Source organism: Tursiops truncatus, chromosome 16 (assembly GCF_011762595.2).
Source record: "Tursiops truncatus isolate mTurTru1 chromosome 16, mTurTru1.mat.Y, whole genome shotgun sequence".
Lineage (NCBI taxonomy): Eukaryota > Metazoa > Chordata > Mammalia > Artiodactyla > Delphinidae > Tursiops > Tursiops truncatus.
The window spans coordinates 45,658,472-45,802,203 of NC_047049.1; the positions used below are offsets into that span (position 1 = coordinate 45,658,472).

Sequence of the window (143,732 nt, forward strand, 5' to 3'; positions counted from 1 at the left end):
ATATTTTGACTGCATTTTTGATTGTTCCATGTGGGAGGGTATTTATGGTCCTTATTATTCCCTCTCAAAATCTGGTTTTGTTTTATCCTGAATTTCTCATCATTTCTGACTTCTTAGCATCAAGCGCAGAACCTGGAATAGAGCAAGTGATCAATGAGTGCTTACTGGATGGGCAGGTGGGTGGATGCATGGCATATTGTATATAGGCTCGTGAATAATTGGATGACTAAAGGCAGAACATGGTCCAACTGAGCTGCCAGGATCAGCTATCATCAAAAAGAACATAAATAACAAATGTTGGTAAGGATGGTAGAAAATGGAACCCTTGTACATGGTTGGTGCAGCCACTGTGGAAAACAGACAGCATGGAGGTTTCTCAAAAAACTAAAAATAGAATTACTGTATAACCCAGCAATTCCACCCCTGGGTGTACATAAAAAAACCAAAATCGCTAATTTGAAAAGACACATGCACCCCCAATGTTAAAAGCAGCATTATTACAACTGCCAAGATATGGAAGCAACTTAAGTGTCTATCAACAGGTAAACAAGCTGTTGCGTATATACACAGTGGAATACTGCTCAGCCATTAAAAAAATTGCGCATATATACAGTGGAATACTGCTCAGCCATTAAAAACATTGAAATTTTGCCACTTGCAGCAACATGGATGGACTTGGGGGGCATTATGCTAAATGAAATAAGTCAGACAGAGAAAGACAAATACTGTATGATGTCACTTATATGTAGAATCTAAAACATAGAACAAACTAGTAATATGACAAAAAAGAAGCAGACTCACAGATATAGAGAACAAACTAGTGGTTACCAGTGGGGAGAGGGAAGGGGAGGGGCAAGATAAGGGTAAGGGATTAAGAAGTACAAATTATTACGTAGAAAATAAGCTACAAGGATATATTGTACAACACGGGGAGTATAGCCAATATTTTGTAATAACTATAAATGATGTATATAACCTTTAAAAATTGTGAATCACTATGTCATACACCTGTAATATACAATATTTTACATCAACTATACTTCAATAAAATTGAAAAAAACCACAGCAGACTACTCCCTGCTTCTTGAAGTAGTCTCCTCTCTTGGCTTTCATGATGTTCTCTCTTTCCCAATTTTGCTCCCACCTCATTTTCTCAGTCTCCTTCACTGGTTTCTCATGCTTGACTTCTAAAGGTTGGGGTCTCCAGAGCTTGGTCCATCTTTCCCACTTACACATTGCCTTGAGGTGCTCTCATCCGATCTCACGACTTCACATTCCATCCAGGTACTACTCCGGACCTCTCTCTTCAACTCTAGGCTCATATAACCAACTGCATACTTGGAATTTCCACTCACATGTCTAAGAGGTCTCTCAAACGTATCCCAGCCAAAACATTCCTCCTGCTTTCTCCCCACCTGTATCTGCTTCTCTCCCAGATGTTGCCATCTCAGCAAGTGGTACCACCAGCCAACTAGTGGTTCCAGCAAAACTTCTTAGACTCATCCTGAATTTCCTCAACCCTCATATCAGATCCATTGGCAAGATCTATCGGGTTTTTTCTGAGGCATATTCCAAATCTGTCCCAGCTCTACTCCACTATTTCCATCCTAATCTTTCTTGGACAATAATAGTCACCCGCTTCTATTCCACCCACCCCCACCCCACTACCACCATCTACTCATCACATGCAGGCAGACAGTAAAGCTCTGAAAACTGAAATTTTGTATCCTTGTCTTGTGGAAAATCATCCAGTGGTTTTCTGTTACAATTAGAATAAAAATCAAACAGAGAGGACCCTGTAGCTCCCAAGACCCTACCTGATCCAGCCACGTCTTGGACTCACGTCACCCCTGCTCCCCTTCACTCCCTCCATTCACTGCCCTTCTGCTCCTTGAATATGGGAATTCACTTTGACCTCAGCCACCTTTCTTCTCTCCTTTCACCTTGCTCTAGATCTTCTCACAGCTGGCTTCCACTGGGTCATCAGGCCTCATCTCAAAGATCGTCTCCTCAGAGTGGCCCTCCCTGACCACACTATCCAAGTCCCTTCCCATCTGTCCAGCCACAGTCCCTCTGTCATATGGATTTCCTGCATGGCATTTACCACTGGCTGATGTTATTGCATTTATTTATTTGGTTACTCATTGACTGTTTGTCTTTCTTTTTCCACTAAAGTGTCAGCTCCAGGACAGCAGAGATTATATCTTTGCTATTTGCTGCTGTATCCTCAGTGCCTAGAACAGTGCAGGCACATAGCAGGCACAGTCAATAATCATTGAGTGAGTGATAGATGAGGAAACCGAGGCTCCAAGATATTAACTCACTTGCCAGGATGCACATCAGTGACTGAGCCAGGACACCAGGCCAGGCAGGTTGCCACATTGCTCCAAAGCTTGTGCCCTCTTGTGCACTCAATGGCTATCATGAGCAAGAGTCCCAGAAACCTTTCCTCTAGTTGCATGCATAGACAGGGAGCGTGCCCATGGCTCAGGAAAGACGGCCAGGTCTGATGCCCTTGCTGAGGACTTGTGGGATCAGCTGCTCAGGGGAGGAGGGGGGTTGTGTGCCCAGAATGCCGGATGCTGCAGCTGAGCCTTGCGGAATAAGCCAGGTAGCAGGGCTGGTGGTGCATGCAATGGGCTAGGGTGGGTCGGGTGCCAGCACCAGTGTGCCGTGCGGCTGTCTCTGCAGGGAGGATGCTGCTCCCACAGAACCTGGCTGTGGGCATGTGGAGGGGCCTGGCTATTCGTTCACGAGGCTCTAAGCACATAGGAACTCTCTAGGGCCCTTTGGGGCATGCTGTCCACCATCTAAACGGAATCAGTCAACAGAAGGAAGGTGGGGTTCAACTTTTCGGGTGTTTAAAGAAATCTCTCAAAGCTGGGGCGTATCTGGGGAGTGGCTGGGTCTGGCTTGCCAGGTGACCATGATTCCCTGAGGAAGAGGTTTGGCATTTTGACAGCTAAGGGTAACAAAGGTGGGGACATCTGAGACACTGATGTCCCCACTTTCTAAAAGGGACTGTGACTTATGAGGACAGCAGGTCCTCAGCCTGTTCTTGATTGAGTCTGAGGATAATCAGGGCTGGGAAGAGAGGGACGTGAAGAGGTTTTCAGGTGCAAAGAAAGTAAAGGCTGTGTGTGAGCAGGTGTTGATGCATAGCAGAGAGAGGGGCTAATTCTAGGCGAGGGCTGGCCTGCAGGAGCTGGTGACAAATGGGGACAGAGAATTGGCAGCACGGGTGGACACAAGCCCACTCCAAGCTCTCTTCACCAGGCCTGGAAACTTCTGGAGGTTCTGCCCCATGGACGTCCTGACCTGGCCATTCTCTGTGCCCCCCATTTCCCAATCTCTCAGAAGCTTTTGCTGTACCTCAGGAAATCCTGGTGGATTGTTTGTTTGGATGGAAACACAGCCTCCCTGGGAGCTTCATTTGACAAGAAGGATGGGGGTTCCTGAAGGAAGAAGGTGCACGAGCCCCCAAACCTTCATTTTTCTCCACCCCAGCATCCCACCCCAAGTCTCTACAGAATCAGTCCCATGGTAGGTCAATAAACCCCACTGCAGCCATTTTTCTATCACCTTCTCTCTGCTAGGCCCAACGTGCTGAAGAGCCGCTCACACTGCACACTTGGGCAGCCCCGTTGCACTTCTTGTGAGAATGCACAGATCTGACAGGACACAACCTTGTAGTTTTCAAGTTTTATGCTGTCAAAGATGACTCATTAGGTCGACGCCACCTTTACTGATTAATCTTACTTATGCACATGTCTTATTTCTCCCTGAAGGCTTGCTGGGAGCATTTATTTCTGCTACACTAGGAACAAAATCGCAGGCAGGTCTCCGGAGCATTGCATAATGCAGACTCTATCTCTTTGGCCCTCCACATTAATTTCCTTCAAATGACACCGGGGGGCCAATATGTTGCACACACACACACATTCGCTTTGATGAAATTTTTCTTTCATTTCTAATCATTTGTGTAAAAAGCTCTGGTTTGGGTTTGTTTAGACCTTTTGGGCAGGGAATTGATCTCCTCTAAACCTTTTTCAAATTGCTTCCACTTTGGAATCTTGCTGAGCCTGACATTTTCTCTCCTGGACCAAAGGCCTCAACTGTTACCAGTCAGAAAACAACACACACCTCGCTGGCTACGATTCCCAACCCTCATCCCCAATATGTATTTTAAAATTTTTAAATTAAAGCTGTGATCCCAAGCCATTAATTGTTTGAGAGGGTTTTGCATACTTTTCTTGAATGTTGTTTTGTTAAATTAGGATTTTTCCTGGGACCTTTGTTGATTTTTGTACGTTTGTTCCTCAGTCCCTACCTGTATCACTTCCGTATTGACTCAGGCTAGAACAGCCAACTACAAATAAAGTACCACATTTCTTTTTTTAAAAAATTTATTTTATTGAAGTATAATTGATTTACAGTGTTGTGTTAATTTCTGCTGTACAGCAAAGTGATTCAGTTATACATATATATACACATTCTTTTTCATATTCTTTTCCATTATGGTTTATCACAGGATATTGAATATATTTCCCTGTGCTACACAGTAGGACCTTGTTGTTTATCCATTCTATATATAATAGTTTGCATATGCTAACCCCAAACTCTCAATCCATCCCTTCCCCACCACCCCTTCCCCTTGGCAACCGCAAGTCTGTTCTCTATGTCTGTGAGTTTGTTTGTTTTGTAGATAAGCTCATTTGTGTCATATTTTAGATTCCACATATAAGTGATATCATATGATATCTGTCATTCTCTTTCTGACTTTGCTTAGGTGATAATCTCTAGATCCATCCATGTTGCTGCAAAGGGCATGATTTCATTCTTCTTTATGGCTGAGTAGTATTCCATCATATAGATGTACATCTTCTTTATCCATGCATTTGTCGATGGACATTTAGGTTGTTTCCATGTCTTGGCTACCGTGCATAGTGCTGCTACAAACATAGAGGTGACTGAGATACATTTTTTTTTTTTTTTTTTTGCGGTACGCAGGCCTCTCACTGTTGTGGCCTCTCCCGTTGCGGAGCACAGGCTCCGGACGCGTAGGCTCAGCGGCCATGGCTCACGGGCCTAGCCGCTCCGCGGCATGTGGGATCTTCCTGGACCGGGGCACGAACCTGTGTCCCCTGCATCGGCAGGCGGACTCTCAACCACTGCGCCACCAGGGAAGCCCTGAGATACATTTTTTGAGTGGGAAATAGGAAAGTGTAACTTTATGGAAAAATATTCCCACTGGACTCCACAATAGTTACTCTGGTGTGCAAAATAGGCCAAGCTGACAGAGGGAGATAACAGGAGGTGGAGGTAAACGTAAGGAAAGGAAATGTTGGCTAAATCTGGGGGTGGGGTGGGTGCATGTGGATGAGGACGGAGGAGGAGAGGAGGTCCCCTGAGGGGGAGGAGTCAGAAGTGCCTCCCCTGGTCCGGAAGTCCTGGAGGTCTCTTCTCACCACGTGTCAGGTTCCACGGAGCTGGGGAGACAGTCCTGTTCCCAGCCTACTCCTGGGGATTCCAATTCTGTGGTCTGAAGGGGGCCTGGGAATCTCTGTTTAATAAGCACCTGATGCTGATGTAGGTGTGCCTCGGACCACACTTGGAGAAGCACTGTTCCCAGCTAAGAAGAGGGTGCTAGACCCAGGAAGGCAGAAGGAAACTCCCCAGCAGACCATTCCAGGATCTCACGAGCCAGCCTCCCACCCATTTCATAAACACAAACAGAATCACGTCTGAGGCACCCATTTCTGTAATAAATATTTCTTAACACTCCCTGCACACATGCACACAGTTTTTTGAAATCAGTATAATGCCCTAGCTGACGAAAAGGGAAGCAATTCATAATAAAGTAATATTCATTTCAACATGCAAATGCTTGGGCAGGCCTCCACTCAGGGACAAAATGAATCATAAGGTGCCTGTATCTGTGTGTAGAATCACCTTGAAAGTGACAAGCTACAGTGCAGGCTGATGCAGCTTTTATATCAGAGAGGTGGACACTGGGAGGAGGGTTGCATTGGGGATGTGACCTTTAAAATGCTTCTCTCACTTGTATGGTCGTTGCATATCTGGAAAATGCCTTACTAAAACTGTGCAAAAAGGATTTTATGATTAAATGGCACTCAGGCCTAAGCCCAAACAGTCATGGACAGGTTTTTACCTACATGAACTTCTGGGAAAGCATTTGAAAGGCGAGTGGGATATAGAACACTCTCCCTTTTGTATCCTCCACATTGAGAAAGTCAGAATTCCAGACTCCTGCCCACTAACTGCCTACAGTATGGCCCTATCATTGTGTCCACTGCTCCCTTCCATGGGGACCAGGACGTTAAAGCACGCCAAGGCTACACAGAGAATGGACTTCCTGTGTGCTACTTTTTTTTCTTTTTGGAAGGGCCAGAAAACTGGAACAGTTCCTGTAGAATTAGTTAATAAGATACACCAAAATGGGGATTCCACCTACTTCCAAATTGCACCCCAGTGGAGGAGCTCTCTGTGGCCTTGTTTCGGCTGGCCCTTCACTTCTGCTAAAACACATCACTTGCTGTGTGACATTTTCATTATTTACTGCTCTGAGGCTCAGAGAGCAAAGCGGCCAGGCTGGTCTCCACCCACTCGTTCATTAATTTTAATTAAACCCTCTAATTTTATTTATGCTGCCACAAACTGATTAACAATTTGCCAGCAAAGAGCAGGAAGTCTTAAAAAGCATCTTGAGGAATCTGTGGGTCTCTAAGCACAGCCCTAGCAGAAATGAGGTGGGTTGTGGGTAGATGTTCATGCCAGGCTGGAGGAGGCAATTTTTTAAAGCTTCACCATTTGGTACAACCTTGGAACTGCTGATGGCTCTGAGATCTGCGGTCCCCAAGGGGCTGATGCTTTGAGAGGCAGCGGCTGGACCTCTTTATCTTAAGTGCTTGACAGTCCTTGTAGCTCTGGGAGAGGGGACAGGGCTAGGGGTGGTATTCTGTGTCTGTGGAGGGAGAGGTTAAGGTGGTGGGGCAGCAGAGGTCCCAGTTCCCCATCAGTGGGGGAAATGGATGCTGACCCAGCCAATTGCAAAGCAGTCTGGGGAGTGCTGTGCTGGACTCAGAGAGCAAAGAGGACTTCCTGCAGCCTGAGGGTGGTGGTGGGAAAGCTTTATGAAAGGACTGGAATTTGAGGTAAATAATGGGGGACTCATACAGTATCACCGTACTGACAACCTAGAGAGAAGAAGGACATGAACAAAGACTCAGATATTTATTCTTCCGCTTTCCAAGGGTCAGACGCATTGCTAGCTCCAAATATGAGGGAGAGAAAAATGAATGAGGATGTTAACAGGCTGAACTGGGAGGTTAATCTTGCAATGTGTGTATATGATTTTCCCCCCTCTAAAACCATTACTATCAACATTGCTGTATTAGGTCCTTCTTCTGTTCCTTAACATGGGGAGGAAAGAAAACTGGGTCTCTCGCCAGACAATATTACCCAGGTCACATCTGATAAGTTTAGCCAATTTTTTTTTTTTTCTTTTCCGTACACGGGCCTCTCACCGCTGTGGTCTCTCCCGTTGTGGAGCACAGGCTCCGGACACGCAGTCTCAGCACCCATGGCTCACAGACCCAGCCGCTCCGCGGCATGTGGGATCTTCCCGGACCGGGTCACGAACCTGTGTCCCCTGCATCAGCAGGCGGACTTTCAACTACTGCACCACCAGGGAAGCCCCCAATATTTTTTTGAGAAATGTTTATTCAAGTACTTTGCTTATTTTAATTGGTTTTTTCTTCTTTTTGTTGTTGAGTCAGAAGAGTTCTTTATCCTTTCTGGATACTAGACACTTATCAGATACATGACTCGCAAATATTTCCTCCCATTCTGTGCGTTGTCTTTTCCCTTTCTAGAGAGTGTCCTTTGATGCCCAAAAGCTTCTAATTTTGATAAAGTACAATCGATCTACTTTTTCTTTTATTGCTGTGCTTTTTGTGTCATATCTAAGAATCCGTTGCCAAATCCAAGGTTAAGAAGATTTACCTCTAAGTATTCTTCTAAGAGCTTTCGTTTTAGCACTTACATTTGGGTCTATGATTCATTTTGAGGTGATTTTTGTATGTGGTAAGAAGTAGATTCCAACTTTATTCTTTTACATGTGAATATCCAGTTTCCCAGCAACACTTGTTGAAGAGACTATTTTTTTCCCCATTGAATGATCTTGGCACTAGTGTTGAAAATCAATTGACCACTGGGATTCCCTGGTGGTCCAGTGGTTAAGAATCCGCCTTCCAATGCAGGGGACGCAGGTTCGACCTTGGTCGGGGAACTAAGATCCCACATGCCGTGGGGCAACTAAGCCCGCGTGCCACAACTACTGAGCCCACGTGCCACAACTGGAGAGTCTGCATGTCGCAATGAAAGATCCCGTGTGCCGCAACTAAGACCCAATGCAGCCAAAAATAATAAATAAATATTAAAAAAATAAAAAAGAAAATCAATTGACCATAGATATGTGGGTTTATTTCTGGACTCTCAATTTTATTTCGTTCATCTATGACTATCCTTATGCAAAAATATTTTTAAAATATAAATTTATCGTGTAACTTCCTTACTTTAAACCATCTGATGGATTCGATTTGCACTTGGAATAAAATCTAAATTCCATACCTAGTTTACAGAGCTCTAGGTAACTGGCCCCTGCCTACCTTGGCTTTAGCCACAGTGGCCCAATTTCTAGTGTTTAAATTTGCCAAGTTTGCATTGCCTTGCTGTTGGGCTGCACCCTGCAGACCTACAAGGCTTGTACTTGCCCAGCTTCAAGACAAAAGAAAGAGCCCAGAATCCGCAACAGGGACATCAATGGTTTAATGGATAGGGGGAGTGTACAGATCTGAAGCAAGGTCCTGGAGCAACATCCCACTGTGTAGGACGTGGCGGCAGTTTTTGCTCCATGAAGGGGAGATTGGCAGTTACAGGGGGAATTGACATCAGGTTGGCTCATTGGTTACCGGGGAAACTAGCATGCCCCTCACTGCCCCTTTGATAAGAACTATCACCAGCTTGGGCCTGGGGCAAGTATGTAGGAAGGTCAGTCAGTGAGTAGGGTATAGAAGCAGGCACTGGTCAAGCAGGGGATGTAGAGAGACCAAAAGAAGAGCCATCTTGAGTAGCCTGACCATACACTTGTCCCCTCTGCACTACTATTTCTCGTCAAGAATCCCCTTCTGCCTAATCCCCACATGGTAATCTTCTTCCTATCATTCAGATTGCAGCTGAAATGTCTCCTATTCAGATACTACTTCACACTCACGAGAGGGGTGCCCCAGTCAGTTTCCAAGATGTTACCCTATTTTATTTTCCTTAATAGCATCTGTTCATATTTTTGTTTAAAGCGTTTGTGGTTTCTCTCCCTCTGACATAAGTCCCATGAGAGCAGGGACTCTGCCTTGTTTCCCTCTGTGTCCCCCACATTCAGTGGAGCACCTGGCTCCTAGTGAAATGGAGCAGGACCCTGTGGTCCTTCCCTTCCCGTGTCCTGTGCCTGCCTTTTGCCCGCGGAAAAACTCTAGCCAAAGACTACGCTTAATCAGAGAAGTGAGAAAATGCAGAAGCAAGGAAAAGCAGTCAACCGGGACAAGACAGTATTAGTTTAGTCAGTAAGCAAAGTCAAGGACCTTCAGTTCCTTCTCAAGGGCTACAGATAATATTCTGAGCCGTATCCTGTGAGCTGTCTTGTAGATGCTGAAACCCCACCAGGTGGAAGAAGTTAACTACTTGAGGACCAGAATGTAGCCATGGCATAAGCTGCCACAATTCTGAGAACTGGCCTCAAAGAAATGGGAACAAACGGACCCTGGAACTGAAGATTAACTGAACTTAAAACAATCAAAATGATGCTGATCAGACCACCGCATGACCAATTTCAAGGTGACTGTCAGAGCTGACTATGCTGTTTCTGCATGTAGCCCCCTTTGTCTATAAAAGCTCTTGGCCACTGATGGTCATTGGAGGGGGGGAGTCGGCCTGTGGCCAGGAGTCCGCCCTTGGCGTGCCCCACCCCCGCGCCCCAGGTTGCTGGCATCCAAAATAAAGCAAACTTTCCTTTCCACCAACATTGGCTGTTTATTAGCTTTTGAGTAGGGGGCGGCCGCACCTCCACTTTTGGTTACAATAGTAGCCACTCAATCAAAGGCATCTGTTGAAATTATTCAAACCCAATGGTTGATGCTCTGCTTCCTCTAGTGGCCATTGGTGTAATAGCATGCTCTGAGAGTTGGCTGCTCAAAGGGAGCTGCACTGACAATGAACAAACAAGTGAAATTGCCCCACAGCGTACAGCACACTAAGATCATGTCAATCTACTTTCTTTCTACGAATTTAAGCTGCAGTTAGATATCCTGTAAATACGTCCATATCCTCAGGTTATTCTTACAATTGCTAAATTCTTCTTTATATTCATACTCTCAATCAGTTTCCATTGATATGAATAGATCGACGATACCTTTTCTTCTCTTGTGTTCAGAATCGTCACAAGTCCCTTAGAAGTCTCCTTAATGTATAACTGCAGAGATTAGTTATAATGCTGGTTACTAACAATAAAATTACACTGAAATAGTGGAACCTGCTAAAATCAGGGCACACCGAGATTAACTGGTACCTTCTAAAGTTTGAGTAGGAGATTTGCTTATACATATTTGCTCTTTCTATACCAGCTTTGGAGAGCAAGGAGTTTGCTGAAGATTACCAAAATGCCCCTAAAAGATTAGGGAAAAAGCAAGCAACGCCCAAAATTAATCAGGGAGGGATTTGTGAAAAATCAGGGCAACAACAATGTTGGACAGAATATATGAAACAATGAGATTAAGAGAGATAGAGGCACAGAACGCCATTACAGAGGCGTGCCCAAAAAGTAAGGAGACCGTTCCTCATTCCTATCTTATACTCCCCCACTGTACATACCCATGTACATGCACACATATATACATATAGCTACATTTTTCAATGGAATCATATGGTTTTATATGGCCATTCCTCTTAAAATTATTTGCTCATTTATTCAGCATATATTTAACATTAATTTTTCCAGTGGTTGCCAAGATAGTTCTAAACAATATGCTTTTACCTTTATTTTTTGATTTATCAATCTGCACAGTTTTCAATGCACTTCCAATATACATTTCCCCCTCATGTTTATGGGGAATGGAGAACCAAACTGATGCATTGTCGTCACCCAGAAGTTTTTAAAAGTGAGAGTCGACATAGTCCTTCTGCTTTGTAAGGGTAGGGGGAGAGTTTCTCACACTGAACACTAAATAGAATGTCAAGGTACAAGGACAATTCTGGTCATACTTAAATGAGTTAATATTTGTAAAGCACTTAGGACAAAACCTGGCCCACCGTCAGGGCTGTATAAGTGCTTGTTAAGTAGAATGCATTAAAATCGAAAACAGTAAGTGCTATACTAGGGATTTTTGAAATACTGGTTTCGGGGTGTAGAGGAGATGCAAGGGCCTAATTCTGCTGAGAGGGTCAAGGAAAGCTTCAGAAGAAGAAAGTTTAGGCTGAGTTTGGAATAGGTGAGAGAATTCCAGGTGAGAGACCCATGTGCAAAGTCACATGGGCCTGAGAATAAGAAGTGGAGGTGTGCTAGGGAAAGATTAACTGCTCCCCTCCCGCCAAAAGCCCTGGCTCATAGAGTTTATCCATTTATGCAGTGTAAATACTCTTATACGACCAATTTCAAGCTACCAATGAGAAGTCACTGAAAGCAGAGAGGGCTATGGACTGAATTGTGTCTCCCGTGACCACCCTCTCATGTTGAAGTCCTAACCCCTCACTGTGAATGTATTTGGAGATAGTGCCTTTGGGATGTATTGATACTTAAGGTTAAATGAGGCCTTAAGAGTGGGGTGGGTCCTAATCTGATGGGCCTGGTGCCCTTATAAGAAAAGGAAGAGATACCAGAACTCTCTCTCCACTAAGAAGGTGGCTGTCTGCAAACCAGGAAGAGTTCTCATCAGGACTGAATCAGCTGGCACCTTAATCTTGGACTTCCCAGCCTCCAGAACTGTGAGAAAATAAGTATGTTGTTTAAGCCATTCATGTTTTGTTATGGCAGCCCAAGAAGTCTAAAACAATTGAGAATAGATGCACACAATAGGCTTGCTAGCCAGTAGGAGCCAACAGCAGCACACTACAAATAGAAGAGTATGTAGTTCCTTAAATTTTGAGCATATCCCGGGAGAGCACAGAAATGATGCAGAAAAATCTGATTGGGCAGGATAATAAAATGGCTTGGATAACATGTTAAATAGCTTGGATTTTATCGTACAAGAGTGGGTCTGAGGCAGAGGAGAACATGATCAGAGTAGCGTCTTAAATCCCTCTGGCAAATGCATGCACATGCATGGGTAGGGAACAAGACTGGAGTGAGAAGACTGGTTCCAACAGAGGGGATGGAGAAGGTTGGGTAGGTGTGTAAGCTATTTAGGCAGAACCAATGGGGACTGAGTGAGTAGGGAGGAAAGGAGAGGTCTTGGTTGATATCTAGATGTCTCAGTTTATAAATGAGTATTACAAATAAGTTACTGAAAATCCCACTATTATATTCTATGTCCATTTAGGCTGTTAACAAAATATAGACTGGGTGGCTTATAAACAACAGAAATTTCTCACTGTTCTGGAAGCTGGGAAGTTCGAGATTAAGATGCCAGCAGGTTTGGTGTCTGGTGAGAGCCCACTTCCAGGACCACCATTTTGTCATTGTGTCCTCACACGGTGGAAGGGCTAAGGGAATCTCTCTTTTACAGTGTATTAGTTTCATTTGTAAGGGTGTGGGGGAAAAGAAGGGTCCTGAATATTCAGGCGGGCACAGGAATCTTCAAATTCTGCTGCTAACACGACCTTATTACTACTTTCAGTCTAGAGAGGTCAGAGGAAACTTGGCTTGGGGAAAGTATATACAGATCCTTTAGTTAAATACAAATTCACGTGAAAAGCTTCCCTGAATTAATAGTAACTGTAAATCATTATGCATTTTCTAAATTAAAGGGATATGAAAAGGATAATTACAATTGTGTGGGGTATGATGCGTATCTTGTTTGATGTTCCAGTTCCACTCCCCATCTCTCTCTACCCTGCCCTGTGCTCTAAGATACTGATCTATATAGATGGGCATCAACAGGCTCCCTTGCCCTCTGGCTTCAGTGGTTTTGTCAAATGGGATGCGCCAGCAGATGAAATAATGGAGGATAGTGAGGTCTGGGTATTTATCTCCCTAGTCCCCTCCTGCTGAGTGATCGCAGGTTTGTGCTTTATTCTGGTCAAGTGGTCTTCTCCACTCAGCTACTCTCTTCTGAACCTGTATCCTCCCATTACCCCTTCAGGCCCAGGGATGGTGCATTAGTTTGGTAGGGCTGCCATACAAAGTACTACAGACTAGGTGGCTTAAACTACAGAAGTTAATTTTCTCACAGTTCTGGAGGCCAGAAGTCTGATACCAAGGTGTCTGCAGGGTTTTCTTCTGAGTCCTCTCTTCTTGGCCTGTAGATGGCTATCTTCTCCCTGTGTCTTCACATGGTCTTTCCTCTGTGTCTGTGTCCTGATCTCCTCTTCTTATAAGGACACCAGTTATATTGGATTAGGGCCCACCCTAATGACCTCCTCTTAACTTAATTAAAGGCTTTTAGGGTCTTTAAAGACCAGATCTCCAAATACACATTCTGAGGTACTGGGGGTTAGAATTTCAAATGAATTTGGGGGGATGCAATCTAGCCCATAACAGATGGGAACAGAGGCTCCTGACCTCTTGCTAGCCCCAGGGTTACTTTGCCATCCTGAGTTGTTTTCCTAAACCCTGCCCACACCTCTGTAAACATTGTTATTAATTCTTCTCATCTACCTAGTCTGAGTGTACCATCTGCTTCCTGTCCAAATTCTGAATGATACATAGGGGCTCACCAAAATAATACACATTAAAAAGTGGACCTCATTCTCAGAATGGTTGGTAACCATTATATATCTGGGAGAAACTGCTCTGACATTCAAGCATTAAAACTAATATCTTACCGATGCATTACTATTTTCAATATTTTATTCAAGAGATGGCTAGAATTTTTAATTCCTTTCTAATAAAAAAGTTATATTTTGATGTGGGATGGCTCTAGGCATACGTAGATTGGCACTGCTAACAGGAGAGATACAGTGGTATTACTGAGCATTATCAAGTACACTTCCCACCCCCTTTTCCTACCTTCCAACTTCAGGCTTCAAAATGATTAAGGCACTTCCCTACCTAGGCCCCAAAGATCCTTCCCACAGTCACTGCCACTCCCAGAGGGCTTTCTGGCTCTGGCCCCTGGAAAATCCACCCTCTTCCAGAGCAGGAATCCCTGGGCTAAGAAGCTGCTGTATGGTACAGCTACCACCCATCGTGGGCTACTCCTTCCTCAGGTGTAGCTCAATTTCCTCCCTTTGTTCTGAACCCGTGTGTGAACATTTCGTTTCTGCAAATGTTCCCAGCTAAATTCTCACCTGGCTCAAAATTCTCCTTACCTCTTTGATCGGAGGACAAATATTAAATGACTGGCTCACTAATGCAATCAAGACATTGACGTAGGCCCACTATGCACACACACCCACCCCTGCTTGGGTGTGTGTGTGTGTGTGTGTGTGTGTATGTGTGTGTGTGCTACTGAAATGTGCAGTGCTCAAGCCAGCTCCCTTCCCCAAGCTCACATTCTTTTTGGAGTTCATGGTTAATTGTAAGCACTTATATTCGCACGGCACACTAGTATACGTACCTCTCTCTCTTTTTCTGGAAACATCTTTTAATTCTTATAACCGCCTTACTACAGAGGCATTTTTCACCACGAGTGAAGCGCTGGTCACAAGCTACAGGTCAGCAGCCTAGGCCACTTTCGTACCCGGTTCACAGGTAGAAAGGCGGGGCTGCATTCTTCGCTCAAACCACGTGGTCTCGCCCGCAGTTCAAAATAAACCCTGGAGCCGGCGCATGCGCCATAGGCCGCACACGCGCAAGCCCGTCGGGTCATTGTTGGGGGCGGTGCTTGGGCGGTGCTTACAGCGGAGAGAAGACGCACGCGCCGCGCCCGGTTCCAGACCCGGTTGCAAGGCTGTTCGAGAAGGCGGCTGCTTCTACGTTTCTATACAGCTGGCCGTGCGGCCCTGCGGTGAGTGTTCTGGCAGCTGAGTTGAACGTCGGGCGGGAGATGTCTGGGGCCCGCTCGGGCTGTCCAGGCGGCCGGGAAGGAGCCCATCCGCGCGGGGGGCCGGGAGGCGGCCCTCGGGCCGGGCGATAGCCTAATGCGCCAGCCCACCTGCGGCCGGAAGTGACGCTGCGGGGCGCTCACCTGGGGGGGCCGGGGGTTGTCCCAGCTTCTGGTTCCGCCGCGGGCAGGCGGGCCGGCATCTAAGCATCAACTTCTCGGCTTTGTGTTCGACCCCCGCGCGCAGGGGCAGCCCGGCCCTGTTTGGTCTCGATTAAAACACTGTTATTTGAAAGAGAGAATCGGGGTAAGTAGAAGTCAGGCACTTTAGGCATTGATACAGTAAAGTGGAAATATGTGAAGGAGGATTGAGCAGTCCGCATATAAGTTCCGTAACAGAAAGATTTCCCACGTAGCATCCATCTTCAGTGCTGTCTCCCTGTTCCAAGCTTCTGTCACTTGTCACCCGTATGTGTCCCAACATGTCCATGTTGCACTGTTTCCTCCAATCCATTATCTGTACAGTAGTCCAACTGGTCTTTTACAAACATAAATTGGGTCATGCCATTGTCACCCTGTTTAAAACTCTTCGAAGTCACTCCATTACACTTGGAGAAAAATCCAAGTTCATGTTTCCTCAGGCCCCTTGTGTTTCCTCAGGGCCCTTGCCTGCCCCTCCGTCTTCACTTGTGCCCATTCCCCTCCCCAACTCTGCATGCATTCAACCAAACCTCCCAACCAGAATCCAGCTCATCCCACAGAAGACCCAGTGCTTAAAGAAAGACAATGAAGATATTGTTTTCTCAGATGATTGAGCCTTGCAGAGTGTTAGAAGATATTTTGTAGAATTTACACAATAAATGGAGTCTTTATCAGCTCCTTTAACTCTGTTATTCATGTAAAATAAAATAAAAGATTTCTCACAATGCAGCCTTCTTCCATTTTTCCAACCGCACCAGCTCTTTCCAGCCTTAGGAATTAGACATGCTGTTTCTTTGCAAAATGTTCACTTTTGGCCTGTTAACTCCTATTCATCCTTCAGATGCTGGTTCAAATATAACTTTATCAGAGAGACCTCCCTGACCTCACACCTACCTCTGCAATGTCAATTAGGCTCCTCTGTTATTTTGTCATAAAGAATCCTGTACTTTCTTCTTAAGGGAGTTAACCACGGTTACATTTGTGTGTGTGTATAGTTTATGTATAAATACGTACTTATATGTAAATATGTATATGTATATATAAAATTCTTAAAATATGTGTCATCCGCAAGAGCCTCTAAGCTCAATGGGGACGGAAACTAGTTAACCGAGTACATTGCCTGGTGTAATTGACTTTCAATAAATGTTTTAAAAAAATATATTTATTTATTTGGCTGAGCTGGCATGCGGGCTCTTAGTTGCGGCATGCAGGATCTAGTTCCCTGACCAGGGATCGAGCCCCGGCCCCCTGCATTGGGAGCGTGGAGTCTTAACCACTGGACCACCAGGGAAGTCACTCTATAAATATTTATTGAATGTCATATAATTTATTTCACTTTGGAAACTCTTCACGTTCTGAGGAGAGCTTCCTTGTTTTCATCTCTTATTCCCAGGAGACTTGCCCTTTGGTCCATTCTCCAAGTGGCTTCTTGACTGCTTCCTTATTTCTTTTTTCCCTTTTCCCTTCCCTTCCCTTTCTCCCTCCTTCCCTCCCTCTTCCAGTCCCTTCTGGCTTGTTTTTTAAAAATCTACCCAGCTTGGACCCCAAGGTCAATTACTCAGCATCTTTACCCCATCCTCTGATTACTTTATTATTCCAGTGATCTCCCTGCCATGGCCTATCCTTAAGGGGATAAGGCCTCTGTTTCCTTCTCTACTCACTTCTTATCCCACTGCAGTCTGGCTTTGTCCCCTTTGCTCCACTAAGGTTTCTTTTACTAAGGTAACTAGCGACCTACTTTCCAAATCCACTGGACCCTTTCTGGTTTCCTTTGGAACTTGCCCTATTATTTTCCATTTTTAACCATTCCCTCTTACTCTTTTTCTGTTATTAGAAGTTTTCTCCAAACATTATTATTTTAACCTTTTCTTTGTACTGCAGTGTTATTACTTAATATTTTGATGGATTTAATGTCTTTTTTTAACCTGAAAAGGAAATCTTTATATACATACAAATAAGAACAATGAAAACAGAATTGTTAAATTCCAGCTAGTATGAAGACTCTGAGCCAGAATCCTGCTGTCTCTGTTGAAAATGATAGAGTGCCAGTCTTATCCTTTCTCCTGAAAATAATCAGAATGGCCCCAAATGGAGGAACTTTCTTACTCTGCTGTTCTCTTTTAACCTTTTCAGTGTTAGCCTTTTCTTACCCTCTAAAAGGATCTTTGGTACCTGTCACAGCCTTGGGATCCCTGGGGCTGTTTACTCTGCCAGTGCATCCACATCTTGTCCAGATTTTCTCTAGAGCCTAGATTTGCGTTTCTGCCTGCGTGCCAGCTGGACACGTTACTGCCAGCTCTCCCTGCTTCCCATCTGCTGCTTTTCTGATTCATATTTTTGTGACTGAATTCACGAGTGACTCAGTTGTCCAGACCAGACTTGTTATTTTAGATTCCTCTCTGAACCTTACTTCCTTTCAGCGTGTATGAACACCTCCTGTATATCAGATCCTGGGTCACATGTTCAAATCTCAGTTTGTATGTGTTTTTTGAACTCCAGACCCAGTGCACTGTCCTTTCCTCTATGCCCACCTGGCCTCTTTTTTAATCAGAAAGAGAAAAACAGATATCGTATATTAATGCATATATGTGGAACCTAGAAAAATGGTACAGATGAATTGGTTTGCAGGGCAGAAATTAAGACACAGATGTAGAGAAAAATCGTATGGACACCAAGGGTGGAAAATGGCGGGTGGTGGTGATGGTGTGATGAATTGGGAGATTGGGATTGACATATATACACTAATATGTATAAAATGGATAACTAATAAGAACCTGCTGTATAAAAAATAAATAAAATAAAATTCAAAAATTCAAAAAAAAATGAATTTACAGAAAAAAATATATATGCCCTTGGTCACAGGGAAACAGAAGGAAAAAAGGGAAATAGATTCAATATCTTTACTGTTAGAAAAATATCTCAGTGTATATTCCAAACTGACTTGCTCTAAATACTGTAGGTAATGTTAATTTTGAAGACTACATTGATCAAAGAGTTTCATTTGAATTAAAGAACTTATTAAGTTCCTAAGATAACTTTCAAAAATTAATTAATTATTTTTTTGGTCTGCGTTGGGTCTTGCTGCATGCGGGCTTTCTCTAGTTGCGGCGAGCGGAGGCTACTCTTCGTTGCGGTGCGCGGGCTTCTCATTGGGGTGGCTTCTCTTGTTTTGGACCATGGGCTCTAGGCACGCAGGCTTCAGTAGTTGTGGCATGCGGGCTCACTAGTTGTGGCTCGCGGGCTCTAGAGCACAGGCTCAGTAGTTGTGGCGCATGGGCTTAGTTGCTCCGTGGCATGTGGGATCTTCCTGGACCAGGGCTCGAACCCATGTCCCCTGCATTGACAGGCATTCTTAACCACTGTGCCACCAGGGAAGTCCCCCACCTGGGCTCTTGCCTGTGCCTCTTTTACAGACCTGCCCCTCTGTGTTGTTACTGGCATGCTTCTCCTCCACTAGTGAGCGAGCTGCTTAGGGCAGGATGACACTTAAGTTCCTGGCATCTTTGTATCCTAGTGCTTGGCCACTGGGATCATTTTATTTAATGAGGAATGAGTGGGGCTTGTTGGGGAATTTGTCATCATTTCATTGAAATAAAGTTTTAGTGCTGAAAGAAACCTTAGTTTATTCACTGTTAAATAAAAAGAAAAGCTGTCACTTTTTTTTAATGTATATAAAAGTATTTATTCGATGGAGTTATACAGGCAATATAGTGAACACATTTTCTTTCAAGGAGTTCTTGATTTCTTGGAGTAAAATGTGAGAGTTCCCCTTTATTCCTACCTGTTCCTTCTGCTTCCCCCTCCCAATTGTCGCAGGTTTAGTTTGTATCCCCAGATCATTTTGAATGCATTCCATACACACAGGTGTGGATACACATTGTTTTCCAATATAAATGTCTTCATACGATGTGACTTTTTTCGTCTTACTTGGCTTTTATATCACTAACATTGAAAATACTTAATGACTTTTAAAAACTATTTTAAAACATGCTACAATAAATATCCTTATGTATATGTGAGTATTTCTCTGGAATAAGTGCCTAGTAATGTGAATTTTAAATCTTGACAGATATTGCTAAATTGCCTTCCAAAAGAATTTTACAAACTTATGTTCCCACCGGCATTATGTGAAAGTGGATTTTTCTTGCCTCTCCTGGATATTATCAGTCATCATGTTTTTGCCAGCCTGATGGTGAGAAATGATATCATGCATTGAAATGGAGTTATTTTTGAGAATATTTTAATTAATCTTCCTCAGATTCTGATTTGAGTGGTGCTGTTTATTACCTCTTGTTCAGAGTTCCTGTTTTTTGGAGTTCAACCTAAAAGTTTTTAGTGTTAGATTTGTAGAGAATCTCTCTCAAGTCACTAAATCTATACTTTACAGTTGATCTTGCCACTATAATGTAGGTCACTCGTGCCATAATGCAGTGAAGAGGCTGACTTGGAAAGCAGCAGTGAAATGACTTCAGTTGATTTGGAGAAGACTCTGTGGGCATCATTCAGGATGCTGGCTGCCAGCTTTCTTAGCTGGCTACCCCAGTGTCGTTTGTTGGTGATACTGCATTTTTTCTTCTTTTTTTTTTGTTTTTCTGGTTAATTTTTCTCAATTATCAGCACTCAAGAAGATCTATAGCTTGTGCCCGTTTAAGAAAAATACTTGGGAACTTAAATTTATGTATAATTGGAGGATTATTTCTTGATTTTTTTAGAAATTGGTCTGCTTTCGTTATAAGATATTTACAAAACTATATAAATATCAATTCTATATAACTGAAGGGCTGACTGAAAAATTGTTTTCCTTTTAGATAGTCTGTAGAGGATGCCAAATGAGAGGATCCCCCACTCAAGTCAAACTCAGGAGCAAGACTGTTCACAGAATCAGGATATCAGTGAGAGTGCAGAGGGGACAGTCAAGCAGGAGAACGATGGCGACGTGGAGCTGGGGGAGAGCCTCCCCTCTTGTTCCCCTGCTAATGGACCCTCCACTTCCGCCAAGGGGTATCCCTCGGAACTTCCGAGGAGAGGACCAGCCCTGCTGCACATCAACAGACATCAGATCCAGGCGGTGGAGCCCAGTGCCCAGGCCCTGGAGCTGCAGGGTTTGGGTGTGGACGTCTATGACCAGGACGTGCTGGAGCAAGGGGTGCTTCAGCAGGTGGACAGCGCCATTCATGAGGCCAGCCGTGTGGCCCAGCTTGCCGATGCAGAGAAGGAGTATCAGTCAGTGCTGGACGACCTCATGTGAGTGGACCACCTTCTCTCTGATTATAGAGTTTGTGTTTACATATGACGGAGAGATTCAGACAATAGCTGTGGTAGTCCAGAAATTTAGGAGATTTATAGAACCTTTAATTGGAGGATGGGGTCAGTAAGGGTGGTCCTTGACCTTGTGTCTAAACCCCAGCCCTTTCACTCAGAAGCTCTGTACACAGTAGTTAGGTGCTCAGTTCAGTTCACAGCAGCTTGTTACACATGATGTCCTGGAGAGAAGCACTGTTCTAAGTGCCCCAGATTTTGCAAGCTTGTGCACAGAATGGTTCTCAGGAGAAGCGTTCCTAAAGTTCTGATATGTCCTACTCCAGATACCAGGAACATATCCGCCCCCCCCACCTCCCCATCCTATAATTTCTTTCCAGTTTCCTGTGCCTAAACCTAGGGCCAGTCTTTTGGTACCTTTTCAGATTTGCATTTCTAGAAACAGTGAGAAACAACTCCCTGCTTTTTCTTTCTTCTGTTGTAATTTTGACTCTATAAAGAAAGCTGAAGTCCCATAGAGACTTCACTTGTGCTTTAGAGGAGAAACAGACCTGGGCCGTGTTGCGCACAGCACACTGGTGGGGAAGGGGGTGCCCTGGACCTGGGTTGGAAGACGGGGCAGAGGATTGAGTTGAGCTCGCTCTCCATTGCCAGTCTGCCCTCCTTGGCCAGTGTTCTTGGCTGTGTCAGGGAAACAGGAAGGGGAAGGGGAGGACTGGGTGGAGGGATGGTGTGGTCTCAGGTGGGAGCAGCTGGGGGAGGGGGAGGGAGGCACGTAGAGCTTTTGGCTACCGGGGTGGGGGGGGGGGGGCGCTGTGGTACAGGCAGCTGTTGGCACTTAAAGGGCATGTTTTCTGCTAACAGTTTTCTGGTGTGTTCTTTGGACCTCTTGAGCAGCAGGTGTTCTCCAATAGTTGTAGCCTGACCTTCAGGTGTGAGGACCGCGATGCCGTGTAATGAACACACCTTTTACATTCGACCTGGGAAATGTATCCACTGCTTGCAGAGGTGACAGAGCAGGGTGCTGCAGAGTCACCTAACACTAGAGGCCGCCTAACACTAGACAGATGGTGACACGTACTGAGACTGCCAGTAACTTGCATTGATAACATCTTTTCTCCTGAAATCCACAAAGGGTACAAACAGCAAATTACACAAGTGTTGAGATTGAATTTGTGTTTTGAAACTTGGGAGTTACAATTCTATGATGTCTATTTTAGGAGCAATGTATTATAAACTGATTCTTTTTCTTTGCACTACAAAGTGTAAAACGACAGCAAATAAGTCTTCTAGTCATGCAAAAGAAAAATATTGTCACAGTTGCCTGACCTATATAAGAAGATGTTTAAATATTTTTAGTACTTTTCCAAGCTTCGGGAGACTTCCATAATGGCCTTTAAACACGGATGTATGAGTTGTTGGTAATGGGGTACGCTGTGCGTATTTGGGGCAGGGAGTATATGGGAAATCTTTACCTTCCTCTCAGTTTTGCTGTGAACCTAAAACTGCTCTAAAAAATTAACTCTCAAAAAAAAAGTGTATGCATTTTTTCATATAAAGGGACAGCTTATTGCCTGTTGGTTTTGCACAGTCTCTTGAATAGAGTAGACCCTTAAAATGCTTGTAGAATGAATGAATCTGCTTGCAAATGGGAATGAACTGATTAAAATTGGCCAGATTAGAGAAAAACATGAGCAGTCATCTTAGACTCCTAATAACCCTTCAAATTCTATTACTGGCCAAAAAGAATATGTATTCTGGTTTAGTTGCTTTTGTCTTTTAGTTAATAAGAAGTAAAAGGGACATGTTTTTAGCATTTCTCTCCATGTTATTCTGTAAAAGATGTTACCAGAGTGGAAAATGGACATTTTATCTTCTTTTTCAGGTCATGTACGACATCCCTAAGGCAAATCAATAAAATTATTGAACAACTTAGCCCTCAAGCTGACACCAACAAAGACATCAACAGGAAACTAGATTCTGTAAAACGACAGAAGTATAACAAGGTGACTCCAAATAACACACTAAGTTGCATTTTTGCAAAAGTCATTATTTAGGCTCATTTAATATTTGGGAAGTAGCTATTCTGAAAAGTACTGGTAAATGTGAAGCAAATTTATAACAGAAACTTTTGAGTTCCTTTTATACGTTTAATTTTTTTGGCTGTTTCCCTTTAATATCCTCTGCATAAAGAGTATTTCTAAAAATACGCATATGTACGCATACGTACGTAACTGAGAAGAAGTTCCTCTTTTGGCTTTGCGTGCCTCCTCACTCGGGTACTTTCATAGTCTCCCTGCCGCGCCACTTTCTTTCCCCAGCTTAGGTTCTTTGGCATGCGGGCCTCTCACGCCGTCTCCTTGTCTTGCGTGGACTTGCTCTTTTTCCTGCTCAGCTCCTGCTTGCACTGACTGTCTGCAGACGTTTCCCATCGACCCAGCCCTCGCCCCTCACACACTCGTGATCACTGTTCTGAGAGGCTGGCCTTCGGTGTTCAGTCATCACCCAGCCACACTGACCGGGTCTGCACTTAGGGTTGGAGGACTTAAGGGTAGGGAATGTCTGTCACTTATGACATTGTTTTTATGAGGTTTGAAACATTTTTTAGAATTGATGTACACTTCATGACAATATATTGCAGGAGGTAGAAATGACTAGTTTTGATCATTTTATTGCCGCCATCCTAAGTGACTAGCAGATGGCCTTGTGCTTGCAGTGGATTCAGTGCAGTGAGTAGAGTCCCCACAGCTCTTATTCAGGCTCTACTTGTGGGGTGTGGTTAACCTTGGTTCCTCCTTTTGCTCTCCACTCACCGGTTCATGATCTTCTCCACACTGTCTCTCTCACTTAACTCCACAGCAGCAGCCCAAAGGTCAGAGCTCACAGTGGCTTGAGGCACCAGGGGTCTCCCCAAAGCAGAGAGGAGACCGCCTGGCTTCTCGTGGAGCATGTGAATAGTGGGCTTCTGGTGGGCTGGGGTGTCGAAGAGCAGAGAGGACCAATCTTAGGCCCCTTTAGGTACTGGTCTAACTTGGTTATATATTCCTGTCTCTCTTTAGCAGCTTTTTGCTGTTTAGAGAGAGACTATTCAGAGAGAGGCTGTTTTGTATGAGAGTTTGCTGAGAGAAAAACTGTGAGATACAGTAAAAGGAATTACAAGTCATTACAACATGGTGTTTATAATCAGGATGTCCCCTTGCTCCACACTCATGTTTGGCGTTCAAGCATTCTTGACCTTGGGAGAAAGAACCACCTACCACAGGCCTAGTTAATTAGGGAGTCCCTAGGAATGGCCGCATATCCAAGCTCTGGTGATGTAGAGGGAGACAAGACAAAGGGGGGCCCGGGGAGGACAGAGTAAAAGGGTAGATTTTCCCTTTAAAATTTTGTAATTGGGTAGGATACTATAAAGGACAGTCATAAATATGGTAGATTATCAAAGGTGACTGACTTTTTCAACTGTTTGAACATTTGTGTTTGTTTCTTATCCCTACAGCCTATTGACCTCATAGCCCATTGGCTGCTAAGGTCAGAAACAGAGAAATTCAGTGATTTACCCAGTGTGTAATGAGGAAACCATGTAGAGCAGTTCCACCTCCCAAGTCGGTGGAGAGTCAGTGCAGTGAACTTAGCTGCTCAGGCAGGTAGAGAGCTGTGCCGCCCAGTCAGGAGAGTGGGTGGGGACAGGGATGCTGCCCGATGGACATGCTTTGAGGGCTTCTTCCTGCTAGAAAAGTGGCAGTTATTCAAATAAGGTTTTCTGTAGTAATAGTTGTATTTGGTAATTGTTTTATTTTGCTCTTGATTAAAGTTTTTAAAATTTTGCAATGCTGTCGTTTGTATTTAACATTTAATCACTTCATTGCTGTTTTTTGTATTCAATATCTACCCATTAAGGAACAACAACTGAAGAAGATCACAGCAAAACAAAAACGTCTCCAGGCTATCCTTGGGGGAGCAGAGGTAAAAGTTGAACTAGATCATGCCAGTCTGGAGGAGGAGGATGCAGGTGAGGATACTAGGGACGGTGTCTCTGTTCTCGAATTGATGCCTGATGCCTCTCGTCAGTGGAGGGTGTCCCTTCAGTTCTGGCCTGGGTGTTGGGAAAAATACATTTGTTTACTTAGTGACAAAAGAGACACAGGAAAATTTTATTCTCCACACCTGTAGAAACAAATCTATTTTAAGTCTTACGGGGTTTCAGAGAAAGAAAGTAAATTTTTAACTCAGTCTAATGGAGGCTCCTGGTGTGCATTTAGTATTACGTCTAATAAATTAGAAATCTTAACATTCTTTTCTATTGATTTTGTAGACACCTCACATCTTGATTGAATTACGTTTTGTTGCCCAAGCATCACCCATGAACATTCCTAGAATTGCTTTTAAATATCTTTTGGGGATGTATCTGGCAGGCTTTCCAAGCATCAGTTCTGTTGTTCAAGAAAGGGCATCTTAATTCAGGTTATTTAATCCATGGCCATGATTTTGTTTATATCACTGACCTGGATGGGCATCTTTTGGGAAGCCTTTTGGGAAGATGCATAAACTCTGAAACGAAGTATCTTTGTAGTCAGTGTGTGTGCATGTGTGTTTAGAAATTGTTGGTAGCTGTTCAGTTATTTACTAGTTGAAGTATCGATTTAAACCCTTCAGGCAGATATTTTCTACTAATTACAGAAGTCTATTCAGTAAGACAAGAGAATTGTGAGAATTGAGGCATTGGAAAAAAATAACTATGAGATGTGCTATTAACGTCTTGCGGAATCCACTGGGCCTATGAGGAGTGCTTTCTGCTGCTGAAATGCCGTATTTCTCATTGGTAAAAAAAACGATTGTCCTGGTCTGGCTGACTAGAACTCGCTGCTGCCTTTTGCTACCTGTTATTTGTTTGGTAAAACTTGGCCCAGGATTAATTGTTACTTCCCCCATCCAAAAGCTCCACTTGGCCTGTCTGTAGCAGCTGATACTTCCCTGCCTTCCAAGATCCATGTCTCTCTTCTGGTTTTCCTTTTAGCCTTCTGACCATTCCTGTTTAGTTTTTTTTTGACCGGCTTTTCTAGGCTTATCTTAAATGTTGATTATTCTCAGAATTTCTTGCTGAGCCCTCTTCTTCTTTTTTATAAATTTATTTATTTATTTATTTATGGCTGCATTGAGTCTTCATTGTGGTGCGCGGGCTTCTCATTGCGGTGGCTCCTCTTGTCGCGGAGCACGGGCTGTAGGGTGCGCGGGCTTCAGTAGTTGGGGCGCACGGGCTTAGTTGCTCCGCAGCATGTGGGATCTTCCTGGACCAGGGATCAAACCCGTGTCCCTTGCATTGGCAGGCAGATTCTTAACCACTGTGCTACCGGGGAAGTCCTGAGCTGCCTTCTTCTTATACTACCTCTCCCCAAATAATCTCATCCATTACCTATGGCTTTTGTGGCCACCTAGGTTCTAGTATCTTATAAATCTGTAGACCTGTGGCCTTTTGCCCTTTTCCTGAAGTCCTGGTTCCTATTATCCCTCTCCAGTGGGGCTCCAGCTAACACTTCAGACTCCTGGTCTCTCTTATAACCCTTCCTCCTCCATCCCTTCTGGGATACCTTCCTTCTCCGTGGTGCTCTGTGCTCTGTTTGGTGGGGCAGGAGAACAGAGTGTCTAAGCTTTGTGTATCCCAGCTCTGTATCGCCTAGGTATAGACCTTGGCTACATTCTTTAACCTTTCCAAGTCTGCTTTGAGATGGGCATAAGCATAGTAGACCTTCATTTCTTTGCTCACATGCTTGCCTGAGGTTTCCTTTCCCCTGGTCTCCACATAGCGATCCGTTTCCTAATTGTTGTGAGGATTATCTGATTAAAGAATCCTTTCCTGGAATTAGGTGGGATAAACTTTGCAGCAGTTGGCTTTGCTCCTCTGATCTGGGATGAGATGAGTTGCTTGCTATCACCTTTCCTGTTCAGCATTGTACCTGGATAGTGTAGTAATGTAAGAAGAGAAATAAAACCATCATTATTTACAGCATATGTTATTGGTCATATCAAAAATCTGAAAGGATCAATGGGCAGTCTGTTGGAATTACCATGTGAATTTAGCAGTGTCACTGGATACAAGGTCAATATATAAAAATCAGTCATATTTCTACATACGAGCAAAAGCAAAAAATAAAATTTAATAAAGATGGCAATTACGATCAAAATCAAATACCTGGAAATAACTCTTAGTAAAAAAAGGTAGTTTTCTTCAGCGCTCTCTACATTAAAAACTACAAAATGTCATTGAAAAATTAAAGAAGGCAAATAGATGGGGAGATACACCATGGTCATAGATTGGAAGATACAGTTCTGTCCACTTGTAGTTTCAGTGCAACCCCAATATAAATTACAGGGAGTTTTTTGAGGGAGAGGGTATAGAGTAGGAAGAGTAGGCTGAGGGTGGGTGGCACTAACAACCTGATTCTAAAATTTATATAAACATGCATTGGGTCAAGAATGGCCAAGGCAATCTTGAAGAAGAACAAAATACCCAGACTTATTACTAACCTATAGTAATTAAGACACAGTAGTGGCATAAGGATAGACAAATACACCAATGGGACAGAGTAGAGGGTCCAGCAAACAGACCCACCCATGTGTGGTCACTTGATTTATGACAGATGTGGCAGTACAGTGCTGTGGAGAAGAATCGTCTTTTCACTAAGTGTGCTGGGTTACTCCACATGAAGATAAAGTGAATATTGGCCCATTATACAGTGTACAAAAATAAATTCCAAATGGGTTGTAGATTTCACCGTTAAGGATAAAACAAAGCTTTTAGCATATAACAGAGGAAAACATTTTCATGATCTTGGGGCAAAGATTTAACAAGGCACAAAAACAAGGCTCACTGTAAAGGAAAAGATTTGATAAATGAACTATGTTACAACTAAGATCTTATGTCGCTGAAAGATAGCATTTAAGAGAGTGAAAAGGCAAGCTGCAGAATGGGAAAAGATGTTTGCAATATCTGTATCAGTCCAGGGACTTGAGTCCAGAATGTATGAAGAGCTCCTAGAAATCTTTTTTTTTTTTTCCTTTTAAAGACAGACCACATATGAGAAAAATGGGCAAAAGATTTGAACATTTTCTTCACAATAGGCTACCCAAAAGATCAACAGATCTTACATAAAGATTCCCTAGTTCATTAGATACTAGGGAAATACAAATTACAGCCACAAAGTGGTACTACTCCATGCCTACCAGCATAGCTAAAGTGGAATGGCAAGAATGTGGACCAGTTGAAACTCTCAAACACTGTTGGTGGAACTTAAAATTGCTAGGACCACTTTGGAAATCGGTTTGGTGGTGTCTACTAAAGCTTAATATACCCAAAGAATTATATACATACATTACCAAAGAATGTGTATTGGAATGCTCGTAGCAACATTATTCCTGGTAGCCCAAACCTGGAAACTACCCAAATGTCCAGTAACACTAGAATGGAAAAATTGTGGTAGAGTTATAATAGAATACTAACAGCAATGAGAATCAACAAACTGCAATTGTATTCAGTAGTAAGTGTGACTCACCCAAGCATAATGTTGAACAAAAGAAACCAGATACAAGTACAGACATTCCCATTTCCATTAAGTTGAAAGCCAGGTACAACTTGTCTACCGTGTTAATAGGTCAGTCAGTATCTGGTGGGGTAGAAGCTGGGAGGCACCATGAAGGGCATATCTGGGGGTCCTAGTAATTTATGCTTCCTGATCTGGATGCTGGTGTTATGGGTTTGTTTTCTTTCTGAAAGTTCACTGAGCTGTACACTTAGGATGTGTGCACTTTCTGATGTATGTTTTTCTTCAGTGCACATTTAATGAAAAACTGCACTGTGCTATTATTGGCCTGCAAGAAATACAGATTTTAGAATATGGATGCCTTCCTATTAAGCCTTTACTTCTTTTGGTATTTTGGCTATGGGTAAAGTAATTTTGCTAGAGATTAATTTCAACTAATGAAAGAGGGATGATCTCTGGGTGGCTTTCTATTATTATGGCATAACTTCCAACTTTAGTTCATCCCTTCAGTCAGTTAACTTCGCACATCTAACACGGTGCTGTTGAGTGGACCTTTTTGCAATAGTGGAAATGCTGTCTGTGTTTTCCATTATGGTAGCCTTTAGCCACATGTGGCTATTGAGCGCTTGAAATGTGGCCAGTACCACTGAGAGAATGAATTTTCAACGTAAATTTAAGTAGCCATATGGTGACTCTCCTATTGGGCGGTGCAGAGGCAGCATTTATGTTTTACCTATTTAGGTGCATGCTGATTCTTTAGATGTCTGTTTTCAGTTCTGCTGTCTCTTGTATTTAAGTCCATCTGAATGCTGGTATTAGCAGTGACGTGGAAACTTGGGAGATTGCTTCCTCAAGGGCAGTTGATAAGGAAACATGGTAAAATTTCTCTGTGTGTTACATATGACTGGGTCTGTCTTTGGATGCACAGAAAGTATATTGATAATGCAGTGTTTTGGGAAAAGTTATTGAGAAGTTACCGTTTTGAATAGGAGTATACTAAATGCGGCATGAATGCTATCGTAAATTTCACTCTGTTCTTCACATACACTACACTTTAGTACGTCATCTACTTTAGTACGTCAGTGATTTTTTTTTCTTTTTTTAATTTATGTATTGAGTAGTGCACATATCCGTTGTTCTCTTGGAAAGTTTTGTGCTAGTGCCCAACGTGTTGTCATCCCTCTTTTCAGAAGCAGAGCCGTCCTCCCTCGGCAGCATGCTCATGCCCGCTCAGGAGACTGCTTGGGAAGAGCTCGTCCGCACTGGTCAGATGACACCTTTTGGTACCCAGATCCCTCAGAAGCAGGAGAGAAAGCCCAGAAAACTAATGCTCAACGAAGCCTCAGATTTTGAAAAGTATTTGGCAGATCAAGCAAAACTGTCCTTTGAAAGAAAGAAGCAAGCTTGTAATAAAAGAGCAACTAAAAAAGCCCCGGCCTCGGTCACTTCTGAGCTGAGCTCAACGCTCAGTGAAAACAAACCAGACAAGAGAGGCAAAGTTCTCTCGAAAACAGATGAGCGCTTGAAAAAACACATCAAGAAACTCCAGAAGAGGGCTCTTCAGTTCCAGGGGCAGGTGGGATTGCTGAAGGGAAAGAAACCCTTGGAGTGTGATGTGAGGCCAAAGGCAGAGGGAGACTCTGAGGATGAAGTGTCCGAGTACTTGCCCACGGAGTGGGAGCAGGGGGAGGCGGCAGGGACTGACCTGTCCGGGGAAGACACCGACTGTGACCGGAGACGGGTGCTCAGTCGCCAGAAACGGCAGAAGAAAGTCACAGTGCAGGAGATTGATGATGACTTCTTTCCAAGTTCTGGGGAAGAAGCTGAAGCCGCAGGAGGAGGAGGAGGAGGTCGGAAAGTAGTGAGATGCCGAGATGATGGAGATGAAGATTATTATAAGCAGCGGTTAAGGTCAGTCTCCAGGGATTGTACTGCTTGCTTTATCGTAGGTGGTAGGTTTATTAATAAATGAGAGTTCTAGTCTAGCGTAATATATTAGACCTCCATTCATCCAAAGGTTGGACTTCCTGCAGTCTTAGCCTGCTAGAACCATCAGAGCCCCTGAGTCCTCGATGGAGCTCACCCAAGATGCTTCTACTTCGGGGTCTTCATTGAGATTTGAGGGCAAGTCTAAGAAGAAAAGCTTAGGGGGAGGGCTGGGCAAGAGGCATGCCTAGGACTAAAGCAGGAGCTGTGTGGGTGGGTGGGAGAGTGGGTGCCCTGCCACAAGGGGCAGGAGGAGGTTGGCTTGTGTAGTGTATGTTGGGTGAAAGTAATTTTAGGAGACTTTCCTTCAAAAAAGAGCTGAAATTTAAGTTTTAGTGTATGAAAGAATAAGCTTGCTTTCCTAAATCCCTCCTTCCTTGTTTTGAAAAAGTGGTTCTCTACAGAATTTCAACAATACCGTGCCAGAAATGGGCTTCCTATGCCCAGCATACCCTTCCTGTGCCCTGTCTTTTTTTATGCTAGAGACTAACTTTGGCTTCTTATTTCCGTGAATTTTTCAGTGTCTGATGTAAGTAAGTAAAAGGAAGGTGAACACTTTTTTTTTTTTTTTTTTTTGCGGTACGCGGGCCTCTCCCGTTGCGGAGCACAGGCTCCGGACGCGCAGGCTCAGCGGCCATGGCTCACGGGCCCAGCCGCTTCGCGGCATGTGGGATCTTCCCGGACCGGGGCATGAACCCGTGTCCCCTGCATCGGCAGGCGGACTCTCAACCACTGTGCCACCAGGGAAGCCCAGGTGAACACGTTTGTTTGTGGAGTCCGCACTGCATGGTGCCACACGACTTCTGAGTCAAGAAAACCAGTGTGTGTGCTACAGTCTCCACCGTGTCCCACGGAGCATGACGTTGTGCGACTCAGGTCTCACGTCTTAGCTTTTTAAGAGTGCCGCGAGACTCAAAGGGATGCGGGAATCTGCTTAACAGATTACTTTTTTAATACTTGCTCCCAGGGTGGCTTTTTCCCCCAGTCCTCAACAGTTTTTTCTTGTTTCTCAGGGTAGGGAGACCTAGTTTATTATAATTCTTGTAGCTTTCCACTGGCCTTTGCGAATGAAGATTGACCTGATATTCTTTTCTTCTGTTATTTAGAACTGCCGACGCCCTACATCCAAGCTGCCACATACATCCTTTTAGAAGCAGGTGCAGCATAGTTCTTTTCACCAGTGATTTGAGTACCTGCAACCTAAGTCCAGATCTTTAAGAGAGCTGTTACACTCTCACTGTGGTAGTACCTTAAGCAGCAAGACGGAGTTGAGGAGTGGCTTAATGTTTGTCATTTCTCATTGTAGCTTGCACATCTGATATCTGTAAAGTTGTCTGAACAGTGAGTGGCATCAGTCTTTTTCTTGACTATTGTAGAGAATTAATAAAAGTGTTGGGCTTCCCTGGTGGCGCAGTGGTTGAGAGTCCGCCTGCCGATGCAGGGGACGCGGGTTCGTGCCCCGGTCTGGGAGGATCCCGCATGCCGCGGAGCGGCTGGGCCCGTGAGCCATGGCCGCTGGGCCTGCGCGTCCAGAGCCTGTGCTCCGCAACGGGAGAGGCCACAACAGTGAGAGGTCCGCGTACCGCAAAATAAAATAAAATAAAATAAAATAAAAGTGTTAATCTCAACATATTGATTATAAGTGGAATGAATATTCTTCCCATTAAATTGAGTCAATATTAAATATATTTTAAGTATATCAGTATTTTGATCAAGGGCAATTATTTTGATTGAATTTTAAATACAGGTTTAGTTTAAATTCATGGCAATAAGTTTTTCTTAATAATGTTAAGATTGTAAAACTGTTATTTCCAAAGCCATATTAGAAGTCAGTTTTTTGCTCAAGTTATAGTAAAATCTCAAATGAATTTCGGAAATATCAATAACTCTAATTGCCACCAAAATACTATAGCTCTTAAAATTTTATAGCTACAGTTATTAAGGTAGATAATTGTTAAATTGCAGATATCCACATTGAAATGTTTATACTGCATCTCCTTTGGTACCCTTTGGATTGGGGGATGTTAAAAAAACAAAATGCTCAGGATTGAGAAGCATATTAAGAATATTTTAAAACTGCCAGTCACTCTATACTTTGTTATTTCTTGTTGTTGATCTTTGTAGACAGAATGAAATTGTAATGGTATCCCCTTGAGGGAAGAAAAACACTTTAGGATTTCTTATCTTCGCACTGGTTTGTTGATGGATAAGAAGAATAAAGCCCCATATAGTTTACAACATAGAAAATGAGTTTTTCCTAATGGTTAGAATTTAGGAATATGTACCCAAGGTAGGTACCTTTTGGACTTAAATATGTGTTGGTTATAGCCCTGTTGATTATAATGCTGTTTTGAACCCTTAGAAGTGAAAGTGGGCGACTCCTAGACATCTCACCCCCTTTATTCTCTCCACTTGGAGAGTCTTAGGTCTTTCATTAGCTCTAAATTAGTCCTAACTAGGTGTCTTTAGTTTTAGCTGACGCTCAGTGGGAATTTCCTGTCAGGCCTTTTCTACAGCTTAACCTTTTCTGCATCTGGATAGTAGATGATCCTGCTTTCTCTGACTTAGCCCAAGACCTCAGATCAGTCTTGGAAGTTTTAAGCATCTTATAAAATGCCCGTGTATTTTGCCTTTCTAACATTTTTATCCTGCTTTCTTCTCTGTTCTGTTGCATTTGGAGGCTGTCTGCTCAATGGTGTTCCCTGATTTTCATACCTTTGATAATGTACCGTGATGGATGGGCCACTTCTTAGAAGCAAATATTCTGTCGTTTCTTATTCATGTCAATGCTAACAGATCTTACAAAGCATCCATTATTTTTTATTTTAATTTTGGGGTACTCACGTTTCCATTAGGGTATGGCTCTCAGTTGTGAGGTCTTCCTTAAAATCTATTGCTGCTTTAGAAAGCTAGGGTCTGGGAGCTCCAGGTGCCAAACACTTAACAGAAATAACACACATTCAGTGTTGGGTGATATATGTCCCTGGTGAGCCCAGAGTGGCCTAGAAGACCAAACATTTCATACGTGCACCTTTCCCCGCCAGGTGAACAGAGATCTGCAATCCCGGTTCCCTCAGTGTAGTTGGTTCATTTTCCAGTTGAGATGTGAGGTCATCTCCATTGCTTCATCTTTGCTCTCACTGCATGAATGCACATCTCCATTCTAGGACTGGCGTCTAGGGGTTCCTGTGAGGAATCTGCAGTCTTTTAGGGGACGTGGGCACAGATGGGACCTAACCAGTGTGCAGGGCGTAATGAAATCAGACTGAGGTATTTGGGGAAGATTTTGTGGAGGACGTTCATCCCAGCACTGGGCCTGGTCTGTTGGGTCATTCAGATATGTTGATATGGACCTGAGGATGCAGGTTAAAACTTGCCACATTTACCCCCAAACTTCAGGTGCATCACTGAACAGGAAAATACTTGCATTGCTTTGGGGGCACGTTGTTTCCTCAAGGGTCTCGTCTGGATTGCTTTGGGTATTGGCATGGTGGCCGTGGTCTGCAGAGGAGTCCAGTTGCTAAGCTGCCACTTCAAGACAGGGAGGGCACAAGCCCTTGCCTTTGCCAGCCAGCTCCCACCTTTGGCAGTGGTAATCTGTTCGGGGGAGACTGAGGCCTGTTTGGCTTCCCTGGGAAAGAGTGCCGCAATCCATTGGTGATGTCTACCTTGGCACGGGGACAACAGGGGGAAGTAAGCAACATGCTGTTTGCCAACAGTGAGATATAACAAACAAAAAATGTCACCAACTCATGCCTCTTTCCCCAGCAGTGGACGTACTGCTTGGGTCGGACTTGCAGTGTAGGTCCGTTGACACCCCGAGTGAGAGGATGCACTTCCAAATAAGGTCTGTCTCCTGCTGGCACGACTAGGGAGAACATTTATAATTTGACTTAAACCTATACTCTGAATCTCTCCTTTCTATTTCCATTTGCCAGCCATGACTGCTTAAGTTGCTAACCTAACAGCTGTATTTTCTTGGCAATGAGCATAGACTAAGGCAAAGATTCCCAGCCCATGGGCTGATCCTGCAGAATCACTGGGGGCTCCACCATTGGAGGTGCTGATTCAAAATGTGTACGTGGGACTACCAGGTGGTCATTTAAAAAGGCTTTCCCAGGTGATTCTGAGGCACCGGCATGTTTGGGAACTACTTTGATATATATAAGTGGACTTTATATATTCTCTTCCTTTCTGAGGCCGTAAATTTTGGCAGATTGAGTTTGTATATCATTTTCTCTAAACTTTTATGTACCCTGCACAATTGTGTTTACATAGGAGAGGGCCTGGGCAGGAGCTTTGGGGCCAGTTTATTCAGCTCAGTGCTGTGTATAATAGTTCATCGGGTTCTTACCAGGGTGTGTGCTTGAGAATCCCCTGGGGAGCACCTTTAGGGCTCAGCCCGGAGCAGCAGGAGCTGGGCACTGCACTTGGGCTTTGAGCTCCCACTAATTCTGAGGTGAGGTTGGTAGCATTCTTCCTTATCAGAGGCCCTTACGATGTTCCCATTTAGGAAACCTTTGAGGAGGTTGGAAAGAATTGTTGGTAAGGATGTTGGGATTTGAGGATGTAATGCTCAACTCTAGCCCGAAGTTAGCTTGGTATTGCTGCTGGGATAAATCCCCACCACCCCCCGTCCTCAGTCAGTGGAACAGTAGAATTTAGAAACAGACTCTTCAGTAGGTGGTGCCTGAGTCACCTCAGATTATCTGGTACTTTGGGCCAAGCTGCTGAGATCACAGCCTGAAATGGATTTGAACTGGTACCTCCAGATAGTTTGAAGGGTTCCCATACCCTGCCCCTGACCTTTCACTTTTGATAATTCCTTGTTTTTTGTGTGTGTGTGTGTGTGTTTTTTTTTTTTTTTTTTTTTTTTGTGGTACGCGGGCCTCTCAATGCTGTGGCCTCTCCCGTTGCGGAGCACAGCCTCCGGATGCGCAGGCTCAGTGGCCATGGCTCACGGGCCCAGCCGCTCCGCGGCATGTGGGATCTTCCCAGACCGGGGCACGAACCCGCGTCCCGTGAATCGGCAGGTGGACTCTCAACCACTGCACCACCAGGGAAGCCCCCAGTTCCTTGTTTTTTAATAGTGAAATTGTGATAATATTAAGATAGAAAAAACTACCTGCACCTCTACTTTTTTATATTTCATTCCAGCCTTTGATCCTATGCATATATATCTTTCAGTTGTTCTAATTATAGTAGGCTGCACAAACACTTTATCTTGGCCTTTTCAGGGTGATCAGTTTGCCCATGATGTCACTGGTTAAGAGCTGGGATTTGAAGCCAGGACCGGGTTGTGTAAACGGCGGTTTCCTTTCATTTGTGGAATTGGGTGGAATGGGCAGTACCTATGTGTGGCCACATGGTGGTGCCAAGAATCAGAACATAGCTACCCCTACCTCCCTGGGCTGGAGACCAAACCCTAGACCCAAGTCAGCTGGGTAAAGATTTGGGGAGATTGCTAGGGACTCTAGAAAACTTGACTGATCTGGTGTGGATGGGCATAGCATTTGCCTCGTGGTGTGGTGTAACTCGCGTCTGTAGTCATGACACCGGTTGATGTAACTGGCTTCTAATACAGTTTTGTCGTTAGAGGTTTTTCTTTTCTTTTGCCCCATTCTGAACTTTATTTACCGTGAATAACTTTTGAGTTAAAAAAGGTCAGGGCTTCCCTGGTGGCGCAGTGGTTGAGAGTCCGCCTGCCGATGCAGGGGACACGGGTTCGTGCCCCGGTCCGGGAAGATCCCACATGCCGCGGAGCGGCTGGGCCCGTGAGCCATGGCCGCTGCGCCTGCACGTCCGGAGCCTGTGCTCCGCAACAGGAGAGGCCACAACAGTGAGAGGCCCGCGTACCGCAAAAACAAACAAACAAACAAAAGGTCAGATGGCTCCATTCATTGTGTAAATCTTACAGAGTATCTTCTAAGCCCCCGTAAGACTTAATCATCTGGGAAAATGGTATCTTCAGCACCCTGTCTCTTGAGCACTGTGGCTTCTGTGGCCAGGGGCGAGTTGGATCCTGGTTTGGAGGGTTTAGCTGTATACATGCATAGTTCTAGGAGGGGAAGGCTGTCGGTATTTTCAGATGCCGAAATGAGTAAAGCTGAGGAGGATGAATGTTGAAAAAAGCCTCTTGGATTTGAAATTTGGAGGCCCTGAGCAAGGGTGGTATCCGTGGGTGAGGGAGGAGGTAGGTGGTTATGAGAACTAAGATAGCCGACATTAGTGAATGCTTACCACTTAGCAGTGCTTCACTGTATGTGGCTCTATTGGCTTAGTCCTCGCAGCGCCCTAGGAGATAGGAACCTGAGCCGAGAAAGCTGAAGTCATTTGCCCAGGATAGCAGCAAGTGGAGAAGCTGGTGGTTTGGGTCAGGAGGGAGTGGTCTGTCAGTGTGGACTGGTGCGGTGGGCTCAGAAAGCATGGCCTCAGTGATCACTTTCTCCCGTTGCTTGATGAGGACCAAGCCCACACTTTTGCAGGCCCCATTCCTTTGCCTGAAACGGCGCTGAAGGCCATGCCTCCTAGAACTACAGTCTCAGCTGCTCTGTCTCCATTTTATTGTTTTCACCGAGCCTCTTCCTCTTCCTTTTGCCTAGAGCCAATCCCTTTGCAGTGCGATTGTCCCATGTTTATCCTTCAGTTGCATCTTTGTGCTGCACATGGATTCAGGTCACACTTAGGCAAAGGCCAAAGTATTGATACAGCGTAGAGCTTGATTTGCTTGTACCTTTAAAAAAACAAAACAAAACGCAGATCGTTTGATTTCTAAAAATCTGAATTTGGTAAAAATTTAATCTAGGTTTGATCCAGAAACTAAGTATAATTATTTGAAGATTGTCCTTGTCATCAGTTTCTGGGAGTTGATTTCTTTTTCAGGAAATAAACTTGTGTTCTTTTCTTCTTCTAGGACTCTATATTTTAAAGAGAGAAGAAAAAGTTAACTCCCTTTAAGACTTTTCTTAGAGAGCATCCTGGCTTCTTTTAAATGACGAAGCTAAGACACAAATGAAGACTAATTCTGCTCCGTGCTCTGCACACACCTCTCATCCTCAGCCCCAGTGCATAATTGTCTGCATCAGTCTTAATTTACTCTGTGAGATCTGGACTCCTAACTGAGAGTATTTCATCTGCTCAGATGTGCCAATTAAGCCCACCAGATAGACCATAAAAAGGCAGATAAGAAAAGTAAAACACTGAGTATCTCAATTTAGCAAATTAGACTAATCTGTAAGGAATTCTTAGCTGTCTGAAATAGAAAACTTATTGCACTACAGAAATGCAAACTATATTAAATACCCAGCTAGGTGCCTTGAGTATATTTTTAAAAAATCAAATTGTACTCACTGTGCTTCTGTTGTAGAATTTTTTCATGGATATTGCAATAAGCGGAGAACGATCCTGAGAGTGAAATTTCACTCTATATTAGAAATGATTTAACTGTATGATGTGTGACTTTTCCCTCACAATCGCTACAGATCTTGGTGGCTCTTACAACGTAAAAATGAAAACAGCAATAAGGTCAGTTGTAAATTTCAAACAGCAAAGTAAGTGACTTCCTTGAAATTTTGGAGAGGGCACGTTCATTTTATTCATATATAATCTTGGGCTACTAATATTTGATAATTCCCATTAATAGGTATATTTTGCCTTTTTTGTAGGTTGGTGTAGGCATTTGAGTATAGGCGATACCTCCTTTTATTGCCTTTCGTTTTATCGTGCTTACAGATAACTGCACTTTCTACAAATCGAAGGTGTGTGACACCCTGCCTTAAGCAAGTCTATCATTGCCATTTTTCCAGTAGCGTTTGCTCACTTCATATCTCTGTGTCACATTTGTAATTCTCACAGTATTTCAAACTTTTTCATTATTATATTTGTTATGGTGATCTGTGATCAGTGATCTTTGACGTTACTGCTATGACTCACTGAAGGCTCAGATGATGGTTAGCGTTTTTTTGGCCAACCATTTTTTAATTAAGGTATGTACATTGTTCTTTTAGATATAATGCTGTCACACACTTAATAGACTACAGTCTAGTGTAAACATAACTTTTTTTTTTTTTTTTTTTTGCGGTACACGGGCCTCTCACTGTTGTGGCCTCTCCCGTTGCGGAGCACAGGCTCCGGACGTGCAGGTTCAGCGGCCATGGCTCACGGGCCTAGCCGCTCCGCGGCATGTGGGATCTTCCCAGACCGGGGCATGAACCCGCGTCCCCTGCATCAGCAGGTGGACTGTCAACCACTGCGCCACCAGGGAAGCCCCAACATAACTTTTATATGTGTTGAGAAACCACAAAATTCATGTGACTAGCTTTATTGCAATATTTGCTTTGTTGCGGTGGTCTGGAACCGAACCTGTGATATCTCCAAGGTATGCCTGTATATCGGTTTGTCTGGTATTAAGTGTATCTTACGTGTTTGTTCAGCCCAGATTACCTGTAGTCAAAAGAATTACTAAGCTGATTTTACTATTACTTGGAAAAGTTGGCAGGTGTCCAGTGAAGAGTGAGTTTTGACCCACTCTGCACAGTAGCGAGGTGGGGAAGGAATCATGTTATCGTACAAAAACGAAGGCCGTCTTTCCTCTCCTCAAACTTTTTTTTTTTTTTTTTTTTTGCGGTACGCGGGCCTCTCACTGTTGTGGCCTCTCCCGTTGCGGAGCACAGTCTCTGGACGCACAGGCTCAGCGGCCATGGCTCACAGGCCCAGCCGCTCCGCGGCATGTGGGATCTTCCCGGACCGGGGCACGAATCCGTGTCCCTTGCATCGGCAGGCGGACTCTCAACCAGTGCGCCACCAGGGAAGCCCATCTCCTCAAACTTTTAGCACTAATGTTTTTTGAGACAAATTTGAATTGAAGTTTTATAATTTGATTTGCTCTTGTGCAGTTGTTTTCATTTTTTTTTTTGTATAGCATTTCATTTTCATTGTATAACATTTAAAGAGGTGATTATTGACCTTTTGGCTGGTGCTATGAGCAAAGGGGTGAATTTTGGAAGTTTGAAAATACTTTTTGAGAGGCAAGATTATGCAACAGTTAGGAGCACAGACTCCGGGTTAGAATCTTCACATTGGTGATCTTGAGCAGGCTGCTTTACCTGTCCCTGCCTACCTTTCTTTAATTGTGAAAAAGGGATTAAGAATAGTATCTGTCTCATAGGGTTGTAAGGATTAAATTATTTAATACATGTAAATACTTAGAACAGTGCCCAGCACACAGTGAGCATCGGTAGCCATTAGTTGTTATTATTACTTAGAGTTTGTTTTCTGCCTCTAAATTTAAAAAACGTATACATAATATATATGTATATATAATTTCAAAACACAGCTTGTCCAGAGCTAGCCAGTGTTACTTAAGGAGGTAATATATGGCATAGGGGGTAGAAATCACAGGCCATGGCGTCAGAATGCCAGTCTCCCCTAATAGCTATGAGGTCTTGTATATCTCCCCATTTGTATATGGGGATCTTAGCAGTACCTTCTTCAAGGGTGATAGGAGGATTACAAAAGGTAATACATCTAAGATATTTGGCAAATGTCAGACAATCAACAAATATTAGCTTCTCTTGTTATTTGCATGCCCACTAGGTAAAACATTTACTACAAAGGTTCCATCAAGCCAGTAAGAGGGTCTGTGAGAATCATGAGGAAGAGCTTATATAAATATTGATATGTATGAAGATGTGATGTTCTTCCAAGGTAAAAAGCACTTTAACAATTGTATGTAATATGCACAGGCAACTCATTAGCTGTTATAAACTTAGTGTTGTTTGATGTTAGGCTTTTCTTACCTCTAATACATTTTTTATTAGTATGATTAAGGTCCACTTAGTGATAAAATATCTATATGACTATAAGTACATTATCAGTAATTGTTTGGGGAGAAATAAAAAATTATTTCTCCTTTGAACAAACTAGGGATCACTAGACATCTGCCCAGGGGGCATTCTTCCAACCTCACAGCCTGCTTATTGGTTCTGAGTGTGGATAGGTCAGGATTACACTTTGGTTCCTCACAATTTTCTCTGTTCTGAGGTCAGTGTTCCAGATGCTTCTCTCATGCCTTATAAGGCTTAGTTTCCACATTCCTTGCTGTACTAGGTGTGTAGGACATTGTGCCTAGAGTGACCATGATAATCTTGATCTTGACTGATAGTACAGGTGCAGTAGCATGATGGCCTTCTAGACTTGGGGGCTGCACTTAACTCCTGCCTGCCCAAGATTGCGATTCCAAGTGTTTTGACATTTGTTACTATTTATTCACGTTTAACCTACAGTTAACTAAAATTTCTCAATTTTACTTTTTTTTGTGTAATCTCCTGCCCATAATTATAAGATAGTATCTGACATGTATGTAGTATTAAAAAATAGTTTCTAAAGGGTATAGTATACATATTATCTCATTTAGTCCTATAAGGACCTATTATTTGGCTCACTGTGGTCGAGGAGACAAATACAGTGGTGTTAAATGATGTTTCTAAAGTTCGGACCTCCCCTTACTAGTTATGGACCTGCATCTGGTTTTCCCTTCTCAGTGGGTATCTTAAATCTGTGCTTTTTGCTGGGTTCTGCTCTAATGGCCGCCCCTGGAGTCTGAGGGACTATAGGAGTTAGAAAACCTCCCAGTGAATAACACACTCACCTCATTTTGTTTGGTTGCAGCTGTGACTATTATATGTATGGATTAAAGAAAAAGATGAAAGTGGGAACCCTAGAAACATTATTTCCTTTCTAGTGATGTAAATATAGGGCTAGTTAAACTTCTTTTTTCCTCTGCGAGAAGATCAAGTCTTTCATAAAAAGTCGAACCTTTTGCTCAGCCTTTCCCACCTGGTCCTAGGGAGGCTTGGACCCAAACTCAGGACTCCTGATTTCTTCCAATCAGCTGGTGTGCAAAAACCAGTCTTGTTGCAAAGTGAATCCCCTGGGAACCCCCCAAAAACAGACATCAGGGCTTGAAAATAACTTACAGAATTTTTGTCATTCAACATAGTGAGCTTAACCTCCTCTCCTTTTTTTTCCTCCTTATAAAATTCTAAATTAAACACCTGGCTTTGCAGTCACCCTTTGCCAGGCCTCATTCTTTGCAGTGGGCCCAGCCACGTTTAGGCAGTGGCTACAGCTCGGAGCAGTACTTTAAAGTCACGTATGTAGAAGGGGTAGGAATGCAGCAGGAGGCAGGCCCTAAAGGAGGTAGAACGGGACGTTTCTTGAACCCATTTCTGAGGGACCCACTTTGACCGTTTTCTAGCCATGCTTCTCTACCCCTGGTGTCTTCCTCATCCCTAGCCCAATTCAGAACCTCATTCATTCATTCCCTGAGCATTTATTGAGCGTCTTGTGAGGTGGGCATTATACTAGCCTCTAAAGATACAAAAATGACTGAGACAGTCTCCCCCAGTCTAATGGGGGAGACAGATACGGATTTCAAAAGATGCTAACACTCTGGTAGGTGCTAGCGTTCTAGTGGAGACGTCAGGTGTGCCCAGGTGCCATGGTGTTAGGAAGGCACCTACTTGGAGGATGCGACGCCTAACTGGCCGGTCAGGGATGGCTTCTTCCAGAGGTGCTACTCGGGCAGAGCTCTGAAGGGTACACAGGTGTGTGGGGGAGAGAGGTTGGGGACAGTACGGGGCATGCACATGCACAGAGAGGAGGCTCTGAATTTCAGCACAGTGGCAGCTAGCTGTGTTTTTCTGCCCTGGCATTTTTGAACATCCTTGAAATGCTGGAAATTCTCCTTCGAAAATAAATTAACTTCTCAGGTGTATTCTAAGGGTTCCATCGACAAGGCGTGCCTGTAGGTTACAACTGAAGGACGTATGTTTCTGGTGCAGTTCAGCTGACTGTGCAGCGTTGCTAGCAGTTTGGCCCTGGGTCCACGTTGCTTCTGACAGATCATTATCGCAGTATCAGCCCCAGGTCCCACAGCCTGGGCTGATTTCTCATTCCTGCATGAGTGTGGCGAAGCCAAGGAGCATTTGCCCTGCCTGCTTCTGATTGGAATTGTAAGTTTATGTTTATTACTGGGTTCTCCTCTGAGTAGCTGCCAGTGGAGTCGGCAGCGGGCTGACTACGGCAGTCGCGTGGGGAGTTGGAGCTGCCAGAGAACACCAGGCCCACTTGGTTTTATGTAGCTGCAGCTGTGACTCTTACATGTGTGGCTCTTTTAAAACAAGAGGAAAGAAAACATGAAAAAGTTATTTCTTTTCCAAAAATGTAAATATTGGACTATTTACCCCCCGCCCCCACTTTTAAAATCTGTTATCTAGCTTATTTGTCGAAAGAACAGAATTTAGACATTTTGAGGCCATTTCAGAGTTTTAAGATTTCAGATCACTGGGGTCCAGATCTTAATTTTGACCTGCCCCCAACCAGTTTTAGGTCATTCTGTAGCTATCTTTCTGTTACTGTTGCATTAAACGTGGCCATACTTCATGACAATTTACTGTTTACAAATCTGTTATAGCACTTTTAAATTGAGATATTCCAGCAGATACCATCTGCTGACTAGGTGTCGTTACTCATGGTGATCATGCTATTCACAGTCATTTACTGAGCATCCGTTTACTATCATAGTTTTTGTGCAAATATACATGTTCAGGAGTTCCGTCAAGCATTTGTGGTGCGTTGCGTTATCACATGCAGATTGTATTGGACTATACATTGCCTCTGTTTCTTCCTTTGTAAGTGAACATTATAGTTCACTCAGGGTTGTGTGAGGCTTTCGTTAAGTAGATATGATTATATATAATAACATTAATTCATTAAGCACCTGTTATATTCTAGGCTTGTGCTAAGTGCTTTCTGTGGGGCACCGCATTTAATTCTCCCCTAAATCCAGTGAAGTACATGCCGCTGTTCCCCCGTCTCAGAGTCGAGGAAGCTTAGATGCTAAAGAGGTTAAGTTGCTTGCTGAGGGCTGAAGTGCTAATACATGGCAGTAGAATTTGATTCTAGGCCGTCTGAGTCTGAGGGTTTGGGCCTGTGCTCACTGCATGTGTCAGACCCGCTTTATTCATCCCCCTTTACACCTGCTGGCCGGACAGGTCGCTTGGCCTGCCAGGCTGTAGGACCAGCGAGTTAAGCACACTAAAGAGGGCAATTTTAGACCCTGGTAGCATCTGGGATGGGAAAGGTATCTGTTTCTCTCAGAGTTCAGGTGAATCTGGCCCTCCTCCACCCCCCATAGTGTGCCACGTGGTACTTCTGGTCGACCAGCACTTGGTGCTGCCCTGCTTCAGCATGCGTGGGTTAGACGGTCAGGTCTCTTGGCTGTAAACCACATGAGGAATTACTGCTTTATATACCAGGAGAATCTCTTAGCCTGAGCCACACATGCATGTGGTTTTGTAACCCTGGTACTCTCTGTCTTTAATACGTGTATATGATTCTACTGGGGCGATTTGTCTTTACAATGATACAAATACTTGTAGGCAATAATGATTTTTCCCCACCACCTTTAGTCATCTGTTAGCCAAACTGAATAAACATTTGTCTCTTTTCATCTTTCTTTACAAAGCGGAAGGCGCTGGAATGCAGTCATTTCTGTAGTGGCTTATGTGGTTTCCTAGGTGCTGTGTGTTCTGTGGCGACATGATGCCTGTATGTTTTAGAAGGGAGGGAGGAGGAGGAAGCTGAAAATCTGTTGAAACAGAGTGATGCGGTGGGAAATTTAACAGCCACAAAGACTAACTGGCTAAGTCTAAGGCAATAGCTATCATTTGTCAATGAAGGGTAATGTGTGGTACTCTTGTATGTAAGGTATTTCACGACCTCATTATGTCAAACTTGTTAAGCCAGGATCTTCTGTTTTTCTTTTTCTTCCTGTACAATTATTTTTGAGTAGTTGCGCAATGAAGTATTCTTAAGTGGCTGTGATAGGTTTTGTGATTTTTCCACAAAATTTGTATTATCCACATATTCGCTAAAAACAATTATCTTATGCAGGTGTTTGGTTCTGAGCTCTGATAGTAAGAATGTGGGTACTGAGGACTGTCTCATTATCTGACATTGCCTGCTTGCTAAACTTCAGATAGTGAGAAGCAGGAATTCAGATATATACATTAGGAAAACGTTTATACATCATTTTGGTTTCTAAGTTCCAATGGTAAGGGTTACCTTTATACCAGGGTTTCTCAACTTTGACACTACTGATGTTTGAGACCAGATAACATTTTGTTGTGGAGGACTGTCTCGGGCGTTGTAGGTTGTTCAGCAGCATCCTGGCCTCTACCTGCTAGATGCTAGTAGTGTTTCTCCCCTCCCCCTCAGCAGTTGTAACAACCAGTTATGTCTGCAGACATTGTCACGTTACCCTGGGGTGGGGGTGAGGGGGTTGCCCTCGGAGGATGGCCAGATTGCCCCCTGTTGAGAACCACTGCACTTACCTAAATTTGTAGATAATGTGGAACTCAGAAGAGTAGCAGAGACTATTATAGCCACTTAGAGGTATTTCATTTCATCAATTGCATGGTGATTTTAAGGAAGAAAAATACAAATAAAAGGGAGAAAGAGATCACCTTTAGAAGTTAAGCACAAAAAGGCCATTACATTTTTCCCATAAGAAGACTGTCACATATTAAACCTTATGGTTATGTGACAGCTATTTCCTTAGACTTGGCCATATACTGTCTCTTTCGTTGGCTGTTCTCTGGAAATCACCAGCACTGCTTATTTATAGGTTCTCTTAGTGCCCTGCGAAGCAGTTTCAAATCACCAACCAATTCTTCCTTACTGATCCTCAGCTAGCCCTTCCTTTCCTTATTCTGAAGAGCTGAAATTTTCAACAAGACCAGAATTTATCAGAGGACATGCTTTAAAGGTCCTCCAGCATCTAGTGCACAGGGCTGTGTTTGGCCTCTGTGCTGATTTGGTAGTTGGTGCTGGAAAACATACCGTTCCTCCAACTGGGCAGGGTGTGCGGTGTTATCCTTCCATGTTCTCCTTTACCTTCCCTCACACTTTCTCTATTACGCCTGCATAGTCAGTGGCAGGGAAGTGCCTTCTTATTGTGTTGCTGTTCTCATTCCCTTCCTGTGAGCTTTTTACTTGGAAGGCATTTATCTGTGTTATTGTTTTATTTCATTTCCACCATTTTGTGAAATTCAAAGTGTCAGTTGCATGCATACTGAAAAAAGCCATCCTTTTATTATGGAAGTGACTAGAATATGAGGCTGTTGACTTTTTTTTTCCACTTGTGACCCCAGTGTCCATTATAGTTATATAGGTGCAAAATTAGTCTGGCTAAACAGCTGCACCTTCCCAACAGCCTTGCTGTATTGCTAATACTTTCAGATCTTCAGACGTTTCTTTTGTTATGCATACATGGCGTCACCCTTCTGAAATATAAATGTTCATCTTATTTCGCATCTGAAAAGCATCATAGAACTAAATTTATAACTTAGGTTTTATTTAGTGGACACATTTTTTCCTCAGTGGTATAATTATCAGTCCTTTATATTGTTGATGCCTCCCCTTAATTAAGTAATCAGTATATGAATCTGATATATAGTAATTTTGACCAAAAATTTGCTTTATGTTCAAGATGTGCTGTTTTATGCTATGACCATCATATCTTTAGCACAGAAATAGTAATTATAAATAAAATTTACTTCTTCTTACGTTGTCATTTTGGAGCTATGACGTTTAGTATCTATAAATTTAGTTATATTGAAATTTTCACTGGCTCTTTTCTAGAATTAAGTTCATATATCTTAGGAACTAGCAGAGAAATTTTCCCTTTAGGGTATGCCAGGAGAGGAGCAAGTAGTTTTGATAATGAAATGAGACCTTACAGGAATATTTCTAGAGCAGCTATAATAATTCAAATGAGAATTGAATTGAGGAGGAAGGAAAAGAGAATCAGTTGGTTTTTTTTTTTTCCTTTGAATATCAGTGTTTTGGGTAATGATGGCAGTAGAAAGCTAAAAGACTGTTCAATTTTGTCTGTTTTTTCCTATGTATTACTTAGAACTATCTATTTTAACCTGGTTTGGAACCAAAATAATGGAAATGTGGTTTTTGTTTTCACGGTAGGAGATGGAATAAACTGCGACTGCAGGACAAAGAGAAGAGTCTGAGGCTTGAAGATGATTCTGAGGAAAGTGATGCCGAATTTGACGAAGGTTTTAAAGTGCCGGGTTTTCTGTTCAAAAAGCTTTTTAAGTATGTGCCATGTGTTCCTTCCTTTACATCTGTCATCAAGCCATTGTGTACAAATTAATATTTTAGGAACTACATAGTACTTACCTGTGGGCCCTTAAGGTACTTGCAGCAATTTATGGCAAACACAGATACTGTCAAATGAAATTTTAGCCACATGCTGTTCATTAGAATTAGACGGTAATAAATGGACTAACGTGCGCATCGGGTATGTTTATAAACTGATGACTCTGTGTGGACCTGTCTCAGCGGACTAAAAGCTACACATTTAAAAGCTGTCTACATCGAGTTCTTTTTTTGTTGCCGTTCTTAGCAATTTTAAGGGGCCAAACCTCTAACTTCTAAATCAGATTAAGAAGACTTGCTTATTAAAATCAATATTGGAGAGGTTTTTACTTCTATATTGAAATAAAAAACTGCGTAGAGATTAGTTTTCTGAGTGTCCTATACTGTACCTAAGGGTGTAATACTTTTGAGCTGACCAGATGTGTATGTAAACATTTCCTGTAGATGTTATTCTGATACCAAAAGAGAAGATACAGGCAAACAGCTTCAGGGTTGCGTTGCTGTTTGAAACTATGTTTCATATGTCAAGTGGCCCAGGGTTGCATATAACCGGATGCCCTGTGATAGATGCGTGCCTATAGCCTACAAGGTCCAGGCGAGTCTCCGTGATGAATGTAAATACTGAGCCACGTTGTCAATCTCAGTCCTCCTGGGATTTACTAAACAAGGTGCTTTAGGAAGGCTTCCTCGATGCATATAGGAAGTTAAAGCATTAAATAGCTTCTTTCTGTCTCTTGTATCATCACTTGGTAGTCGGGTGCAGGATGTAAACTTCTTTCTTTGAGATGGTTATGTCTAATCTCCTTCATAGATTCAGCTGTCAGCCATGCCCTAAACTTGTGCACGATGTCTACTTAAAAAGAGCATGCTTTTTATATTTCCTCTCGAAGAGCTTTTATTATAGTTTTAATTTTTCTCCTGGGTTGGAGGGGACAAAGGGAGTGGTTATTTTATCCCACTAAACATAATAGGAAAGCTGAATCCTAAATATGTGAACTGTCTTGGTTGGGTTGCCGTACTGGACAGGAGAACTGTAAAGAAGTTCAAACCTGAATCTCGAGTAATTTCTGTAGATGTTTTATAGCCTGGGGAGGTGGCTACTGTGTTTATTGCTTCTCCCAAATGAAAATTTAACTATGGAAAGGTACATAAAGATAATATTTATTGGCAACTCTTTTCATCTTCTCTAAAGTGATTGCTTATTAAGAAACACGCCAAATAGTATCAGTGTTAAACTAGCAAAAGGAATACCCAGATTATAGATTAAATTGGTTTAACAAAGACAGGATACTTCTACATGAGTATTAAGTGATTTGGCAAATATCCTCAAGAATCAAGTTGAATGTGCATTTTTGTATAAATGTGGTATATTCTAGCAAAGGAGTTTCACAGTTCACAGAACCAAACTTGGCTTACTAGGAGTATATAGGATTTAGTGTATTGACTGTTAACCCTATTGTAGTTAACGTAAATGCACGGTTTTTTAAAAAAATTTGTCTTAATTGCACATTCCTGGAAAGTATTTTGTTGTTTTCATTTTTCATCTCTCAAAAACAGGATTTTAAATAGTTCATAAATGTTACGAAACTTGTTTCTTTTATTCTGCTACATGAAAAGAAAAGTAATAGGATTGGTAGAGTCTCCTTTTTTCTTTCATGATTAAGTTTTAGCCAGGCCAATTTAATTTTAAGCTGTAGATCTATTTTTACTGTACTTACCGCACTCTGTGGAATTAAATTAACAGGGTATATTTGTACGCAAGGGAGTCAGCAGGTACAGTTATCTATTTAAGTGCTGTTTTCTGCAAGATCATGGTTAACTTTTAAAATTCTGTTTTGAAAGTTTGCCCGGAAAATGTATTTGACTGTGTGATTTAGCAATCAGATGACAAAATTCAGTCTTGCAACTTTACTTTTAGCCACACTAGTAAATGCAATCTTGGGTTAATGTGACAATGCCAAGATATACCAATTATCTGTGGTTATTTTGTGACGCTTCAGTTTCCTGGGGGAAGCAGAGTACAGTAATTTCTTTACTCTTACACAGTAGTTTGTAAAAATCTTTTAACTTTTCCTAAAGAGTCATTTTTATGTCTTCAAAGGTTCTGAAAACTGAATTCCGTAGCCTGCTTTCATTTAAAGTATGTAATTGTTTTACAGTGTTCATTATTAGGAAATTAAAGCAACAAAGCCTGAGTCAGTTAGTGACACTGCTGGAACCAGAACCCAGACCCCCTAACTCCTCATGCAGTGATACATGCCTACCAATCAGTGTGCTCGTGCAGCTTGAGGGCCTTCATGGAAAGAGAGAGCCGCTCTTCACCATCTTTATACAACGTCCCCAGCTGTGGTTGGGCGTTTCCATGTAGGATGTGACTTACAGGGCTGCCTGGTAGATATATTTCCTGAAGTCATTTCTTTAGTGTTGTTCATCGTCTTATACGCACAACCATACACTGTGTGAACGCCCTTGGAAATTACATCTGTAGATGAGGAAACATCTAGCACAGCGTCTCTGCCTCTCGTGAGTCACCTAGAATGCAGATGTCCTAACTCCCTCTGGGATACCATGCTGGTCACCAGTTTTTATTCCTTTCATGATTTCTCGATTGTCCCTCTCTTGATTCCTTAAGTTGATTGGCCCCAAACAGAGAGAGGGGTTGGACCTGTGTTGGGTGGAGGCAGTGTTGTATAGTGGGAAAACACTGGAATGGCCACTGGGAGATTTTGGCCCCTACTCTGCCCGGAGGAGCTGGTCCCATAATTGTTCTGTAGCTCGGTAAAAGGAGGCTGATTGACTGGAATTTAGTGATTCTGAACGTACATCAGTTTTTGGGGGGAGCTTTTTGGACTACATCTTTTTCCATAGCTGAGATTAGTCCAGTGTAAGTAGTTCATGACCAACTTTTATTTTTAGATCAGGATTTTTCATTCTCAGCACAACTGACATTTTGGGCTGAATAGTTCTTTGTTGTAGGGACTATTCTGTGCATTGTAGGGTGTTTAGCAGCATCTCTGGCCTCTACCCACTAGATTACATTTGCACTTTCCCAGTTGTAACAACCAAAAATGTCTCTAGGTATTGTCCAGTGTCCCCTAGGGAGCAAAATACCCTCTTTACCCCCCATTTACCCCCATCCCTGGTTGAGAACTGCTGGTCAAGATTATCTCCAAAGTGGAATCGCTTTGGAATCAGAGGTTCTGGATTTCATTTCTGACTTGCTCATTTTTTTTTCTAGCAGTGTGACCTTTAGCAAGTTACTTAATCTCTCTGTGCCTTCATTTCCTAACTATAAAATGGGCTGATCCTCTTTGTGTGGGCTGGTTGTGAGGTTGTATCCAAACCTCACCTGACCAGGTGCCTCCCCAGCAGTAGGCCCCTTAAATGGTTGGTAGCTTTTATTTTCTGATTATATACCACGTGTTAAATAGAATTTGTCCTTCATCCCAAATTAAATGATCTTTTATCCATAGTAGACTTCACTGTGTTTGGGTTTTAAATCCTCTCGTCCAGGGTACATATTGAGTGTGTATATTATAATTAGCAAACTTAAGCAGCAAAATACTCATTCAAAGTTTTCCTTATATGATAGATAATAATGGCAACAGCTAGAGTCAAACTTTTGGAATTGATTTGCAGAATACTGGGGGAAAGTTAATTATGACATACTTACTAGGAGAAGAGTAAATAAAACTAGTTTAACAGGGACTGAAATCCGCAATGAGATTTTAGGTAGACATATCACATACCAAAGAGTAAAAAACATTTGGGCAGTAAAACAGCAACAAAACCACCTCCTTTTAAGGTGGGCAGCTCACTAGCCTTGGTATTTTCTTTCGAAAAAAAAAATTCTTTAGCTTTCATTTTTTTTTTTTTGCAGTACGCAGGCCTCTCACTGTTGTGGCCTCTCCCGTTGCGGAGCAAAGGCTCCAGATGCGCAGGCTCAGCGGCCATGGCTTACGGGCCCAGCCGCTCTGCGGCATGTGGGATCTTCCCGGACCGGGGCACGAACCCGTGTCCCCTGCATCGGCAGGCGGACTCTCAACCACTGCGCCACCAGGGAAGCCCATCATTGTCTTTTAAGTGTTTTTTGCTTTAGATTTTTTTACGTGGCATATAATTTTCATACCATTCCATAGTGTTAAATCTTTCACTCTCAAAAATGCTTTTTGCATTATTCCCTTTTTAACTTCATTTTTAGATTATTGAATTAGACATACCATTGATGGAGAAGGGCAAATACCAACTCTTTTTTTGTTTTTAGAGGGGAATATATTATTGCTCTTTGACCTGTACTCCTTATTTAAGATTTTAATAGCTCTGACCTTTTTGTATCTCTGATAAAGTCCCTGAATCAAGTTCTACTTTAAAATATTAAAAGACCTTTTGTATTGTTGAGTCTTTAAACTGTTGGGTTTTTTTTTTTTGCATCTGCTAGTAATATGACAGAATCATATGTACTAATTTTGTGAGCAGCCCTGTTATTCAGACTTGTTTATGGCCTTAAAATTTAATTTAATTTTTCCTATAAAAAGATAATATGATTACCAAGTGACTTTTCAACAGTGTATACTGTAAATTGTAGTGTTCTCTGTCCTGCTTTTTGAAGCTGTTCAGGTGGAAAAAGTAAATGTTAATGCATCTTTTCATAGAAAAATTATTGGAACTTTCTATAACTAAAAATATTTGCAGTTTTTTCCAGAAGGATATTGAATAAAAGATAGTAAGTTTATGCTTGTTTACCAAGCTATTTCTAATGTTGAAAAAGAAATGAAATAGTCCCTAATTACCCTATCTATCAGTTTAATTAGAAATGTGTTAATGTTCTGTAAAGAAAAATTTGTGATTTTTATGCCTAGGTAATCAAAAATGTATGACCTTATAAATATAATACTCATGTAAAACACACATCCGGCATGTTTCTCTGACTGGTACTAGAACCTCGCTAAATGATTAATTCATGAGTACTTTCTGTTATGATCTGTATTATCCACCATTTGCCATTTTCTTTTTCTTGTTGGTGTTTGTTGTTGTAGGTACCAGCAGACAGGTGTTAGGTGGCTGTGGGAATTGCACTGCCAGCAGGCAGGAGGAATTCTGGGAGACGAAATGGGATTGGGCAAGACCATCCAGATAATTGCCTTCTTGGCAGGTCTGAGCTACAGCAAGATCAGGACTCGTGGTTCAAATTACAGGCAAGTGCTTCTCCGCAGACTGTCAGTCTGTGGAGCTCAATTAATATTTCATCAGATGTATTGCTGTGGAGGAGGGTCTTGTGAATTATTGATGACATTTCAATTACAATATTCCTTTAATTCTTTTAGTGGGGGACATCAAAGGAAAATTTTTACGAGACAATGGAGCTGTAGGGCAGGAGAAATTAAACATGTAACACTTTTAATGAATTCCAGGCATTGATGCTTCATTTTGCAGATGAGCCCCACTAGATATTTTGGGTCAATACAGTGTCTAAGGTTAGCTTCTACAAATGGATTGTTTACAAACTCAGTTATGTTAATATCAGTAGTTTACACAATATGGAATTTTAAATTAGACATAATATCTTCAGTTCCACTTATTAAATTTTATATTAAAATATTTGTTCTGGCAGGAGACCGGGTGAGCATTACAGTAAGTACAAAGTCTATTCACGGGGAAAGTTGAAGCTTTGGAGAATTTCCTTTATAATCAATTACGCGTGATAGCTTTTATAGATAGTGCTTTTTTTTTTCTAATGAAGCTACGTATTGGCTCACTATGCTTTCTACTTCCTCTCCTAGTCTTTAATAACTTTATATAAATTCTAAAGCCAAAGCCTAAGTGACTGTAAAATGATACAAAAATATTTTTAGGTTGTAATCTTTATTCTCTTTAGGAATTTAAATAAACTATTAAAACTTTAATATTCTGAAAGAAGAAGCATTTAAACTACATTTGTTCTGTGTGGAAGGACTGAAATAGTTTATCTTGAAATCCAGTGAGCTTTTCCGTATTTAAGCTGTAAATTGACTTTTTATGTCAATCAGTATTGGTAAAAATAATGCTAGGTAAATTATGTGGGATCTTTAATCTTGAGCCCAGGTGATCGAAGATGTCCTTGGATTCCAACAGGCTGACCTAATGAGTACCAGCAAGATACTTACCAGGTGCTTGTGTCCTGGAAACCTCAGGCACTCACAAGATGTGATTCGGCGATCCCTTTAAAAGAGTGTCAGCGTGCCTGAAGGCAGCAACAGCAGAGAGTTACTGCCCCGCACGCTGGTTCATTGTCAGAGAAATGTTTGCGAGAGAGCCAGATACGAACCATAAACTATTGAGTAAAGAACTTTTTTTAAAATCTTCAAAGTCTATTGCTTTGCTTTTATTCCTTACTCTTTTCATTAATTTAGCAGATCCACACTTACCAGGAGCCGTACTGAAGTTTTAGAATATTTTAGAAATACTTATATAGCATTAGGAAGGGAAAAATGTATTTGGAGATTTTTAAATACTAAATGTTCCGTTGTTATTACAAGGAAGTTGTGTTGAAGCAGAGTTTTTTCTTCAGATATTGGAATTCTGTTACATTTCATGTGAAAACATTCCATCCCAGTGGAAGAGTCAGAGTTGAAAGTGGGCATTTAGGGTTTTCTTATCTATGTATGTCATTAGTTCACCATTTAAAAAATGCTTTCTCTGTTCTAAATAAGCTCTTTGGTAGGCTTGGCTCTGCTCCTCTTGTTTTTTTTTTGTTTTGTTTTGTTTTTGTTTCTGTTAACTAGAATGCCCTAAGCTGCCCTAGTTTCTAAGACTGTCTTTCTTTCCTTAAATGATTTCTGGGATTTTCTTATCTCCCATCTCTTTTCTTCCCTTCCTGTTACCATGAAACTTGTGTGGAGTCTAATATGCTGGGCCTAGGAAACCTAAAGTCATCCCTGCAGTGTAGTTTTGGTCAAAAAATTAAAACGTGCTCTCTCGAGTGATGACAATCCTACTAGGAGTGAAGTGAGGGCTAATAATGAGCAGCAGCTGTAATCAGTTAACTATCAATGCGCATCTCCTCTTTTCCATAATGAAATAGTGTGGCATGTTGGATTATAGCCCAGATCGTCTTTATTAGAATAGTATTGGTAGAAGTGGCTTCCCAGAATGCAGTTCATATCAGCCAAACAACTGAGCTCTTTATGAATAGAGGTGTACGGAGGAGCTTGGTCCCTTCCACGTGCACGTGCCAGAGCAAATTGTATGACATTTTTCTCACAATTTCGTACTGTGTCCTCCTCTGAAACTAGATGAACTTGGAGTCCTCCTCTGTGTTTACGTCCTAAAGAAAACTACCCAGATGCATAGTCAAACGAAGTTCTGCATGAGCCAGCATTGCTTCATGGGCTATGTACGTTTCCTCTGAACTCTTGCAAGCTGTAGATTTTTGGGGCCCTGATTTGAGATGGTCTTAGTGTTGTAATTTTAAGGTCAACGGTCCGTGAAACCATGGAAGTCTCTGGGATACCAGGAAGGAATTTCCTGGTAAAAGAAGTTTTTAATTTTTGTTTCTTTAATGTGTTTTATATGTGTGTTTTTAAAAAAGAGGGAAAAGCATATTTACATTTACATGTGGATAATAAACATCTATACTAGTTGTTGTGTTTCCAGTTCATATTGTATACACTACGTTCTTTTCACTTTGCCATTCATATTATAATGATAGGCCCCCTGAATTTTGTGATGGAGAGGAAATAAATTATTTACCTTTCAGACTTCAGTTAATACTCTGAAGTCTTGGATATCATTTAGGAAATTCCTAGTTACAAATAAATGGCCTGAAAAAGGTAATAAACTTTCAAAGGTAAATGTTTTTACTTTGTAATTCCTGGTAAATTCAAGGCTATGAATGGCAGATTTCCATCCTGCAGGTTGAAATATTTGACCATGGAGCCAGTTGGCTTGTCAACACATTAGGTAGTCAGTGATAATCAGAGATGAAAAGAATTGTAGCCAGTTTGGTAATTGATGCTAATCACTCCAGTACATTTAGCCATTTCTTACACTCATCTCACGGGATTGAGGGTTGGGGAAGGGTGGTGCAGTTGAAGTGACTGTTAATGGGTTTGATTGCCCCTTCTGTGGTTCAGGGACGATCTAGGTCTGCTCCTAGATTCCCACTCTGTGTGAAAACCTCTGTAATCTTCTAATAGAGTGGCAGAAATTAAAGGGCATAATAATGCCAGTTAGATGTTCAGCCAGAATAAAATATTGGCCTTAAATGACATTGTGGCGGTTGGCAGAGAGTGTGTTATAAAAAGAGCACAAACACTATATAACCTCCAAAAGCATAGGTACCTATTTATGTTTATTTGAAAGTGAATTTGTTTTTAAATATTTTAGATGGGTTTTGATTGGTTGTTTCCTAATCCCTGCTAAGTGCATATTGACGATAACTCTCTTTAATTCCCCTTGGAGGATATAAAGAAGTTGGTGCATTTAATCCTTTTAGAAAGGAATATTGTCAAGGAAGGGGCCAGGGCAGAGTCATGCTCTCCCCAGGGAGTTTGAAGGGGCTCTTGCATGGGCCCTGCCCTTGGGGAGGAGCAGAGCACGGCTTGGGAATTCTTCAGGAAGTGTCAGCACCTGGCTTCTTGCAATCTGAGCCCATGCTGTGGAGCAGAGGGGGCAGGGGCAGTGACTGTAGCTGGAGGTTGGGAGGATTTAGAGTGGGTGGAGGCATTTCGTTATGTTGCAGTATTATAAGGGTAAGCCTCATTTAGGCTGTGGCTTGTTTTTCTACTAGACCACAAGGTATTTTTCAGTTGTGCAGATTATTTTTAATATTTCAAGTACTGTGTGATTTACTCTAGTTTACAAAAAATTTTAAGTTCAGGAATCATTTATTGAACCGTAACAAGAAAATAAAAATCACTCAGGATCCCCTAACTCAGAAATAATCTCTTTTAACGTTTCAATACAATTTATTCCACCCTTTAAAAAAAGTTTTCATTTAATAAAGCCAGTATTTATTCATTACCTCCTGTGGTCTAGACATTGAGATCGTTTGAAGAAGAGGCTGTCCCTGTACCCTGAAGGACCTTAGGAAGGATCTAGCAGACAATTACAGTAAGGGTGATATGCGTTATGACAGGGTTAATGTGGGGTCCTAATGAGTGTGGATGCACCAGGGAAGGGTCCTTGACCTACCTGGAGAGAAAGGGACGGGAAGGGAAGAAGCTGCGGGCTGATGGACAGGTGGCTAGGAGAAGAGGGCAAGAAGGGACAAGGTGAAGGCTGAGAGGTCAGGGGAGTATGCACTTTGTAGGAACTGAAGGCGGTGCTGGTGGGGGAGTGCTGAACCACCGGGCCAGTGTCGGGGTAGGGGCCCTGAGAGAGGAGAGGCTGAAGAGGTGGGCCGAGGTCAGATCCTCCTGGTCTCATATGCCAGGGTGAGGTGTTTGGACTGTTTCGAGAGCAGGGGACAAACAGGAAAAGGCTCTTAAGCAAAGGGATGAGGTGTTCAGATTTTGCTTTCTTGAAATGATCGTCCTAGAAAGTGCAGTAACCCAGGTAAGAGATGACAGTGGCCAGAAGTGGAGTGTTAACAGTGTAGATGGAGAGACAGGGTAACTTTGAGAGGGATTTAGGAGGTAGATGTGACATGAACTCAGTACAGGTTGGATACAGTGGAGAACAGGAGAGGGGCAGAGGCCCGGATTTCCAACTGGGGTACCTGGAGAATGGGTGACAGTTCTTTCCATTGGATTAGGAAACATGGTAGGAGGGCCAGGTGGGGAGAGGATGACGTGTGGTGCCGTGGGGACATCTGAGTGGAGAGGTCAGCCGGCAGTTGGACATCCAGGCATGTGGTACTTTGGAGTTCAGGAAGGAGATTGGGGTTGGAGACCTAGATGTGCATCATCAGTGCAGAGACAGTAATTGAGACTGGGAGTTAATGAGATGGCATGGGGAAAGTGTGTGCAGTGGATCTAGCTTCAGATATGCAGTATCCTCATTGGGCAGAAAAAGGTAGGGGGCGGAGAATGACAGTTTAAAAGGTGCCAGTGACTCTGCTCCAGGATGAGTGAGAAGGTAGGCTCCAGTTTCCTCTGTCAGTCTTGGCTCCCAGTTGCCTCTGGTGGCATGAGCTGAGTGTGAGTCTAGTGTTGAAGAGATTCCCATAGTTAGTTTGACTTTGCTTAGTTTTCATTTCATGGATACCCATCTCCCAGCAGGACTGAGGATGAAGCAACTCTAGTAGTAGGAACATTGATGTAGCGGGGGTATGGGCTCAGACAAGAAAAGGGACACCTGTTCCGTGGTAACCGGAGGGAAGGAAGGCAGGATGGTACTGATTCAGTCAGGTGCCTACGGTGTACAGTGGATCAGGATATTTTGACTTCAGGTAAAAAAATCTTGGCCTCAAATTGGGTTAAATGTTCACATACCTACAGAGGGGGTAGGCTGTACACACAGCATGATCAGAAGCAGCCCAGGGATGTCATCAGGGGCCCGGGTTCTCCTGATGCCAATTCTTCTTGTGGTCATAAGATCTCCTTGCACTGTATGTCCTTGTTCACATGCAGCAGGAGAGACCAAGAGAGGAAGCTCTCCCCGACCTAGAGTGTAAATCCTTCCTTAACCGTGAGCAAGCCAGTCTTCCCACGCCCCTCAGTGGACAGGTGATTGTCGCCAGGGGAACACTGTGTGCTGACAGACAAGCTATGATTCTGGCTTCTCCCCTCTTCGCCATAGCCAGACAGTGATCAGAGTCCCATCGAGTACACGTCTGGGAAGGAAGAGGGGATACCTGCACAAAATTGTGGTTCTGTTTGGAAGGAGAGAGGGGAGATGTGGATGTTGAGAGAGGGGGCCGTGACCAGTTTACTGGCTACCTATGTGTAAGTGAATTGGGGTGATTCCATAAGTAATTTGGTTTTTTAAAAGACTTATGAGCATCTTCCAGATTTTAAATATTTTTCAAAGACGATTTTAATGGTTATATTATATTCCATCTTATTTAACAAACCCTAATAGTATTTACTGTATTCTGTTCTAAGCACTTTATAGATGTTGATTTAATCTTCATATAAATGGTATGATCACTACTGTTATTATTTTAAGATGAAAAGCTGAGGTTCCGTTAGTGTGTGCAGAGCTGGGATTCAGACCCAGGCAGTGCTCCTAACCACCAGCCTGTAGTGCTGTAGTAAAGGTGGTTTATTCAGCCCTTCTCTTATTTACAGACGTTCAGGCAGCGCCCACTTTTTCCACAGTATAAATAATGCTACAGTATGTGTCGCAGTACACAAATGTTTGTCTTGGGATCGCTTGGTCAACATGTGACTCTTGTTAAAGCTCTTGCCACGTAGTGCTCAGCTGCTTTACACAAGAACTGAGCGGCTTGCCTTCCGTTGGCCTGGGCTTTCTGGGAGAAACGGTCACTGTGATGCTCACCCACTTGTTTTTTATCACGTGGAGAAGAGAGCAGCACCATGTAGTGGAAGAGCAGGCTGCAGCGATCAGAAGACCGACTTGAGGCCTTGCTCCATCTCCTGGTAACCAGGGGGGCCTCGGGCACAGCAGCCTTCAGCGGCCCCGAACACCGCAGGATTTCTGTCCTGCTTGCTTCCCGAGGCTGTGAGATTGATTGAAATCTTGTGGGTGAAAACTCTTGGTAGACTATAAAGCTTCAGACCAATTGAAGACACTCTTACGTTCACTTAGGTTAAGATATACTGTACAATGCCTTCACTAATCTGGAAGGAGAGAGAAAAGTATTTTTGTTAGGTAATGCTTGTTTGATTTTTTTACTTTACTATAGACATTATCTTTTGATGTGTAGTAGCTGGTGTCTCCTCTTAATACCTGCACTCACTAACTGATGAATGGGGTTCTAGGGATTTCACTTGGTGGGTTTTATCCTCAATGGCTTTTTCTTTAAAGAAAATATCAGTAAATTTCCAAAGCTAGGATTTTCTTTTTTGAGCTGTTAAGGTTTTGTTTGTTCTTTTTTGTTTTTTGGCAGTTGATCATCCATATGCTGTCCTTCATGGTTGTCTTTTCTTCTTGGACATTTTGGGTGCAGGTTCGAGGGGTTGGGTCCGACTATAATTGTCTGTCCGACGACAGTGATGCATCAGTGGGTGAAGGAATTTCACACGTGGTGGCCTCCGTTCCGAGTGGCAGTTCTGCACGAAACTGGGTCCTTTAGCCACAAAAAGGTAACATTACAGTACCTCAGAATCTTTCTGCTTGTTTTAAAGCCCTCTATTTTACATAATTGTTTTTGCTTTGATCCATTTATTTATGAAGTGTATGTTCCTGTGTTTCTTTCTTGCATTTAAACTTATTGATTTAATTTAGAGCTCTGTAGTTTTAAAATAATTATGAATGGAGGCTTTGTCATTCTAACAGTCCATGGTGGTGACATGTTCTTGTCCCGTGAAACACAAGCCTGATACCCTGAGTGGGACTAGAAATCAGGGGGCTTATGCAGCAGTTAACTGGCTGGATTTGGGGGCATTAGAGACTTTAAACAGTTTTAGGAAAGTAGGTACAAAATGTAATAAAATAACTCTTAATTGATAAATGAATTTGTTAACATGCTTTTAAAATGTATTTGAAATGAACAAAAGAACAGCTTGCCATTTTGTAATTTGTACTGTTGCCTTTTAGTTAAGTTGTTTTTTGTTCTCTGAATCGTTGATTACCATTCAGGTCTAATCACTGTTCTTTGAAAGTTGCATTTTCTCACTTACTTGTAGTTTTACCCACACATTATCAAAAAGGTTTATCATCTCTTCTCCTCTGGGTAGCATAGGTAGGGTGAATTATGCTTTTTTAATCTCATGTCTGTCTACCATCTAGACTGTAAGTTCTGCAGTGTGGAGACTGTGTCTTCATCGTTATCGTATCCCAGGGGCCCTATAGACAATAGATAATAATTACACATTTTCACTGTGGGTTTGCAGGTTTACTCTGTAGACAAGAAGTGGCAGTTTGCTATGAGTTCTTTCTGTCCTGAGTTTCACAGCTCTTGAGTGAGGCCTCTGTGCCCCCATGAAAGCAGTGCGAGCTGAGAGAGCTGTTGAATGCTTGCCTCGCTCAGTTAAATACGTGCGAGCCACTAAACTCCAGTGTCTTTATAATTCTGCCAGTACCCCTTTCCTCCAAATTCCCATTTTGTTCATGGTCATGAGTAAGCAGAACTTTTGATAAAAGTGAATCAGGAGTATATAATTTGGTAGCTCAACTTTGGTGAGATGGAATCTTGCTTTTACTAGCTGTTGTTAAAAACAGCATACTTTGCCCTGAATTTTAAATGATAAATAGAAAACAAATGAGTTGAAATAATTAATGAAGTGGGATAAACACCACAATCAAAACAAAAAACAAAAGTGATTTTTTTTTTCAGCAGCATGAAAATAGCAGCTTACATTGTTTTTCTAGTCAAACTAAATTGTTAACTATCCTGTCATCATTCTTGTAAAACATTTTTGATTCCTTTTTTCACTTCCATTGTCTGTTGACATTTCTTAATATTTTGTATTGCAAAGTCTTGTACTAGGATTCATTAGTTGATGAATGTCTTTAAAAGGCAAATTTTTCACATGTTCCTCCTTATCCTTTTATTTCTTTTGTGCTTTTTCTTTTACACCTTTACCATATCATGGCTCACTTGAGTCTCTTCTGTTATTATAGCCTGAAGAGCAACCTTCATGTAAATGAAATACATTGACTCATGAATGAAAATAGAATTGACATTGGTCAGTGTCTCTGTTGGTGAGATTTGCTTCCTTAACTTGCTTAGAGAGCAAACAATTATTTCACTTTTGTTTACAGTGATTTGCACCTTCTGAGGTGTCTGGTTATGCACAGACACATGCATATATATGATTGTTCATAATTTTTTTAGTACTTAATGGTTTACCAAGAGCTTTAACTTGAAGTTTCTTAACTTTTGAGGAAAAGCAGTAGACTTGTGTTTTTACTCTGACCCTTAACTCTTTGGACAGTTCCTTTTTCATTATAAAGTATCTCAGATCTCTAAAGATGTACGCTGTTATGCAAAAGATTGAAAAGATGTTCTTTCGCATCTTTCAAACCGTACTCTCTACTTAGAAACACAATCAGTTTATTATTAATATTTAATACCAGTTTATTATTTGTGATGACGACATATTGAAAATGTGTTAATTCTTCTGCACAGGCCTTGTTATAACACTTCCAAGATCAGAACTCTGGCTTCTGGATTAAAAGACTGAGTGGCATTTGATCCCTTTGCTCCTTCCTTTTGTATTTGTGTGTACAGATCTCTGTTGCCACTCCGTGCACACCTGTTGGCTTAAAGGTGTGTGTTAGATTGCAATAGAGTTTACATTTCTTAATCACATTTCAAATATTCTGTCAGTGCTGCTGTGTCCTTTAAGCCAGCATCTAATGTCTAACTTCCTTTCCATCCTTATAGGCTGAAATTTCTTTTTTCCTTGGGGGAACTTTCTGTGCGCACCAGCTGTCCTGTCTAAATGTATTGATAATAGCAGCACTCTGGTGTAGGGTTATTCAGTGCTGGAGAAAATAGGGAAGAGAAGAGAATTTCTCTTTGGAAAACTTAAAAAAGTAATAATGCCAGAATTATTCTGCTTATCATTCAAATAGATTATTTTTACTTTTCTAATGATTTGTTGTAGCTGGTAAGATGTAAAACTTTGAAATTTTGGAAGTTTTTCATTTAGAGAAGAGCTATCAAATGATCAAACAGTTTCTAAATGGAGATCATCTATCATTTTTCTTCCCTAAATTGCCTTTTAGCTTCCAACCTCTCTGACCAGGTGATCCTATATTATCTTTGTTAATATTTTCTTTGGTTGACAGCATAATTTTGAATTATCAAATGCACACCCAGCAACCTTGCAAAAAAATATGTGGCTCATATTTTCAACTAGATGATCAAATCAGATAAAGACATTTTCAGGCTCTGAATCTCCTTTAATGGTCAGTTGAACTCTCATTTACTAGGAATCTAAGATTATCCTTTTCTCATGTTTTATGATCCCTTTTTTCTAATGGAGAGAAACTTGATATGTAAGTTGATTAATATTTATTTGTTGAATAACTATAAACATAACATTGCAGGTATTTGATGCTATTAGGGCTCCAAAAAATGGATATGATGTTTTTAACTGATCTTGAAAAGATAACCATTTTCTTGGGGAAAGAAAATATATGAAAAGATAATAAAAGAAGGCAGTTTTGTAATTCTTATCCCATAACTCACAGCAGGGGATGGCAACTTTAGCACTGTGTTGTAAAGTTTAATTATTAAGGACCCTTTTTTCAAGTTGTTGGAAGATGTGTAATGAGAAATTTCTTGCTTATATTCTGAAACAGTTGTCACTTTGTAGCTCTCCCATCTTTCCCTGCCTTGTAGGATATAGTAATTCTGTGGAATAGTTTTGATAATTCAAAGAGATCATTTTGATCCATTCAAAATGGAGGCATAGGATTAGGAAATGTGACAATGGCGTAAAGGCATAGATTTTATAATTACCAAACCAGGGCTGGAATCTTGGATCTGCCATCTTATAGCTTTGTGACCTGGTGCAAGTCACTTAGCTTTTCTGAGCCTAGTTTGATCTCCTGAAAATGGGTTATTTTTGGTAATTTTTCGAGGATTTGTTGGATTAATATGTGTGCACAATAAACTTAGTATGGTCCCCAGCATACAGTGTCTACTCAGGTAATTCCTACAATTAGAAACGAAGAATGTGGTAGACATCTTCATCTCAGTACTTGAGAAAAGATGCTCTGACATTTCTGAGGGATTCAATATAAATACATTCGAGATAGAAGGTTCAGACCTGCTTTATCAAAAATATTCATAGTCATTCACGTCTAGACCTTTCTCCTTCGTGTCTAGATTCATTGGCCCCCAAATGATACAGTGTTAAAATTCTTTTTGGGAAATGCAAGGTATGACTAAAGAACAGACCACAGGAAAACATGGCCATCTGATGCAACTACCATCACATGTTTTTTAAAAAGGCCCGTTTTCTGAAACACTAAAATAAAAAGACTTGGCTTTTTAAAAAGCTGGAAGGGAGACAAGTAAAAACATAACAAATAAAAGTAGAAAAGGGCCACATGGTCCCTCAAGCATCCTGAATATTTCAGACCCGCTCCAGGTACACAGATTACAACACAATGTGATGTAGTTCCCATTAACTTTCGAGACGGTGTATACACCTGATACAAGAAATGATAGATGCTATGCTTGGTCTTTGAGGGATATTGTAAAATTATGTTGCTGGAGCCCTTTTTTCTTCATTGTCAGCACAAATCCTTGTTTATTAAAGATTTAGCTTGAAGGAAATTTTAATTAATTACAGGTGCAGTAAATCCTGCCTGGGAAGCTGCCGTGCTGTGTTTACCGTGAATGGCCTTCATGTGCCTGTGCTCCACTCCGCTCTCCCTGCTGCCTGACAGTGTGATTTATGGCTGTTGTTTTCTACCAGTCCACTGTTTGCCCTCTAGGAGGGATTGGTCTCCTGAGCCTCTGTAATAACAGCAGCACTTTCACAGACATCTTTTAATGACAACAGCACTGCATTCAGTAAGTCAGGCTAATTGCAGATGTACCCTATTAATTGCAAAAACTAGGAGAGGTTACATATTTTACAAGCTTTTAATTTGAAACCGCCCGAGATGATTTGTCTTAAGTGTTTGGATAGAGACGTCCATAATATTCAACAATTCACCATTGTTGAAACTCCGGTCTAGGCAGTTACAGAATTCTGAGATTGAATCAGGTAAAAACAAATAGTCTTAGGTGTGTTTTTACCCAGTGGCTGTTAAGTGGAGGTTATGTTTTCAATGTGGACATTAAAAAATTTTCTTACTCTTTTTATAAAAGCATCTTTGATTCTAATCATCATACATCTTTTCGAATATGGTAGAAATTTTGTATTTCTATAGTTAACGTTACAGAATTTTCCAAATAAACTTCAATTCTTAGACATGTCGAAGAAGCTAAACATCACTCTGGTGGTATGTATTTGAGAGGCATGGCATCTCGTTTGTTTAACTGTGGTAAAGTGATGTCCGAAATCCAGTTCAGGGTGGCGTTCCTTGGAGGGGAGTGGAATGACTGTGGTGAGTCACTGCGTCTAGCAGTTAGGAGTTCCAGGGTCATGAGCAAGCAGATCCACATGGGCAGGCTTTGGCTGTGATCCAGCGGACAGTTTATAAATGTGAGTGGTAATTTCACTTCTGCTGTATTTCAGGCCCCAAACAGTTGTCCTTGTTTTACTCTCCCATTTCTCTCTGGGCACATAGCTCTGTGCCTGGAGTAGCACAGGGCACGGGGCATTCCTGTGTGTCGGTTTGCTGTCATTCCACGCCCTACCTGCTTCAGGGCTTCTGGCAGCCACTGCTGTCCCAGGAGGAGGAAGAGATGAGGATAGAGTTGGGATAGCTGCCTGCCTAGAATCTCAGTGGAAAATTCAGATGTGGAGGAGCTATTGAAATCAGCTCTGGCTTCTGAAAGTCTCAGGACTGGTGGGATGCGTTCGAGGTGGAACAGTGCATCTCCGGACAGCCTGCTTTTCTTCACTGGACACTAGCCACCGTGGCAGAGCTGGTGGCAGTGGAGTAGCAGTGTAGTCAGGGAGAAGTGGGTAAGGCGAGGCATGGGAGAGTCTATACGTGTGTTTGTAAGGCTGTGAGCCTTGAGGTATTTAGTGCTGCATTCATCATAGGTAAAAAAAAAAAAAAAAGTCAGGAAATGATTAAATCAGGTGTGGCCCTCGATGTAGTATTGCATAGGCGCGGAAAATCATGAATAGGAAGATGGCAAAACAGTAGTCATGTTAATAATACAGCTCTCAACTGTTGAGCCTTTACTAGTACCAGGTGTTACAGCTCTTAACTCTGAAGTTTTGAGTGTATTATGACATGAGAAAAGTTTCTCTTTTCCTCTTTCAGAATTTTCTTGGCCGTTGTTAACACCCTTTTATAGTCTATTGAATTAAAAAATATTTTAACCCTTGTTTATTAAGGTAATATTTTTTAAGATGTTGAATTTTATAAAATTTGTACGACTGATTACATGAATTATTGTATTAGTTTTCCTAATATGTAGCTATTCTTCTATTCCTGTTGTGCCTTGTTAGCTTAATGTAGTGCTAGGTTTTATTTATAAAGTAATGAATCTCTAGTTGGGGAGTACACACACTGTGTGAGTATGTTGCTTCTGTCAGTTTTGAAAACAGGGTTTTGCTAGCCTTCTGTCTTTTTCTGTATTTTGGAACCGTTTAAATAACAGGATTGATTCCTACTTCACTCGTAAAACCCTTTGGGTCTAGTAGACTTCTGGTGGGAAAAGCATAACATCCTTTTCAAGTCCTTCAGTATTGGTCTGATTGGTTTGTCTCATTTTTCTTGGGTCCATTTTGGGTAATGTTCACATTCTCTGTCAAAGTTCAGATTCTTTGGCATTGGATTGCATGTGGCATTGGCTAACATTTTGTGTTCTCTGCCTCTGGGGTGACTCCTTTAATGTTTTTCATGCTGCCCATCTGAGTCTGTTCTTCGGGCTGACTTTCCAGAGGTCTGTCTGTTTTTTGGTCTTTTCAAAGAGTTACTTAGTTTTTTTCTCTATCAATTCTACCAGGTTTTGTCCTTAAGCTTCCCTGATTTTTGTTTTTCTCTTACTGTCTCACTGTCTTTATTTAGCCAGTTGTATTGGCTGCTGGGTTTGATTTCAGCCTCAGTAGGGGGTGGGGAATGAGTATCTTTGTGTGGGTTAAGGCTCTGCTGAGAGCTATTAAAAGGAGCTCACTGATGGAGAGACTCAGATTCTTTGGATCCTAACTATAAACTTGTAGTTGCCTTTAGTCTTCCTCTGTCTCTTCTGACTGTCGAACTCTGAGAAGCTGTGGCCGTGTCCCCTGCTGGCTGTGGATGTGCTACTTTGCCAGCATAGCTCTAAGGGCTGTGCCTTGGGTTCTGGTGCAGTGCTCCGGGCAGGCAGGTAAAGGCCTGGCTCTTCTCTCTAGTGTGTTGTCTCCTTAAAATACAAAAGAGGCCCTCCTTTTCCTGTTCACTGCTTGTTGTCTGATACTTGTATTTCTGATCCTGCCCTGTTTTTGTTTGCATTTCCTTGGGATATCTTTAATAGTTCCCATACTCTTAACTCTCAGCACCAGTCTAGTTTGGGTCTCATCTCTTAAACACAGGCCAGGTTTCGGCCGTACTTTCCTAGTGGAAAGGGTCACAGCTGACAGCCCACTGTCATGTGGAGACCCTGACGTAAATGTTAGGTCTGAAGCCAGCTGTCTTATTTTCTGTTTATTGTATTTTCTGCTTTTTATATTTTCTTAATTCTTTTTCTATTTCCTATTAGAAAATTTTCTATTCCTATATCTATTTTTTTCCTGATAGTGGTTTGATAGTTCTACAGTCTATTTCTTTTCTGGTATTTATGCTGAAGTAGCAACTATTAATCAATAAATGGGCTTAAATTTTTTTTTTTTTTTTTTTTTATTTTTTATGCGGTACGCTGGCCTCTCACTGTTGTGGCCTCTCCCGTCGCGGAGCACAGGCTCCGGACGCGCAGGCTCAGCAGCCATGGCTCACGGGCCTAGCTGCTCCGCGGCATGTGGGATCTTCCCGGACCGGGGCACGAATCCGTGTCCCCTGCATCTGCAGGCGGACTTTCAACCACTGTGCCACCAGGGAAGCCCTGGGCTTAAATTTTTTATGAATGTATTTCAATCTGTTTTTCTGTCATGATAAAGACATGAACAGTGTTCATCACCTGTGCTCCATTCTACCATTGATAAGGTGGGATTTTTAGTACACTCTTAATTTCCCCTGTTCTCACTCTAGGTTTGTTAAATTAAACTGGAATTATAATCATGCAAAAATAGATCCCTTTTTATATTTTAGATAATTTCATAACAGTTTCATTAGTATTTAAAACAATGTTTTAATATTTACTTAATTATTATTTTAATAATTTTAGAATGGTAGGTATATTACATGTAACCTTCCCTTAAAAATATTTTCTTTTATAGTAAAGTAAGAGGCAGTGTTGCCTAATATTCAGTTAATATTAGCTTTGGAGTTGGCTGCTTTTCTATGCTCAGATCCTACCACCAATTTACCAGCTATGTGACCTGATAAGCCACAGTTTTCCCCTCTGTAAATTGGGGGTAAGGACCTCTGTCCTCTCTCAGAGTTGCTGTGAGCACTCAGTCTGTGATGAGCATGAGGCGGGGAGCTCTGCCGCCTGCTCTTGTGCAGAGTGCGGGGTCCTGAGCACCTTTCTTCTCCCACCAGGGAAAGGAGCTGCATTCTTTTAGTGACCGCACTCCTGCACCCGGCTGGAGGTAGCATGCTGTTCATAGGCCATCTCTTGCTGGTTTATTTTCTGTCCTTGCCCAGCTAAAGGTGGAATTTGTTCTTTTTTTCTGTCAAGCGTGACTGCTAATTTGGATCAATGCAGAATTCCAGGGTCTTTGCTTTCCCCCTAGAATTATGGAAAGATTTGCCCTTCGTTTTCTGACGTATTTAGTGTTGCAGAAAAGATATCCAGCACAGATTTCCTTTGCAGGGAATCTTTTTTCAGTCTGTTTTGTTCTGACTAGAAGCTACAGCATTTTCTCGTTTTCCCTTGTTTTGGGGATTCAGACATCTAATAGGTGTGTACCCAGGTGTATGGCTGTTTCGGTGTTTTGTTCTATAGACTCTAGTCTCTCCTCAGAAGTTTTTTCTATCATTTTTAAAATCACTTCTTTTATATCCTTTGTACTCTATCCTTCTTGAATTCATGCTATACATCATCAGAGCTCCTGGATTTGTCCTTCTTGTCTCCTTGGCTTTTCTCTGATTTTCTTTCGTTTTTAAAAAAAACCGTTTTCCATCTACTGTGTTGTTTTCAGTTTAACAAGGATTGACACAAAGGATGTTTTGGAAAAAATAAAAATTGGGTAAGTGTTTACATGTTATACCTTTTTCTGGTCTTCTTATGAGCCCTCCTCCCCCACAGTAGTGGACATACTAGTCAGTGTTTACGACTTACAGATTAATGAAACATAAACTTCCACTGCTGATAATGTATAATTCTGTTGTATATATTATGTTTGTGTACATACTTATAAGGTGCCTTAGATTGTATCATGATTGAAAGGTTGATATTTTTTTAATTTTTAAACATTTTATTATATTTATTTTTCCTTCCAGTTTTATTGAGGTATAATTGACATACAGCACTTTAGAAGTTTGAGGTGTACAGCATAATGATTGAGATACATACACCATGAAATAATTATCACAGTAAGCTTAGCGAACGTTCATCCTCTCATATAGATACAAAATTAAAGAAATAGAAAAAAATTTCGTGTGATGAAAACTCTAGAATTTACTCTCAACTTTCATATCTAACATACAGGAGTGTTAATTATATTTGTCACGTTGTATATTACATCCCTAGTACTTAGCTTATAACTGGAAGTTTGTACCTTTTGATTGCCTTCATCCAATTCCTCCTCCCCCCCATCTTCCACCTCTGGTAACCGCAACTATGATCTCTTTTTCTATGAGTTTGTGTTTGAAGTATAATTAACCTATAACACTATGTTAATTCCTGTTACACAACATAGTAATTCAATATTTCTATAGGTTTCAAAATGATCTTCATGATAAGTCTAATTATTATATGTTACCATACAAAGATGTTGCATAGTTATTGACTAGATTGCCCCGCACTGTACATTTCACCCTTGACTCATTTATTTTGCAACTGGAAGTTTGTACCGCTTAATATCCCTCACCTATTTCTTCCCTGCCCATCCCCTGTTTGTTCCTGGTACCTATGGCTATTTCTTTCTTTTCTTTTTTAACATCTTTATTGGAGTATAATTGCTTTACAATGGTGTGTTAGTTTCTGCTTTATAACAAAGTGAATCAGTTATACATATACCTATGTTCCCATATCTCTTGCGTCTCCCTCCCTCCCACTCTCCCTATCCCACCCCTCTAGGTGGTCACAGAACACCGAGCTGATCTCCCTGTGCTATGCGGCTGCTTCCCACTAGCTGTCTATTTTACATTTGGTAGTGCATATATGTCCATGCCAGTCTCACTTCGTCCCAGCTTACCCTTCCCCCTCCCCATGTCCTCAAGTCCATGCTCTAGTAGGTCTGTGTCTTTATTCCCGTCTTACCCCTAGGTTCTTCATGACCTTTTTTTTTTCTTAGATTCCATATATGTGTTTTAGCATACGGTGTTTGTTTTTCTCTTTCTGACTTACTTCACTCTGTTTGACAGACTCTAGGTCTATCCACCTCACTACAGATAACTCAATTTCGTTTCTTTTTATGGCTGAGTAATATTCCATTGTATATATGTGCCACAGCTTCTTTATCCATTCATCTGTCGATGGACACTTAGGTCGCTTCCATGTCTTGGCTATTGTAAATAGTGCTGCAGTGAACATTGTGGTACATGACTCTTTTTGAATTATGGTTTTCTCAGGGTATATGCCCAGTAGTGGGATTGCTGGGTCGTATGGTAGTTCTATTTTTAGTTTTTTAAGGAACCTCCATACTGTTCTCCATAGTGGCTGTATCAATTTACATTCCCACCAACAGTGCAGGAGGGTTCCCTTTTCTCCACATGAAAGGTTGATTTTATTTATTTATTTTTTGGCCACGCCGCATGGCATGTGGGATTTTTGTTCCCCAACCAGGATTGAACCCGTGCTCCTTGCATTGGAAGCGGGGAGTCTTAACCACTGGACCCCCAGAGAAGTCCTTAAAAGGTTGATTTTAAGAGTCATCCTCATTTAACTTCTTATTTAAAACTGTCTTTACCATTTTGTCATCATTTTAGGAGAAACTAATTCGAGATATTGCTCATTGTCATGGGATTTTGATCACTTCTTACTCCTACGTTCGACTGATGCAAGATGATATTAGCAGGCATGACTGGCACTATGTGATCTTGGACGAAGGACACAAAATTCGGAATCCAAATGCTGCCATCACTCTTGCTTGCAAACAGGTGTGACCTTTAATAACAAGGAGGGTTTCCAGGTGGATGATATTTAATTGAGAATAAACTCTGCTTTTAGTAACAGACTTATTTAATCTTTCCTTGTGCTTTTTTTTTCTTTTTGTGGTACGCGGGCCTCTCACTGTTGTGGCCTCTCCCGTTGCGGAGCACAGGCTCCGGACGCGCAGGCTCAGCGGCCATGGCTCACGGGCCCAGCCGCTCCGCGGCATGTGGGATCTTCCCGGACCGGGGCACGAACCCGTGTCCCCTGCATCGGCAGGCAGACTCTCAACCACTGCGCCACCAGGGAAGCCCTTTCCTTGTGCTTTTGCATAAGGAATTTGAAATACACATTTTGCCTTAATGCAGAACACTTTTCATTCTTGCACTTAATCATGTTTTCTAAAATTCTAATTGTTCACATTACTTAATGTCTCTTATAGGGATCAGTTGTTAGAATGTAACCAAATCCAACTCTAGTCCATAGTCTTCAGCTTGAACAGGAAGAAAAATTCTTCCCTATATATATATTTTTTTAATCTATGTGTAATTGAAGAATTAAAGTTTCATAAAATGTCTGCGTTTTAGAGGAGACCAAAAGAATATGTAGTTGTGTTAAATAATAAGATTGCATGGGAGTGTTTTGGGGTAGGGTTGGTGATCATCTGCTAAAAGGTGAATTTAACAGAAAAGTCCTTGCTTTCCCCGAACAGTTCCGCACCCCTCATCGCATCATCCTGTCTGGCTCACCGATGCAGAATAATCTCCGTGAGCTGTGGTCACTCTTTGATTTCATCTTCCCGGGAAAGTTGGGCACGTTGCCTGTGTTTATGGAGCAGTTCTCAGTCCCCATCACCATGGGGGGGTATTCAAATGCCTCCCCAGTACAGGTAATGTAGCAGGCAGGTGACACTTCTGGTGTTTTAATATTTAAAATGTTCCTACTAAATACTATACTTTGTAGCCAAGTCATTCAGCATGTAAGGGAAATGACCAAGCTTATAAATTGGTATCTGATAAAAAAAACCACAAAATTATTTTTGCTTGATAGCGCATAACTTTTCAGATGAGTTTTTAAAAAATCATGTAAAATATTCAAGAGCAGTCAGAAATTATGAGATAAGAGTGAGTCACTTCTGGACAGCATGTAATAGTGCAAATTGGGTAGTGCATCTTATAAAGTACTTTACAAGCTTAGCAAAGGGGACACGAGGGAAGACTTAACAAGATGTATACCCTTTAACCTGATCCTGGGAAAACAGGTTGGGAAAAGTGGGACATTCTAGGTTAGAGCAACAGTATAATGCAGCCACTCTGTGTGACCATGAGCAGTGAGGACACATGCTTGACTGGACTGGAGATGCTTTAGGAGGAGTTGCAGGAAAGCTGTGGATGCTGGCAGTGGGGGCCTTGAAGGGAGGCAGGAGCGCTTAGGCAGGGAAGAGCCACTGAAGGTGTTTGAGCAGGAGGCTGGGAGCAGGCTGTTCTTGGACGGTTACTCAGGCTGCAGGTAGTTGTGGGAGGGAGGCTGGCATTGAGGGACCTGCAGGAATTGTTGGGGGTGAGGGTGATGAGAGCCTGGACCTGGATGTGGGTGATGGTCCTGAGAAAGCAGGTCCAGAGCAAGAGTCCCAAGTGGCGTTTTCTAGGCAGAACAAACGAGATGTGGAGGTTGATAAGATAAAGGAAATTGGTGGGAGAGTGGTGAGCTTGCTGTAGCTAACCCCTGAGGCTTCAGGCCTGGTGACTGGTAGAGTGGGCTTGTCACAGACAGGAACGTTAGGAGGTGAGGCCAACTGGAGGGCGGTTTATGGAATTTGGGGGCAGGCTCTAGCCTCCATGAGAGGCTGGGTCTCTGCACAGCTCTCAGGTGGGGGCCTGTACCAGCCAGGTTATGACTGAGCCAGAAATAAAATACATAACTAGAAAAAGAATTTTAGACCTTTAAGATTAGAGGACTGTCAAAAACCATTTTAATACCTTTAAAATTTTGAGATTGAATGATTTTTGACTTTTAATTAACTTTTACGGGAGCTCTCTTCCTCCACTGAATCCCCGTTATCCTTCATGTATCCTGTTCTTTTTTTTTTTAACTCTTTATTTTGGAATAATTTCAAACTTAACAGAAAGTTGCAAGAATTGTAAAAATAGCTCCTAGATTCCCTAATTGTTAGCATTTTGCTAACATTTTGCCATATTTGCTTTATCTTTCCTTCCCTCCCTCCTCCTTCCCTACCTGTCTCTGTCTCTCTCTGTCTCTCCCCCCACCCCGCCGTGTATACACACACACACACACACACACACACACACACACACACACACACACAAATTTATGCTTTTTTTTTCTGAATCATCTGAGTAAGTTGTAGACATGATGCCCCTTTTCTCCAAATCCTTTAGTGTATATTTCCTAAGAGGAGGGATGTTGTCTTACATAATCATAGTATAAACATCAAAATCAGGAGGAAATGTAACATTGATGTAATTCTGTTATCTAATCTATTTGTCATGCACATTGTGCCGGTTGTTCCAGTAATTTCCATGTCTGTTTAGTCTCCTTTAATCTGAAGCTGTTCCTCTGATCTTTCTTTTGCCTTCATGACTTGACATTTTTGCAGACTACAGGCCTGTTGTTTCATAGAACGTGCCTCGCCTTGGGTTTGTTTTCCATTCTTTGTGATTGGAATCAGCTTATTCGCTTTGAGCAGGAGTGCACAGAAGCGGCCCATCTCTCAGTGCTTTACCCGTACCTGGAGGTACATGCTGTTGGTTTGTCCCTTCATTGGTGGTGGTCTGACTACTGGGCAAGGTGTTGTGTGTCAGATTTCTAAACTCTTTGAAGCTACCACTTCTCCTTTATAATTAATAAGTCATTTATGGGGTATACTTTGAGGCGGTGCAAATATGGTCTGTTTCTTCCTTGAAGTCCTCGTTTCAGAAGTTTGTGCACTTATCTTCTTTCCCTTTTTAGACTGTAAAGTCCTTGGGAGCAGAGGTACTGCTTTTATTTGCTCCTTTTTGTTTTAAGTCCATAGTTGCCATGAAATAGTGAATCCCAAGAAGGTAGTCTGTCAGCAGATATTTTGTGTGTCAGGCTGGGGCTAAAATGATGGGAAACGGCTGATAATCAGAGCCTTCCCTTGAATAGCATTCCTGGTCCAGTGGAGAGTGTGCAGGGGGGAAAGTGGTAAACAGATGATCACGGTATAGGGCAGTGAAGACTGTGCTCAGGGGAGATAGCCAATAGCAGAGCTTGTGGGGGTCAAGGCAGGCTTCCTGGGTGGGGATGATTAAGATCTAAAAGGCTGAGGAGGGTGAGGGGGAAGAACATTAACTACCCAAAACATGGACTGCCCCTTGGATTTGTACACTGAGCCTGTGCAGGGGATTTTAGAACTGAAAAGAGCCCGAGGAGTCATCTAGTTGAGCCTCCTCATTTCATGCTCAAGGTTATTATTGAGACTGAGCGTTTTGGTGACTTGCTCTGGGAGAGGCAGAACTGGGGAGGAGTTATCACTCTGCCTCCTCAGGAAGAGGAAGGAAGCGTGAGCGGGCTCAGCAAGGTGTCCACTTTCCGTAGCAGTGGGGAGGTGGAGTGACGACGGAACACGGTGGGATCCTCACTGTGCATTTTTACTCACAGAGAGGCAGACACAAGAAGCAGAAGGGAATTCAACATAGAATTGGCTCGAAAGTTGGACTGGAGAATGTGGCGTGACATCAAAGCTAAAATAGGGTTTCTTCGTCTTCCCTGCTCTCACATCCCCACCCCAGTTTAGAGCTTAAGATCTTCCTCTGGGGAGAGTGGAGTGTGAGAAACAGACCCGTCCCCAGCCACTCTGAGCTCCAGCCCTTGCAAGTTCAGCACAAGTGGGCTGGGGGCGGGCGGACTTTCCAGAAGGGTAGACGGGCAGGAGAGAGCGAGCCGCCAGGCCACTCACCAGCCCAGCCCTGGGTTTCCAGCACCATCAGCATCTCACTCATTCTTCGAGAGGAGAGAAATGGAGGTAGACGTGAGCATGTGGGCAGAGTTTCCTTAACACACTGTATATATTTTTAGGAAGATTTTAAATAATGTACTTGCTTCCTTGGTAGGACTGCAATGTCTTGTTAAAATTTGAAATTTATCTCAGCATTACAAGTCATAAAATGTACCTGGTTATCATCTTCAGGTAATTTTTATCGATGTCTGAATGATACGTTTACAGGGTTACCTGTAACCAAAAGTCGTTGATGAATGGATTTTCTTTGTTATTGTCTGCTGGTCCAAGTAAAACTGTTTTTTTGTTTTTCTGTCTTTTTTTTTGTGGTACGCGGGCCTCTCACTGCTGTGGCCTCTCCCATTGCAGAGCACAGGCTCTGGACGCGCAGGCTCAGCAGCCATGGCTCACAGGCCCAGCCGCTCCGCGGCATGTGGGATCTTCCCGGACCGGGGCACGAACCCGTGTCCCCTGCATCGGCAGGCGGACTCTCAACCACTGCGCCACCAGGGAAGCCCAACCATGTTAATTTTTTAACGTGAATTTTTCTGTGTTTATTCAAGCTCTTTTAATTATTCATTTTGCTGATAACTTTCTTAAATTTAAGCTTTGGTTGGAAATTTTCTTGTTCCATTAAATAGTATTTACTAGGTTGTTAAGCCTATTTAGATTTTTTTCAAAGTATCAATAATTTATTGAATTCTTTGTTTGCCTTTAAGTGAATTGCAGAGAGAGTGGTTTCCTGCACTGTGGGTCTTTGTTTTTCTCTGGACAGTTAATACCCATCTCATGTGGCTGTGCTCCATTACAGAGCCATATGCTCCATTTTAGGCTGGAGTGACCTTTCATTTCTGGGGTCATAGGGCTTTTCTTGAACTTACTCTCTGAGTCTCCTGTGGGCAGTAATCTCTGCTTATTATCTGCTGTTCCCCTTGCTGCAGCGTTTCCCTGAGTTAGTGTTTGATCTTCAGTCTTGCGGAGTAGCAGTTCCTTTGTGGCTATTGGAGAGTACAAGATTATAAACTGAGATTTGTTTGAAAGCAGTTTTTTTCCCTAGAGGGGGTCAAGCACTGAATAAATCTCCACTTTAGGGTTTAACTATATAATAATAATTAAATAGAGGTGGAACAGGGCACAAAATTACCAGTTGTTCTTTCGTACATTTTGGTTAATGAGACGTTTTGTTTTGTTTTGTTTTTTTAATTGGTGATATTATTATGAAAGCTACTGTATCCTGGAGTATATGGAACTTAAATTTTTACAAACCATTTTCCTACTGTTTCCCACAATTTTGTACAACCATTGGTCATTCTTTTAAAAAAATTTTTTTAAGCATTGGAATCATTTGAGAGGTAAGAACAAATGCATTCCTTAGATATACAGTAATTGTTTCCCCTTTTCTCTTATTAAAGGTTAAAACTGCTTATAAGTGTGCATGTGTTCTACGAGATACCATAAATCCATACCTACTGCGGAGAATGAAGTCGGATGTCAAAATGAGCCTTTCTTTGCCAGATAAAAACGAACAGGTCTGTAAATACAGGAATTATCAAAACATTCCTAAAGCACAGGTGTACCTGGCATTCACCCTGCTTTTCACACACACAATAGGTGAGGCTAACAGGTGTGGTCTCTGGTGCTGTGGGGCAGGCTAGTGTACAGCTGTATATACCTGCCTACGACAGGTGAGTCTGCTGGGCTCAGGAGCGACTGGAGGGTGGGGAAGTGGAGGTGGTCATTGTGCACATCCTTTCAGGGAGTTTTCCCCCTCAGTTTTTTTTTAATATATTTATTTATTTATTATTGGCTGCGTTGGGTCTTTGTTGCTGTGCACGGGCTTTCTCTAGCTGCGGCGAGCGGGGACCACTCTTAGTTGCGGTGCAAGGGCTTCTCATCGCGGTGGCTTCCCTTGTTGTGGAGCATGGGCTCTAGGTACGCGGGCTTCAGTAGTTGTGGCTTATGGGCTCTAGAGCGCAAGCTTAGTAGTTGTGGTGCACAGGCTTAGTTGCTCCACGGCATGTGGGATCTTTCCGGACCACAGATCGAACCCATGTCCCCTGCATTGGCAGGAGGATTCTTAACCACTGCGCCACCAGGGAAGCATCCCCCTCAGTTTTTGGAGCATCTAAGGTGTGGAGCACTGATCTGAGGAAGATGAATGGGTTTTCAGATCTGGTGCAAAGATGAAAGGGTTGTCCTGGATCCCTTGTAGGGACCTGCTGGTCTGAGAATAAAGGAGAACAACCAGGTGTGACAGATGAAGAAGTAGATACATTTTACAGAGTGAAAATTAGGAAATCAGGCCTGATAACTTCAGTTTCTATTTCTGTTTTTTTGTTTTTGATGTTTTTAAGTAGAGGTGGAGACACAGGTGGTGGGTGGGTGGCTTGGGGAGAGTGAGGAGTCTTGTCACGGCCGTCTGGGTGTGAGCAGGTGCTGAGCAGGGCCGGGGGGGGGGGGGGGTCCTCTCTAGGATGCCGCCCTGGTGGGGCTGTCTCCAGCGGCACTCAGCACTTACCACAAAGGAGTGGAGAAGGCAGGCAGTTGAGTTCCTCTTCATTTGGAAGTTTGCAGGGCAGATGCAGTGGGTGGCAGAGGGGTAGCTGAAGGAAAATGCCGTGGGTTTGTGAGTAGCTGAGGAACATAGCGCCGTGAAATAGTGGCAGTGGTCTTGGAGAAGGAGAGGAGGGTTGAGAGGCAGAATGTCGGGGGGTGAGGGGAACGTGGGGGCGTGGGTTAGTAGATGCTGTTGGGCTGGCAGGGTAAGGGGTTGTCAGAGGTGAGTCTGGTAAACTTGGGGATGGCTTAGAACTCCAGGAAAGGGAGGGGGTGTGCCAGGCAAGGTTAAGGTCCCTGGTCAGGTTTGCTGAAGTGAAGAGTGGGTTGAGGGGATCGCGAGCTGAGATGGTCTGAGCACTCGGAGGCTGGGATGGAGGAAGCGCTGTGCACCTGGTCCTGAACTTCCCCATGAGCAGGAAGCCAGGCTTCAGGGACTCCCAGGATAGTGGGGTGGGGACCAAATGGCATGGGAACCAAAAAGTGGATGGAAGACAGAAACGGAGGGGGCTCTTGAGAGGAGGGAGCTCTTCTTTGCTCAGCTCTGAGATGTGGCTTCTTTTTGTTTTGTTTTTAATAAGATGTACACTGAAAATTACATACATTGTGTTCTTTTGATTAGTAAATTTTGTTACTATTTTAGTTATTTTGTTTTGTTAAGTTTTATTTTTCAGCTCTGTTTTTATTCTCCCCTTAGGTCTTATTTTGCCGTCTTACAGATGAGCAACATAAAGTCTACCAAAATTTCATTGATTCCAAAGAAGTTTACAGAATTCTCAATGGAGAGATGCAGGTCAGCCAAATAATAGAAGCTGGAGAAAGAATTGTGGACTAAGGAAAGTGGGGGAGGAAAGGAAACTAGTACTAGTCAAGGATTCACTATTATTACCCTCTTGAAAATATTTGGGTGTGAACCTTCCCTTCATTTGAAGCCCTTCCAGAAGTAAGAGAACACACAGTTTGAGCATGCTCCCTTTTTATCTGTACTGCAGCACTGTTACACTTGAACCCAGCACTGCATGGTCTAGTGGAAGAATGCACTAGACAACAGGGTCTGTAATGGTGGGTCCTACAGGGATTGTTGTTCCTCCGTAGCATGTCGGGAGCAGCCCCGGACTGCTGGGCTGCACAGAGGAAGAATTATTGTTATACATTTTTATATAAGTAATAACATTTTAGTTATTGGCCATATTCAGCAACATATGTGGGTAAACGTCTCTTCATTCAGCACATGTAGTAAGTTTATCATCAGCTTTAGTCAAAAGCTTCACGTAAACTCTTCAACTTCTTTGTGCTTCAGTATCTTGAAGCGTGAATTGTATTTTTATTTGACATGTAAGACTTCCTTAGTCCTTGGTCCATCCTCGTTGGAGGTACAGCTGAGCAGCATGGGATGCTCGGAAATACGCTTTCCTGCCTCCTGCATGGAGCCAGACAGAGATGAGTGTGGGTGACAAGGCTGCCTGTGTTCCATAGTATCTACATGTTTTTTCCTCCAGATTAAGGCATTTTCGTTCTTTTATCCACCTCTTACTATTTATTTCATCTGTCATTGGCATCTCTAGGAGGTTTTGAAACCATTCACATTTATTCATCTCTCCTGTATCTCCCCTTAACTTATCTTCACGTGTCTCCAAGTTGTGAAGCCTTAGGTGGTCTAGATCAGCACTGTCCAGTAGATAGAGAACACAAGCCACATGTGTGATTTAAAATTTTCTAGTACTCACATTAAAAAAGATTAAAAAGCAAAACAGGTGAAATCAACTTTGATAATATATTTTATTTAGCCTGATGTATCTAAAATATTTTAATATGTAATCAAAATTTTTAAACTACTGAGATATTTTACTCTTTTTTGTACTAAGTCTTCAAAATGGGGTATTTTACATTGGTAACACATCTCAATTTGGACTACACACTTCACATGCTCAGTGGCCACACATGGCTCGTGACTGCTGTGTTGGACAGCAGAGATCTCCAGGAAGAAAGACAAGTAACAGATGACTCTGGGGAGTGGTGATGGGGTTCCTGCTTTGTTCAGATCGTTTATTGTTTATTTGTTTAACTGTTTACTAGTTAAAACTACTATACTCTTTGATTTTTGGCTTAATTTATGATTTATCTTTTTCCACTTGAGTTTTTACACTGGTGAGTGTGACTTGAGTCAGGGGTGAAACCTGTGAAAGATTCCCTCTTGTTGGGGCAGGCGGGTGGGCTCTCTCACTTTGGGTCTCTAAGCCCTTCTGCTGCGTGAAAAGTCCCGCACGTCATTCCCATCCGTGGATTTTGCACGTGGGTATGTTTTCTGATAAACTAATGTAAAGGTAAAGGGAATTTCAACCTCTGACTCACATGTTAAAATACAGAACTTCTAGTGAGGTACTTAGGAGTATAATATTTAAATGCATTTGTTTGTAAAATAGATAGCTAGTGGGAAGCATAGCACAGGGAGGTCAGCTTGGTGCTTTGTGACCAGCTAGAAGGGTGGGATAGGGAGGGTGGGAGGGAGGGAGACGCAAGAGGGAAGAGATATGGGGATATATATATATGTATAGCTAATTCACTTTGTTATAAAGCAGAAAGTAACACACCACTGTAGAGCAATTATACTCCAATAAAAATGTTTAAAAAAATAATATCAAGAAAACACTCCCATTTACCATTGCAACAAAAAGAATAAAATATCTAGGAATAAACCTACCTAAGGAGACAAAAGACCTGTATGCAGAAAATTGTAAGACACTGATGAAAGAAATTAAAGATGATACAAATAGATGGAGAGATATACCATGTTCTTGGATTGGAAGAAACAACATTGTGAAAATGACTCTACTACCCACAGCAATCTACAGATTCAATGCAATCCCTATCAAACTACCACTGGCATTTTTCACAGAACTAGAACAAAAAATTTCACAATTTCTATGGAAACACAAAAGACCCCGAACAGCCAAAGCAATCTTGAGAACGAAATACGGAGCTGGAGGAATCAGGCTTCCTGACTTCAGACTATACTACAAAGCTACAGTAATCAAGACTATGGTACTGGCACAAAAACAGAAATATAGATCAATGGAACAGGATGGAAAGCCCAGAGATAAACCCACGCACATATGGTCACCTTATCTTTGATAAAGGGGGCAGGAATGTACAGTGGAGAAAGGACAGCCTCTTCAATAAGTGGTGCTGGGAAAACTGGACAGGTACATGTAAAAGTATGAGATTAGATCACTCCCTAACACCATACACAAAAATAAGCTCAAAATGGATTAAAGACCTAAATGTAAGGCCAGAAACTATCAAACTCTTAGAGGAAAACATAGGCAGAACACTCTATGACATAAATCACAGCAAGATCCTTTTTGACCCACCTCCTAGAGAAATGGAAATAAAAACAGAAATAAACAAATGGGACCTAATGAAACTTCAAAGTTTTTGCACAGCAAAGGAAACCATAAACAAGACCAAAAGACAACCCTCAGAATGGGAGAAAATATTTGCAAATGAAGCAGCTGACAAAGGATTAATCTCCAAAATTTATAAGCAGTTCATGCAGCTTAATAACAAAAAAACTAACCCAATCCAAAAATGGGCAGAAGACCTAAATAGACATTTCTCCAAAGAAGATATACAGATTGCCAACAAACACATGAATGTTCACCATCACTAATCATTAGAGAAATGCAAATCAAAACTACAATGAGATATCATCTCACACCAGTCAGAATGGCCATCATCAAAAAATCTAGAAACAATAAATGCTGGAGAGGGTGTGGAGAAAAAGGAACCCTCTTGCACTGTTGGTGGGAATGTAAATTGATACAGCCACTGTGGAGAACAGTATGGAGGTTCCTTAAAAAACTACAAATAGAACCACCATATGACCCAACAATCCCACTACTGGGCATATACCCTGAGAAAACCATAATTCAAAAAGAGTCATGTACCAAAATGTTCATTGCAGCTCTATTTACAATAGCCCGGAGATGGAAACAACCTAAGTGCCCATCATCGGATGAATGGATAAAGAAGATGTGGCACATATATACAACGGAATATTACTCAGCCATAAAAAGAAACAAAATAGAGCTATTTGTAATGAGGTGGATAGACCTAGAGTCTGTTATACAGAGTGAAGTAAGTCAGAAAGAGAGAGACAAATACCGTATGCTAACACATATATATGGAATTTAAGAAAAAAAATGTCATGAAGAACCTAGGGGTAAGACAGGAATAAAGACACAGACCTACTAGAGAACGGACTTGAGGATATGGGGAGGGGGAAGGGTGAGCTGTGACAAAGCGAGAGAGAGGCATGGACATATATACACTACCAAATGTAGCTAGTGGGAAGCAGCCGCATAGCACAGGGAGATCAGCTCAGCTCCTTGTTACCACCTAGAGGGGTGGGATAGGGAGGGTGGGAGGGAGGGAGAGGCAAGAGGGAAGAGATATGGGAACATATGTATATATATAACTGATTCATTTTGTTGTAAAGCAGAAACTAACACACCATTGTAAAGCAATTATACTCAAAAAAAAATAAATGCATTTGTTAAGTTACATGATAGATTTTCCTAAATTTTAGATGGGCCTGATGTTTCTTATTTATATTTAAAAGGTGAGTCAGTTTTTTATATACTGTGAACTGCATACTTTTTTTTCTAGAGGGAAAATAAATCATCAGCAGTTGAATGTGACCCTGGTAGATGTGTTTGGTCCAAAAGGATTTTTTTTGTTTTTAGAGAACTTGCCCTATCAGGAAAAGAAGATGCGTAAAGGTTGATTTCTTCCAGCTCCTAATATGCTGTGATTAGGGAGGAAACTAAGAAGCTGGTGAAGAATTACTTTTTAATCTGTGTTACATGTCAAACAGCCTCCTTCCTTTTCTTCCGGAGTGAATGGTGTTTTACGTGGGGTAATCTGAGTGCACGTAATTCTTTTGTACCATAGATTTTCTCTGGACTTGTAGCCCTAAGAAAAATCTGCAACCACCCTGATCTCTTTTCTGGAGGCCCCAAGAATCTTAAAGGAATTCCAGATGAGGAACTAGAGGAAGATCAGTTTGGACACTGGAAGCGTTCTGGGAAAATGATAGTTGTTGAGTCCTTGTTGAAAATATGGCACAAGCAGGGCCAACGAGTATTGCTGTTTTCTCAGTCCAGACAGGTGAGTATACAAACCTCATACAAGAAACAAGTTGGTTCTTTATGACTCACAACCATTATTCAAAAAATGAGATATTGTCTAAAATACTGATTCCAAAGGCAAATCCACCCATTGACCCTGAAGTGGCAGCCTGCAAAGCTCTTTGGGAGATGGGATCTTTCTCTAGAGTTGGTGCCCAGAAGTCGGCTTTTTAAAAAAGGTTTATTACCATGTGATTCTGGGGTGCAGGTGAGTTTGGGTCTGAACTCAAATAAATGCCGTGCTGATTACAAAACTTGTAAGAATTAACAGTATGGAAATACCAAAAATATTCTTGCAGTAATTACATTTATCTTCCTCGAATCAGGAAACCCCTTTTAATATAAGCCTTTTGGGAAGGATATAACTCTTTACACAAATGTGGAGTACTCACTGGAGGTGTACATTTGATTTTTAAACTCTTATATCCTCCACCCCTTCTCGCAAACAGATGTTGGACATATTTGAAGTATTCCTTAGGGCCCAAAAGTATTCCTATCTCAAGATGGATGGTACCACTGCGATAGCTTCAAGACAACCACTGATTACAAGATACAATGAGGTAACAAGTGAACAGAACGATGAAGTCACATGGTGCTACTTTGTGCGGGGCGGGGGGGAAGAAGGAGAGGTCTGCACCCACGGAGCCTACATCTGGGATTGGGCAGTGGGCACTTTTAACTCAGTGCCTTTCTGGATTATTGGGATGTGTTGTGTTTAAACAGAGAATATGTATTCCTTCTCGAAAACCCGGGTTTAAATATTGCTAATATAATTGATATTAAAAGTAGAAGCTGGGAGATGGGATCTTGGCTGACCAAAGGTTTCTGGGGCATAACCCATTGCTTGTATTGGGAACAGGCTTCCGTGTGGAGAATATGTAAAGGCAGAGGTGAGGAGCTGTAACTAGTCTTTCATGTGCATACTGAGTGTTGTGTGTCTTACCTCTAGGACACATCCATATTTGTGTTTCTTCTGACCACTCGGGTGGGTGGCCTAGGAGTCAACCTGACGGGGGCAAACCGAGTCATCATCTATGACCCTGACTGGAACCCAAGCACAGACGTGCAGGTCCGTTTATTTTGTTTAAAGGAGCGTGTTGGTGACATACCATCTGATGGCTTGCACTCGGGAGCGTCCTTCGGTGCCACGTTACCCTCAGCACATAGCTCACATCTTGGTTGTAGCTTGTCTTCAGCTCAGAGTAAGGGTCTTCACAGTTTTCCCGTAGCAGGCACACTAGACATGGGTAAAAAGAGAATGTGGGAGGGGACAGACACACATTGTTTTTCAGGTAGAGTTGGCTAGGTCTGTTTTGTCACCTGCCTGTTTATCTTCCTTAATAGGCCTTGGTTGTACTTAGCCTCATTAGCCAAAATTCTAATTTCGGGAGTGGAAGGAAGCGACCGGCTATTAATCAGTGCTTATCGCTGAGAAGGGTCCTTGTTGAGCTGCATCTCTTCTACCGTAGGCCCGGGAGCGAGCGTGGCGGATAGGCCAGAAGAAACAGGTGACGGTGTACAGGCTTCTGACCGCAGGCACCATTGAAGAGAAGATTTACCACCGGTCAGTACACATGGCTGTGCTCCTTGACCGGAGGGTGCTCTCCTGGTTGCGGGTGTGCAGGAGGGAGAGGCACGCTGCCAGGGTTTGGAGCAGGGAATTTTTAAAAAATAGTACTTTAAGAAGTCTTGGGACTTCCCTGGTGGTGCAGTGGTTAAGAATCTGCCTGCCAACGCAGGGAACATGGGTTTGAGCCCTGGTCTGGGAAGATCCCACATGCGGTGGAGCAGCTAAGCCCGCGAGCCACAACTACTGAGCCCGCGCTCTGCAGCAAGAGAAGCCCCCGCTCACGGCAACTAGAGAAAGCCTGTGCGCAGCAACAAAGACCCAACACAGCAAATTAATTAATTAATTTAAAAGAAAAAAAGTCTTTCCATCTTAGAGCAATAGTTGCTGTAACTGAGCGATATGTGTTTTGGTTTTTTTATCTTGTTTTTTTTCTTTCTCATTAAAATAAGCTTAGATGTCTTATTGTGTGTTTTTTAAAAATGTCTTTGAACCTGATTGTTTTTCTACCTTATTAATAAACAATTGCTGTATGTTTAGAATTCTGAGGTACAGCTAAACATTGTTTCATACCAGCTTGATTTCTATCTTTTTAGACAAATCTTCAAGCAGTTTTTGACAAATAGAGTGCTAAAAGATCCAAAGCAAAGGCGATTTTTCAAATCCAATGATCTTTATGAGCTGTTTACTCTGACTAGTCCTGATACATCCCAGAGCACTGAAACAAGTGCTATTTTTGCAGGTATTTCATAAAAGAATTTAACTTAAAATAACGAAATACATAAGAATTATGCAGTATAACACTAGCATGTTTTTCCTTTTCACAGGAACTGGTTCAGATGTTCAGACACCCAAACGCCGTTTAAAAAGGAAACTTCAACCGGCTTTTGGAACGGACCAGAACGTTCCAGTAGGTAAAAAGTTCCCTGATTCTAACACATCTGCAAATGTTGCCATGTCATCTGAAGAGAAATCTACAACTAGAGGACCTGAAGTGAATGCAGTAACTTCTAATCTAGGTGATCCTTTGAAAGATGCCCCTCAAACGTCTTGTAGTCTAACTAACAGTGAGAGGCTTGGAGAAGAGACAGATGCAGTGTCCAGACTGCAGGATTCCTCAGTGATTCATGGAAACGGGGAAGGTTCAGATTCTCCAAGAATCAGCAAAATGTACAGGATGTCTGGTGAGGAAAGCATCGATGAAAAGGAGGGTCTTTCTGATAAAAGAGAAAGCTGCCGGGTTCAAACAGAACCTCTTTGGGAGAATGAGCAAACAGAAAATAATTTTTATAAGCACAAGTCGAAAACGAAACATCATGTGGCAGAAGAAAAGACCCTGGAGAAACATCTGAGGCCGAAGCAAAAGCTTAAGAGCTCTAAGCACCGCAGAGATGCCAAGTTTGAGGGAACTCGAATTCCGCACCTGGTGAAGAAGAAGCAGTACCGGAGGCAGGACAATGAAAATGAGAGCGAGCCCAAGGAACGCAGCCATGACGACTACGTCCTGGAAAAGCTTTTCAGAAAATCAGGTACTCCTTTTGCTGACCTTGCCACAGGTGTGCTAGGAATAGAAATGAGGGGGCCACTTCTAGCGGAAGCAGCCTTTTCTGACAGTGCAGAGTGTGTGCTCAACTGGAAGTATTTTTCCTTCTAAAACTCAGATTTGAAATGTATTGACATTTTTGAAAATCATTTTCACCTCTCTTTCATAGGAGAATTTGAACCTTGGGAGAACAATAGGACTCGACTTCTAACCACATACAGGGGGGCGCAATGCTTAAAATAGATTTGTATTACCTGAACATTCATAGATGATTTCTCTGCATGCTATATTTATCTGATTTAACAAACACAGGAGAGTAAAGTGACAGATCATGGGAGAGAGACACAGGGGCATGGCCAGAGGCAGGCACTCTGGAAGTAGGAAAGCCGGTAGCTAATATCAAGGGAGAAAAATTAGGAAAGCAGACTCAACAATTGCTCAGGACCCTGGAGGGACCGGCCAGCCTGCAAAAATTAGTCATCCCTGGGACTGTCTTACTCAGGTCTCACCAGTCATTGTGTTCCCAAGGTGACAGCCTTGAGTTTCCAAAGATTGCTGAATGGGTTTCTATTCAGGAATGCAGGCTTATGTATGGCATCTCAGAAGGAAACCATCTGGGCCCGATGCTTTCTTGTAAGGTAGTTCATTGGTAACTTGCTCTATTTTTTTCTACAGTTCCTGGTCTATTTTCCTAAGAAAAATTATCTGTCTTGTCTGATTTTCAAGTTTATTTGCATGGAGGCATAGAAAATACTCTTGTAATAATTTTTTTAAAATCGGCTTCTGTTTCAAGACAATTTCCCCCTTGTCATTTCTAATTTTGTATATTTTTCCCCCGTTTCCTTTGTCAGGTTAAGCTAGTAGATTGTCTATTTTGTGATTTTTTTTTTTCCCAATAAACCAGGTTTTTGATTTATTAATTAGATCCATGGTTGTCCTCTACCTCATTAATTTATGCTTTTATCTTCAGTATTTTCTTCCTGTTGCTTTTGTTTTTGTTGTTGTTTTGATGAGTTTTTTTGGTCTTAATTTTTATAAAACTGTTCGACTTGGAATTCAGCGTATTTATTTTTGTTCTTTCATTTTTATTGACAGAAATATTTAGGGCTATGCATTTTCCACTGATGACTGCATTGGATTCTTCTGATATGTAGTGTTTCCATCATCATTACTTTTCAGAAATTCTGTAGTTTTATTTTATATTTGTATATTTTCCCCCTTCAATAGAGAATATATTAGTAGAAGATTTTAAAGTTTTCCAGGTGACAGTGAAGAGTTTATGTTGAAGTGTGGTTATTAAAGCATTATGCTTTGATTATACAAAGCAGTGACAGTTGATAGTCCCTCCCTCATCGGGTAGAGATGCAGGTGAAGAGCAGCAGCATTTGTAAAAGTTCCTGGGTCCTGGTGATCACGGGTGAATAGCAACTAAAAACGTTCATGATGTTTCCTCTACCCACAACACACTAGCCTATACAGAATAAAACGTGTGATTGTGTACGAGCTGAAATAACATGTTCACTGTTTCCTTTGCTCTTGCCAGTGGGTGTGCACAGCATCATGAAGCATGATGCCATCATGGACGGAGCCAGTCCAGACTACGTGCTGGTGGAGGCAGAGGCCAACCGTGTGGCCCAGGATGCCCTCAAAGCACTGAGACTCTCTCGGCAGCGGTGTCTGGGAGCAGCATCTGGTGTTCCCACCTGGACCGGCCACAGGGGGGTGGCTGGTACACCAGCAGGAAGAAAGTAAGAGGTTGCCACCCTGCCATGCTTGTGAGGAGGCCAAACCTGCTGGGCTGGAAATAAAATCAGGGCAGGCGGGGGCGGGGATACCTCCTCCCATTTATCTGAAGCAATAGAAAATCTCTCAGGGAGGGATTGGGTCAGCCAGATGTATGTGACTTGGGGAAAGACTTTTATCATCTTACCTTCTTCTTTGCTTTCATTCCCTCCTTTCCAAAGCTGATTTTTCAGGGAAAGGAGAAATCTGTTTTGCTTAAGAGGTGATGTCATAAAAAATAGTAAGAGATACAGAATAACGATTAAACTTTAATAAGATGATTAGCTAGGTTTCAGCAATCAGTAATTACTATGGTATTCAGTGTGCTCTTTTAGAATAGTTTCCCTACCTAGAATTCAAGGGTAGTAAGTTGAGCAAGGATATTGAGTGGTTTTTACTTGAGATGCAGTAATAATTTCTACTACTTTACTAGGAGAGTAAAGTACGGGAATCTCAGGGGATAGAGCAGAAGCACCATGGCTGATGGAGCAGAAGCATCATGGCTGTGAGAGAATAACCGTGCAGAAGAAAATTGCTCCAAGAGGAGTTTAGTTGTTGGAAGGGCATTCTCATCTGTAAGTCACAAAGTTACATTTTATCAACTATGACTCTCTTCCGTATTTAGGAGAAGATTTGGTCAGAAAAGGAACTCCAGCTTCTCTGTGCAGCATCCCTCTTCAACGTCTCCAAAGGAGAAATGCCAGGTAATCTGATAGCCTATCAGCTTTTCATTTGTGAGATCTACTTAATTGAATTGCCATGAAAATTTCACTCGATTCTGCATGTGAAGAGCGTCACTGGCATAATGACATCTGATGTTTACATTGTATGCACTTTCATGCATTTATGAAGTACTTTTGTGTGAATTTAAAAGGGCCAGCGAACTTCCTAGAAAAGACAAAGTCTTTAACCCAAGATCCATAGTAGAATCTCTGTTTTGTCTTCCAAAAGTTCATATAAGGATGGGTGATGTGTGAGTTGCTGCTCATACCACCTGCCCCATCTGGAGGTGAAGTACTAGCTCCAAGGACCACTGCCCTCTAGACTAAAGGTCTAGAGGGCCTTTATTGAATGTTTGTAATTTCCTAGCTGCCAGAGCACTGTGCCCTTCTCTGCCTGTCCTACAACCCCGAAGGCCTTGAGTGCTTCTCTGAGAGTAAATAGTAGGCCATGCTCTTATCATTTAATACTTTGTTTTTTTCTGCTTAAGGGTCATGTTACTTATAAAATTTGAAAACTCCCAGGTTCAGATTCCTGTTTTAGGTTAATATGAACACATTTAGGAATAGAGAACCTTTTTTTTTTGACTTCCTGTGTTATGTTCTTTTAGCAGTAGGAATGTGAAGAAAAACTAGATTTATGTAGCTGTTCTAAGGAAACTCACATGAGGTGTAAAGTAGTAAAAAGATTTAAAAGTGAAGGAAGTACAGCTCTGATATTGTTCCTTATCCCACGGTGCTCAGTTCAGGGAAAATTTGGGAGGAAGAACAGTAAATGCCCACAGAGCTCGTACCTGCTGGAGACAGGTTTCCCTAGAAGCCTTCTTCGGAAGCCCGGCCCCACCCTCTCTGCCCTCCCTCCACTCCCGTCCCTCAGGATGGTGACGAAGCAGATAGTGTAGTTTGCGGTTTTTTAGGAAATGTTTTCTAGGAGTGGGTGCATTTAGACACTTGACTCTCCTCCTTTCCCTTTGCATTAGACGGTGTATCATCCATTCTCCATCAACCTCAGTGCCCTGGGCATGTGTGTTATCTTATGGCCCCTCAGAGCCTTTGGAGAAATAAGTAGTGGGAGCGTAAACTGGAGGTTAAATATATCGATGCACTGGTCTTCTTTCTCCAGGACAGCACTATGAAAAAGGATGGAAAAGACAATGTTTCGGAGCATTTTAGAGGAAAAGTTGAAGATGCAGAGCCTTCATCCGGGGCCCTCACTTCGTCCTCACTGTTGGCTAAGATGAGAGCTAGAAACCACCTAATTTTGCCAGAGCGCTTAGAAAGTGAAAGTGGGTGCCTTCCAGAGGCTTCTGCTCCTCCGCCTTCCAGCATGGAACACGATGACCTTCTGGTAGAAATGAGAAACTTCATTGCCTTTCAGGCCCAAGTTGATGGCCAGGCCAGCACTCGGGAGATACTGCAGGAGTTTGAATCCAAGTTATCAGCATCACAGTCTTGTGTCTTTCGAGAACTATTGAGAAATCTGTGCACTTTTCATAGAACTTCAGGTGGTGAAGGAATTTGGAAACTCAAGCCAGAATACTGCTAATCAATGTTACCTTCTGAACTTTAAATTGACTTTTTCTAGTGGAAATTTCTGATTATTAATCTTACGATTAATAATCATGTTTTGTCAATGGAAGTTGGCTGCATTTGATGTTTACTTTGAATGATAGCTACCTCATAATTAAAACTCTAAGGAGGAAGAAGTTCTTCTCTGAAACGTAAAAAATACCTGGATTTCTTTTTTTTTTCCAAATACCTGGATTTCTTTTTTTTTTTTTTTTTCCAAAATTAATTATGAAATCAGGGACCTAACTGTTAATCCTTGGAACACATTTGTTCTTTTACCCAGAAGATGCTGTCAGGGAATACGTACTACTCATTTAGAAGTTTATAGACCAGAACTCTCAAGAATTCTTTTTATTGGTGCTAAAGTCATGTCTTACATTCAGTTAGGCCTGTTCGGTAAATCAGTTCATCAGTATCTGATAACAATTGTTGTTGGTACCTAGCTTTTAAATGTTTAAATCGATCATTTGCCACCCAAAAAAGAGATCAGACTTGTTACCTTTTGAGTCCTATTAGTTGCCTTTAAACGATCTTCTGTTAAGGTACTGTTAAATTGACAGGTATTTTTATTAGTAAAGCATGGAATAGCTTGATAGTAAATGATGAGACATGTATTTTCAGAAACTTGTAGTTTTCTCAGTTTACAGTGGCTTTATTTTAAGCAAAGGGCACCTTCCCCCCCCCGCCCCCGCATAGTGAATAGTGGTTTTAGGAAAATATATGTTATCTTTAAAAAAAAAACTCAAGCAGAACCAAAAGTAGATACAAATAAAACCACCAACGCACACACACACGCACACGGACGTTGCTCCAGACCACACCCGGATATACCATCATCACCACATGGTGAGCACCATTCCAGCCCTCTCTCTGCTTACATCCTGGGCGGGAACTTTGAACCTTTTTTACCTTATTCATTGTCTGTCTTTCTAAGGATGCTGGTAACTTTATATCAGACATCATTGTTCTCCTTCTTCTGTCCAGTCATCTTCATCTCTCTTTTCCCTTTCCGTTCGCCGTGACTCTCCTGTTCTAGAGGTTTGGTTTTCAGCTGCATCTGTTTCTGGCTGTTGTTCATGTGTTTAGAGTTTTGTGATGATGTTGTTTTGATCCTTAGTTTGTTTTCTTAGCGTTGTTTTTCTTTCCTTGTCATTGTTTTATCATCACAGCTCTGAAGTCCTGTTTTCTGAAGTTCATTGGCTTCCTTAAATGTCTTCTAGAGCTGTCACGGTGCAGTTTGTTTCTTAGAGTTGTTTCCTCTGGCCTGCTGTTTTCACTCTTTCTGATTTTTCTGTATTGTGCTCTCCTTCCGCCCATGCTGTTTCTTTACATCTAGCTCATGCTAAAATCAGGCAGCTGGGTCCAGATCTGTATGCTCTTCCCTGCCACCCAGAGAGAAGGGGTGTGGGTTTGGAGGTCGGGGGGAGCCTCTGCTGGGCAGCATGCAGCTTTTGGTTGGAGGACTTGGGTTTTACTTTTCTGTTCTGAGATTTTGTTAAATAGCTTGGGCCATGAATCCTTCCCCTTAGATTAGGAGATGTCATTGTCAGAGTCATAATTCCCACCAGAATTTTCTGCTTCTTTTTTTGGATTCTGGCTTTTTTATTTTATTCTGTTTTTAGAGTGGTTCGGTATTAGAGGAAGAAGATTCTATTATTTTCTTCATTCTGCCATCATTATCTAGAAATAATAGAGACTTTTAAACAGGTCAGTACATCCTAAACTTGACTACTTGGCTCAGAAGGGAGTCAAAATTAATGACTTGTTTCTGGGAGGTTCTTTTTTAATTTTTATTTTTGTAATCAAGTCATTAATTGAAATGTAATCATCATTTCAATTAAGAAAATTGCATCCCTTTTGTTCTCGGATTAAAGTACCAGTGCAGTTCACGAGTGTGAAGTGCTTTGGCATCCTAGCTCTGTTGTGTGAAAGCTAAGCTCTACCAAGCTAGGGAAGTTGTAGCCTTCTCATCAAGTAGAAAATGCCAGCAAAAGTTACGATACAGTCACAGCAAGGTGGCCTTCACTCCAAGCCTTGTCTCAGCTCTGCCACCAGCTGAGACCTTGGCTAGTCACTGCCTTGCCTGTGTCTCAGTATGGATATCTGTAAACATCGTCATCGTGCCTCTGGGTGGAGAGACTTAGAGGAAGATGCTCTAAGTCATGGTTTTAACAACATAGAGTAACTTTTTCATTTAGATAATATCTAACTTTTGGAACTTTAAAAGCTTTGTACAATATAGATAATGTATTTAAAATGTTATATTGGTATTAAGCTACAATAAAGGATTTCAAAATTTTGTGAAATTTTAAAAATTCCTTAGTTAATACATGAATATACGATCACTCTTTAAAAACTTTCAGGCAGTACTCTGCCTCCCCACCCCCTCTTGTTCGTGTTCCAGAGATAAGTACTGTGTTTGGTGTGTATTCTTCCAGGCTGTTTTCCATGCCTTTACAGATGCGTGCAGCAGAGACTGCTGCTGTAATGTCTGCTTTCCCCTTCTCCTTTACTGATAAGATTCCTGCTTTTTACCTGGACACGTGGCTGCTCAGCTCACGACGCTACTTGCCAGCCTCCCTTATGGTTAATTGTGGCCACGTGACCAGGCAATGGGCTACAAAGAGAACATCCAGACTGGGCCCTTAAATGAGGAATTGGGTGTCCGCTCCATTCGGCATTCCCCTTTGTGCTGGCCGAGATGCCTGTGGGAGCTTTAGCAGTGACATGCGGTGGGGAGAGGTCGCGTGCTGAGGATGGAGACGTTGGCCTGCCAGTCTTGAACTGCTTCCCTTTCACCCGTTAACTTAAGAGCAAAATAAATTCCTGACTTGTTTAAACCACTGTCTTTTGGAGTCTTTTTGTTACAGCAGCTCTTTTGTTTTATATGTGATTCACAAAAATGGGATTATCATCTTTATTATTTTGCAACTATTAACTTTTCATTTAACGTTATATACAACACATCCTTTCGTTCCTCTAAGTATAGCTCAACCTTCATGTAATTGCTGGAGTTGAAATTAGGTGGATTTTTTATTTTAATGGTTGTAGTGAAAGTACTTCCTTCAATTCATACTCCATAAAAGGACCATTTCTCCACACCCTTGCCAACAGTAGGCCGTATCAATCTCGGAAGTTTGTTTTCCTAAACAATATTGTGGTTGAAAATACCTTGTTTTAGCTTGAATTTCCCTGATTACTTATAAAACTAAACATTTCCATGTTTTTTGGCCATTTCTAGATCCTCCATTACAAGTTGCTTGTTCATGTTATGTTGGCCTAGTTTCACTATAGATCATTTTCTCTCTTAGGGGTGACCCTCTTTCCCAAACAAAAATGAAAAGGCAGTCGTTCCTACTATTATTGAATAGTCCAATCTTTTCTCCATCCATTTGAAATGCCTAGTTTATCATATGCTAAATTGTCTGTTTCTGGACAGTGGATCTAGATTCTATTCTACTGAACACACACTTCCCTGTCCAACTTTGTAGAGTGTTTTGCTATCTATAAGCATGTTTCCCTTCCTTTTTACCCCCTCTTCATTGTCTTATTCTTGTGCATTTTGTTTCAGGTGAATCTTAGAATCGGTTTATTAAGTTCCACTAAAATTGTGTTGCTCTTTTGATTGGGATTGTATTAGTTTATACATTAATTTGAGGATAATAGACTTCTTGTAATTAATGTAGTTTTTCCCATTAGCATCATGGTAGGCCTCATTTGATTAGAGTACGTTATATTCTTGGATAAAATTTTAATAACTTGCTTCATGAAGGTCTTGCACATTTCATATTAGGTTTATTCAGCTATTTTATAGATTTTTAGTTTTGTGAGGGAGCTTTTTACTTTTGCATGAAAATATGGAGGATTAGAACACAACTTTTTTATGATGTTTATCATACAGTTTTTAATTTAAATATAGTCAAATTCAGTCTTTTCATGTTTCATTTTGTTTCCTTATTTAAGAACCCCTTTCCTAACCTAAAGTCTTGATTACGTTCCCATGAATTCTCTTTTAAACACCATGTGGATAGTTGCTTTTTCTAGCACCTTTAAAAAAATAGTTCATCCTTTCCCTCCTGACTTGCAAGCCTTCCTCTATCACTATATCTAATTTCCATGTAATTATGGGAATGTTTCTGGGCTCTGTACTCTGTTAAATTGGTCCACTTCCTTAACTTTGCCACTAACCCACTGTTTTAATAATTGTAGCTTTATAATTGGCAATCATACATGGTAGAATGATTCCCCTCATCTTCCAAAAAATTTCTTAGTTCCTGAACCTTTGTTTGGGATCAGCTTGTCACATTTGGATTTTGTCGTTGTTTTTGAAATCGTAATGACTGTACAGATTACTTAGGGAGGATTGTTTACTGAGTTTCTCATCTATGAATAGGGCATACCACTCTGTTTATAATACATATTATAAAGGCATAATTCCATTATGTCTTTCACTTTTATAAGGTCATGCACATCTTACATTATCTCCTAATTATCCTACAGTTTTTGTTGCTATAGTAAGTAACATTTTTAAAATCACATTTTCTAGTTTATAAGAGTATTGTTGGATTTTACGTATTGGTCTTGTATTTAGCAACCTTGCTTGAACTCTTATTAAGTCCACTAAGTCTGTAAATTGTCCTGTGTGTTACAATCATGTCAGCTGCAAATAATGCCAATTGTATTTCTTCTGTTTCAATACTTCCACCATGTATTTCCAATATGATAACGAATATAATTGACAACGTTCACATCCTTGCCTTATTCCTGACTTCTAAAGTTTTACCGTTAAATACGCAGTTGCTGTAGCTTTCTGGCAGATGATCTCTGTCAGGTTAAGGAAATGCTCTTTCTGGGCTTCCCTGGTGGCACAGTGGTTAAGAATCTGCCTGCCAGTGTAGGGGGCACAGGTTCGAGCCCTGGTCCGGAAAGATCCCACATGCCGTGGAGCAAATAAGCCCATGCACCACAACTACTGAGCGTGCGCTCTAGAGTCCGCGAGCCTTGACTGCTGAGCCCACGTGCCGCAACTACTGAAGCCCGTGAGCCTAGAACCCGTGCTCCTCAACAAGAGAAGCCACCGCAATGAGAAACCCACGCACTGCAACAAGGAGTAGCCCCCGCTCGCTGCAACTAGAGAAAGCCCACGCACAGCAACGAAGACCCAATGCAGCCAAAAATAAAGTAAATAAATTTAAAAAAAATGAAATGCTCTTTCCAATCCTGAATCCAGTGCTGAATTTTATTAAATGCTTTTTCTGCACTATTGATTTAATTGTGTAGGTTTTCTCCTTTAAATCTCTCTCGGTGTTGTAAAGTACACAGTAATTTTCCAAAATTAAAACATCTTTTAGACTTCTACTGACAGAATGGCAGTGTGAAGGACCCTGCAGTAGTGCAATCCAGAAAATGACTATAACTGGACAAAATTCCAGAAGACACACACCCCCTCCCTCCCCCAGAAAATTGAATATATCTGGAAATAATCCTAAGGGTATATTGTAAATGAAGAGACAGTCAAGAAAATCTACTAAACCTTGGTAAGAACAGCAAAAGTCTGTGACTCTTGAGCCACGACCTATTCCTTCCCTGCTTCTTCCTCATCTCAGTGTGGTGACAGAGTCTGTGATCCAGGAAGGTTCAGCCAAGAAAATGTGGCTCCTTCCTGCAATTCCCAATCCAGGGATACAGTATCTCACTGGGAGGGCATGCTGGCAGCATTTCTCATCCCCTCCAGCTCCAAGTTGCAGGGGCTAAATTCATGGAGTATAATAACATATAATAAGCATATAACATATAATATATAAACATATAAGCATAATAACAAGTGAAAAATTCACTAGGCTTGAACTGGCTGAAGAAAGATTCAGGCAATTTGCAGATAGATGGATAGAGATTATACTCTCCAAAGAACAGAGAAAAAAGAATGAAGAAAAAAGTACAAAGCCAAAGGGAAACGTGCTACACCATTAAGTGCACCAATATATGCATAATGGGAGTACTGGAAGGAGAGAGAGAAAAGAGGAGAAAAAATATTTTAAGAAATGATGCCTGAAAATATCCCAAATTTATTTTTAAAAACTCCATGAAGCTCAGTGAACTAAATGCGAAGGCTCTCACTGGCAGATCAGTGAAATTGCTGAAACCAAAGACAAAATCTTGAAAGTGGCGGATGAGAAATGATGCATCATTTACAAGGGAACTTCAATATGATTAACAGTTAACTTCTCAGAAAACAATAGAGGCCAAGAAGGCAGGGATAACAAAGTCCTCAAAGAAAAAAACTATCAACCTAGAATCATTTTACCAGCGAAGTTATTAAAAAATGAAGGCAAAATAAAAACTTGCCCAGATAAACAAAAACAAAATTTGTTGGTACCTAGTAAGAAATACTAAAGGGGAAGGGGAGTGAGGAGTGAGGCCAGGCTCCCTGGTTTTGGGGGACTGAACACCCCCCGAGACCTATCACTTCTCTTCCACTGACCCAGCCACCCTCTGCCTTATCCTTCTCATTACCCAACCCCACCCAAGGGAGAGAACAAAGGGCAGTGACTCCTGCCCCACCCCCCCTTCCCAATCTGCAGCACCTGTAGTCCAGTCCACTTTTTCTTCAACATCTACTCAGAAGGCAAACCCCAGAAGTTCTGAGTGCCACGCTCTAAACTCCGTCATCCACACGGGACTCCTGCCCATGACAAGGCCCACCATGACCCCAGGCAAGCTGGGCCTGCCAGGGGAGCAGATGGCCCACAAGGAGAGTGTCTGGGAAGGGATAACCAGCTTAGGCCCGTCTAGATGCATTTCCCCTGAGCTCTCAGTTTGCCCACAGCCAGTGGGAGCAGAGGCAGCAGGACCTAGGTGTCTGGTCTAAAGCCTGGCTCAGGTAATGCTCTGGCTCTCAAGTTAATTGGGGAGAGCATGGGGAGAGGGATGCCATGGAGGGCAGCTCCTCAGGCCACATGGGCCTTCTTCTGAAGGAGACAGGGTGGGCATCCTCAGCAGGGGGCATCAAGGTGGCACAGTGTGCATTGAGGGCAGGTGCTGTGTGTTTCTGGGGTGAATTTATCAAGTCCCCCAGTGCACCTTCCTTCCCTTATTCCCCCTTCCTCCTCCTCCCCCTCCCCCTCTCTCAATCATTTGGTCATGTTTATTATGTGTCAACAGTATGCACCATTAATCTGTTCTCTAAGGGTAAATAAAGAAGGTAGGGGGGCTTCCCTGGTGGCGCAGTGGTTGAGAGTCCGCCTGCCGATGCAGGGGACACGGGGTCGTGCCCTGGTCTGGGAGGATCCCACATGCCGCGGAGCGGCTGGGCCCGTGAGCCATGGCCACTGAGCCTGCGCGTCCGGAGCCTGTGCTCTGCAACGGGAGATGCCACAGCAGTGAGAGGCCCGCGTACCGCAAAAAAAAAAAAAAAAAGAACGTAGGGACTTCCCTGTGGTCCAGTGGTTAGGACTCCGTGCTTCCAAGGGTTCGATCCCTGGTATGTGGGCCTCTCACTGTTGTGACCTCTCCCGTTGCGGAGCACAGGCTCCGGACGCGCAGGCTCAGCGGCCATGGCTCACGGGCCCAGCCGCTCCACGGCATGTGGGATCTTCCCGGACCGGGGCACGAACCCGTGTCCCCTGCATCGGCAGGCGGACTCTCAACCACTGCGCCACCAGGGAAGCCCCTGAATACCTTTAATAACAGATTATATTACATATATTTTTTCATTTGGTGTCTTCATTTAATCACTTTCCCATGTTAAGAATTCTTTTGGAAAAAAAAAGAATTATTTTGGTCACATAATATTGTCATATGCAGATATATCATAATTTATTTCATTTATTAAATAAATAAGCCTATGAGGTTTATACCATTTTTATCAACTTAATATATCATTATTTAACATCAGTTTCCCATTTTCTCCTGTTATAAATAATACTGGTGGACATTTCCATGCATGACAGTTTTCTCTCCCTTCTCATTCTGGATCAGTTTCCTGGAAGGATTCCCAGGTCAGAGACCTTTGCATTCCCTGGAAAGGAAGAGGCCAGCTCCCTGGCTGGCGTGGCGTTTCTAGGCATCTGGGTCTAATTTCATACTGGTGCTATGTGGAGCTTTTGCGAATGTGGGCTCAGCTCATGGCAGGGTTGCTGTGTCCCTGGTGGAAATCCCTCAGGTCCTGGGATCCCCCCATAGTTGGAGGGAGGTCTCCTCCTTTCAGTCATGGACCTGCCCCTGACCTCCCCTGGCTGGCTGCTGTTTGGTGTCACCTGGATGTAAGTGGTGGAGGGGGCCTCAGCCCTCTGGGCTGGAGGGGCTGGGTGCCCAGGGAAGCAGCGTGGAATGTGCTATGTGCCAGGCACTGCTGCCACTTCACGTGCATTGTCTCAGATGGACCTCCTCCAACACCACCCAGGCTGCTCTGACTCCAGTTCCCAGGTGTCCAGATTAGGCTCTGGTGTCCCTGGACACCACACGCAGGTGCTGGGCTGCAGGGCGGCAGTCAGCCACATTCTCTTTTCACTCTTTTGATGATGCCCAAGGCAGAGGATCTGGGTCAGCACAGGGATAAATACCCTTAATTTAAAAATCTTGCTGTTTTGAAATAATTTCAACATTACAGAAAAGTTATGAGAATGTCAGAGAACTCCCTTGACCTAGATTCACCAACTGTTTACATTTTTGCCCCATTTGCTTGTGCACACGCACACACACACACACACACACACTTTTTCCTGAACATTTGAATGTAAGTTGTATACATGCCCCTTTACCCCTAAATATTTCAGTGTGCTTTTCCTAAGAACAAGGACAATCTCTTAGATACCCACAGTACAGTTATCAAAGGCAAGAAATTTAACTTTGATGCAATACTATGATCTGATATGAAGGCCATATTTGGATTTTATCAGCTGCCCCACTCTGTCCTCTGCAGCTCCTGCCACCCGCCTGTCCAAGACCACACACTGCCTTTGGTCATCCATTCTTTTAGTCTCCTTTAAGTGGAGTGGTCCCATCTTTCTTTGGCTTTCATGACCCTCACAATTTGGACATTGCAGAATGTCTCTCAGTTTGGGTCTGTGGGGTGTTTGCTTACGATGAGGGTTTGGTGAAGCATCTTTAGCAGAGGTGGTGTCTTGTCCCCTCAGGGCACGGCCTTGGCAGGCTTGATGAGCTTCTGACCCCATATTGGTCATGCTGACCTTGACCACCTGGGGAAGATGGGTTTCCCCCCGGGCTCCTTGCGTCTATGTTACTCTTTACCCCCCTCTGTAAGCTCGTTAAGTATTTTGTGGGGAGCTGCTTTTGAGATTATATGGCTATCTTGTTCCTCATCAAATTCTTGCCCACTGTTTTTAACCTTCATTGATGAGATTTGCCTGGATCCATGATGACTATGATGGTTGCCAGAGGACCTTCTAACGTCATCATTCCTTCTATATTTATTATTGGCATTCATTGGAAGGAAGAGCTGTCCCTGCTTATTTATTTAGAGAAGAATGGACTTATGGAATTTTATTTTGTTCAGTAGATTATAATCCATTAGTACCATCATTTAGTTTGACGCTCAGACATTCCCAGTCTTGACCCGGAGCTGCGTTAGGTGAGTGAGCTCTTATAGCTTTTTGACGTGTTCCCATAGTTTTTGGCTACTTCCTTCCCTCCTGGCACAGCAAGATAGTTCAGGCTCAGGGTGTACTTTTCTCCTCTTGAGTTGGAATCAGCCATTCCTCTGAGTCGTGTTCCCCCCCACCTCTCTCTCTTTCTTTTTATTCTGAAACAATTTCAAACTTACATAGCATTTGCGAGCCCGACTCCTGTTTTAGTGGGGAATGGTACTGAAAAACCAAATACGTTATATGCTCATTGCTGTTGGAGTATCATTTGTATTCCATATTTATTTTCAGTCTATCCTCAGGAACACAAAGATACTGGGTTTATAATAGTGCTTTAAAGTGTTTATTTAAAATAAATTTTGGGTAACCAAAGTGATATGATTTATAGAAAAATATGAAGTCAATATTATGCACTGAATTTGTTGTATCACATTGAGAAGGTGGGAAATAGATGAATGAAGTCAGGAAAACCCCAGACCACATTGTACTGGACTTGGTTTTGAGCACCAAGGGGCACTTTGGCGTCCCCCCAAAACACTGAATGCTGGGAATGCCCAGCTCGTGGGGAAGTTGGCTTGGGCTAAGAAAAATAGCTCATTCATATCAAGTCAAAGGAACTTAATGTTCTCAGCAAGCCTATGAGATTTATACCATTCTTGTTGCCATCGTACAGATGGGCAAACTGAGGCACAAAAGGCCATTTGGTGGGGCAGGGCTCTTTGGTGCTGCAGTAACTCAAGTCTGTGATGGTGACCAGGATGCTGATCTGTACTTTCTTAATCTGGGGTGTGGGTTGTGGCACTGAATGAAATTTAAGGTCTCTTCCATTGTTAATATTCAAAGATAAAATGTTTATTGGAATTGTCTTTCCATTAAGAACATGCACTGGCTTGGGTCTGCTTAGGCAGAAAACCATAGCTTGCTCATCTGGTTTGTCTTAAGGAGAACTGGTGCATATTAAAGAAATTTACTCATCTCAACACATCTTATTTCTAAGTCTCAGATTCTTTATATGTAAAATGGGGATAAATATAGCGCCTACTTCTTGAAGCTACTGTGAAGATTGGTTTCAGATAATGCAAAATATCAAGTGCCTGGCACATAGAAAGTTCCCATTAAATGCTAACCATTGGGGGAAAAACACCATTCAGCTAATAAGACCCAGGGTTTGCACCCAGGTGGTGCGGTCGCAGGGCCATCCTGTTTGATTCCTACCTGTTGGGACCCTGCTGTCTCTGGGTGTCTGTCTGCATCCAGGAGAAGGCCTTGACCAGGAGCTTTCTGGTTCTGACCACAAAGAACGTGGGTACGCTGCAGAAGGACAGCTATGGCAAGATCGACCAAAAGTGGACAGGAAAGAGAACGGGAACTCCTTGCTTGTCATCTACACCAACAGCAGGGGCAAGGAGCCCCCTGGGGGACTAGCCGGCCCTGCCCAATGGTGAGGACAGCTTCACGCTCAGCCTGAGTGGGTGAGGGCTTGGTTGACAGTGCGCTGAGTGTCACGGGCCCCTCTGACAGGCACGGGAGGCATCAGAGATGAAAGCAGTCAGGTCCCAGCCCTTTGCACACTGAGAATATAGTCAAAGTCCCAAATGAGCAGGACCAAAGCCTGGGTGTGCTGGCCACTGGCCCAGATGGAGTAGAAGCTGCCTTCAGAGCCCTTCCCCAGCCCTCCCTGGGCTTGGCCGCTCCCCTCTCTCCTAATCACTTTTCCCCGCAGGGTCCTGCCTGCCCAGCCAGCATGAAGCTTCAGGCTCCACTCATGGCATGACTCCTGAGCCCACGGACCCGGGTTCCAGTCCTGGCTGTTTCTTCCATCAGTCCATCGTGATGGAGTTGGAGTGGACTGACAGTGCCGCATCCTGCCCCAGCTCAGTCCCTCCACGGCTCTGGGGTTTTGCCCTCCTCTCATACCTTCTGTGGGGCTGGGGTCTGCAGAGTGGCTTGGCAATCAGAGACCCTGGCCCGTGGGTCCCCCAGCTCCCAACCATCAGTATCCCCATCGCAGACAGAAGCTTATCATTTTGCAGGAAAAACCCAACCGCATAGGCATGAGTCTATGGGAACACTGGCTGTCTGCAGAGCAAAATGGGAACAGATTCTTTAGATCTGCAGAGCCTTTTGCTGCTTTACTGTGGAGGTGCCCTGACAGCAGGACGCCTCTGGGCATGTCTGGGCCCCTCTAGCCTGGCAACAGCTTGTTGACTGAATAGATGAAAGCAACCCCAATACTCATTTTCTACAAATAATCCTCTGGCTGTATTGGGGGACCAGACAAGCCCCCTCGGGCCCCTGTTCCCCTCCAGGTTTTTGTGTGCCAAGGACCAGGGTCAGGCTGAGCCGGGAAATCCTGTGCGAGGGGGCAACTGTGCCTTGTTCCCAGCACCCTGGCTCTCTGGAAGGTCAGGGGCAGCTTGTGAGTGACTGGTTGTGGCTCTGCAGAGCTGAGTGTTGCCTGAGGCCTTGGCTGTTTCCAAGGTCCCCCCACCTTCTCTGCGGCTGACACTGCCTCCCCAGATTCCTCCATCAAACACTTCCTTGAGGGACGGCAGATGCTGAAAGCAGCGCTCACTCTTCCTGCTCCTAGGCTGGCCCCTAGTTTAGAAAGCTTTCCGTGAACACGACAAGGAAGACGAGCCGTCCCGTCGTGCAGGGAGCCTTCAGGGCTGTCTTTTCCTTCTCTAGTCCCCTCCTAAGCAGAAACAAAGATTCAATGGATCCAGGATCCTAAATGTAAGACTAGAATAGGGGAAGTGTCTGGAAAAACAGGGATGTGGGCGTGCAGGATGGAGGGGAAGTGATGGGGCTGATGTAGGCAAGATTGGGGTCCTCCTGGGGGCTGGGGAGGAGGGGTTTCCCTTTCTGGGTAACTAGACAACCAGCGCCCGACTGAGCAATGAGGGCTCTGCCTCTGCCTAACTCATCACGAGGGCAGTGGGGGGACAGCCCTGGCTCAGCGAGGCGAAAGCCCAGAGGGGGTGGGATTGTCCTGGGTAAACACACAGCCACTGCCACACAATAAACTAAGAAAAACATTTGCAACACAGATGACAAACAGAAGAGTGAAATCTTTTTGCATTTAAAGATCTTACAAATCATTGATCCTCCGGTAGGAATCATGAACCCTCCAACAGGAAAATAAACAAGCCCCCACCCCCCAAACCCCAAAGAAATACAGTACAGTAGAAGCAATATATGTACAGTAAACTGTTTAACCCCATAAAAATGAAAAAAAGAAAGATAAAGCAAGATGCCTTTTTTGTGTGTGGCTTAGACTGTCAGAAATGATTTTAAAAGTTGCCTGCTGGGCTTCCCCGGTGGCACAGTGGTTAAGAATCCACCTGCCAATGCAGGGAACACGGGTTCGAGCCCTAGTCTGGGAAGATCCCACATGTCGCAGAGCAACTAAGCCCGTGTACCATAACTACTGAGCCTACGCTCTAGAGCCCGCGAGCCACAACTACTGAGCCCACGTGCCTAGAGCCCGTGCTCTGCAACAAGAGAAGCCACCACAATGAGAAGCCCGCGCACCGCCATGAAGAGTAGAGTAGCCAGAAGCAGAGAGGGATGAGTGAGTGACGGGTTTCTGGGCACAGAGAGGCAGCCGGATGACAGCAGATGAGAGCAGGTAAGACTCTCACTCACCAGCAGCTCTGCACTGGTGCCTCCCCTAAATGATCTCCTTTCGTGCACCCTCACCATAGTTTCGTTATGGCTCATTAAACAACGATAATTAAAACAAAATATATTAGATTTGTTTGTCTTGGACTTCATAAGGGAATGAGGTTTGCAATGGTGGCGGTGCAGATCTAGGACTTCAAGACTTACAATCAGCAGAGTAATTAAGGGGAAGTTGCCTTTGTCGTGCAAAGATGCACTTCTCAGGGGTAATGAACTCTCACTGGTGGTGGGAGTCCTAGCTGGGGTGGGGGAAGGGCCAGGGGCTGCCAGAAACTGGTCCAGCTGGGGGAGGAGCTGGAGTTTGTTGGGTCAGCAGAATGCTGTGCTCCAGGTGCTGTTCTAGACACTGGGTTGCTCCACTGAGCTTGCACGGTAGCAGGGAGGGGGACCGATAAAACACACGAGAAGGTTTTGACAGCTAAAAAGGAAATTAAAGCAGAGAGTTGGGGGCTGTGGGGAGAGTGGGGCTGTGGTAGCCCTGGGAGCCTTCTCTTGAAGAGATGACTTAGAGGTGGGAAGAGATGATGTGAGTGCCAGAGGCTTGAAGGTGTCAACTTAAAAAAAAATGCGCAGCGTGAGAGTTGCCAGTTAAGTTTTATTTGAGGCAAAATGAGGACTGTAGCCCAGAGACAGCATCCCAGATAGCTCTTAGAAACTGCTCCAAAGAGGCAGGGGGGGAAGGTCAGCATATATGTGATTTTGGTGAAGAGTGAATACATGTAATCAAGCACATATTTTTTTTTCTTTTTTCTTTTTTTAAAGGGAAGGGGATACAAATACATTTTATTTAAATCTCAGAGGATGAGGTTACTTCAGCTGGATCTGAGTAACATCATATATTAGAAGATGCCTGATTTCCAGTAACAGAAATCTACATCAAACTGGCTTAAGCAGCAAGGGAATTTATTGGCCTCGATCACTGGGAAACCCCAGAGGCAGCTGCTTCAGGTACAATTGCATTGACAGATACCAACTTCCATCGGGGCTTTGACCGTCTCATCTTGGGACTTTACTGTCTGCTATGAAGACTTCACTTTAAGGGACGTTCTTCTCATGAGGCAGCACAGACGGCGCCTGTGTACTCCAGGCTTCTGGACACTTTGTTGTCTCCTATCTCAGAACGAAAAAGGCTGTCTTATTTGGGTCATGTGCTCAACCCCGGGGTCAGTTCCTCCACCTAGAGGGCAGCATAGTCTGGCCCTCCTGGGTCATGAAGCATATATTTTTTATGAAATTTTCTGCTAGTCGCATGCAGGTTACTGCTAGTCGGGAGGAACAGTTGTCACCATGAAGGATTTTAGTGCTTTTCTAGATATGAGGAGATACAAGAATTGGGCTCATAAAAGTGGCTCCTGAAAATATCTAACTATCTGAAGACCTGTTCTGCCAGTTTTTCCCAGAGCACAGAGTGCCTCATTTCTGCTCTCCACCTGAGCTCCTTTCAGGGGGTGTTGAAAGTCAGCAGCTGCAGGGGTGCATGATTTAATCCTTGTAGAGGTAGATGGCACGTGTCAGTAGAAAATGCCAATTTGTAGTTGACAAAGCCTTCCCAGACAGAGAGGAGAGCCAGCAAGAGGGTGGTAAGACAGCTGGCCAGGCTGGGGTGGGGACTGGGTACAGGAGGGGCTTCTCTGATCGTCCCATGTGAGATGCCCCATTAGGACACCCCCAGTGTCCTCTTGCTCTTCACCCCCTGGCATGGAGGTAGACCACCAATTTGTATAATAAAGACCCTCTCTGCAGGCTGTGGACCCAGACGGAGCCAGAGGCAGAGGCAGCTGGGAAGTCCTGTTCTTGAGCTGGAGCTACGTGTGAGGTCCGGGGTGCACCCCCATCTTCATCTGCAGTGCCCACTTGAAGGAGAAGATGCGTCCAGCTCCTGCAGTGGGAATCAGCTCCCTCCATCCACCTGTCCATCCTGAAACCAGAAGACATTCGCATATTCTGAGCCCTCACTCTGTGCCAGGGTCTTGGTGGGAGCAGGCAACATACAGATAAATCAGCCGGGGCTCCAGTTGTGGACGTGAAGCTGTCTGTACAGGATTTTGAGCTGAAGAGGAAGGAGCTACTGTCTTTGCAGTTTGGTGCCACCTGGTGGCAGTTTCTGGCTCTGGCTTAAATCACTGGGGGCGACTCTGGGTTGGGGGGCTCCGTGGGACCTCAGGATAACAGCAGCAATCTCAGAAGTTGCATAGTCGGTTGGTAACACTTTGCCAGCTCAGTCTGAGGAAATTGGGCTGGGAGAACTGGGGACACAGAGAGCCCTCCCCCACCCCCTTTTCTGCTCCCCAAGATGGGGCTGCCTAGGGTTTTCCCTTCCTGCCTTCCTCCCACTCCCTCTGCTCTCCTGTTAATCTGGGCTTCCGTTTTCATGGAGTCTAAAGTCCTGACCTGTGAACTGGGGTGTATGGCCACTCTGTAGGGGTGTAAGCAGAGTGCCCCATCTGCTGGTGGCAGCCCCTGGTGGTGGAGGAGCTGAGTGGGTTCAGGGAGTCCTGAGGACCCCTGCTAGATGTCTCTGCCTTAGGGAGAAATCAGCCAGTGGCCTATAGCCTATTGACTCCCCTGGTGTTTGGCCTCCTATCTTCCTCCTCAGCCTGGGAAAGAAAGCCCTGATCTCATGCCTGTCCCAGGACCTGCCTCCACCGCCTTCCAGTCCCCACCCCAGTGTCCTTTGGCTTCAGGTTTCCTGACTGTGACCTCTCTCCCCAGGCAGCCTCGCAAGGGTGTGTTTGGGGGGATCAGGGGCTTCCATCCAGACCTTTGTCCCGTGGTCTGTGAGTTCTCACCGGCAGTATCTGACTTTCTGGACTGTCCCTGAGACCCTGATTGGCTCCAACGTTGCCACCCGCGACTAGAGGGGGCTGACGCTGGCCTGTGGGATTTGCGTTACTGATGTGGTTTTCATTTGGGGGTTATGCCCACTGACGTCTACTACCCATGCAGGCTGGTCCCCTTGTTAAAGGATGGAGAGCTGAAGGTTGCTCAAAGTGGAAGGGAAGCCAAAAAGAAAAATTTGCACGTGGGTATGGGCTTTCACAGAATTGGGGAGAGGTACCAATGACTCTCGGGAATCTTCAGTATGCTTACTGTTTGATCAATAAGAGAATACTGAAAAGTTATCTTAAGAGAATAACAACGGCTGTATGAATGTTCCGCAACAGTCCCCCAAATGAAACAGCACCGTGACAGACACTGACAGCTGTCTCCCAATAGCCACTCTCCTTTCTCCAATGATAACAGACCCTGTGATATTTATCTGGGCACACGGATGCCTCCCTAACAGCTGGGTGGAGCCACAGTCTTGGCCAAGGGGATGAGAGCAGAGGTAACATGTGCACCTTCCAGATGCTGGAAGGGCGATGCCCTCCAGTGAAGGGTGTGCCACCCACCCTCCTTCTCTACTCTCCCTGGTGGCTGTAAGGCAGACATGGAGAGGGGTCCTCTTGGGCCGTGTGGACAGGGCCTCATCGAGGGATGGTGGAGAAAGGAGGGCCACCATACCAGAGTGGCCACCCTCACAAGAGGGAAACGAACTGTCTTCTTTAAGCCACTGTTATGTGTCTCTATCACAGCAACTGAACATATACCCTAACTATGTGTAGAACCACTGAGAATATTGTGGAAGAACATTTAATGACATAGAAAGACATTCACAATATATTGTTAAGTGAGTAAGAAACTACAAAAGCAGGTAATGTTATGATCCCACTTTTTTTCTTTAAAATGTATGCATAAAATAAATTCATGTAAAATATCTGTAAGCTCTATAATGAAATGTTAATAATGGTTCTCTTAGGTTGTGAGATTGTGCATGTTTTTAATTTCATTGCTCTATGTGCTTTTTAGAAATATCTTAACATTTAATTCATTGATTGATTTATTTTTCCTTTAGACAACTTTTTCCGAGGAGCAGAAAAAAAAGGAACGTCAGCCATAAACCTACCACTTAAAAAAAATCTATCCAGGGTTTGTAAGTTCAGATGCCTTCAGATGTCAGATAGAAATCATCATTGTGTGAAGTGCCCAGTGTTACAAGGGGGCAGGATATGGACCTTGATCAGTTGTGTTCCATACAATCGTTTTCACATTTTAAGGAAAATAAAACAAAGCCAATATCAATTCGGATTGAACAAAAAAATTTTCACCGCAATAGCCAGGTGGCCACCCCTTCAGAAAGTAAAAAATGGGGGTCTCCTCCTCTTCCCCCATTCTTCACTTGTGCCTCCCCACATCCAAACACTATTTCTTGGTTAAAAGGGTGAAGGTGGTGAGAGGTCAGAGCCCACACAGACACTCTTGGGAGAGTTACAGCAGAGAGGGAAGGAGATAGGCATCCCTTGGATAGGACAGAATTTAGCATAGGGAGAGGGACAGAGAGAGAAAGGAGAGAATGCGAAAGTGGAAGGGCTATTACCCATTCCCCACCCTCACCCCTCTTTAGTTTTATGAAAGGGAGCTCACGCAGGCTAACCTCCACCACCACATCTACAGAGCCTTTTACCATTTCATAAAGTACTTCTTCTGAGATGGGAATCATTTCTCTGTTGCAGATGGGAGAGATGATGTTCAAAAAGCTAAGAGGACCCAGGAGCTGGAAAGGGGCACCAGGGATCTCGGACATGAAACACCATGTACGTTCTATATTGCAGGCTGTGGAGTGGGCAGAGAAAAGGCTCTAGAATGGTTTGTGAGTAGAGTCAGGCAAAACAGCCCAGGAGAGTGCTTTCATCCTGTAAGATTGTGGACGGAGTGTCTGATCTGCTTGTGACCATCTTGGAGGTGAGTGCTTGTACTGGTCTAAGGCCCTCAGCAACATTTAGTAAGAGATTCAGGAGAGAGGAGTTGGTTGATTGGCCCTTGATTCATGTACTTATTTTTGTCCTGACTTGTCCCAGGGAGCATCGAAGGACACGGCCCAGCACTTGAAGGGAGAGGTGTTGATCGCCAAATGCTCTGTTCATGTCTATGTCCTCTTGGACTTGAGCCCTAGATCTCGTTTTATTCTTATGCTTTCTTTCTTGCATGTCTATTAGGTGCCAGGCATTGGGCTAAGGGCTTAAGAATATCATGATGAACCCACTCTGACCCGTTGTCTAACTTTGTGGCATTTAGTCTACTTGGGGAGATAATGTTAGTAAAAAAAAAAAAAATCACACAAACGATATTAAAAGGTTTAAGCACAGTGAAAGAAAAGACATCTCTTTTCTCTTGCCCACAGCATAAGGCTGGCACAAACATGGTTCTCTGTGAGCATCTGTTGGAGGAGTGAGAGGTGAAGGAGAAGAGGAATGTCGGAGCTACAAGATGGCATCAGGGAAGCTCTGATGGGGCCCTCCACCTCCCCGGCGAAGCTGAGGCCTCATCCATCCCTGCTTCAGCTGTCCTCCTGTAGCAGCTGGGCTCAGTCTCTCTGGCTGGGATTCTGGGCCACACCGCTACGGGACTGGGGGGCAGCCTTGGGCAGGAGGGGTCCTCTCCAGGGGTACAGCCTGTCGCTGGAGGCTGGGCTTTAGCAAGCTCTGCTATAATGGTTATGAGAGGCTTTCCTGACACACCTACCTTCTCTATCCCTGGATCTTGTGTACAAGTGCATCTCCTGAATGCACCTGGCATGAAACTGGTACTCCACAGCTATTTGGGGAATGAATGAAGAAGCGGATGGATAGAAAGGTACATGGAGGATGCCCCCAGTTGTATCAATAGTCAAGTTGAGCCTTGCCCATCACCAGGCTGGCCTGTGGGGCACTGTGGGCTGCTTGGTGACTGGACTGAGAGGTGGGAATTGCCTGCACCAGCCTTGCTCAGACACCAGTCAACGTCATTCAATAAATATTTATGTTGGGATTTAAATGTGCTCTGAGTCTGCCTTTGAGTGAGGCTGAGGCCAGCAGGAGGGAAGGGAGGCAATAGGACCGTACCCTTGGAGTGTGCTGAGAATTTCTGCTGCATATACACATGGTCTCTCCATGCTGCGCAAGACCATGGTGAACTGAGTCACGCAGGGAGAACCAGACAATGTGAGCAGAGCTGTGGACTGGGTGTGGGGCTGGGGGCAGCATCCTGGAGAAGGAGGGGACGGTGCAACCATGGACACGAGTGGCTGATCAGAGGGAACGGGAGGTTCCTAAAGATCCCGGTTGAGAAGGGCATCACAGAGAAGTCACAGTTATAGAGTGCCTACGCTGCGTGTGTGTGTGCGTGTGTGTGTGCGTGCGTGCGTGTGTGTGTGCGAGAGAGAGGGAAAGAGAGAGAGAGAGAGAGAGAATAAGGCACTGATGTCCTGATGGCTGGCCAGATACTGAAAGGCAGGCATTGTCAATCCTGCTTTGCAGACAAGGAAAGGGGGGTTTAAGAAGCCAAAGTTAACCCCAAGTCTGCTTGATTGCAAACCTCCCTCCCTCCCACCGTAGATGTTTACAGAATTCAAGTTTATTAAAAATTAGGAGGCTTTCCTTGCGCTCACTAATATTCACGTTGTAAACCTATTTCATTTCTTTAATAGTCACTTCAATTAAATTCTGCACATTTACTAAACATTTAGCATGGGCAAACGACTGTGTGTTTTGTTTCAGGAGAAACACGTCTCATTACAGAGGGCACAGCCAAGAGCACTGGGCTTGGGGCTGGGGGCTGGATTCCAGTCTTGCTTCTGTTGATAACCAGTTCCTCCAGTTGCCATCTCCTCACTCCTCCTCTTAACATTCTGCACCTCTGCTATTTTATTCTTACGGACAACTGCTTTACACCAAAGAGCTGACCTTGAAAGTTATTTGTCCTAAAGGTTTACTGGTGAGATAATTTAGGTCTGGAGACAGATCTTTCTTCTATTTTTGGCTGGATCCTATTTGAGATTTCCTTGGATTGGCTCCTTTTTCTTATTGGCAACTTATTATGACGTCTTTAATAATAGCCGGCTGGAGTTAACAACTAAATGTTCCTAAAATGATTTCGCTCCAAGTCAGTGACTCCAGGAAATCCCGCAGAGTAGTCCTGGATGTTGGGATCTTAGAAACAGAATCCTGCGGGTGCACCTGTAGGATATATCCCAGACTGTGGTCCAGCTCCCTGAGATTTTTCACTGTAGCTGAAACTGGAAAGCAGGAGGCTGAAGGCTGTTGTTGAGCCTTGTCGAGTCTCTTGGATTCTGGTGTGATGGCCTGAACACTGGGGACCGAGGGGAGACTGGGTCCGTGGCCTCTGGGGAGAGAGGCTGCTTCTCCATTTGAAGCCGCATAAGGATGCAGGAGTATGGGAGCCCCTCCTTCAGCTGGGGGTGGGATGTATTCTGAGAGCTGCCCTTCCAAAGATCTCTCTAGGACAGAGGAGGGAAGATCCAGTGAATCCAGTGCCAAACTGGCCAGATGGTGTCAGTTTCCCTTCTCCCTGCCACCCCATCTCATTTCCTAGCCAGAATCTCTAGTGGCTGGCTCCCAAGGCCAAGAAATCAGTTCTGTATCTCCTGTGCCTAGCACAGAGCAGGTGCTAGATAAGTGTTTATAGAAGTGGACTGAGCTAGACTCTGAAACTCCAGGGGCTGCGGACTTAGTTTCCGTCAATACAGCCCTTTCCCATCCTAACATTTGATAAGAAGGCATTATCAGTTGGGAAATTATGCTAGACTCACAGAGAATTTATGTCAGGGGTAGGAAAGTCAGACGTCTGCAGGAACCAAGTGTGTCACACAGATGTGAGAGGTGACCCGGAGGAAAGGAGTGCAAAATAGTGGGGCATGTGGCTAAGTAGAGTTGACATGCCCAGTCTAAAGACACTCAATTTGAATTTTTAAAAAACTTCTGTTGGCCAAATAAAATACCCCTGATACAGCTTAAAGGCCCTTGGTTTAGGTTTTCTAGTCAAATACTTGTATGCTGTGTAAAACTCAACAAACCAAGCAGTGAAGCATGAAGAGAAAAATGTAAGGAAACAAGCATGGCAGACTGGCAAACGAGTAGGAGGGAGAGCCACAGAGGAGCTCTCCCCATGGTGGTACTGTTTTGGCCCAAGGTGGGCTCATCTTGGAGACAGCCAGCAGAGGCAGATGCCATCTTGTAAGTACCCAAAGCAGCTCAGGGTAGCATCTCTCCAGGAATGTGGCCCCCTAGTGGGCCATAGTAGTGACAAGATAATAATAACAATAATGGTAGGAGAACAGTTGTAGCTAATGACTGGTTGTTAGGTGCTGGGCATTGTTTTCAGTTCCCCACCTCCCCCTTAATTAAAAGAAAATAGACTATTATTTTTCAGAGCAGTTTTTGATGCACAGTCTCCCCATTACCAACATCCCCCATCAGATGTTACAGTCAATGAATCTACATTGACACATCCTAGTCAGCCGGAGCCCAGAGTCTACCTCAGGGTTCATCCTTGGTGTTGTACCGTCTATGGATTTTAACAAAATTATAATGAACATGTATCCACCACTGTAACATACAGAATGTTTTCTCTGCCCTAAACCCTCTAGCACTGTTTTTAATCTGCCCACCAGCACTTGATGTAAGCATTTTTGTTTTGTTTTGTTTGTTTGTTTGTTTTTGCGGTACGCGAGCCTCTCACTGTTGTGGCCTCTCCCGCTGCGGAGCACAGGCTCCGGATGCGCAGGCTCAGCGGCCATGTCTCACGGGCCCAGCCGCTCCGCGGCATGTGGGATCTTCCCGGACCGGGGCACGAACCCGTGTCCCCTGCATCGGCAGGCGGACTCTCAACCACTGCGCCCCCAGGGAAGCCCCGATGTAAGCATTTTAATCCCCCCTTCACAGAGAAAGTCACGGGGGTCCTGAAGGAGTACGTGACCTGCTCATGAGGGCTGGAGCCTGCTTGCGTGAAGGCAAGTAGGCACAGACTCTTCAGGAAGCGGGCCTGCCTCAGGTGTAATGCTTTCTTACCTAGTGAAGGTTAGGCAGACTGGAGCCAGCTTTGAGATTCCCTGAGAGCCACGTGAGAATACACTTTGTCCTGTGGCCACTGCAGGTGAGATTATTAGAAGTTGGCTTGTATTTAAGTAGCTGCTATTACTTTTACATGACAGTAAAACTAATGAATGATAGGAAATTTCCAAGATAAAATGCATATTTATCCCTTGCTATATATATATATATTTTTTTTCTTCTGTTCATAGTCCCCTGTTCATCTGGAATTTCAATTGGCTGCTTTTTTTTCCCCTCACATATTCCATTGTGTTTAGCAATTGCAAACTTTCTTGGCAATTTCCAAAACTACAAAATGACAATAGATTTGCAGACAAATAGAGGATGTGTGGGGTCCACACTGAACATGCACATGCTGCACCTTCTGTCTTGGGAGAGCTGTGTGGCCGCTGAGTGTTACACCAGAGAGGCTTTGTAAAATTTAATAACGAAACAATATTACAAAACAACCAGACACTTTAAAAACACATAATTAGGGGGCTTCCCTGGTGGCGCAGTGGTTGAGAGTCCGCCTGCCGATGCAGGGGACGCGGGTTCGTGCCCCGGTCCGGGAAGATCCCACATGCCGCGGGGCGGCTGGGCCCGTGAGCCGTGGCCGCTTAGCCTGCGCGTCCGGAGCCAGTGCTCTGCAACGGGAGAGGCCATAGCAGTGAGAGGCCCGCGTACCGCAAAAAAAAAAAACCAAAAAACCCACACATAATTAGGAATTCAGTATGGTTTTTTTCTCCCTGAAAATGTAAGTATTTTATCTGCTTTAGCCCTTTGTTATGGTTTTAAACCGTATTTACTAAAACTGTTTCTGCTAAAGAAAGTTTTAAAAGGGAGGTTGGAAAAAATCTCTTCTGAGCACAGTTGAGATGTCAAATCCAACATATGTTCATGCATTCAGGCTCAGAAGATGTTGACAGTGGTGTTTCCAAATGTTTCTCCGTTTTCCTAAAACAGAGCAAATGGTAGGAAATAAATACCATGTGTGGTGTTTGAGACACTGACCTGGAGCCTCAGCTCCCTACATTTTCTAAGGATTTGGGATTCTTTTCAGGAATCAATTAAAAATAACTCATAATTCAACTGAAAGACAATTTAGGGCTTCCAGGTATAGGTGCTCTGATTTCCAGCATTTTCTTGCTGCTCTCAGTGTTTTTGAGATGACAGTTCTCCCTTCATAGAACAAGCTTCAGATTAGAAAAATCAAACACCCATTAGAGAAAGCAGATTTACTCTCATTAATTGATACAGAGATGGAAAGCTACCATCACCCAGATGGGAGCCCAGTGCATCCCCTGCAGACATTCTCAGGGGCCAGAGCCTGGGTCAGCAGCAGCGCACTTGGCCCAAGCCGGAGCTGTCTGTCTAAGAGCGGAGGCTTGGGTTTTCAGGGGTAGGCATGCGCTGCACGGGGGAGCCTCTCTGCAACCTCCGCACACAAATATTAGGGTGTGTGTTACTCTCTTCCCACTTGGTTTTATTATTTTTTTTAAAATGAACAACCTTGAAAGTTGAACTTCCCATTCTGTTCCAGCTTCTCTGCTCTGCTGGACAGGAGGTAACGTAGCATGCCTGTTTAGTAACCAGAAAGTGATTGTTAGAGGGAATGGAGACTGTGGCTGCTGTGCATGAAATACGGAGAGAAGGAGCCTTTGAGGGCCAACCACAGAATTGTCTCCTTCCAGAGGCTGGAAGCAGCAACCCAGATGGGGGTAGGGAGGGCAGTGGTGTGAGAATCTGTTGAGATATGACCCGTGGTTTTAACTTTAAATAAGCATTTCCGTCCTAATAGAAGCCCCCTCTAATGTCTCCTGCAGCTTTGATTTTGGAACACGTCACATTCCTCATTAAAGCAATCACTGTTAAAACATAAAGCAACACAGGATTTATTTCTTCATTAAACTGATGATCCGTATATGAAGCCAATTAACATTATGAGTCTGGTGAACATCAAGTGTAAAGAGGTTAGAGAAAATTAAAAGCAGTCACCTTGGTCTTTAGATAAAGAAAGTACACTTTTAGGTTGTAAATTATCAGAGTGTCCAAGCAGGACAGATCGGTGAATTTGGTTAATTGGAAAATACATTTTATTGCACAAGAATTAAGGAAAAACAACATTTTCGTTGCCAACGAACGCTCTTTTTTAGAGGGGAGGGAGATGGTAGCGAATACATACACGTTAGCCGCCTCTCTCCGGCCCCGAGTGTCAGAGACAATCCGAGGAAAAAAAGGGGCCAGCGTTGTCATCAAAGTTTGCTGTAGCCTTTCCTCTCTGCGATTGCTTGGTTTGTTGTTAATTCACTGTTTTGCCAACAGGAACGAGCCCGGCCTCCCTGCTGGGGGAGAGGAACTTCGGGGGAGACGAGGCCGAGGGTCCCGCTGGCTCTGAGCCCCGCGCCAGGTGGGTGTTTTGCGGGAGCCTGACTAAGTGTCCCATCAGGGAGACAACCAGGCTCGCGTCGGTGACGCTGGGAAAGCCGGGACCAGGCGGCGACCGGCCGCGGGAAGATTCCCGGCCGTAGCCGCGGGGCAGGAGCGGGGCGTGGGTCTGCGGAGCCGAGAGTTTGGTCCCTGCTGCGAGCACTGAGCGCGCGTCCCAACTTGCTCAGGTTTGGACCAGGAGAGGATTGGGATCGGGCCCCCAACACCCAGAATCCGGCGGGGCGCGTCCGGCCGCGGCGCAGCGCAGGGCCACAGAGCGGCCCTTGTGACTGGTCTCTTCCCTCTGCAGCCCAGGAGGAACAGGTGCCGCTGTCCAGGGTCCTGACTGACCGGGAGGCTCTGGGAGCGCGCTGCCCGCCGACCCAGAACAAGCCTGTCCAGCCCCGGGGACATCTCTGGGCCTTGCCAAGAAACTGCTTCAACGGATGTCAGGGATGCGGAGCTGAAACTGAGGTTTGGACCTCATTGGTTTCTGGGGCCAACGTGGCGCTGGGCGCCTGGTGCCTTGAGTTCCCGTACAGATACTCAGGTGCTCCCTGGAGCATCTTGGCCAGGCCCGCCCGGATGTCTTCCTCACCCCACTTCACAGGCACTAGGCTCCGGAGCGCGCGGGGCTCTTGCAGGAGAGGGGACGCCGCCTAGGGCAGGTGGGAGTTTGAGGGGGCTTTTGGCAAACCCAAGCGCGCAAGGGGAGACTCGGGCTCTTGAAAAGAGATCCAGAGAGCAAGGGTGCTCTGAGGGAGACAGGGAGAGAGAGCGCGCCGAGCTTCCTGGCCTGGGTTGAAATAGGGTCGGTTCTCAGGGCTCCATCCCTTTCCGGATGAAGTGGAAATGGCCCGCCGGCCCTGCCTGTTACCGCGCCCGCCGCCCAGACCAGCATGCGTGCTCCCCGCCGGCGGGTCACCTGGACTCGCGGAGTCGGTGGCCCTGGCGGAGCTGGCGCAGCGGGATCTTTCCGCTCTGAACCCAGCCGGCGTTTCCAGCGGTTCCTTCCGCGTGACTGGGTCGACTTTCCGCGCCTGGGCGGGCTGAGCCCAGGAGGGGCCGCTGAAGTGCATCGGCCCCGACTTGCCTCTGCAGGAGCCGTGCTGCATCTTCCTCCTGGCGGTTTTCGGAGGGGCGTCCACGGGCCGGTCAGGGCCCCAGTAATCTGCCCTCCAGCTCCATGCGCCTCTTTCGGGGCGGGTGTCCACGTGTGGCCCTGCCAGGCCTTTTGTTTCCAACTCAATGTATCTTTAAGGTCAAGGCTGGATCCCAGGCGGTGCAGGGACCCGACCCACCGCCTCTCCAGGGCTCCTGAACGCAGCATTAGAATGTTTATAAAATATTCAATTTATGTAGTCTGTCCAAGAAGCCATCGTCCCAAAATAAAATCAGCAGTCTAGACGGAACACAGACACCAGAACTTATCAACAGTTGTCTGACTTGCATCTTCTGATGCATCTTGAGTGGGTCATAATACCAACTTTATTTTCAGTGGTGCATAAATTAATTACACGCATTTAATAACCAAAATATCATTATATTCCCCCTTTAATATCATAAAGGCTTTCCGCCAGGGAAGCACTTAATAGTTCAGGGGGCCGTAACGGGCTATTATCCTGGTGTAATGCTATTACAGAACCAATTATGTGCCATTAGACTTGCTTTTTTTGCAGTTTATGTGATTTGATCCAATCCCGCACCCCTGACTTGAAAATTTCAGCCCGGTACTTTAGAGTTTAATTTTCACCCAGGCAGAGGGAAGGGCGGTCTCTCCGCTGAGCTTCTGCCTCGGATGCATTTTAAAAGTAATTGCGAAGGGTCCCACCGCATATCATTTGCATGGAGAAGCGAACATAAATTCTGGGACCCCTTGCTGAGAACAAAATCAAACTTTCCTTTTGTACGGTCGCTTGGAAAGGGAAGCCGTGTGCAAAGAGTCCCCCCAAAACCCATCCGGTGGCGACAATTATCAGCGCTTTGTCATCTGCAGACCAGGAGTCACCAGGCCTGACAAGGGGAGCTTAAAACCAAGCTCTCCCCGAGAAAGAAGGTTTGAGTCAGAGGGAACTTGGGGTGGGGGTGGGGTGGAGTGTTCAGAAAATAATGCTTTTTGGCGGATGGTGGTAGTGGTGATTGTTTCAACCTTCTTTTAAAAGAAAAGAGGAAAAACATTCCTGATGTTTGCTGAGAAATGACGGATTTTTTTTTTTTTTTTTTTTTTTTACACCACGTGGGCCATTTGTAAGGCCCAGTAGACCTATCCAAGTTACTCGCTGTAGACAGCGCTGGAAATAATCAGATTAAGGCCAATTACGCGTGAGATTATAAAGGCGAGTGCTGAGCGGCGGCGCGCGCTGTAGACAGATAGCAAGACATCTGGCCACTTCCCGAGTCACTTTTCTGGTCCTGCGGGCGCCAGCCGCGCGGAGCCCCGCCCGTATCCAGTCGAGCCCGGCGAGCGGACCAGAGGCGGTCACGCTCCGGCCTTCCTCGCCCGCCGCCCGCCGAGGTACGCGCGGCTCCCGACCCACACACCGAGCCCTGCGCGCCTGGCCTTGGGGCTCGGCCGCCTTCCTGGTGGGGGCTGCCTTTCGCGCAGATGGCCTGGCGCGCTCGCCGGACTCGGCTGCGTTGTCCTGGGTGCAGGGATTGTGGCGGGGACCCCTGAGAGCCGGGAACCAGACTGCGTGGGCTTGGTATTGGGGCCGAGGTGGGGGGACGTCTGTCCGGGTGGTGGACCCGAACGGAAGGGCTGTCCCACGGGGTCTCCGGCTTGCGACGGCGCTGCCACCTCCCCTCCAGTACCCAGAGTGGGCTGAAGGCATTGGGAGGGGGTTTTCCATGAAAGGAGCGCCCGGGGCACTCCAGGGCCGGGCGGGGGCGAAGGCAGAGGGAGACTCAGGCTCTGTCGCTGTTTGCTTTGCAGCCAGGCCAGATCTACGCGTGCCTTGTCGGTCCCGCAGTCACCCTCCCGAGTCCTGGCCGTCAGGTCGATCCGGCCGTCGGCGATGTTTTATTTCCACTGTCCGCCACAGCTAGAGGGTGAGTAAGCGCCGAGCCAGGAGCTGCTCCAAAAGGCCGGCGCCGGCCAGAAAGGGCCATAGCAGCAGCTGGGGCTGGTTGGTGGTTGGGTCCCTGCTCAGCGAGGGGCGCAGCCGCCGGAGGTGGGTAGAGGCGCCTTTGGCCCTCTCCCCACATCCGGCTCCAGCCTTCCACCCCATTGCCACCTGCCTCCTACCTCCCCCCACCCCCCCACCGGGCCTGGGCGGGTTGGCCCCCGGGCTATGAGCGCTGCCAGGACCAGCGGATCCTCCCAGCACAGATGCTGGTGTCACGCCTCTAATCTGGGCTCCCCTGCCCAGGGGGCCGCATCAATCTTTCACGGTGTTTTGCAAACATCCTGATAAGCCACGGTGGACTAGGTGACCCGCAGGGTCCTGGGCCGGACGTGAGCAGGACCCCCGCTGCCAGGCTGCTCTCACTCCCTGCCCAAGGCCATCTTGCTTGGCCAGGCCAATGTGGCCCTCAGGAGCAGGGTGGCCCTGCTCACCACTGCCAGAAGTGCCCTGGCATGGCTGCTCCTCTGTGACTCACTGGGTTTCTGACCTCAGACGCTAACCACTTCCCACTCCCAGGGCCAGCCCATGACCAGGGTTTGGGTCTTTGAGGGTCTCCGGTTCTTAGAAGAAATTTCGCTTCAGGATCCTTGGTGTGGTCTCTGCATTGGGCTGTTAGGCGGGGGTAGGTTGGTGAGAAGGAAATAGCTTGGATTCCTGGTCTTGGGGGCTCCCCGGGGGTGGGCCGTCCATACAAGAAGGGGATTTCTATGTACCAGGCAAATGCAAAGCCACACACTCTGGCCCTTTAACAGCGCCTTCCTCAGACCAGTAGTCTGAGCCATGGGCTGCTAGGACTTCTATAACTGGGAGCAGAACCAGGACTTGGCTTTGGCAACCTACTCCTTTGGGGGTGGGGGTGGGCAGTGAGTGAATTTTGGAGGGGAAGAAATCGAGAAAGGCACGGGGCAGGGCAAAAGGTGGTGAGACACTGGGGGGACCTGAAACATCAGAGCATGCTCCCTCACCTTGCCCCGGTTACCTTGAGCAGTAGCCGGCCTCAGCTGGCCAGCGTACACAGGGATTTCAGAAAGTTTGTTTTGTTTTTCCCATGGAAGCTTTTAAAAGTTCAGTAGCATTTTCTAAAGGAGGCTAATGAACACCAGGGTTCAAGCCCTGCCAGCCCGATCCGCATTCCTAAGAAGGGAAGGCCAGACACTTGGCTGCATTTCACCTCCTTTTACTTCCAATGACCCATGCAGATGGGCTTTATCAAGGTCTGAGAGGTTCACCCCCTGACACCTAGGACTGCGGGGAGATCCTCTGCTTGTGCAGTGGACACGCCTTTTCTGCATCCCTGAACCTCAGGTTTGGACTGATGGATACTCGGCAGCCCACCCTTCCAGTTAAAGTGGGAAGGTTGAGGTGTGGGCGTTTAGCAGAGGGTGGGCTGCGTGGGTGACTGAAGGGGAAAGCCCAGTCTGCAGAGTGGGTTGCAGAAGTCACCTGGGGAGAGCCCTGGCCAGCCTGTCGTGGCCCCAGCACACAGAGCTGCTTGCTGTCCTCAGCTCAGCTTAGCTCACCTTTCCTTCCCACACCTGGGGCACATCCCGCCTCAACGCTTATTCTGATTGCTGTGACCAGAAGAAAAGGAGATGGGTCTTTAAGAACTTTTTTATTCCTCTGCAGATGTGTTTCAAAGGCAGTTTTACAGAAACGGGTGTTTTATTTTAGTTTAGTATTGCTGTGGGGGGAGGTGGCCTGCTGACGATGGAAAGGCTGAGGACAGTTCCTTGGAATCTGACTTCTCATTATTGCCTATCATCTTTTTAATTGTAATTTTTTATTAATCTAGAGAGGCATATAAGAGAAAGCAAAGCATGGCTCATAATCTCCCTTCTCAGATAATTTTGCTGATATTAAACTAGAAAGTATTACATCTACCTGCTTAGGAAATTCAAATAGAACAGAAACTTACACACTGAAAAGTGAAATCCTCCTTCTCTACCTCTTTTTCTAAAGATACTCCCTATTGTTGGTTTCTTGTGATTCCTTCAAGAAAAACATGCTCTCACCTGCGTTTACCCTCATTTATGTATTTTTCCTTTATATGTTATGCCTTATTTGTGCTGAGATCACACTGGCACATCATTCAGGACTTGCCTTTTTTCACTTTATAATACAGATTTTGGCGATTTTTCCGTGTCAATGTATGCAGATCTACTGGCTTCTTTTATTATTTTTTAAATTTATTTTTAAAATAAATTTATTTACTTATTTGTTTTTATTTTTGGCTTTGTTGGGTCTTCGTTGCTGTGCGTGGGCTTTCTCTAGTTGTGGTGAGTGGGGGCTACTCTTCGTTGTGGTGCGCGGACTTCTCCTTGTGGTGGCTTCTTTTGTTGCGGAGCCTGGTGCACGGGCTCAGTAGTTGTGACACGTGGGCTTAGTTGCTCCACGGCATGTGGGATCTTCCCGGGCCAGGGATCGAACCCATGTCCCCTGCACTGGCAGGCAGATTCTTTTTCTTTCTTTCTTTTTTTTTTTTTAATAAATTTATTTATTTTTTTTTTTGGCTTTGTTGGGTCTTCGTTGCTGTGCGTGGGCTTTCTCTAGTTGCGGCGAGCAGGGGCCACTCTTCATCGCAGTGCGTGGGCCTCTCACTGTCGCGGCCTCTCTTGTTGCGGAGCACAGGCTCCAGACGCGCAGGCTCAGTAGCTGTGGCTCATGGGCCCAGTTGCTCCGCGGCATGTGAGATCTTCCTAGACCAGGGCTCGAGCCCGTATCCCCTGCATTGGCAGGCAGATGCTCAACCACTGCACCACCAGGGAAGCCTGACTGGCTTCTTTTAAATAGCTGTGTAGTATTCCATTATATATTGTTCAGAAGGTGCCTACAATTGTGCACTTAGGTTGTTTCCTTTTTTTTTTTCCTGTTACCATGTTACCAGGAACAATATTCTCGCTCCATTTTGGCACACTTTTAAAGTATATTCATAGACTACATACCTGTATGTGCACTTAACATTTTTGATGGATATTGTCAAATTACCCTCTAATAAGGCTGCACAAATTCATGCTCCTACAAATGGTGAATAGTGTGTACAATTCATTATGCTTTTAACTGTACTGGGTATAATTGTGCAGCTTATTGTTTTGGCAAAATGTTTTGTCTAATTATTGCAAGGTTTAACATTTTCATAACATTATCAACCATTCTACTTATTCTTAAGTAAGAAGCCTGTTCTCATCATTTCCTCTTTTCTATTAGGTTGTCAATCGTTGTTCTTATTAATTTGATGAACTGTCAGCTTTTTTTAGGATCCAGTTTGACATGCAGTGTTTCACTTAAAGATACTATATGTACACTTTGTGAAACAATTTGGGACAAGCAGGTAGAAGTTTGTGAGGCTGATTGTGATTTGAGGGCCTCAGAGCTCGCATTTCATCCTCACCAGTCAAGTGCTTTGTTTTAAAAGGAAACTGTTTGGTTTCCCGCAAAATAATGGAAATAAGACCACTTTGACGCTGTCCCTTTGAAGTTCCCAATGAGCTGGAGAGAAATATTTGTAACTAGGATTTTGAGGAAGAAAGCAATTTGGATGGGATGGTGGAGGGAGAAGTTTTCACCAGAGAGTGGAGGTCTTGTGACCAAGGATGTGCACTGGGGAGTTGAATAATAAGTAGGAGGGACTCCGTTTAGCAGATAGAATTTTAAAAAGCCGAAGGACCTTGCTTCTTTGGGACTGAGGTCCTTCGGAGGGATGGTGCCTGGGCAGTGTCACTAGCCAGCTCCTAATGGCAAACATGCAATGATTCTGAGACCGGAGCCCATGGCAGGTACAGCGTTCACTGGCTAATGGGAACTTGCTCATTTGTTTTCCTAAGAAGCCAAGTAAATGGTGGAGTGTCAAGTCAATGGTGCACATTTGGAAAATGACCTGAATGCACATTTGGGGCAAAACTCTGCTGTGGCTTAATCCGAGCTTTGGAGGCTGGCAGGGAGGACTGTGGATGCCTTTTCTTTTCACAGAAGTGGGAGTAGTGGGTCCTTTATGAGCCTGGCCAGAGGCTCCTGTTTAAGTCTGCTTGGAATTCAGGACAGTCACTATTGGTGCAGATTCCTTGTTAATTGACATCTATACAACAGATCCACTAGAGTGCTGATGAGCTGTGACCAACAGTATTAATATTCATTTATAAACTTCCTACCTCCTCGTGTCCTGAAGTTCTAGGAGAAAAGTGCTGGGAAAAGCTCTTGGTGATTTCATTCCTCCCCTAGCCCCAGCCTTTAATTCTTATTGTTGTAGAAACAAGGGAAAGTAAAATAACAAGTGAGCAAAAGGGAAACGTAGAGGCTTTTGTTAAAGGACCAGAGGTAGAAGGGATGAGCTGAAGGCACATTGGACAGAGGTGCAGGCAGCTGGGAGCCAGAGGGCCGATGAAGGCTCCGTCTCAAGTTAGTGACCCTTCCTGGCTCAGAGTCTAGAATTTCACAAGTGGACTTGGCTGTCTAGGGGAGTAAGGTCTCCACTCACCCTATGAAATAGGCATAGTTAGGCCTAAAGTCAGAGATTACTGGGAGAGAGAGAAAGCATGAGAGAGTGAAAAAGAGGGAGCCTTAATTACAGGAGCAGAGAAAGATGCTTTAGGACAGACAGGGCTCCGTCTGGGTGGGATGCGTCACTGAGTGAGTGTGCATGGCAGGGGCTCAGTGTGAAGACTGGGGGGCCCTGTGCTCAGGCTGATCCAGTTTGCTCCCTGCAGGCACTGCACCCTTTGGCAACCACTCTACAGGAGATTTCGATGATGGGTTTCTGCGGAGAAAACAGCGCCGGAACCGGACCACGTTCACTCTTCAGCAGGTAATGATGTTCCCCTTCTGAGAGCCATCCACTTCCTGCCTCCAAATTAATCAGAGTTTGAGCAGCTCTTCTTTGTCTTTTAAAATAAAGCCAATGGATCATGTTAACTGGATCTTTCTGTTTTCTTGAACAATTCATGTGTCAAGGAATCTGTCTGGGGAGAGGGCAGAGGACTGTGACGTTATGATCCCAGATAGTCAGTGAAGAGGCAATGAGGATGGCGCCCTTTTGTCTCAAGTTGATAGTTTGGGGAACATTTCCACATCAGCAATACAGCAACATCATTTCAACTTGGAAATAACCTTCTGAGGAAGGCAGGTCAGGTGTTCTCATCCCCAGTAGATAAATGAGAAAACCGGGGCCCAAGAGGTTGACTGATTTGTAGAAGGTATTGTCGTCCATAAGTGGAAGGGCTACAACTGGAACCTTGATATTGTCTTTCCAGGGCCGCGGCTCCTTCCCTTAGATCCGTTTGTCTCCCAGAGCACACTGGAGCAGAAACCCTAGGCAGTTTCTGTGGGACTGACCGAGCGAGGGCTTCTGCAAGTTGATTCTGTTCTTCCAAGCTCTATAGTGAAAGCTGCGTGGGTTGCACTTTAAAAGTAAATGCATTCAGATGTTTGCGCCTCTCTTATTTCCACCTCTTGGGGTAGCACTGAGGTTGTTAGTAAGTCTTAGCTCCCAAGTCTTCCGCGGTTGAAATTTTAATTCTGTGGGATCTTTCCAAAGAGCATTTTTCTCCCTCTCTTCCCTTACTTGATCTGTGAAACTACTTCCTCACCACACATAGCAAATTTGAAATATGCATCTGCTTCCTCTCACCTAGCCACATCCTCTCACCAGTAAATATTTTTTTTTTCCTTTTACCAGCTGGAAGCTCTGGAGGCAGTTTTTGCCCAAACACACTACCCTGATGTCTTCACCAGAGAAGAGCTAGCCATGAAAATCAACCTCACAGAAGCCAGAGTGCAGGTAAACCTTCTTTTTAATTATTTAACTCTCTGATATTAAAACTGGCAAACTTTTTTTTTTTTTTTGACATCATGACTGCAGAGTGCACATTTGGCCAAAGAAAGCAAATGAAGACTATCTGTCATTTTCATGATGCACTTTAATAACATCAACATAATGTGGAATATTAGATTAGGTTGATTAATCGGTCATTCATAATTAACTAGTGATAATGTTCTACACTAATTTGTCCGCGTCTCTAAGGTACTAAATTACATCAATGCACATCCATTTCCTTGCTTTGGAAAAAAAAAAAAAAAAAGAGCTGAGATGCTATTCTCAAAGCAGCTCTGACCACTCTGGGGTAAGGCCGGTCAATGGCAGAGAATTGTGTTTTCGTATGGGAACAGAGTAGGATCTGCTTTCCAGAAATTGCATCATGTCCAACTTTTCCCCAGCACGCGGACCCTTTCAGCGAAGTGGTCCGAAGAACATGGGCAATTTAAAAATCTTTAAACGGCAGCAGCAAAAGGGCTGCCTCAGAGCCGAGCGTGGCCCGTGGTGACTGTCTCTAGGCAGGATTTCTTTTTAGAAGCTACACGGTGATTACGTTTAAGTGCACAAACCCGTCGAGCCCAGCAGATGTGCCCGAACGCAGGAGGAACAGATTCGCAGCAGCGCCTCTCCGGGCGAGCTATTCTTTGAGCACAATTATATATTCATTTTATTTATGGGGTTTCCTCCATGCTGTTTCTGTTCTTTTTTATGTAGGGGCTTGGGGTTAAGACTATGCAAAGATCTAATTGTAGGAAATATAATAGTTTGCTTTCGGTTCCCCTGGGTCATGTTAGTATCTCTTAAAAACCTATGGCTGAAGAGAGATAATGGAATTCTGAACAGTAAATTGGGGGTTGTAAACAAATTATTTCCCCTATAATCAGATTATGTGATCCTGATTATTAAATCTGAACATGAATCATTGGTCATATGCGGGCAAATTAAACTGATTATTATTTGGAAATGAAAATCTCCTTTGGCCAGGACGCCGTTCATCCTTTCTTTTTTTAATGCCAGCTTGCCAATAGCTGCGTAAAGACTGAACTGCAAATTGAGATAAATGGCACAATTACTGAGCATTCAGAAGTGGAAGATCATAACTTCTCCCTGAAAGGTGCAAGGGTGAGATAGGGGTGGTGACAATTAAAGCTGGGACTTGTTGTTCGGGCTATTGTTGGCTATTATGCAAACAGACAATGGCTGTGAAGCATTTGTTTAGTGAGACTCCATGTGGGGACACGGCTTTGGTGGCGGGAAGGGAGATGTGTTTACATTTATACCCCTTGCTCATTCAAATATGATTAATGTTCTATAAAGCAGGGTCTTAATCGAAGCTGATGTTGTCAAACAATAACTAAATAGGGAAATAAACGACTCCATCATGCTCTTGCCTCAGAAGCAGGCGAACTGTCAGTGCAAAGTCATTAAAATATGATAATGAAAAATAGCTCAATTAAATGTTGTTATAGCTGTGACCTTCATTCAATTAAGATGCCAGAAAGTGTCTGCATTTTGCTTTGCATTTAACTGCCCTAAATTTAGAATATAGATAAAATCATTATTCAGTGGCTGCTGATATGTGCAATTAAAAAACCAACTAGATTAAAAAGAAAGAAAGAAACCCAATTAAAGGAGAATGAAAATTCGGAGGTGGGGTGAGCCTGGAGACCGAGGCTCTCTCCTGGGCCAGTCTGCTGACAGGCAAGGAGGAGAGGATGCCCAGGGGAATAGGAGGGAGGTCTAGACAAGCCCTTTTTTTTTTAAAGCCAGGAATTATCTTCTAGGAGAGAGGGGGAAGAGGTTTAGCTGCACTGAGTAAAGAGCAGCAGGACTTCACTGACCTCTGGGAACACCTTGGGCCCAGGCTGCCTGACTGCCCTGAGGCTGTCCTGCAAATGCGATCTTGGTCTCTAAGGCTTAAAGAATTCCACACCGGCCTCTAAGAAGGCACTCAGAGCAGGTGAATCACAAGCTGCCTCCCAACCTGAGGATGGTGGAGATAATAACACTAGCTAATGTTCACCGAGGGATTGATTGCTGTGTGCCACGCACTGTGCTTAGTATTTTGCATGCATCTCCGTTAAATTTCCTAATGATGCTTGGGGGTGGCTGTTATTATTACTCTCAGACAATTTGGATTATGGTACCCAGCCAAGCCACTGGGCTTCAAATTGTAGATCTGCCACTTAGCACTTGGATGACCTCAGGCAAGTTAATTAAACTGTCTGTGCTTAGTTTTCTCATCTGTAAAGTGGGGGTAGTAGGACTACCTGCCTTAAAGGATTGCAGTGGATTCTAAACCAGATTCTCCGGGGTCCAGAATTCTCAACCAGGACTGACTCCAGAGTCAGTGTTTCTAGTGGATGCACTGGGCTGATGGTCATGAACTTGCCGTGATGCGTCAGTGTTAAATCACACGTATGAGGCCAGACACACTCCGGCCAAACCTGCTGGATGAGAGAATGAGTATTTTTTGATGAGGAAACCCCAGGGCAGTATTTTACAAACTGCTTTGATGACGAATCCCCCGTCTCCCCGTAGGAAACACATTTCACATCAGATAAGTGTACTTGCATACCCTGAGTATTTCCACAAGATAGTACTTTGGCCCTTGCTGTGGGCAGTGCATTCGGATACTTTCTATGATTTCACACTCATTAAAAAATGCCTGTCACACCTTCCGCTCTGGTTTTCTGACCCACCCATGAGTCTGAAGCTGCAATTCGGAGGGCACTGCATTGCTAGATCTTTAGAGAGAGGAGGCTGTGCTCCCGCACGCCTACTGCAGGGGAGCCGGGGGCACGGGGACCAGGCACCTGGGTTTAGGTTCTGGTTGCCTCCTTCTGTCTGATTTTCTGCCTCTGTTGGGTGTGTGCTTCCTTCGGGGACTCAGGTTTGGTTCCAGAACCGAAGAGCCAAATGGAGGAAAACGGAGAGAGGGGCCTCGGACCAGGAGCCAGGAGCCAAGGAGCCCATGGCAGAGGTGACGCCACCGCCTGTGAGGAATATCAACTCCCCGCCCCCTGGGGACCAGGCCCGGAGCAAGAAGGAGGTCCTGGAGGCCCAGCAGAGGTGAGGCTGGCTGAACCCAGGGCCTGGAGGGCTGGCGGGCACCCGGGTTTGGGAACTCAGTGTGTCATTTTCCTTCACTGCCAGCCTGGGGCGAACTGTCGGTCCCACAGGGCCTTTCTTCCCCTCTTGCTTGCCGGGGACCCTCCTGAATACGGCCACGTACGCCCAGGCCCTGTCACACGTTGCTTCCCTGAAAGGTGAGTTTGGGCTCTGCTGCCTGCTGGTGCGGGGCGGGGGCTCTGCCTGCCTGCAGCGCCTCCAGGGGGATCATGGAGATGGTTTGCCTCTTCTGTTTGCTTGGGCGGGCCCATCCTTGCACCTGGGGCTGGTGTAGCTCCTTCTCTCCTTCTGTCTATCACAGCCAGGGTCATGAACGGCATCTGTTTCCACACATGCTATCTTGTTTGCTTTCTACGTGGCCTGAGAATGAGGGTGAACGTCATCTCACCGCACCAGCTGCGGAATTGGTTGAGAGAGGGCTGTTTCAGAAGGGCCATTGCATGTTCACAGACTGCTGCTTCCTGTCGGTACCAGTTTTAGGTGCTAGCTTGCAGCTCGTGGGTGAGGCCTGCGATGGACCGTTGTCCCAGCTCGTGAGGACCCTCCCCAGACGTGCAGCCTCCCCACCTGCCTTCCCTGGGGCCTCCTGATGTCAGGGGTTAGGATTTGTGGTTTTCTAAGATTTGCTGTCTTCTCAAAGGCTGTGGTTGTCTGAAGGATGGAAACCATTTGGGGCATTTTTGTCAGGCCCAGAGAGAAGGACTCTGGTGGGGCTGTCCTTTGGGGGTTTCTGGGTCAACCCTACTGGATGAATGGGTCCATCCAGTGTCTTTCAATTCTTGGCCCCAAACTCACTCTTCCTGTGAGGAGACCAAGCAGCTGTGCTGGCCGGGAGCAGGGCTGGGCCCCAGAGTTCGTCTGGGACAGTGAGTGTTAGTGTTGGGGTTTGTCCGTCACAGCGGGTCTGGGAGGTGGGGGTGCAGGTGCGGGCTGTAGGCTTATTCCCCATAATAGGCAGTGGGGGAGGCCCCCCTAGGATGTTTCCTGTGTGCTCTGTTTTTGGGTCTGGGGTCTCCTGCCCTCGAGAGGTTCCCCCTCCTGCAGGTTGGTCTCGCACGTGCGTGTGCACACGGGCGCGCGCACACACACACGCACACACGCACACGCACACTGGCGATCTGCGTTGCAAATGTAGTTTCTGGAGCCTGAATAAGGACATGATGGAGCCTCTCTAGGGAATCTCTGAAGGGAGAGAAGGGTGTTCTACGCACAGGGAACAACACGTGCAGAGTGCCAGGCGCAGGGAGAAGAACCAGGCTTGTCTGGGGAATGGCTGGCATGTTGGGTGCCCACAGGAGAGTGCCCAGAGGTCAGGTGGAGGGGCCAGAGCTTGCAGGCCTTGGATGCCGCACTCCTGCATTTGGAGTTTCCACTGTAGGAGGAGGGACCCTGAGGCCTGGAGCCACTTCTGAGTGGTCCAGGCAGCTGGGCAAGTCGCCGTGCTCAGATGGCCGGCATGGGTTGATGAGGTTCAGCTCCATCCAGCTCTGCACCCCGTGCCCTGATAGTGCTCCCTTCAGCTCCAGGGTCTGTGTGCTCCAGGGGCCAAGTAGAGCCCCTTGCCACAGAGTGGCCTTGGGGCGCATTCACAGACACAATAGGCTGAGGGGGCACTGTGAAGATGGGGTCCCAATTGGAAGGGGCTTCCAGAAGGAGATTACCACTGGGACTTGGGTATCATTCAAGGAGCTGCTCTGGGCAGAAGAGCAATCCTGTGTCCATCTATGAAATCCTCTCTGCTTCGGTGAGGCCCAGCTCAGTTCCTGAGAGTAACCGTCTCTTTTATCAATGTTCTCTGCTTGCCCCACTCCAGCCTCACGAGTTGAAGGTGAATCCCACGTCTCTTCGCTGGGGCAGTTGGGAGGGGTCTGGGGCAGAGCCCAGGCCCTGGTGGAGGCCTGAGGTGTCTGAACGAGTGGAGAGAGGGCCTGGCTGCTGGCAGGGAGGGTGGGAGTGCCTGCCTGCCACTGCGAGGCTGAAGGCACTGATAAGAGGGAGACAGAGGACAGAGCAGAAGGAAGAAGGGCTGGTGGGAGGGGCAGGTAAATCTGTCATTCTCCTCTTCTTCCTTTACTCGTATGTACTCCCCCAACCCCAGCACTTCCCTTGGGGCCTGACCTGTGCCTGCTTCGCTGGAAACAGACTTTCCTCTGATGGAGGGATGGGGCGTTGGGGTGTCAGGATCCGGCAGAAGTGCTGGAAATCGCAGTGCGCTCACCAAGCCAGGGCACAGCTTGCACATCCCCACTGGAAGGTCTTCCTGGCTACGATCAGGGACACGAGGCGTGCTGGGGCAGGTGACACACTCGGATAGTTCCAGAGCCGGGCAGGCGATGAGCGAAGCGAGTGCGTGTGGGCTTTGTCTTTGCTCCCCCAGATACGCAGCCGTCTTGGTCTATACGTCATTCTCCCATTTGTGAGAAAGGGGTGGGGAAAAGGCACGTTTCTCTACGTCAGAAGCAGTTATGCGAGGAGCACGCTAAGGGGCTCCCTGAGATTCGGCAGAGGCGGGCTGGGGAGCATTTGCCCACTCCAGGGTCAACTACTGCTCACGTCAGCCGATGGTGGCCAAGTGGGTCTGTGGACCCCACATTGCCAGAACTATTGAAATTTCAGGAGAAGCTGGAAATCTGGATTTTTATTTGAAATAGTCCCATCTTTTGGCTCTTTTGACGCGCAGGCTCAGCGGCCATGGCTCACGGGCCCAGCCACTCCGCGGCATGTGGGATCTTCCCGGACCGGGGCACGAACCTGCGTCCCCGGCATCAGCAGGCGGACTCTCAACCACTGCGCCACCAGGGAAGCCCAAAATAGTCCCATCTTTTAAATGCGACCTCCAAGTCTTTGGGCCAAATGAGCGCATCATTGGTCAGACCAGCCTGCGGACTGCCTTTCTGTGGGGGATGCTTCTCCTCCACCCCTCCCATCTCTGCTTTCTGTGTTCTTCTCGCTGCATTCGTAGCTCCTCCTCAGGCCTCCCCCGGCAAAGTTCCCCTCCTGTAGCTCATCCTGACCCCTTTACCCACCAAGGCCCTTGCTATCTGGCCTCTCTGAGCAGCTGGCTTTTTAGTCTCTGGCAAGCTAAGTGGTGTTGGAAAAGGAGGGAAATGAGTGATTATTGAAAACCTTTTCTGTCCTCTGTCCGGTGGTCTCACGTGTGGTCCCGTTTATTTCTCACGGTAGAGGAGAGTAGTAAACGATGTATCAGGGAGGCTCCAGAGCTGCACAGGAGGTCAGTGGAGCTGGGATGGCTCTGCAATAACAGCTGGCGTTGGTTGGGGTATCTTTGCATTCTAAGAGCTCCTGACCCTGTGAGGTGGCAGCACAGCCTCGCTCCAGTCCAGGTGGGCTCGGCCGTCCTTGGAGATGCGCTTGGGGGACCTGCCTCTGCCTCAGAACCTGGGGTAACAAGCGTGTACCTGCAAGTCAGGTTCTGGGTGCCCCGGGAGTCAACTCTCGATTGTTTTCCGGAACATTTGTTAAGTGGTTTGAGGCCTACATCTTGCAGACTCTTGCAGCCTACGTCTTCTTCTCCGAGGGTTCCCCAGCTACAGAAGTTAAGTGCATGGCCCAGTTTAGGCCCAAGAGAGGAGCAATCCCAATTTTCTAGGCCTGGCTCAGTGCCCGGACCTCTGGGCTGTTACCTGGCCTCCCTTTCCTGAGTTCACCCCCAGAGGTGGCTGGGCGACCAGGTGCTGGCAGAGCTGGTGGCCTGAGCTCTGCTTCCAGGGGCCTCTGGCCAACCAGGGGGCCCCCTCAGCAAGCTGTGAGGAGCTTCACGCACGTGTGTGCTAGAAGGCACACACCTGGGCTTCCGTACCCATCCGTCTTTTTACAAACGAGAAGCTGAGGTTCCCGGAGGGAAAGCCACTTGCTCACAGGTCACTCATATCGGCGAGGTCTCCCCTTTGAGATCTAGGCTGATCTCCACAGGATCCTGGTGTGCTCTTTCCTCCGGCCATGATTTATTCATTCATTTCTCTGGGTGGGCACCTGTTGCTAGGGGCTTTTGACCCCCACCCTGCTTCTGCCTGGCAAGTGAGGACAGCTGGCAGTCCACTGGGCATGAGCCCTGGGGGAAGAGTCTGGACTCACCCAGAGCCCAGAACCATTGTGAGCTAAGCTCCGCAGCCCCTTCCAGCCCAGAGATCCCAGCCCACTTCTCCGGGCCTGAGGCAACTTGCAAATCATCAAGAAAGAATCAAAGTGAATTTCAGCTTCTGGACTCAAACCAGTGTTCAGGTTTCCTTCCCCAGGCTTTGTGGTCCTAGTGGGGTCCTATGGTCCTGGACTAAAGACAGCAGGTGTCCTGGAGAGGCCACCACTATTCTGGCCCTGCCCCAGACAGCACTCTCGGTGTCGATCCCGAGACTCCAGCCCTGAGGCTCCAGCCCAGGGCTTGAGGACCCAAGCCAAGGCTGAGCTGTGCTACGCCAGCACCCGGCCTGGGTGTGAGGGGAATCCGGGCTCCCAGTGCCCAGGCAGGATCGGTTCTCCCTGGGGGCACATGGAGCCTCCCAGCGAGTGGTCCCAGAGCTAACTGCCTGCAGAGCATTCTATAGAGTTACAAGTCGAAGGACTCTGAGTTGAGGGTCCTGGTCTTTCGGTTCTAGGTGTTGTTGTGACAGATGTGAAGTCTCTTCCAGGGAAACATTGAGAGAGCCTCCAAGTGTGTTTGTAGGGGAGCCTGGGGGTTGTTGAAGTACGGTTTGCTGAATTCCTTTGAGTGCCGGTCCTTGAACTCCTTAGGTCCTCTAAGTAGTTGTTGAATTCACGTCCCTGGAAACATTTTGGCTTTGAATGTGCTCTGAAAACAAGGGCATTCTTGGAATATTGGCTATCAGCTCCTGGAGCAGGTGGCACTGGGGGGAGGAAAAGGGCAAGCAGGGGCAGATCGGGGTGCTGGATATAGAGGGAATGTGCTGGGGTGGGGGATGTCCCAGAGCACAGAGCTGTGGGGTGTCACCAAGCCCTGCCTCCAATGTGAACGGCCGGGTGGGCTGGGCCCCGGCAGCTCCATGACTGTGGCCCAGAACATGCTGGTGGATCTAGACTCTGCTTTTTTATTTTTAGGTTGTGGGGGAAGTGGCCCAGAAAAGGTGAAGAGGAACAGGTCGCTCAGCCACTTTGCTGAGCTTTAGCACCCAGACTGAGAAGTCAGTAGCAGATTATGGTTTTCTTAGGAAATTAGAGGCCCTAATTTTCATTCCCTGGAGACACCTGTTGAAGGCAGGGGCCTGGGATTCGGAAGCAGCTCGAGAGCTAGGGAAACCAAGATGAGGCTGGAAACGACCCCGGCTTTGGAAAACCTGCACAGCTCAGAGCTGCCACAGTGCACACTGACCTGGCTCGGCAGTTCTGCCTCCGGCCAAGGGGTGAGGGCAGAGACCTTCCAGAGCTTCGCCTTCTGCCACATCCCGTGCTGGGGGACTGTGCTCTGCTGCCAGGTCCCCAGGCTTGGGCAGGTGGCTGAGATGCAGCTCTGGGGCTGGAGCCCTGGGGACACCTATTCAGCAGGTTCAGTGTTGGAGCGTGTGGATGGGGGTGTTCACAGAGGGATGGGTCTGGCTAGGTCAGCAAGGCTGCCCAAGCAATCTGGAGCCTGGGAAGGGTGGGAGGTGGGGCCGGAGCCCTTGAAGGACAGGAGGTTATGACCCCTTTGGGGTGGATGGGTAAGCAGAGTGTCTATATGCAGAGGTGTGGCAGACTTGCCTCCACGCTCTGCTGGGCAGGGAGATGTGGATGGGCATTGGGCTGTGCCCATCAGAGGGGGCCAGAAAACTGCCCACCAGTGACAGAGCCAGGTAACTGAAAACCAGGCACTTGTGGAAATTTCCTCCTTTAATTATCAAGCAGTGAACTAGCGCAGCAGCGTTGAGCAAGGGCTCTGGACGTCCTGCCTGGTGTGAATCCTCATTCTTCCATTCTCTGGCCATGTAAGTCTTGAGTTAAGTACTGGGAATCTCTACCTCTGCTTCTTCATCTGTACATTGGGGATCTTGACCATCCCAGGACTGGATTTATAGGACCAAATGTGGAGAGTGTGAGTTGGACCAGTGGGAGGCGTGAGTCAACACCGTTATTAATCAGATTCCTCCATCCTCATTTTCAAGTCGCTGGGTCCCACTCATCTTTAAAAGACCAACTGAAATGTCTTTTCTCCCAAACTTCTCCCATTTTTCTGAACTGTATCGCTGCTGACATTCACCTTTTCCTCGTAACCCCTCCTTGTTCTGATTGCTGGCTGTGATGGGAGCTCCTTCCCGTCCCTGGTAGGATTTGCTGGTCAGGGGAAATTTGCAAATTTGCTTTGTACTCTGGGGTGGTCAGAGAGCGCACATCCTGGCCAGGCATGCAATCAGTGTGTTTCCTGATTGAGTGTCCCACGGAAACTTAAAAATAAAAAGGCAGCGGGACCCTACCCCATGAAGTCAGGGTTTGCATAACAATAATGGGTGTCCAGAGAAAAAGCCTTTGCAACACAAAGAGCTTTCCTGCACTGTCTTAATGGCCAGCCTCCTGTTCACAATTCATTAATGCAGAGGAAGTTATTAATGGCCGAGGGAAGCGCTTGGGTTTGTTCCGGGGAAGTGCTGGCCACAGAACGGGCCACAGTCAACGGAGGCCTTCTCCCTGGTGCACTTGGCCCAGCTGCCTCTAACCTGTGATTCGGAGAGCTGGGTGTGAGGTGGAAATTCATTACGGCTGCCAGGGGAGAGCTTTCATAACTCAGTCCGTGCTCATGCCCGGGAGTCACAGCCACTCTCCCCAGCTGGGCGGGGCATCACGGCTGACCTTCCATCGGCTCCTGACGAGGCCAGATGGCTCCTGTGGTCCCACATGAGGCCCAGGCAAGGAGGAGTCTGGAGGCACACACACCTGGTCCCACCTCCGTAGCTGAGCTCCATCCATGCAGGCCTCGGAAGCCGTGAGGACTGACGGAGATGTCCTGGCACGCAGTGGGTGCTCAGTCAGTGCTAGCGATCAGAGTAGCAGTCCTGGGCCTGCATCATGTGTGTGAGGACGAGCAGGCAGGCGAGGGGCAGGGTGTCCAGTGCTGGGAAAGGGTCTGGTCATGTCCTTCTTGAGAGCAGGGCCCCTTAGTTACCCAAGAATGTGCCCTCCCTGCTTCACGTTGGCGTTGGCCCTTGGGCTTCCAGGCCAGGGTAAAGTGTCCAGAGTCTGAGACTGGAAGGGCTTTATTGGCCAATGAACATTTGCCCACCAGGGCTAAACTCAGAGCCGGAGGCAGCCTCTTCCTCCTTCAAGTCCCCTGAAAACATTTTCCCCCTAATTCTCTTAATCACTTTTTCCTGTGCTGTGATTAAAGAAAAAAAATCACAATCTAAATAAACAATTAAAATTGTTTTATTATGAAGTATGTTAATCAAAAACTCAGAAAACATGCATCTAGAACTTAATGAATGATTTTAAGCACCCATGTGCTACCCTTCCTTTGGAACTATGCCTGCACCCCAGAAGCCCCCGAATCCCTGTGCCCCTTTCTACTAATGTCACTTTTCTTCCCCCTAAAGGAAACCACTGTGCTGACTTTTATGGTAATGCAGCTTTGCTGACCACCTGCGTAGGCATTCAGAAACGCTACTGTCTAGTCTGAACTTTTTTGAACCGTACATGTGTACACATATAAATGGAATCATACAGGTTGTATTTTTCGTGCCTGGCTACTTTAACTCGGCATTATGTTTGGGAGATTTATCCATGTAATTAGGTTTAGCTGTCAATTCTTAACGATATTCTGTGTACATGCTCAGATCATCTGCCGGTAAAGACGGTTTGCCTCTCCCTTCCCAATCCTTATACAGTCATCCCTGGGTATCCGTGGGGGATTGGTTCCAGGACGACCTCCGTGACCCCCATACCAAAACCCACCCATCCTGAGTCCCTTATATAAAATGTGGTGGTATAATGAATGCAGTTGGCCCTCCATATCCGTGGGTTTCATATCCCTGGATTCAAGCAACTGGCGGATCGACTTCAATTGGTTGGTTGAATCTGGGGATGCGAAACCTGCGGATACGGAAGGGCAGACTATAGTTTTTATTTCTCTCTTTTTTTTTTTGGCGGTACACGGGCCTCTCACTGCCGCGGCCTCTCCCGCTGCGGAGCACAGGCTCCGGACGCACAGGCTCAGCGGCCATGGCCCATGCACGGGCCCAGCCGCTCCGCGGCACGTGGGATCTTCCCGGACCGGGGCATGAACCCGTGTCCCCTGCATTGGCAGGCGGACTTTCAACCACTGCGCCACCAGGGAAGCCCTATTTCTCTTTTTTTTTTTTGTCTGGCTGTGCTCGCTTTTGTCTGGCCATAACCTCTAGTACAGTATTGAATAGAAGTGGTGATAATAGGCATCCTTGCCTTGTTTTTTTTTTTTTAAATAACAGATTTATTGAGATACAATTCACATACCATACCATTCATCCATTAAAATGTACAACTCAGTGATTTTTAGTATAATCAAGAGTTGGGAAACCATCACTACAATTGACCTTAGAAAATTTTCATCACCCCAGACCTATTAGCAGTCAGTCCCCATTTCCCCCAACCCTCCCTGCCCCAGGTTACCACTAATATTTCTGTCTCTATAGATTGTGGACATTCTGCTATTGCCATTGTGGATATCTCATTGAATGGAATCCTACAATATCTGGTCTTTGTGACTGACCCTGGGCTTATGCCCTATTCTTGATCTCAGGGGGAAGCTCTCACAGTTTCACAATCGTGTTTGCTGTCTGCCTTTTTATTTTTAAGATACCCTTTATCAAGTGAAGATATTTTTCTCTTGCCCTAGTTTTCTGAGAGTTGTATTTTAATTATTCTTTTAAAAAATCATGAATATAAGTGGATGTTGAATTTCATCGAATACTTTTTCTGCTGCTGTTGAGACAATCACGTGATTTTTATTTCTCAATATATTAATGCAGTAAATTACACTGATTGATTGTTTAATGTTAAACCAACTGGGCATCCCTGGAATAAACCCAAATTAGATGTGACATGTTATCCTTTCTATATATAGCTGGATTGGCTGCCATTTTGTTTAGGGTATTTTCATCTATGATCATGAAGAAATTGGCTCATCATTTTCTCTTTCTTATAATCTCCATTCCAGGCTCCAGTATTGTTTTACTTTACCCCCCAACTTAGTATAATAAAAGCAGCAGCAGAACTGCCCAGCTGTTTTATTATCTCTCCCGATTCCAAGGACTGGCTGGGCTCAGCCGGGCAGTTCTGCTGCTGCTTTTGCCTGGGGCGTCTCATGAGGTTGCAGTCAGATGGCAGCTGGGGCTGATACATACAAGACGGCATCACTTCTGTGCCTGTTGCCTTGGCAGGGATGCTGGGAGGCTGGAAGCACTCTCTCTCTTCCTCTCTCTCTCCCCATGGTGGCAGTTGGATGGAGGTTGGATCCTGAGAATGTAAAAGCAGAAGATGCCAGGTCTTGTTAAGACTCACACTTAGAACAGGCACAGTGTCACTTCTGCTATATTCTATTGATTAAAGCTGCTCACAGAGCCGGCCCAGACTTAGGTGGAGGGAACCGCGCACCGGTGTGAATACTGGGAGGGTGGTTCATTGAAGGCCCTCTGTAGAGACTGACTCTATAGGTATTGAGGATACTCTGGCCTCGTGACATGAGTTAGGATGTTTATTTTTGAACCCATCCAACTTCCCAATCCTGACTATAAGCACTTTAAGAGCACTGGCCTTATCTGACTCACCTCTAGATCTTTCCAAACCACTTACCTCTGCCCCTTACACAGGGTCTGGTCTGGTGCCGAGTAAAAGGTAGTGACGTTTGGGGAAAGAAGGAAAGAAAGTCGTGCTGTTCTGGCCCTGGGAGACCCGCCTCACTTAGGAGACCCCAGTCCACCGGCCTTGGCCCTGTACTGCGGACCACTTGCTGGGCCCCAGAAACTGCTGGAGGCTTCCGTTCTTCATTCAGTACCCACTGAGCACCCTACTTTGTCAGCCTCTGAATGGGGGGCTGAGCATCCTTTGATGAATTAGATACAACCCTACCCTAAGGGGCTCAAGACTGGGCGTGGGCTTGGAGAGAGAGACACTTGTGACACTGTCACGTGCCCTCATAGAGGCCAACAAGGGCATGCAAGGTGTGGGGGAAGCCCAGAGGAGGGAGGAACTCTTTCTCTGTAGGAATGAGGAAGGTTTTCCAGAGGAAATGCTTGAGTTGGGCTTGAAGGAGCTGTAGGAGCTGACCAGTGGGTGTGGGCACTCCAGGCATCTGACAGAAGAGCATGAGCAAAGGCACTGAGGCTGGCTGTTTGAGGAAGGGACAAAGTGTGAGGTTGGATGGTGCCACGGTCCTTGGAGAGGATGGTGTGGCCTCAAGATGAGCCCAGGCTCTGGAGTCAGACCAGCCATGGCCCTTCACTGCCTCCTTCCCTTTATAAGGCCAACTTAGGGGAGACCCCAGTCTCCTCATCTGTAAAATGAGGGTCGTCATGGCCATACCCAATATTGCCTGTGGTCTGTAGCGTGTGTATCTGTGCCTGGCACATCCAAGTGCCCAGTAGGCGCTGGTGATTGTTGTTAGGGTTATGAGGATGAGGCCAAGAGATCACCTGGGATCTGATTAGGGTCTGGGCTTGGATTTCTGGGGCAGAGGATCCCGCTTCCTGCAGGCGTTCACTCCTCAATGGGAGAGGCTCTCAGCCTGAGGTCCGCGGTGTGTGCAGCTTCAGGAAAGCAGCACAGCCTTGCAGAGGCTCCTGGCTTATTTCTGAAGGTGCAGGTGTTTGGGGAACAGGGCACCTGAGGGCCAGGACATGGTCTGTCCTCATGGGGGAGGTGGTCTGGTCAGCCCTAGCCTCTCGGTGCCTAGCCGATGTCAGGAAGGCAGGGGTGGAGAACCCCAGCACTGAACATTTGTAAGGAATCTCCTTGATGTGTATGTTACCACCACTTCTCCAGGATACAGTGGGGGAAACTGAGGCTCAGAGAGGGGCTAGGACTGCCCAAGGTCACACAGTGCCTCTGCCAGAGGTAAGACAAGCCAGGGACCCAAGTGTCCCACCTGCCAGCTCCCCACACCCTGTATTGATTCCGTTCCTTTTACAGGCCCCTGCTATCATTCTCTGGCTTTAAAAACTGCAACTCACTTTCCAGAAGCCATTTCCTATGGGTGCTGATGGGTTTACCCTTCCTGCTAATCAATGGGGCCCTGGAGGGCAGGGAGCTGAGCAGAGGGCTCCTGGCTTGTGCCCAGAGGCAGCGGGGAAGCAGGCTGCCCGTCCAGGGTTCTGGCAGCCGCCGGGAGGGAGGGTGCCGCTCATTGGCATCGGATCACCTAGAACGCGTGTCCCTGCTGCTCCTCTGGCTGTGCCAGGGTCCTTGAATCTGGGTGCTGTCATCATTTGCTCGCCCCTTCAAAGGTATCCAAGCAGAAATGGGACATTGGCGCTGGCCCCGAGACTGGGTCACAGCATGAGGGACGGTCGGCTGAGCTGACTCCTGTCAGGGAGCATTTGCTGAGTGAATAAGCAGATGTTGGGACAGTGCGTGCACACGTGGAATTACGACAGGGAGGGATTTCGAGTCCACTCCTCCAGCATAACCTGCCAAATTAACCTGGGGATTTTGGCATTAATCAGATTGGGTAACTCTGTGATGACCATAGTTTTTCTTTCCATGGGGTATAGAGGAAGCTTAGAACCTGGGAGTTGGCAACCTTTGAGCAATTAAAATATGCCCCCTCAGTCAGAAAAGATAGACTCTCCCTCCTTTTCTCCCTCCCCCAAACATTCAAGTGCTTACTTTGTACCCACATTGGAAATATTAGCTCTGCGATCAGGGCTGTGTGGGTGACATAGGTGAAAGCCCTTACCCTGCAAGTTTGGGAGGTGCGGTGGGTACAAAAATAAACACAACTCATGGTAAAGAGGCAATCAAAACCGTCACACAGGTACAGGAGAAAGCACTTTGGGGGTTCTGTGGTAGTAGTCACCCAGGAGTGAATTGGACCCTGTTGTGTATTTGATTACTGGTGAACACGCTTAGCCACTGCATCTAAAAATCTCTGCCTGAATACTGCAGGCGTCTACTAACACTGCCACCCGAATATTCCTTGTAAACTGTAAGGAACTGGTATTAGGAATCACAGAATATCTTTATTCATTTATTTACTTTGCTATAAAGCAAAAAAAGAGAAATGAACTGTAGTATTTATGTGAAAGGTCTCATAAATCCACTTACTCATTTCCTTGCTCCATACTCCTTACCCTTAACCTGAACGTTCGACAAGAAATCGATGTGTGAGACCTCTACCTGTAACCAAAATTATCGTTCATGTGCCTTTCTATGGTGAAAATGTGCTTTTGGCAGAGAGGAGACAGAACTAACTTAATTTTTCCTGTCAGTCTCTGTAGTAGATCAATTAAACTGCCAAGGAGATCAACTATTTCAGACTGTATTTATTACATTAAGTATTTATGTTCAGGCCAAGCCTTTAAAGCATGATGTCATATAGGAATGTAGGCCGATTCAATCAATGCAGCAGAATTTGCTGTAACTTAATGGAAATCTAACTGTGTGTTTTAATTTAGTGTCCGAGAGGTAGCAAGTTCTTCAAACAACATAATTTTCAGGCTGCATTTGGGGGCTTGGAGGCTCTTGTACAGGCTTTGGTGATGGCATGCATGGTAGGGTGAGAGGGAAGAAATTGTGGCCTTTTAAGGGCTTTGCTGGCTGATGGTTGGTCGCGTCCCATGCCAGGGATCACTGACTTCGATCCCGGCCGAACGGGAGATAGACAGGATGTTCCTGGTGGGTCTTCCATGGTCAGCCCTCAGCTCCATGTTCGCCAGTCAGTTACTCTAGAGCAGACTGAAGCCATTAGCAGTCGTGGAGTCTCAGCCGGGTGCTGAGGGTACAGTTCTTATTCCTTAGAAACCTCAGTGGAACTCTGCCCTAAAGGAGAGCGTCTATCCCATCATTTGAATGAAAGGAGAAGGGAAATCATGAGTCACAAAAAAGACACTCTTATTGTGAGAGTAATACTTGGCCAGTTTAGAAAAAGTGGAAAGTACAGCAAAACCCAAAGAAAAATATAAAAATCATTTGTAATCTTAGCATCCAGAATCAACCACTATGAATATTTGCTACTGGTACGTTTGCTTTCTTCCCATTTATAAATATATATCGCTAATAAATGTATGTATTTTAGGGAATTCCCTGGCGGTCCAGTGGTTAGGACTCGGTGCTTCCGCTGCCGGGGATCTGCGTTCAATCCCTGGTCGGGGAACTAAGATCCTGCAAGCCACACAGCCAAAAGAAAAAAAATTATTTAGTTTAGAACTTATTTAGAATTTTTAAATTTTAATTAAAAAGTTTAAATTTATAAATATTTTCTGTTGCTAAATAAAATTGTATATTATACATACTTGTGACCACATATGGATATGGTGTATGGCTGCACGTATGCATATATACGTATGTACTATGCAAATATATGTATGTATTGTGTATATATGTATATGTATGTATATAAATATATACACCTACACCAAAAAGGGATCATTTTGACTTACTGTTTCTTAACCTACTTTTTAAACTTAATATTTTATTATTTTTTTTTTATGGCACCAAATATCCTCCTACAACATAATTTTGTCATAGCTTCAGTGCGTTCAACATGGCAATTATAACTTATTCAATCAACTCTCTCGTATCGGGCGGTCAGGTTATTCATAGTTTTTTGGTGCTGTGTGCCACATGGGGATGACTTCCTTTGTAGCTAATTTAATTTTTAGCCCATTGGTGATTGTAGCTTTTTGATAGATTAAAAAAAGAAAAGAAAAGAAAAGAAAACTAGAGCCCTAAGTCTGGAAATCTGGTTATTAAAAGATGAGACTTTTAAAGTTTGTTTGGCTTACTCCTCAAGATTCTATTGGCAGAATAAATGTTTCTACTATTTGGTCTCATGGAAAAGCCTTCGCCAATGAACCCACACAGCTGTGAAAACAGTGTAGGGATACGCAGGGTGGAGGATGCTCACAGCACAGTCACGCATCTCGAGGCACTGTTCATTCTTCGTGTCCTCCCGGGGATGCTCAGAGCAACTGAGTTCTTCGCCGGCCGCTGAATTGAATGCGTAACTTGAATAAGCTGTGAATTGTGACTTATTCTTGCCCTTTATTTTGTATGGGGTCATGGAAATAATAATTGTTGCAGGACTTAGTGCTAGGTCCTTTATAGAATTTCTCCTAAGGTAGGTGTATTACCTCCTCTTACAGATGAGGAAGCTGGAGCTTGGAAAGTTGGTGAGAAGAAGTCCCATGACTAGTTAACGGTGGAGTCAGCAGCCAGACTTCAAAGCCCACTTTCTTCCTCCTCAGCAGGCTGTATCCGGCTTTCAGACCCCAGAGATGTCTTATCGCCACTCTCGTGTTATAGGATTTTGATAATTATGACTTGGTTTTGGGGTAGACATTTTCTAAAGTGTCTGTCACCACCCTGACATAATAAAGAGGAGGACAGAGCCTCTCTCACGGCCGACTCTGTGTCGCCCCATCATTAATAGACGCAAGCTTTGTTCGGTTTTCAAAGCCCTTTCAAACGTCATCTCTTGTGATGGTTCCTGTTGTTGTCCGGTGATGGATGACTTCCGGCCATCCTGAGACGTGCTACTTTGCTTGCCTTGTACTAAATGGCCCCAGGTTACTGTGCATGTTAATTTTGGGGGCTGTTTTATAATTTTTTGTCTCTTTTCTCAATATTACCCATTAATGTTTCTGCTATTACCTTTCAAGCTTGCTTTCAAGCTTGCGGCAGCCTTGTAAGACAAACAACTTATGTTAGCAGTGCACTTGGAAGAGTCTTTCAGCACGTGGTGAGGGCTTTGAGACTGCTTTTCATGGGAAAAGCGCATGCGTTTTGGAGTCTGGTTTTTTTTCTCGGTAACTATCTGTTCATCTGCTGCCCTGAACATTGCAAAGGATGCGTCCCTATTTTGCTACTACTGGTTTTCAGTAGTGCTCCAGGTTGATGAAGTTTTTTAGGCAGAGGCACATGGAGAAATCTCGTACTGCTGTTGGTACTGTGAAGTCATGGAGAAATCAAGAGTTAGGTCTAAAAGGATCCTATTTGTAGGAATCACTTTTTTTTCCTGTATTAAAAATGGTTAAGGCAGATGCTGTTTGTTGGACAATTTAAGTTCAACTGAAATCAATTGAAATTCTGAACACGCGTTAAAATTGGAAGGAAAACTTAGCTTTGTAATTCACATCCCATTCTAAAACCACTCATTTTTTTGTTGAAAGGGATTAAAAAACTTGTCCAATAGCCCATATTGTGCATGAAGATTTCTACAACATCCTGTCAAGGGAGCTTCAGGATATTATGACCAGAAACCCATCACCTCCCAGAGAGAGCCCACCACACATGCATAGCATGCTGACGGTAAAGAAAAGAAAACCCTTCTTTCTCTCACTCCACCCGCTGCTTCTAGTCAACCCACCCCCCGAAGAGGGGCAGTTACCTCATATCCACTGTGCCTCAATGGCCCCGGTTCTTTCACTTTTCCCTCCTCCCCCAACTCCCTCCCTCTGGCCTGACGGTCTGACCATGACTTTCCCCTCCCTTTTCCTGCAGCTTCTGCCTCGGCAACCCACACTATATGGCGTCACAGTGAACTTACTGTGAAGTCATGTGGACCACGTGCTCTACTGCAGAGACACATCCCCCTCTCGACAGTTGGATCCTTGGGTGCAGAGCACAGACTTCACACGTTTCCCTGATAAATATCATCGAATGAGATTTGTCTCCTTGTTCGCCTTTGATCTTGTCTGCTGTCCAGATGGCCTCTCTTAGTCTTGCTGGCATCTGCCGTCTGGGTCGGCACGTCTTCCATGTTCTCATCCAGGGAGGGCAGGGCAGTGTGGAGAGGAGGCGACTCCCGGTGGCTCACTTTTCAGCATTCCTCCAGGTAGCTGTTCAGATGTTTTTGAGTCCACCTATGAGTATTGCCCCCCTTTGATGGACACTCAGCTGTTGTTCAGACTTGGGGTGTTGATGAGGAAAGAGGTTGACATCTGTGAGGGGCTTCGTGCCAAAGACTTTTGTTGGCCTGGGTGCACCTCTCACGGTCTGTTGCCCTGCTTTAGAAATGCCCACCCAAAGGGCACAGTGCAGTCATGAGACAGAGGCAGGGCTCAAGGCAGGTGTACAAATTGCGTGATACTTCCTCGGCCAGAGATGGGGTGGGTGAGATAGGTTGAGGGTGCCTCTCACAAATGTGTGTGGGTGGCCTGAGGCACTTTGGGGGTCCTCACCCACTGGAGGAGCAAGAAGGAGTTCCAGCCTTGAGCGATCCTCATTTTCCCGATGACCTTGACCTGAACTCTCTTTTAGCTCTTACAGTTTTTTTTTAAGAATTTATTTTATTTTATTTTAGTTTTAATTGTGGTAAAATACACACATGATAAAATTTTCTGTCTTAACCATGTCTAAGCATATAGTTCAGAAGTGTTGAATATGTCCTTATTATTTTACATGTGCTTGATATTATATATATTATACATTATCAACCGTCACCACCATCCATCTCCAGAGCTCTGTCATCTTCCCAAACTGAACTGTGTGCCCATTACACCTTAACTCTTCACTCCCATACCCTCAGCCTCTGGCAACCACCATTCTACTTTCTGTCTCTATGAATCTGATTACTCTAGGTACCTCATACAAATGGAATCATACAGAATTTGTCTTTTTCTGACTGGCTTAGTTCACCTAGCATAATGTCCTTGAGGTTCATCCATGTTGTAGCCTGTGTCATAATTTCCTTCCTTTTTAAGGCCAAATAATATTCCACTGTATGCATAGCCCTTACAGTTTTAAACCAGCGTCTCCCAGAGTCATTGGGTTCATCTGGTCCTTGGTTTCCCCATGTCTAGTGTAGGGGGTGAACTAGGCGAACCACACAGACTCTCTCCCTCCTGCAGCCTCCATTCTGTGAGTTAACTTATTTCTTTACCTCTGAATCTGGGTTTTGTGGGCCAGGAATATATTGCTAGTTATTGGTGGCTTTTGTGGGGACTTGCCTGCTGCAGGTGTGACCTAGCAGGTGCAGCTGTGGATCCAGGAGGCTCTGTCTTGTCCAAGTGGCACTTCTTCATCTTGCAGGTGACATGCTCATCACTGAGTCACAGACTAGTTAACTCCTTCTTTGATGTTACATCAGAGCAAGGCCTTGCTGGGGACAAGAACCAGCCCGAGACATGCACATTGAGTCTGTGCCCCTCTCGGGCTGGCCTGACTTGGGGTCAGCTGCTCAGGCCTGGGCCTGGAGACTGTGGCCCCTGCAGGTCCCCCAAAGCCCGTAGCCTCAGTCAAGCTCCCACTGCTGAGAGGGTTCACTGTGCTCTGTTCTCTTCCCACATGAGCTCCCCTCAGGAAGAACTTGGAGGGGAGGAAGGCCTCCCCTGAAGGGAGGGTCCTCGCCCTCGGGATGGCCCCCCAGGCTCAGGGCACAGGCACTGTTCCCAGCCAGGACCGAGCCCACGCAGGGGCTGAGACTGCTGTCAGCGAGCGGCTGTCTGTTTGAGCCACTGGGAGAAGTGGGACCATCAGGATAACAGGGTTTGACCCCATGTAACTTTTTGTTTGTTTCCTGCTGTCTCTGGAAACATGACCGGGCTAGAGTCAGCCAGGGGTGCGGGGTGTGGGACGGGCTCTCGGGATTTCCTGTGTAAACTGGGCACTTGTGATTCAGCTCGCGCTCATCTTGCCATCTGCTGCCTGCTGTACTGGCCCCTCCGTCAAAACTGAGGCAGGAAGTGATGGCCGCGCGTTAACCTCCTCTTAGACTAGAGGAGAAGGGAAAGGCCACTGGAAGGTTCTGGTCCCACTTCTGTCATGAACTGTGAGACCTTGGGCCGTTACTGGAGTCTCGTTTCCTTGCCTGGAACATGGGGCTGAGTGATGCCCTCCCCTCAGGACGGCCAGAATGGTGACGAGAGGCCACACTAGGTGCTGGTAAGGGTGAGCTTCCTTTTGCCTCTGACAGGCTTGGAAAGGAAGAGAAAGATGCCCAAATGTGCTTCGAGAGAGAAAGGAGCCTGGCTCCGGCACAGGGAAGGCTGTCCCCGGGAAAGGAGGGTGGCAACGTCCCAGCTGCTGGCATAGCTGAAGGCTGATTCTACACGTGAGCCCCGGGGCTGGGCGGCCCTCCCTTGCCTCCCTCCTTCCTGCCACAGATGTTTCCCATAGGCCTGGCCCGTCCCAGGCACTGTGCTAGGTGTTGGGGACAAAGTAGTGAGTGAAGCAGAAAAATACTTGCCCCCTTGGGGGTTTGTAGGGGCACGTAGACAAGAAAGCAGTCACAAACCATTGAGGATCCACTTACCGCCTGTGGCCAGTGCCTGAAGATGTGAGGGTGAAGCTCTGACGGAGCGTAACGGGGGATCCTGCCCTGGATGAGGAGGTCCCGAAGGGCCCCCTGAGGACATGATGGTCAAATGGAGCCCTAAAGGCAGAGAGGGAGCCCCAAGCCGGAGGGAGGGTATCTTCACTCCCAGGCAGAGCTCGGCCAAGGGCCCAAGGGAGGGGGAGGAACGTGTCCTCTTTCCAGATGGAGGGACACGCTGGTTAAGGAGCCGGCCCTCTGCCCGGTGTGACGACCGGCTCTGCCACTTAACTATTTAACCTCAGT

General features: G+C 44.7%; 2 protein-coding genes across 7 annotated transcripts in view; both read left to right on the forward strand.

Moving 5' to 3' along the window:
* The first annotated feature begins 15,053 nt into the window (after positions 1-15,053).
* On the forward strand, positions 15,054-90,655 carry ERCC6 (ERCC excision repair 6, chromatin remodeling factor). Of its 6 annotated transcripts, none has more exons than XM_019925701.3 (22): positions 15,054-15,176; positions 20,222-20,657; positions 22,558-22,678; positions 24,570-24,681; positions 29,398-30,118; positions 31,300-31,350; positions 46,238-46,366; positions 51,466-51,624; positions 58,482-58,617; positions 69,290-69,460; positions 70,165-70,341; positions 74,844-74,960; positions 76,685-76,780; positions 80,941-81,156; positions 81,626-81,736; positions 82,126-82,245; positions 82,646-82,740; positions 83,340-83,485; positions 83,571-84,272; positions 85,830-86,034; positions 86,694-86,772; positions 87,911-90,655. In XM_019925701.3, exons 2-22 carry the CDS (start codon positions 20,236-20,238, stop codon positions 88,331-88,333), a joined length of 4,509 nt encoding a protein of 1,502 aa, XP_019781260.2. In that variant the 5' UTR covers positions 15,054-15,176; positions 20,222-20,235; the 3' UTR covers positions 88,334-90,655. The 6 variants fall into 6 exon arrangements, with proteins under 6 accessions (XP_019781260.2, XP_019781265.2, XP_019781264.2 ...); XM_019925706.3 differs by having other exon boundaries at positions 87,768-88,057; XM_019925703.3 differs by having other exon boundaries at positions 15,077-15,176; positions 20,226-20,657.
* A 25,337-nt stretch (positions 90,656-115,992) lies between these two features.
* DRGX (dorsal root ganglia homeobox) overlaps positions 115,993-143,732 on the forward strand; it is a 30,791-nt gene continuing 3,051 nt past the window's right edge. Inside the window, exons 1-5 of the mRNA XM_033842442.2 lie at positions 115,993-116,026; positions 120,804-120,901; positions 121,772-121,873; positions 124,803-124,981; positions 125,066-125,178. Of these exons, the coding sequence (XP_033698333.1) occupies positions 115,993-116,026; positions 120,804-120,901; positions 121,772-121,873; positions 124,803-124,981; positions 125,066-125,178 (526 nt within the window). The remainder of the gene's footprint in view (positions 116,027-120,803; positions 120,902-121,771; positions 121,874-124,802; positions 124,982-125,065; positions 125,179-143,732) is intronic.

What these genes read in the sequence shown, in the direction of transcription:
- ERCC6 (XM_019925701.3), top strand. Translation starts at nt 20,236, where the DNA reads ATGCCAAATGAGAGGATCCCCCACTCAAGTCAAACTCAGGAGCAAGAC. An exon ending in TCACTCTTGCTTGCAAACAG is followed by an intron (nt 69,461 to 70,164) that starts GTGTGACCTTTA and finishes TTCCCCGAACAG; the next exon opens with TTCCGCACCCCTCATCGCAT. An exon ending in ACCCAAGCACAGACGTGCAG is followed by an intron (nt 82,246 to 82,645) that starts GTCCGTTTATTT and finishes CTTCTACCGTAG; the next exon opens with GCCCGGGAGCGAGCGTGGCG.